General features: G+C 43.6%; 2 protein-coding genes across 2 annotated transcripts; both read right to left on the bottom strand.

Moving 5' to 3' along the window:
• Positions 1-137,503: 137,503 nt before the first annotated feature.
• LOC145063612 (uncharacterized) lies at positions 137,504-138,094 on the bottom strand. Its single transcript, XM_079011214.1, has 2 exons — positions 137,612-138,094; positions 137,504-137,530 (listed from the first exon to the last, which is right to left on the bottom strand). Exons 1-2 carry the CDS (start codon positions 138,092-138,094, stop codon positions 137,504-137,506), a joined length of 510 nt encoding a protein of 169 aa, XP_078867340.1.
• A 330-nt stretch (positions 138,095-138,424) lies between these two features.
• Positions 138,425-139,387, bottom strand: LOC145063602 (protein FAR1-RELATED SEQUENCE 5-like). Its single transcript, XM_079011202.1, has one exon. It carries the CDS (start codon positions 139,385-139,387, stop codon positions 138,425-138,427), a length of 963 nt encoding a protein of 320 aa, XP_078867328.1.
• Between the last annotated feature and the right edge of the window lie 4,792 nt (positions 139,388-144,179).

Here is a 144,179-nt window from a genome sequence, read left to right as displayed (position 1 = left end):
ATTGCATCGACTCCCCTAGCAGTCCTTGGAAATGTGGTGATAAAATCAATGGTAATCTGTTCCCACTTCCATTCGGGAACCTCCAACGGCTGCAACTTACCATGCAGTCTCTGGTGCTCGGCCTTAACCGTACGGCAAGTTAAGCACCTCTCAACAAACCATGCAAAATCCCTCTTCATACATGGCCACTAATAGTCCCTCCTCAGGTCCAAATGCATCTTTGTGGCCCCAGGATGGATCGAGAATTTCGACCGATGAGCCTCTTGCATCAAAATGGTATGCGTCCCTCCCACAAACGGTACCCATGTACGCCCCTGAAAAGTCATAAACCCCCGACCATCAGTAACGAACTCCGAAACCATCCCAACAACTCTCTCTCTTTTCTGGTTCTCCGACCTCACAGCCTCAGCCTGTGCTCCACGAATGGTGTCCAACACCGGAGCCATCACCGTCACGCGCAAACATACAACTCGAGCGTCTTTATCGTCCGCTCACTCTGTCGGGTATGAGACAATCGAGATCGGCACCCCATGCCGAGATACCACTTCCCTCACGTACATCTCTGCTAACTTCTCTGCGGAGGAGCTCTCACTAATAGCAAGGAAGTGGGCGCTCTTTGTCAACCTGTCCACAATCACCCAAATTGCATCGACTCCCCTAGCAGTCCTTGGCAATGTGGTGATAAAATCAATGGTAATCTGTTCCCACTTCCATTCGGGAACCTCCAACGGCTGCAACTTACCATGCAGTCTCTGGTGCTCGGCCTTAACCGTACGGCAAGTTAAGCACCTCTCAACAAACCATGCACAATCCCTCTTCATACATGGCCACTAATAGTCCCTCCTCAGGTCCAAATGCATCTTTGTGGCCCCAGGATGGATCGAGAATTTTGACCGATGAGCCTCTTGCATCAAAATGGTATGCGCCCCTCCCACAAACGATACCCATATATGCCCCTGAAAAGTCATAAACCCCCGACCATCAGTAACGAACTCCGAAACCATCCCAACAACTCTCTCTCTTTTCTGGTTCTCCGACCTCACGGCCTCAGCCTGTGCTCCACGAATGGTGTCCAACACCGGAGCCATCACCGTCACGCGCAAACATACAACTCGAGCGTCTTTATCGTCCGCTCACTCTGTCGGGTATGAGACAATCGAGATCGGCACCCCATGCCGAGATACCACTTCCCTCACGTACATCTCTGCTAACTTCTCTGCGGAGGAGCTCTCACTAATAGCAAGGAAGTGGGCGCTCTTTGTCAACCTGTCCACAATCACCCAAATTGCATCGACTCCCCTAGCAGTCCTTGGCAATGTGGTGATAAAATCAATGGTAATCTGTTCCCACTTCCATTCGGGAACCTCCAACGGCTGCAACTTACCATGCAGTCTCTGGTGCTCGGCCTTAACCGTACGGCAAGTTAAGCACCTCTCAACAAACCATGCAAAATCCCTCTTCATACATGGCCACTAATAGTCCCTCCTCAGGTCCAAATGCATCTTTGTGGCCCCAGGATGGATCGAGAATTTTGACCGATGAGCCTCTTGCATCAAAATGGTATGCGCCCCTCCCACAAACGATACCCATATATGCCCCTGAAAAGTCATAAACCCCCGACCATCAGTAACGAACTCCGAAACCATCCCAACAACTCTCTCTCTTTTCTGGTTCTCTGCCCTCACGGCCTCAGCCTGTGCTCCACGAATGGTGTCCAACACCGGAGCCATCACCGTCAATCGCAAACATACACCTCTAGCGTTTGAATCGTCCGCTCACTCTGTCGGGTCTGAGACAATCGAGATCGGCACCCCATGCCGAGATACCACTTCCCTCACGTACATCTCTGCTAAGTTCTCTGCGGAGGAGCTCTCACTAATAGCAAGGAAGTGGGTGCTCTTTATCAACCTGTCCACAATCACCCAAATTGCATCGACTCCCCTAGCAGTCCTTGGCAATTTGGTGATAAAATCCATGGTAATCTATTCCCACTTCCATTCGGGAACCTCCAACGGCTGCAACTTACCATGCGGTCGCTGGTGCTCGGCCTTAACCGTACGGCAAGTTAAGCACCTCTCAACAAACCATGCAACATCCCTCTTCATACATGGCCACGAATACTCCCTCCTCAGGTCCAACTGGATCTTTGTGGCTCCAAGATGGATCGAGAATTTCGACCGATGAGCCTCTTGCATCAAAATGGTATGCGTCCCTCCCACAAACGGTACCCATGTACGCCCCTGAAAAGTCATAAACCCCCGACCATCAGTAACGAACTCCGATACCATCCCAACAACTCGCTCTCTTTTCTGGTTCTCCGACCTCACGGCCTCAGCCTGTGCTCCACGAATGGTGTCCAACACCGGAGCCATCACCGTCACGCGCAAACATACAACTCGAGCGTCTTTATCGTCCGCTCACTCTGTCAGGTATGAGACAATCGAGATCGGCACCCCATGCCGAGATACCACTTCCCTCACGTACATCTCTGCTAAGTTCTCTGCGGAGGAGCTCTCACTAATAGCAAGGAAGTGGGCGCTCTTTGTCAACCTGTCCACAATCACCCAAATTGCATCGACTCCCCTAGCAGTCCTTGGCAATGTGGTGATAAAATCAATGGTAATCTGTTCCCACTTCCATTCGGGAACCTCCAACGGCTGCAACTTACCATGCAGTCTCTGGTGCTCGGCCTTAACCGTACGGCAAGTTAAGCACCTCTCAACAAACCATGCAACATCCCTCTTCATACATGGCCACGAATACTCCCTCCTCAGGTCCAAATGCATCTTTGTGGCCCCAGGATGGATCGAGAATTTCGACCGATGAGCCTCTTGCATCAACATGGTATGCGTCCCTCCCACAAACGGTACCCATGTACGCCCCTGAAAAGTCATAAACCCCCGACCATCAGTAACGAACTCCGATACCATCCCAACAACTCGCTCTCTTTTCTGGTTCTCCGACCTCACGGCCTCAGCCTGTGCTCCACGAATGGTGTCCAACACCGGAGCCATCACCGTCACGCGCAAACATACAACTCGAGCGTCTTTATCGTCCGCTCACTCTGTCGGGTATGAGACAATCGAGATCGGCACCCCATGCCGAGATACCACTTCCCTCACGTACATCTCTGCTAACTTCTCTGCGGAGGAGCTCTCACTAATAGCAAGGAAGTGGGCGCTCTTTGTCAACCTGTCCACAATCACCCAAATTGCATCGACTCCCCTAGCAGTCCTTGGAAATGTGGTGATAAAATCAATGGTAATCTGTTCCCACTTCCATTCGGGAACCTCCAACGGCTGCAACTTACCATGCAGTCTCTGGTGCTCGGCCTTAACCGTACGGCAAGTTAAGCACCTCTCAACAAACCATGCAAAATCCCTCTTCATACATGGCCACTAATAGTCCCTCCTCAGGTCCAAATGCATCTTTGTGGCCCCAAGATGGATCGAGAATTTTGACCGATGAGCCTCTTGCATCAAAATGGTATGCGCCCCTCCCACAAACGATACCCATATATGCCCCTGAAAAGTCATAAACCCCGACCATCAGTAACGAACTCCGATACCATCCCAACAACTCTCTCTCTTTTCTGGTTCTCGGCCCTCACGGCCTCAGCCTGTGCTCCACGAATGGTGTCCAACACCGGAGCCATCACCGTCAATCGCAAACATACACCTCTAGCGTTTGAATCGTCCGCTCACTCTGTCGGGTCTGAGACAATCGAGATCGGCACCCCATGCCGAGATACCACTTCCCTCACGTACATCTCTGCTAAGTTCTCTGCGGAGGAGCTCTCACTAATAGCAAGGAAGTGGGCGCTCTTTGTCAACCTGTCCACAATCACCCAAATTGCATCGACTCCCCTAGCAGTCCTTGGCAATTTGGTGATAAAATCCATGGTAATCTATTCTCACTTCCATTCGGGAACCTCCAACGGCTGCAACTTACCATGCGTTCGCTGGTGCTCGGCCTTAACCGTACGGCAAGTTAAGCACCTCTCAACAAACCATGCAACATCCCTCTTCATACATGGCCACGAATACTCCCTCCTCAGGTCCAAATGCATCTTTGTGGCCCCAGGATGGATCGAGAATTTCGACCGATGAGCCTCTTGCATCAAAATGGTATGCGTCCCTCCCACAAACGGTACCCATGTACGCCCCTGAAAAGTCATAAACCCCCGACCATCAGTAACGAACTCCGATACCATCCCAACAACTCGCTCTCTTTTCTGGTTCTCCGACCTCACGGCCTCAGCCTGTGCTCCACGAATGGTGTCCAACACCGGAGCCATCACCGTCACGCGCAAACATACAACTCGAGCGTCTTTATCGTCCGCTCACTCTGTCGGGTATGAGACAATCGAGATCGGCACCCCATGCCGAGATACCACTTCCCGCACGTACATCTCTGCTAACTTCTCTGCGGAGGAGCTCTCACTAATAGCAAGGAAGTGGGCGCTCTTTGTCAACCTGTCCACAATCACCCAAATTGCATCGACTCCCCTAGCAGTCCTTGGAAATGTGGTGATAAAATCAATGGTAATCTGTTCCCACTTCCATTCGGGAACCTCCAACGGCTGCAACTTACCATGCAGTCTCTGGTGCTCGGCCTTAACCGTACGGCAAGTTAAGCACCTCTCAACAAACCATGCAAAATCCCTCTTCATACATGGCCACTAATAGTCCCTCCTCAGGTCCAAATGCATCTTTGTGGCCCCAAGATGGATCGAGAATTTTGACCGATGAGCCTCTTGCATCAAAATGGTATGCGCCCCTCCCACAAACGATACCCATATATGCCCCTGAAAAGTCATAAACCCCGACCATCAGTAACGAACTCCGATACCATCCCAACAACTCTCTCTCTTTTCTGGTTCTCTGCCCTCACGGCCTCAGCCTGTGCTCCACGAATGGTGTCCAACACCGGAGCCATCACCGTCAATCGCAAACATACACCTCTAGCGTTTGAATCGTCCGCTCACTCTGTCGGGTCTGAGACAATCGAGATCGGCACCCCATGCCGAGATACCACTTCCCTCACGTACATCTCTGCTAAGTTCTCTGCGGAGGAGCTCTCACTAATAGCAAGGAAGTGGGCGCTCTTTGTCAACCTGTCCACAATCACCCAAATTGCATCGACTCCCCTAGCAGTCCTTGGCAATTTGGTGATAAAATCCATGGTAATCTATTCTCACTTCCATTCGGGAACCTCCAACGGCTGCAACTTACCATGCGTTCGCTGGTGCTCGGCCTTAACCGTACGGCAAGTTAAGCACCTCTCAACAAACCATGCAACATCCCTCTTCATACATGGCCACGAATACTCCCTCCTCAGGTCCAAATGCATCTTTGTGGCCCCAGGATGGATCGAGAATTTCGACCGATGAGCCTCTTGCATCAAAATGGTATGCGTCCCTCCCACAAACGGTACCCATGTACGCCCCTGAAAAGTCATAAACCCCCGACCATCAGTAACGAACTCCGATACCATCCCAACAACTCGCTCTCTTTTCTGGTTCTCCGACCTCACGGCCTCAGCCTGTGCTCCACGAATGGTGTCCAACACCGGAGCCATCACCGTCACGCGCAAACATACAACTCGAGCGTCTTTATCGTCCGCTCACTCTGTCGGGTATGAGACAATCGAGATCGGCACCCCATGCCGAGATACCACTTCCCTCACGTACATCTCTGCTAACTTCTCTGCGGAGGAGCTCTCACTAATAGCAAGGAAGTGGGCGCTCTTTGTCAACCTGTCCACAATCACCCAAATTGCATCGACTCCCCTAGCAGTCCATGGCAATGTGGTGATAAAATCAATGGTAATCTGTTCCCACTTCCATTCGGGAACCTCCAACGGCTGCAACTTACCATGCAGTCTCTGGTGCTCGACCTTAACCGTACGGCAAGTTAAGCACCTCTCAACAAACCATGCAAAATCCCTCTTCATACATGGCCACTAATAGTCCCTCCTCAGGTCCAAATGCATCTTTGTGGCCCCAGGATGGATCGAGAATTTTGACCGATGAGCCTCTTGCATCAAAATGGTATGCGCCCCTCCCACAAACGATACCCATATATGCCCCTGAAAAGTCATAAACCCCCGACCATCAGTAACGAACTTCGATACCATCCCAACAACTCTCTCTTTTTTCTGGTCTCTGCCCTCACGGCCTCAGCCTGTGCTCCACGAATGGTGTCCAACACCGGAGCCATCACCGTCAATCGCAAACATACACCTCTAGCGTTTGAATCGTCCGCTCACTCTGTCGGGTCTGAGACAATCGAGATCGGCACCCCATGCCGAGATACCACTTCCCTCACGTACATCTCTGCTAAGTTCTCTGCGGAGGAGCTCTTACTAATAGCAAGGAAGTGGGCGCTCTTTGTCAACCTGTCCACAATCACCCAAATTGCATCGACTCCCCTAGCAGTCCTTGGCAATTTGGTGATAAAATCCATGGTAATCTATTCCCACTTCCATTCGGGAACCTCCAACGGCTGCAACTTACCATGCGGTCGCTGGTGCTCGGCCTTAACCGTACGGCAAGTTAAGCACCTCTCAACAAACCATGCAACATCCCTCTTCATACATGGCCACGAATACTCCCTCCTCAGGTCCAAATGCATCTTTGTGGCCCCAGGATGGATCGAGAATTTCGACCGATGAGCCTCTTGCATCAAAATGGTATGCGTCCCTCCCACAAACGGTACCCATGTACGCCCCTGAAAAGTCATAAACCCCCGACCATCAGTAACGAACTCCGATACCATCCCAACAACTCGCTATCTTTTCTGGTTCTCCGACCTCACGGCCTCAGCCTGTGCTCCATGAATGGTGTCCAACACCGGAGCCATCACCGTCACGCGCAAACATACAACTCGAGCGTCTTTATCGTCCGCTCACTCTGTCGGGTATGAGACAATCGAGATCGGCACCCCATGCCGAGATACCACTTCCCTCACGTACATCTCTGCTAACTTCTCTGCGGAGGAGCTCTCACTAATAGCAAGGAAGTGGGCGCTCTTTGTCAACCTGTCCACAATCACCCAAATTGCATCGACTCCCCTAGCAGTCCTTGGCAATGTGGTGATAAAATCAATGGTAATCTGTTCCCACTTCCATTCGGGAACCTCCAACGGCTGCAACTTACCATGCAGTCTCTGGTGCTCGGCCTTAACCGTACGGCAAGTTAAGCACCTCTCAACAAACCATGCAAAATCCCTCTTCATACATGGCCACTAATAGTCCCTCCTCAGGTCCAAATGCATCTTTGTGGCCCCAGGATGGATCGAGAATTTTGACCGATGAGCCTCTTGCATCAAAATGGTATGCGCCCCTCCCACAAACGATACCCATATATGCCCCTGAAAAGTCATAAACCCCCGACCATCAGTAACGAACTTCGATACCATCCCAACAACTCTCTCTTTTTTCTGGTCTCTGCCCTCACGGCCTCAGCCTGTGCTCCACGAATGGTGTCCAACACCGGAGCCATCACCGTCAATCGCAAAGATACACCTCTAGCGTTTGAATCGTCCGCTCACTCTGTCGGGTCTGAGACAATCGAGATCGGCACCCCATGCCGAGATACCACTTCCCTCACGTACATCTCTGCTAAGTTCTCTGCGGAGGAGCTCTCACTAATAGCAAGGAAGTGGGCGCTCTTTGTCAACCTGTCCACAATCACCCAAATTGCATCGACTCCCCTAGCAGTCCTTGGCAATTTGGTGATAAAATCCATGGTAATCTATTCTCACTTCCATTCGGGAACCTCCAACGGCTGCAACTTACCATGCGGTCGCTGGTGCTCGGCCTTAACCGTACGGCAAGTTAAGCACCTCTCAACAAACCATGCAACATCCCTCTTCATACATGGCCACGAATACTCCCTCCTCAGGTCCAAATGCATCTTTGTGGCCCCAGGATGGATCGAGAATTTCGACCGATGAGCCTCTTGCATCAAAATGGTATGCGTCCCTCCCACAAACGGTACCCATGTACGCCCCTGAAAAGTCATAAACCCCCGACCATCAGTAACGAACTCTGATACCATCCCAACAACTCGCTCTCTTTTCTGGTTCTCCGACCTCACGGCCTCAGCCTGTGCTCCACGAATGGTGTCCAACACCGGAGCCATCACCGTCACGCGCAAACATACAACTCGAGCGTCTTTATCGTCCGCTCACTCTGTCGGGTATGAGACAATCGAGATCGGCACCCCATGCCGAGATACCACTTCCCTCACGTACATCTCTGCTAACTTCTCTGCGGAGGAGCTCTCACTAATAGCAAGGAAGTGGGCGCTCTTTGTCAACCTGACCACAATCACCCAAATTGCATCGACTCCCCTAGCAGTCCTTGGCAATGTGGTGATAAAATCAATGGTAATCTGTTCCCACTTCCATTCGGGAACCTCCAACGGCTGCAACTTACCATGCAGTCTCTGGTGCTCGGCCTTAACCGTACGGCAAGTTAAGCACCTCTCAACAAACCATGCAAAATCCCTCTTCATACATGGCCACTAATAGTCCCTCCTCAGGTCCAAATGCATCTTTGTGGCCCCAGGATGGATCGAGAATTTTGACCGATGAGCCTCTTGCATCAAAATGGTATGCGCCCCTCCCACAAACGATACCCATATATGCCCCTGAAAAGTCATAAACCCCCGACCATCAGTAACGAACTCCGATACCATCCCAACAACTCTCTCTCTTTTCTGGTTCTCTGCCCTCACGGCCTCAGCCTGTGCTCCATGAATGGTGTCCAACACCGGAGCCATCACCGTCAATCGCAAACATACACCTCTAGCGTTTGAATCGTCCGCTCACTCTGTCGGGTCTGAGACAATCGAGATCGGCACCCCATGCCGAGATACCACTTCCCTCACGTACATCTCTGCTAAGTTCTCTGCGGAGGAGCTCTCACTAATAGCAAGGAAGTGGGCGCTCTTTGTCAACCTGTCCACAATCACCCAAATTGCATCGACTCCCCTAGCAGTCCTTGGCAATTTGGTGATAAAATCCATGGTAATCTATTCTCACTTCCATTCGGGAACCTCCAACGGCTGCAACTTACCATGCGGTCGCTGGTGCTCGGCCTTAACCGTACGGCAAGTTAAGCACCTCTCAACAAACCATGCAACATCCCTCTTCATACATGGCCACGAATACTCCCTCCTCAGGTCCAAATGCATCTTTGTGGCCCCAGGATGGATCGAGAATTTTGACCGATGAGCCTCTTGCATCAAAATGGTATGCGTCCCTCCCACAAACGGTACCCATGTACGCCCCTGAAAAGTCATAAACCCCCGACCATCAGTAACGAACTCCGATACCATCCCAACAACTCGCTCTCTTTTCTGGTTCTCCGACCTCACGGCCTCAGCCTGTGCTCCACGAATGGTGTCCAACACTGGAGCCATCACCGTCACGCGCAAACATACAACTCGAGCGTCTTTATCGTCCGCTCACTCTGTCGGGTATGAGACAATCGAGATCGGCACCCCATGCCGAGATACCACTTCCCTCACGTACATCTCTGCTAACTTCTGTGCGGAGGAGCTCTCACTAATAGCAAGGAAGTGGGCGCTCTTTGTCAACCTGTCCACAATCACCCAAATTGCATCGACTCCCCTAGCAGTCCTTGGCAATGTGGTGATAAAATCAATGGTAATCTGTTCCCACTTCCATTCGGGAACCTCCAACGGCTGCAACTTACCATGCAGTCTCTGGTGCTCGGCCTTAACCGTACGGCAAGTTAAGCACCTCTCAACAAACCATGCAAAATCCCTCTTCATACATGGCCACTAATAGTCCCTCCTCAGGTCCAAATGCATCTTTGTGGCCCCAGGATGGATCGAGAATTTTGACCGATGAGCCTCTTGCATCAAAATGGTATGCGCCCCTCCCACAAACGATACCCATATATGCCCCTGAAAAGTCATAAACCCCCGACCATCAGTAACGAACTTCGATACCATCCCAACAACTCTCTCTTTTTTCTGGTCTCTGCCCTCACGGCCTCAGCCTGTGCTCCACGAATGGTGTCCAACACCGGAGCCATCACCGTCAATCGCAAACATACACCTCTAGCGTTTGAATCGTCCGCTCACTCTGTCGGGTCTGAGACAATCGAGATCGGCACCCCATGCCGAGATACCACTTCCCTCACGTACATCTCTGCTAAGTTCTCTGCGGAGGAGCTCTTACTAATAGCAAGGAAGTGGGCGCTCTTTGTCAACCTGTCCACAATCACCCAAATTGCATCGACTCCCCTAGCAGTCCTTGGCAATTTGGTGATAAAATCCATGGTAATCTATTCCCACTTCCATTCGGGAACCTCCAACGGCTGCAACTTACCATGCGGTCGCTGGTGCTCGGCCTTAACCGTACGGCAAGTTAAGCACCTCTCAACAAACCATGCAACATCCCTCTTCATACATGGCCACGAATACTCCCTCCTCAGGTCCAAATGCATCTTTGTGGCCCCAGGATGGATCGAGAATTTCGACCGATGAGCCTCTTGCATCAAAATGGTATGCGTCCCTCCCACAAACGGTACCCATGTACGCCCCTGAAAAGTCATAAACCCCCGACCATCAGTAACGAACTCCGATACCATCCCAACAACTCGCTATCTTTTCTGGTTCTCCGACCTCACGGCCTCAGCCTGTGCTCCATGAATGGTGTCCAACACCGGAGCCATCACCGTCACGCGCAAACATACAACTCGAGCGTCTTTATCGTCCGCTCACTCTGTCGGGTATGAGACAATCGAGATCGGCACCCCATGCCGAGATACCACTTCCCTCACGTACATCTCTGCTAACTTCTCTGCGGAGGAGCTCTCACTAATAGCAAGGAAGTGGGCGCTCTTTGTCAACCTGTCCACAATCACCCAAATTGCATCGACTCCCCTAGCAGTCCTTGGCAATGTGGTGATAAAATCAATGGTAATCTGTTCCCACTTCCATTCGGGAACCTCCAACGGCTGCAACTTACCATGCAGTCTCTGGTGCTCGGCCTTAACCGTACGGCAAGTTAAGCACCTCTCAACAAACCATGCAAAATCCCTCTTCATACATGGCCACTAATAGTCCCTCCTCAGGTCCAAATGCATCTTTGTGGCCCCAGGATGGATCGAGAATTTTGACCGATGAGCCTCTTGCATCAAAATGGTATGCGCCCCTCCCACAAACGATACCCATATATGCCCCTGAAAAGTCATAAACCCCCGACCATCAGTAACGAACTCCGATACCATCCCAACAACTCTCTCTCTTTTCTGGTTCTCTGCCCTCACGGCCTCAGCCTGTGCTCCACGAATGGTGTCCAAAACCGGAGCCATCACCGTCAATCGCAAACATACACCTCTAGCGTTTGAATCGTCCGCTCACTCTGTCGTGTCTGAGACAATCGAGATCGGCACCCCATGCCGAGATACCACTTCCCTCACGTACATCTCTGCTAAGTTCTCTGCGGAGGAGCTCTCACTAATAGCAAGGACGTGGGCGCTCTTTGTCAACCTGTCCACAATCACCCAAATTGCATCGACTCCCCCTACCAGTCCTTGGCAATTTGGTGATAAAATCAATGGTAATCTATTCCCACTTCCATTCGGGAACCTCCAACGGCTGCAACTTACCATGCGGTCGCTGGTGCTCGGCCTTAACCGTACGGCATGTTAAGCACCTCTCAACAAACCATGCAACATGCCTCTTCATACATGGCCACTAATACTCCCTCCTCAGGTCCAAATGCATCTTTGTGGCCCCAGGATGGATCGAATAGTTCGACCGATGAGCCACTTGCATCAAAATGGTATGCGCCCCTCCCACAAACGGTACCCATATACGCCCCTGAAAAGTCATAAACCCCCGACCATCAGTAACGAACTCCGATACCATCCCAACAACTGGCTCTCTTTTCTGGTTCTCCGACCTTACGGCCTCAGCCTGTGCTCCACGAATGGTGTCCAACACCGGAGCCATCACCGTCAATCGCAAACATACACCTCGAGTGTCTGAATCGTCCGCTCACTCTGTCGGGTCTGAGACAATCGAGATCGGCACCCCATGCCGAGATACCACTTCCCTCACGTACATCTCTGCTAACTTCTCTGCGGAGGAGCTCTCACTAATAGCAAGGAAGTGGGAGCTCTTTGTCAACCTGTCCACAATCACCCAAATTGCATCGACTCTCCGAGCAGTCCTTGGCAATTTGGTGATAAAATCCACGGTAATCTGTTCCCACTTCCATTCGGGAACCTCCAACGGCTGCAACTTACCATGCGGTCTCTGGTGCTCGGCCTTAACCGTACGGCAAGTTAAGCACCTCTCAACAAACCATGCAACATCCCTCTTCATACATGGCCACTAATAGTCCCTCCTCAGGTCCAAATGCATCTTTGTGGCCCCAGGACGATCGAGAATTTCAACCGATGAGCCTCTTGCATCAAAATGGTATGCGCCCCTCCCACAAACGGTACCCATATACGCCCCTGAAAAGTCATAAACCCCCGACCATCAGTAACGAACTCCGATACCATCCCAACAACTCTCTCTCTTTTCTGGTTCTCCGACCTCACGGCCTCAGCCTGTGCTCCACGAATGGTGTCCAACACCGGAGCCATCACCGTCAATCGCAAACATACACCTCGAGCGTCTGAATCGTCCGCTCACTCTGTCGGGTCTGAGACAATCGAGATCGACACCCCATGCCGAGATACCACTTCCCTCACGTACATCTCTGCTAACTTCTCTGCGGAGGAGCTCTCACTAATAGCAAGGAAGTGGGCGCTCTTTGTCAACCTGTCCACAATCACCCAAATTACATCGACTACCCTAGCAGTCCTTGGCAATTTGGTGATAAAATCAATGGTAATCTGTTCCCACTTCCATTCGGGAACCTCCAACGGCTGCAACTTACCATGTGGTCGCTGTGCTCGGCCTTAACCGTACGGCAAGTTAAGCACCTCTCAACAAACCATGCAACATGCCTCTTCATACATGGCCACTAATACTCCCTCCTCAGGTCCAAATGCATCTTTGTGGCCCCATGATGGATCGAATAGTTCGACCGATGAGCCTCTTGCATCAAAATGGTATGCGCCCCTCCCACAAACGGTACCCATATACGCCCCTGAAAAGTCATAAACCCCCGACCTTCCGTAACGAACTCCGATACCATCCCAAAACTGGCTCTCTTTTCTGGTTCTCCGACCTCATGGCCTCAGCCTGTGCTCCACGAATGGTGTCCAACACCGGAGCCATCACCGTCAATCGCAGACATACACCTCGAGCGTCTGAATCGTCCGCTCACTCTGTCGGGTCTGAGACAATCGAGATCGGCACCCCATGCCGAGATACCACTTCCCTCACGTACATCTCTGCTAACTTCTCTGCGGAGGAGCTCTCACTAATAGCAAGGAAGTGGGCGCTCTTTGTCAACCTGTCCACAATCACCCAAATTGAATCGACTCTCCGAGCAGTCCTTGGCAATTTGGTGATAAAATCCACGGTAATCTGTTCCCACTTCCATTCGGGAACCTCCAACGGCTGCAACTTAGCATACGGTCTCTGGTGCTCGGCCTTAACCGTACGGCAAGTTAAGCACCTCTCAACAAACCATGCAACATGCCTCTTCATACATGGCCACTAATACTCCCTCCTCAGGTCCAAATGCATCTTTGTGGCCCCAGTATGGATGGAGAAGTTCGACCGATGAGCCTCTTGCAACAAAATGTATGCGCCCCTCCCACAAACGGTACCCATATACGCCCCTGAAAAGTCATAAACCCCCGACCATCAGTAACGAACTTCGATACCATCCCAACAACTGGCTCTCTTTTTTTGTTCTCCGACCTCATGACCTCAGCCTGTGCTCCACGAATGGTGTCCAACACCGGAGCCATCACCGTCAATCGCAAACATACACCTCGAGTGTCTGAATCATCCGCTCACTCTGTCGGGACTGAGACAATCGAGATCGGCACCCCATGTCGAGATACCACTTCCCTCACGTACATCTCTGCTAACTTCTCTGCGGAGGAGCTCTCACTAATAGCAAGGAAGTGGGCGCTCTTTGTCAACCTGTCCACAATCACCCAAATTGCAACGACTCTCCGAGCAGTCCTTGGCAATTTGGTGATAAAATCCATGGTAATCTGTTCCCACTTCCATTCGGGAACCTCCAACGGCTGCAACTTACCATGCGGTCTCTGATGCTCGGCCTTAACCGTACGGCAAGTTTAGCATCTCTCAACAAACCATGCAACATCCCTCTTCATACATGGCCACTAATACTCCCTCCTCAAGTCCAAATGCATCTTTGTGGCCCCAGGATGGATCGAGAATTTCGACCGATGAGCCTCTTGCATCAAAATGGTATGCGCCCCTCCCACAAACGGTGCCCATATACACCCCTGAAAAGTCATAAACCCCCGACCATCAGTAACGAACTCCGATACCATCCCAACAACTCGCTCTCTTTTCTGGTTCTCCGACCTCACGGCCTCAGCCTGTGCTCCACGAATGGTGTCCAACACCGGAGCCATCACCGTCAATCGCAAACATACACCTCGAGCGTCTGAATCGTCCGCTCACTATGTCGGGTCTCAGACAATCGAGATCGGCACCCCATGCCGAGATACCACTTCCCTCACGTACATCTCTGCTAACTTCTCTGCGGAGGAGCTCTCACTAATAGCAAGGAAGTGGGCGCTCTTTGTCAACCTGTCCACAATCACCCAAATTGCATCGACTCCCCTAGCAGTCCTTGGAAATGTGGTGATAAAATCAATGGTAATCTGTTCCCACTTCCATTCGGGAACCTCCAACGGCTGCAACTTACCATTCAGTCTCTGGTGCTCGGCCTTAACCGTACGGCAAGTTAAGCACCTCTCAACAAACCATGCAAAATCCCTCTTCATACATGGCCACTAAAAATGCATCTTTGTGGCCCCAAGATGGATCGAGAATTTTGACCGATGAGCCTCTTGCATCAAAATGGTATGCGCCCCTCCCACAAACGATACCCATATATGCCCCTGAAAAGTCATAAACCCCGACCATCAGTAACGAACTCCGATACCATCCCAACAACTCTCTCACTTTTCTGGTTCTCTGCCCTCACGGCCTCAGCCTGTGCTCCACGAATGGTGTCCAACACCGGAGCCATCACCGTCAATCGCAAACATACACCTCTAGCGTTTGAATCGTCCGCTCACTCTGTCGGGTCTGAGACAATCGAGATCGGCACCCCATGCCGAGATACCACTTCCCTCACGTACATCTCTGCTAAGTTCTCTGCGGAGGAGCTCTTACTAATAGCAAGGAAGTGGGCGCTCTTTGTCAACCTGTCCACAATCACCCAAATTGCATCGACTCCCCTAGCAGTCCTTGGCAATTTGGTGATAAAATCCATGGTAATCTATTCTCACTTCCATTCGGGAACCTCCAACGGATGCAACTTACCATGCGTTCGCTGGTGCTCGGCCTTAACCGTACGGCAAGTTAAGCACCTCTCAACAAACCATGCAACATCCCTCTTCATACATGGCCACGAATACTCCCTCCTCAGGTCCAAATGCATCTTTGTGGCCCCAGGATGGATCGAGAATTTCGACCGATGAGCCTCTTGCATCAAAATGGTATGCGTCCCTCCCACAAACGGTACCCATGTACGCCCCTGAAAAGTCATAAACCCCCGACCATCAGTAACGAACTCCGATACCATCCCAACAACTCGCTCTCTTTTCTGGTTCTCCGACCTCACGGCCTCAGCCTGTGCTCCACGAATGGTGTCCAACACCGGAGCCATCACCGTCACGCGCAAACATACAACTCGAGCGTCTTTATCGTCCGCTCACTCTGTCGGGTATGAGACAATCGAGATCGGCACCCCATGCCGAGATACCACTTCCCTCACGTACATCTCTGCTAACTTCTCTGAGGAGGAGCTCTCACTAATAGCAAGGAAGTGGGCGCTCTTTTTCAACCTGTCCACAATCACCCAAATTGCATCGACTCCCCTAGCAGTCCTTGGCAATGTGGTGATAAAATCAATGGTAATTTGTTCCCACTTCCATTCGGGAACCTCCAACGGCTGCAACTTACCATCCGGTCTCTGGTGCTCGGCCTTAACCGTACGGCAAGATAAGCACCTCTCAACAAACCATGCAAAATCCCTCTTCATACATGGCCACTTATAGTCCCTCCTCAGGTCCAAATGCATCTTTGTGGCCCCAGGATGGATCGAGAATTTTGACCGATGAGCCTCTTGCATCAAAATGGTATGCGCCCCTCCCACAAACGATACCCATATATGCCCCTGAAAAGTCATAAACCCCCGACCATCAGTAACGAACTCCGATACCATCCCAACAACTCTCTCTCTTTTCTGGTTCTCTGCCCTCACGGCCTCAGCCTGTGCTCCACGAATGGTGTCCAACACCGGAGCCATCACCTTCAATCACAAACATACACCTCGAGCGTCTGAATCGTCCGCTCACTCTGTCGGGTCTGAGACAATCGAGATCGGCACCCCATGCCGAGATACCACTTCCCTCACGTACATCTCTGCTAAGTTCTCTGCGGAGGAGCTCTCACTAATAGCAAGGAAGTGGGCGCTCTTTGTCAACCTATCCACAATCACCCAAATTGCATCGACTCCCCTACCAGTCCTTGGCAATATGGTGATAAAATCAATGGTAATATGTTCCCACTTCCATTCGGGAACCTCCAACGGCTGCAACTTACCATGCGGTCGCTGGTGCTCGGCCTTAACCGTACGGCATGTTAAGCACCTCTCAACAAACCATGCAACATGCCTCTTCATACATGGCCAGTAATACTCCCTCCTCAGGTCCAAATGCATCTTTGTGGCCCCAGGATGGATCGAATAGTTCGACCGATGAGCCTCTTGCATCAAAATGGTATGCGCCCCTCCCACAAACGGTACCCATATACGCCCCTGAAAATTCATAAACCCCCGACCATCAGTAACGAACTCCGATACCATCCCAACAACTCGCTCTCTTTTCTGGTTCTCCGAACTCACGGCCTCAGCCTGTGCTCCACGAATGGTGTCCAACACCGGAGCCATCACCGTCAATCGCAAACATACACCTCGAGTGTCTGAATCGTCCGCTCACTCTGTCGGGTCTGAGACAATCGAGATCGGCACCCCATGCCGAGATACCACTTCCCTCACGTACATCTCTGCTAACTTCTCTGCGGAGGAGCTCTCACTAATAGCAAGGAAGTGGGTGCTCTTTGTCAACCTGTCCACAATCACCCAAATTGCATCGACTACCCTAGCAGTCCTTGGCAATTTGGTGATAAAATCAATGGTAATCTGTTCCCACTTCCATTCGGGAACCTCCAACGGCTGCAACTTACCATGCGGTCGCTGTGCTCGGCCTTAACCGTACGGCAAGTTAAGCACCTCTCAACAAACCATGCAACATCCCTCTTCATACATGGCCACTAATAGTCCCTCCTCAGGTCCAAATGCATCTTTGTGGCCCCAGGATGGATCGAAAATTTCGACCGATGAGCCTCTTGCGTCAAAATGGTATGCGCCCCTCCTACAAACGGTACCCATATACGCCCCTGAAAAGTCATAAACCCCCGACCATCAGTAACGAACTCCGATACCATCCCAACAACTCTCTCTCTTTTCTGGTTCTCCGACCTCACGGCCTCAGCCTGTGCTCCACGAATGGTGTCCAACACCGGAGCCATCACCATCAATCGCAAACATACACCTCGAGCGTCTGAATCATCCGCTCATTCTGTCGGGTCTGAGACAATCGAGATCGGCACCCCATGCCGAGATACCACTTCCCTCACGTACATCTCTGCTAACTTCTCTGCTGAGGAGCTCTCACTAATAGCAAGGAAGTGGGCGCTCTTTGTCAACCTGTCCACAATCACGCAAATTGCATCGACTACCCTAGCAGTCCTTGGCAATTTGGTGATAAAATCAATGGTAATCTGTTCCCACTTCCATTCGGGAACCTCCAACGGCTGCAACTTACCATGCGGTCGTTGTGCTCGGCCTTAACCGTACGGCAAGTTAAGCACCTCTCAACAAACCATGCAACATCCCTCTTCATACATGGCCACTAATAGTCCCTCGTCAGGTCCAAATGCATCTTTGTGGCCCCAGGATGGATCGAGAATTTCGACCGATGAGCCTCTTGCGTCAAAATGGTATGCGCCCCTCCCACAAACGGTACCCATATACGCCCCTGAAAAGTCATAAACCCCCGACCATCAGTAACGAACTCCGATACCATCCCAACAACTCTCTCTCTTTTCTGGTTCTCCGACCTCACGGCCTCAGCCTGTGCTCCACGAATGGTGTCCAACACCGGAGCCATCACCGTCAATCGCAAACATACACCTCGAGCGTCTGAATCGTCCGCTCACTCTGTCGGGTCTGAGACAATCGAGATCGGCACCCCATGCCGAGATACCACTTCCCTCACGTACATCTCTGCTAACTTCTCTGCGGAGGAGCTCTCACTAATAGCAAGGAAGTGGGCGCTCTTTGTCAACCTGTCCACAATCACCCAAATTGCATCGACTACCCTAGCAGTCCTTGGCAATTTGGTGATAAAATCAATGGTAATTTGTTCCCACTTCCATTCGGGAACCTCCAACGGCTGCAACTTACCATGCGGTCGCTGGTGCTCGGCCTTAACCGTACAGCATGTTAAGCACCTCTCAAGAAACCATGCAACATGCCTCTTCATACATGGCCACTAATACTCCCTCCTCAGGTCCAAATGCATCTTTGTGGCCCCATGATGGATCGAATAGTTCAACCGATGAGCCTCTTGCATCAAAATGGTATGCGCCCCTCCCACAAACGGTACCCATATACGCCCCTGAAAAGTCATAAACCCCCGACCATCAGTAACGAACTCCGATACCATCCCAACAACTGGCTCTCTTTTCTGGTTCTCCGACCTCACGGCCTCAGCCTGTGCTCCACGAATGGTGTCCAACACCGGAGCCATCACCGTCAATCGCAAACATACACCTCGAGCGTCTGAATCGTCCGCTCACTCTGTCGGGTCTGAGACAATCGAGATCGGCACCCCATGCCGAGATACCACTTCCCTCACGTACATCTCTGCTAACTTCTCTGCGGAGGAGCTCTCACTAATAGCAAGGAAGTGGGCGCTCTTTGTCAACCTGTCCACAATCACCCAAATTGCATCGACTCCCCTAGCAGTCCTTGGCAATTTGGTGATAAAATCCATGGTAATCTATTCCCACTTCCATTCGGGAACCTCCAACGGCTGCAACTTACCATGCGGTCGCTGGTGCTCGGCCTTAACCGTACGGCAAGTTAAGCACCTCTCAACAAACCATGCAACATCCCTCTTCATACATGGCCACGAATACTCCCTCCTCAGGTCCAAATGCATCTTTGTGGCCCCAGGATGGATCGAGAATTTTGACCGATGAGCCTCTTGCATCAAAATGGTATTCGTCCCTCCCACAAACGGTACCCATGTACGCCCCTGAAAAGTCATAAACCCCCGACCATCAGTAACGAACTCCGATACCATCCCAACAACTCGCTCTCTTTTCTGGTTCTCTGACCTCACGGCCTCAGCCTGTGCTCCACGAATGGTGTCCAACACCGGAGCCATCACCGTCACGCGCGAACATACAGCTCGAGCGTCTTTATCGTCCGCTCACTCTGTCGGGTATGAGACAATCGAGATCGGCACCCCATGCCGAGATACCACTTCCCTTACGTACATCTCTGCTAACTTCTCTGCGGAGGAGCTCTCACTAATAGCAAGGAAGTGGGTGCTCTTTGTCAACCTGTCCACAATCACCCAAATTGCATTGACTCCCCTAGCAGTCCTTGGCAATGTGGTGATAAAATCAATGGTAATTTGTTCCCACTTCCATTCGGGAACCTTCAACGGCTGCAACTTACCATGCGGTCTCTGGTGCTCGGCCTTAACCGTACGGCAAGTTAAGCACCTCTCAACAAACCATGCAAAATCCCTCTTCATACATGGCCACTAATAGTCCCTCCTCAGGTCCAAATGCATCTTTGTGGCCCCAGGATGGATCGAGAATTTTGACCGATGAGCCTCTTGCATCAAAATGGTATGCGCCCCTCCCACAAACGATACCCATATATGCCCCTGAAAAGTCATAAACCCCCGACCATCAGTAACGAACTCCGATACCATCCCAACAACTCTCTCTTTTCTGGTTCTCTGCCCTCACGGCCTCAGCCTGTGCTCCACGAATGGTGTCCAACACCGGAGCCATCACCGTCAATCGCAAACATACACCTCGAGCGTCTGAATCGTCCGCTCACTCTGTCGGGTCTGAGACAATCGAGATCGGCACCCCATGCCGAGATACCACTTCCCTCACGTACATCTCTGCTAAGTTCTCTGGGGAGGAGCTCTCACTAATAGCAAGGAAGTGGGCGCTCTTTGTCAACCTGTCCACAATCACCCAAATTGCATCGACTCCCCTACCAGTCCTTGGCAATTTGGTGATAAAATCAATGGTAATCTATTCCCACTTCCATTCGGGAACCTCCAACGGCTGCAACTTACCATGCGGTCGCTGGTGCTCGGCCTTAACCGTACGGCATGTTAAGCACCTCTCAACAAACCATGCAACATGCCTCTTCATACATGGCCACTAATACTCCCTCCTCAGGTCCAAATGCATCTTTGTGGCCCCAGGATGGATCGAATAGTTCGACCGATGAGCCTCTTGCATCAAAATGGTATGCGCCCCTCCCACAAACGGTACCCATATACGCCCCTGAAAAGTCATAAACCCCCGAACATCAGTAACGAACTCCGATACCATCCCAACCACTGGCTCTCTTTTCTGGTTCTCCGACCTCACGGCCTCAGCTTCTGCTCCACGAATGGTGTCCAACACCGGAGCCATCACCGTCAATCGCAAACATACACCTCGAGTGTCTGAATCGTCCGCTCACTCTGTCGGGTCTGAGACAATCGAGATCGGCACCCCATGCCGAGATACCACTTCCCTCACGTACATCTCTGCTAACTTCTCTGCGGAGGAGCTCTCACTAATAGCAAGGAAGTGGGAGCTCTTTGTCAACCTGTCCACAATCACCCAAATTGCATCGACTACCCTAGCAGTCCTTGGAAATTTGGTGATAAAATCAATGGTAATCTGTTCCCACTTCCATTCGGGAACCTCCAACGGCTGCAACTTACCATGCGGTCGCTGTGCTCGGCCTTAACCGTACGGCAAGTTAAGCACCTCTCAACAAACCATGCAACATGCCTCTTCATACATGGCCACTAATACTCCCTCCTAAGGTCCAAATGCATCTTTGTGGCCCCATGATGGATCGAATAGTTCGACCGATGAGCCTCTTGCATCAAAATGGTATGCGCCCCTCCCACAAACGGTACCCATATACGCCCCTGAAAAGTCATAAACCCCCGACCATCAGTAACGAACTCCGATACCATCCCAACAACTGGCTCTCTTTTCTGGTTCTCCGACCTCATGGCCTCAGCTTGTGCTCCACGAATCGTGTCCAACACCGGAGCCATCACCGTCAATCGCAAACATACACCTCGAGCGTCTGAATCGTCCGCTCACTCTGTCGGGTCTGAGACAATCGAGATTGGCACCCCATGCCGAGATACCACTTCCCTCACGTACATCTCTGCTAAGTTCTCTGCGGAGGAGCTCTCACTAATAGCAAGGAAGTGGGCGCTCTTTGTCAACCTGTCCACAATCACCCAAATTGCATCGACTCCCCTAGCAGTCCTTGGCAATTTGGTGATCAAATCAATGGTAATCTGTTCCCATTTCCATTCGGGAACCTCCAACGGCTGCAACTTACCATGCGGTCGCTGTGCTCGGCCTTAACCGTACGGCAAGTTAAGCACCTCTCAACAAACCATGCAACATGCCTCTTCATACATGGCCACTAATACTCCCTCCTCAGGTCCAAATGCATCTTTGTGGCCCCATGATGGATCGAATAGTTCGACCGATGAGCCTCTTGCATCAAAATGGTATGCGCCCCTCCCACAAACGGTACCCATATACGCCCCTGAAAAGTCATAAACCCCCGACCATCAGTAACGAACTCCGATACCATCCCAACAACTGGCTCTCTTTTCTGGTTCTCCGACCTCACGGCCTCAGCCTGTGCTCCACGAATGGTGTCCAACACCGGAGCCATCACCGTAAATCGCAAACATACACCTCGAGCGTCTGAATCGTCCGCTCACTCTGTCGGGTCTGAGACAATCGAGATCGGCACCCCATGCCGAGATACCACTTCCCTCACGTACATCTCTGCTAACTTCTCTGCGGAGGAGCTCTTACTAATAGCAAGGAAGTGGGCGCTCTTTGTCAACCTGTCCACAATCACCCAAATTGCATCGACTCCCCTAGCAGTCCTTGGCAATTTGGTGATCAAATCAATGTTAATCTGTTCCCATTTCCATTCGGGAACCTCCAACGGCTGCAACTTACCATGCGGTCGCTGTGCTCGGCCTTAACCGTACGGCAAGTTAAGCACCTCTCAACAAACCATGCAACATGCCTCTTCATACATGGCCACTAATACTCCCTCCTCAGGTCCAAATGCAACTTTGTGGCCCCATGATGGATCGAATAGTTCGACCGATGAGCCTCTTGCGTCAAAATGGTATGCGCCCCTCCCACAAACGGTACCCATATACGCCCCTGAAAAGTCATAAACCCCCGACCATCAGTAACGAACTCCGATACCATCCCAACAACTGGCTCTCTTTTCTGGTTCTCCGACCTCACGGCCTCAGCCTGTGCTCCACGAGTGGTGTCCAACACCGGAGCCATCACCGTCAATCGCAAACATACACCTCGAGCGTCTGAATCGTCCGCTCACTCTGTCGGGTCTGAGACAATCGAGATCGGCACCCCATGCCGAGATACCACTTCCCTCACGTACATCTCTGCTAACTTCTCTGCGGAGGAGCTCTCACTAATAGCAAGGAAGTGGGCGCTCTTTGTCAACCTGTCCACAATCACCCAAATTGCATCGACTACCCTAGCAGTCCTTGGCAATTTGGTGATAAAATCAATGGTAATCTGTTCCCACTTCCATTCGGGAACCTCCAACGGCTGCAACTTACCATGCGGTCGCTGTGCTCGGCCTTAAACGTACGGCAAGTTAAGCACCTCTCAACAAACCATGCAACATGCCTCTTCATACATGGCCACTAATACTCCCTCCTCAGGTCCAAAAGCATCTTTGTGGCCCCATGATGGATCGAATAGTTCGACCGATGAGCCTCTTGCATCAAAATGGTATGCGCCCCTCCCACAAACGGTACCCATATACGCCCCTGAAAAGTCATAAACCCCCGACCATCAGTAACGAACTCCGATACCATCCCAACAACTGGCTCTCTTTTCTGGTTCTCCGACCTCATGGCCTCAGCCTGTGCTCCACGAATGGTGTCCAACACCGGAGCCATCACCGTCAATCGCAAACATACACCTCGAGCGTCTGAAACGTCCGCTCACTCTGTCGGGTCTGAGACAATCGAGATCGGCACCCCATGCCGAGATACCACTTCTCTCACGTACATCTCTGCTAACTTCTCTGCGGAGGAGCTCTCACTAATAGCAAGGAAGTGGGCGCTCTTTGTCAACCTGTCCACAATCACCCAAATTGCATCGACTCTCCGAGCAGTCCTTGGCAATTTGGTGATAAAATCCACGGTAATCTGTTCCCACTTCCATTCGGGAACCTCCAATGGCTGCAACTTAGCATGCGGTCTCTGGTGCTCGGCCTTAACCGTACGGCAAGTTAAGCACCTCTCAACAAACCATGCAACATCCCTCTTCATAAATGGCCACTAATAGTCCCTCCTCAGGTCCAAATGTATCTTTGTGGCCACAGGATGGATCGAGAATTTCGACCGATGAGCCTCTTGCATCAAAATGGTATGCGCCCCTCCCACAAACGGTACCCATATACGCCCCTGAAAAGTCATAAACCCCCGACCATCAGTAACGAACTCCGATACCATCCCAACAACTCGCTCTCTTTTCTGGTTCTCCGACCTCACGGCCTCAGCATGTGCTCCACGAATGGTGTCCAACACCGGAGCCATCACCGTCACGCGCAAACATACGACTCGAGCGTCTGAATCGTCCGCTCACTCTGTCGGGTATGAGACAATCGAGATCGGCACCCCATGCCGAGATACCACTTCCCTCACGTACATCTCTGCTAACTTCTCTGCGGAGGAGCTCTCACTAATAGCAAGGAAGTGGGCGCTCTTTGTCATCCTGTCCACAATCACCCAAATTGCGTCGACTCTCCGAGCAGTCCTTGGCAATTTGGTGATAAAATCCATGGTAATCTGTTCCCACTTCCATTCGGGAACCTCCAACGGCTGCAACTTACAATGCGGTCTCTGGTGCTCGGCCTTAACCGTACGGCAAGTTAAGCACCTCTCAACAAACCATGCAACATCCCTCTTCATACATGGCCACTAATACTCCCTCCTCAGGTCCAAATGCATCTTTGTGGCCCCAGGATGGATCGAGAATTTCGACCAATGAGCCTCATGCATCAAAATGGTATGCGCCCCTCCCACAAACGGTACCCATATACGCCCCTGAAAAGTCATAACCCCCCGACCATCAGTAACGAACTCCGATACCATCCCAAAAACTCGCTCTCTTTTCTGGTTCTCCGACCTCACGGCCTCAGCCTGTGCTCCACGAATGGTGTCCAACACCGGAGCCATCACCGTCAATCGCAAACATACACCTCGAGCGTCTGAATCGTCCGCTCACTCTGTCGGGTCTGAGACAATCGAGATCGACACCCCATGCCGAGATACCACTTCCCTCACGTACATCTCTGCTAACTTCTCTGCGGAGGAGCTCTCACTAATAGCAAGGAAGTGGGCGCTCTTTGTCAACCTGTCCACAATCACCCAAATTGCATCGACTCCCCTAGCAGTCCTTGGCAATTTGGTGATAAAATCCATGGTAATCTGTTCCCACTTCCATTCGGGTACCTCCAACGGCTGCAACTTACCATGCGGTCGCTGGTGCTCGGCCTTAACCGTACGGCAAGTTAAGCACCTCTCAACAAACCATGCAACATCCCTCTGCATACATGGCCACGAATACTCCCTCCTCAGGTCCAAATGTATCTTTGTGGCCCCAGGATGGATCGAGAATTTCGACCGATGAGCCTCTTGCATCAAAATGGTATGTGTCCCTCCCACAAACGGTACCCATATACGCCCCTGAAAAGTCATAAACCCCCGACCATCAGTAACGAACTCCGATACCATCCCAACAACTCGCTCTCTTTTCTGGTTCTCCGACCTCACGGCCTCAGCCTGTGCTCCACGAATGGTGTCCAACACCGGAGCCATCACCGTCAATCGCAAACATACACCTCGAGCGTCTGAATCGTCCGCTCACTCTGTCGGGTCTGAGACAATCGAGATCGACACCCCATGCCGAGATACCACTTCCCTCACGTACATCTCTGCTAACTTCTCTGCGGAGGAGCTCTCACTAATAGCAAGGAAGTGGGCGCTCTTTGTCAACCTGTCCACAATCACCCAAATTGCATCGACTCTCCGAGCAGTCCTTGGCAATTTGGTGATAAAATCCACGGTAATCTGTTCCCACTTCCATTCGGGAACCTCCAATGGCTGCAACTTAGCATGCGGTCTCTGGTGCTCGGCCTTAACCGTACGGCAAGTTAAGCACCTCTCAACAAACCATGCAACATCCCTCTTCATAAATGGCCACTAATAGTCCCTCCTCAGGTCCAAATGTATCTTTGTGGCCACAGGATGGATCGAGAATTTCGACCGATGAGCCTCTTGCATCAAAATGGTATGCGCCCCTCCCACAAACGGTACCCATATACGCCCCTGAAAAGTCATAAACCCCCGACCATCAGTAACGAACTCCGATACCATCCCAACAACTCGCTCTCTTTTCTGGTTCTCCGACCTCACGGCCTCAGCATGTGCTCCACGAATGGTGTCCAACACCGGAGCCATCACCGTCACGCGCAAACATACGACTCGAGCGTCTGAATCGTCCGCTCACTCTGTCGGGTATGAGACAATCGAGATCGGCACCCCATGCCGAGATACCACTTCCCTCACGTACATCTCTGCTAACTTCTCTGCGGAGGAGCTCTCACTAATAGCAAGGAAGTGGGCGCTCTTTGTCATCCTGTCCACAATCACCCAAATTGCGTCGACTCTCCGAGCAGTCCTTGGCAATTTGGTGATAAAATCCATGGTAATCTGTTCCCACTTCCATTCGGGAACCTCCAACGGCTGCAACTTACAATGCGGTCTCTGGTGCTCGGCCTTAACCGTACGGCAAGTTAAGCACCTCTCAACAAACCATGCAACATCCCTCTTCATACATGGCCACTAATACTCCCTCCTCAGGTCCAAATGCATCTTTGTGGCCCCAGGATGGATCGAGAATTTCGACCAATGAGCCTCATGCATCAAAATGGTATGCGCCCCTCCCACAAACGGTACCCATATACGCCCCTGAAAAGTCATAACCCCCCGACCATCAGTAACGAACTCCGATACCATCCCAAAAACTCGCTCTCTTTTCTGGTTCTCCGACCTCACGGCCTCAGCCTGTGCTCCACGAATGGTGTCCAACACCGGAGCCATCACCGTCAATCGCAAACATACACCTCGAGCGTCTGAATCGTCCGCTCACTCTGTCGGGTCTGAGACAATCGAGATCGACACCCCATGCCGAGATACCACTTCCCTCACGTACATCTCTGCTAACTTCTCTGCGGAGGAGCTCTCACTAATAGCAAGGAAGTGGGCGCTCTTTGTCAACCTGTCCACAATCACCCAAATTGCATCGACTCCCCTAGCAGTCCTTGGCAATTTGGTGATAAAATCCATGGTAATCTGTTCCCACTTCCATTCGGGTACCTCCAACGGCTGCAACTTACCATGCGGTCGCTGGTGCTCGGCCTTAACCGTACGGCAAGTTAAGCACCTCTCAACAAACCATGCAACATCCCTCTGCATACATGGCCACGAATACTCCCTCCTCAGGTCCAAATGTATCTTTGTGGCCCCAGGATGGATCGAGAATTTCGACCGATGAGCCTCTTGCATCAAAATGGTATGTGTCCCTCCCACAAACGGTACCCATATACGCCCCTGAAAAGTCATAAACCCCCGACCATCAGTAACGAACTCCGATACCATCCCAACAACTCGCTCTCTTTTCTGGTTCTCCGACCTCACGGCCTCAGCCTGTGCTCCACGAATGGTGTCCAACACCGGAGCCATCACCGTCAATCGCAAACATACACCTCGAGCGTCTGAATCGTCCGCTCACTCTGTCGGGTCTGAGACAATCGAGATCGACACCCCATGCCGAGATACCACTTCCCTCACGTACATCTCTGCTAACTTCTCTGCGGAGGAGCTCTCACTAATAGCAAGGAAGTGGGCGCTCTTTGTCAACCTGTCCACAATCACCCAAATTGCATCGACTCCCCTAGCAGTCCTTGGCAATTTGGTGATAAAATCCATGGTAATCTGTTCCCACTTCCATTCGGGTACCTCCAACGGCTGCAACTTACCATGCGGTCGCTGGTGCTCGGCCTTAACCGTACGGCAAGTTAAGCACCTCTCAACAAACCATGCAACATCCCTCTGCATACATGGCCACGAATACTCCCTCCTCAGGTCCAAATGTATCTTTGTGGCCCCAGGATGGATCGAGAATTTCGACCGATGAGCCTCTTGCATCAAAATGGTATGTGTCCCTCCCACAAACGGTACCCATATACGCCCCTGAAAAGTCATAAACCCCCGACCATCAGTAACGAACTCCGATACCATCCCAACAACTCGCTCTCTTTTCTGGTTCTCCGACCTCACGGCCTCAGCCTGTGCTCCACGAATGGTGTCCAACACCGGAGCCATCACCGTCAATCGCAAACATACACCTCGAGCGTCTGAATCGTCCGCTCACTCTGTTGGGTCTGAGACAATCGAGATCGACACCCCATGCCGAGATACCACTTCCCTCACGTACATCTCTGCTAACTTCTCTGCGGAGGAGCTCTCACTAATAGCAAGGAAGTGGGCGCTCTTTGTCAACCTGTCCACAATCACCCAAATTGCATCGACTCCCCTAGCAGTCCTTGGCAATTTGGTGATAAAATCCATGGTAATCTGTTCCCACTTCCATTCGGGTACCTCCAACGGCTGCAACTTACCATGCGGTCGCTGGTGCTCGGCCTTAACCGTACGGCAAGTTAAGCACCTCTCAACAAACCATGCAACATCCCTCTGCATACATGGCCACGAATACTCCCTCCTCAGGTCCAAATGTATCTTTGTGGCCCCAGGATGGATCGAGAATTTCGACCGATGAGCCTCTTGCATCAAAATGGTATGTGTCCCTCCCACAAACGGTACCCATATACGCCCCTGAAAAGTCATAAACCCCCGACCATCAGTAACGAACTCCGATACCATCCCAACAACTCGCTCTCTTTTCTGGTTCTCCGACCTCACGGCCTCAGCCTGTGCTCCACGAATGGTGTCCAACACCGGAGCCATCACCGTCACGCGCAAACAAAGAACTCGAGCGTCTGAATCGTCCGCTCACTCTGTCGGGTATGAGACAATCGAGATCGGCACCCCATGCCGAGATACCACTTCTCTCACGTACATCTCTGTTAACTTCTCTGCGGAGGAGCTCTCACTAATAGCAAGGAAGTGGGCGCTCTTTGTCAACCTGTCCACAATCACCCAAATTGCATCGGCTCCCCGAGCAGTCCTTGGCAATTTCGTGATAAAATCCATGGTAATCTGTTCCCACTTCCATTCGGGAACCTCCAACGGCTGCAACTTACCATGCGGTCTCTGGTGCTCGGCCTTAACCGTACGGCAAGTTAAGCACCTCTCAACAAACCATGCAACATCCGTCTTCATACATGGCCACTAATAGTCCCTCCTCAGGTCCAAATGCATCTTTGTGGCCCCAGGATGGATCGAGAATTTCGACCGATGAGCCTCTTGCATCAAAATGGTATGCGCCCCTCCCACAAACGGTACCCATATACGCCCCTGAAAAGTCATAAACCCCCGACCATCAGTAATGAACTCCGATACCATCCCAACAACTCTCTCTCTTTTCTGGTTCTCCGCCCTCACGGCCTCAGCCTGTGCTCCACGAATGGTGTCCAACACCGGAGCCATCACCGTCAATCGCAAACATACACCTCGAGCGTCTGAATCGTCCGCTCACTCTGTCGGGTCTGAGACAATCGAGATCGGCACCCCATGCTGAGATACCACTTCCCTCACGTACATCTCTGCTAACTTCTCTGCGGAGGAGCTCTCACTAATAGCAAGGAAGTGGGCGCTCTTTGTCAACCTGTCCACAATCACCCAAATTGCATCGACTCCCCTAGCAGTCCTTAGCAATTTAGTGATAAAATCCATGGTAATCTGTTCCCACTTCCATTCGGGAACCTCCAACGGCTGCAACTTACCATGCGGTCGCTGGTGCTCGGCCTTAACCGTACAGCATGTTAAGCACCTCTCAACAAACCATGCAACATGCCTCTTCATACATGGCCACTAATACTCCCTCCTCAGGTCCAAATGCATCTTTGTGGCCCCAGGATGGATCGAGAAGTTCGACCGATGAGCCTCTTGCAACAAAATGTGTGCGCCCCTCCCACAAACGGTACCCATATACGCCCCTGAAAAGTCATAAACCCCCGACCATCAGTAACGAACTCCGATACCATCCCAACAACTGGCTCTCTTTTTTGGTTCTCCGACCTCACGACCTCAGCCTGTGCTCCACGAATGGTGTCCAACACCGGAGCCATCACCGTCAATCGCAAACATACACCTCGAGTGTCTGAATCGTCCGCTCACTCTGTCGGGACTGAGACAATCGAGATCGGCACCCCATGCCGAGATACCACTTCCCTCACGTACATCTCTGCTAACTTCTCTGCGGAGGAGCTCTCACTAATAGCAAGGAAGTGGGCGCTCTTTGTCAACCTGTCCACAATCACCCAAATTGCATCGACTCTCCGAGCAGTCCTTGGCAATTTGGTGATAAAATCCATGGTAATCTGTTCCCACTTCCATTCGGGAACCTCCAACGGCTGCAACTTACCATGCGGTCTCTGATGCTCGGCCTTAACCGTATGGCAAGTTTAGCATCTCTCAACAAACCATGCAACATCCCTCTTCATACATGGCCACTAATACTCCCTCCTCAAGTCCAAATGCATCTTTGTGGCCCCAGGATGGATCGAGAATTTCGACCGATGAGCCTCTTGCATCAAAATGGTATGCGCCCCTCCCACAAACGGTGCCCATATACACCCCTGAAAAGTCATAAACCCCCGACCATCAGTAACGAACTCCGATACCATCCCAACAACTCGCTCTCTTTTCTGGTTCTCCGACCTCACGGCCTCAGCTTGTGCTCCACGAATGGTGTCCAACACCGGAGCCATCACCGTCAATCGCAAACAAACACCTCGAGCGTCTGAATCGTCCGCTCACTCTGTCGGGTCTAAGACAATCGAGATCGGCACCCCATGCCGGGATACCACTTCCCTCACGTACATCTCTGCTAACTTCTCTGTGGAGGAGCTCTCACTAATAGCAAGGAAGTGGGCGCTCTTTGTCAACCTGTCCACAATCACCCAAATTGCATCGACTCCCCTAGCAGTTCTTGGCAGTTTGGTGATAAAATCCATGGTAGTCTGTTCCCACTTCCATTCGGGAACCTCCAACGGCTGCAACTTACCATGCGGTCTCTGGTGCCCGGCCTTAGCCATACGGGAAGTTAAGCACCTCTCAACAAACCATGCAACACGCCTCTTCATACATGGCCACTAATACTCCCTCCTCAGGTCCAAATGCATCTTTGTGGCCTCAGGATGGATCGAGAAGTTCGACCGATGAGCCTCTTGCAACAAAATGGTATGCGCCCCTCCCACAAACGGTACCCATATACGCCCCTGAAAAGTCATAAACCCCCGACCATCAGTAATGAACTCCGATACCATCCCAACAACTCTCTCTCTTTTCTGGTTCTCCGCCGTCACGGCCTCAGCCTGTGCTCCACAAATGGTGTCCAACACCGGAGCCATCACCGTCAATCGCAAACATACACCTCGAGCGTCTGAATCGTCCGCTCACTCTGTCGGGTCTGAGACAATCGAGATCGGCACCCCATGCTGAGATACCACTTCCCTCACGTACATCTCTGCTAACTTCTCTGCGGAGGAGCTCTCACTAATAGCAAGGAAGTGGGCGCTCTTTGTCAACCTGTCCACAATCACCCAAATTGCATCGACTCCCCTAGCAGTCCTTGGCAATTTGGTGATAAAATCCATGGTAATCTGTTCCCACTTCCATTCGGGAACCTCCAACGGCTGCAACTTACCATGCGGTCTCTGGTGCTCGGCCTTAACCGTACGGCTAGTTTAGCACCTCTCAACAAACCATGCAACATCCCTCTTCATACATGGCCACTAATTCCTCAGGTCCAAATGCATCTTTGTGGCCCTAGGATGGATCGAGAATTTCGACCGATGAGCCTCTTGCATCAACATGGTATGCGCCCCTCCCACAAACGGTACCCATATACGCCCCTGAAAAGTCATAAACCCCCGACCATCAGTAACGAACTCCGATACCATCCCAATAACTCGCTCTCTTTTCTGGTTCTCCGACCTCACGGCCTCAACCTGTGCTCCACGAATGGTGTCCAACACCGGAGCCATCACCGTCACGCGCAAACATACAACTCGAGCGTCTGAATCGACCGCTCACTCTGTCGAGTATGAGACAATCGAGATCGGCACCCCATGCCGAGATACCACTTCCCTCACGTACATCTCTGCTAACTTCTCTGCGGAGGAGCTCTCACTAATAGCAAGCAAGTGGGCGCTCTTTGTCAACCTGTCCACAATCACCCAAATTGCATCGACTCCCCGAGCAGTCCTTGACAATTTGGTGATAAAATCCATGGTAATCTGTTCCCACTTCCATTCGGGAACCTCCAACGGCTGCAACTTACCATGCGGTCTCTGGTGCTCGGCCTTAGCCATACGGCAAGTTAAGCACCTCTCAACAAACCATGCAACACGCCTCTTCATACATGGCCACTAATACTCCCTCCTCAGGTCCAAATGCATCTTTGTGGCCCCAGGATGGATTGAGAATTTCGACCGATGAGCCTCTTGCATCAAAATGGTATGCGCCCCTCCCACAAACGGTACCCATATACGCCCCTGAAAAGTCATAAACCCCCGACCATCAGTAACGAACTTCGATACCATCCCAACAACTCACTCTCTTTTCTGGTTCTCCGACCTCACGGCCTCAGCCTATGCTCCACGAATGGTGTCCAACACCAGAGCCATCACCGTCAATCGCAAACATACACCTCGAGCGTCTGAATCGTCCGCTCACTCTGTCGGGTCTGAGATAATCGAGATCGGCACCCCATGCCGAGATACCACTTCCCTCACGTACATCTCTGCTAACTTCTCTGCGGAGGAGCTCTCACTAATAGCAAGGAAGTGGGAGCTCTTTGTCAACCTGTCCATAATCACCCAAATTGCATCGACTCCCCTAGCAGACCTTGGCAATTTGGATATAAAATCCATGGTAATCTGTTCCCACTTCCATTCGGGAACCTCCAACGGCTGCAACTTACCATGCGGTCGCTGGTGCTCGGCCTTAACCGTACGACAAGTTAAGCACCTCTCAACAAACCATGCAACATGCCTCTTCATACATGGCCACTAATACTCCCTCCTCAGGTCCAAATGCATCTTTGTGGCCTCAGGATGGATCGAGAAGTTCGACCGATGAGCCTCTTGCATCAAAATGGTATGCGCCCCTCCCACAAACGGTACCCATATACGCCCCTGAAAAGTCATAAACCCCCGACCATCAGTAACGAACTCCGATACCATCCCAACAACTGGCTCTCTTTTCTGGTTCTCCGACCTCACGGCCTCAGCCTGTGCTCCACGAATGGTGTCCAACACCGGAGCCATCACCGTCAATCGCAAACATACACCTCGAGTGTCTGAATCGTCCGCTCACTCTGTCGGGTCTGAGACAATCGAGATCGGCACCCCATGCCGAGATACCACTTCCCTCACGTACATCTCTGCTGACTTCTCTATGGAGGAGCTCTCACTAATAGCAAGGAAGTGGGCGCTCTTTGTCAACCTGTCCACAATAACCCAAATTGCATCGACTCCCCGAGCAGTCCTTGGCAATTTGGTGATAAAATCCATGGTAATCTGTTCCCACTTCCATTCGGGAACCTCCAACGGCTGCAACTTACCATGCGGTCTCTGGTGCTCGGCCTTAACCGTATGGCAAGTTTAGCATCTCTCAACAAACCATGCAACATCCCTCTTCATACATGGCCACTAATACTCCCTCCACAAGTCCAAATGCATCTTTGTGGCCCCAGGATGGATCGAGAATTTCGACCGATGAGCCTCTTGCATCAAAATGGTATGCGCCCCTCCCACAAACGGTACCCATATACGCCCCTGAAAAGTCATAAACCCCCGACCATCAGTAACGAACTCCGATACCATCCCAACAACTCGCTCTCTTTTCTGGTTCTCCGACCTCACGGCCTCAGCCTGTGCTCCACGAATGGTGTCCAACACCGGAGCCATCACCGTCAATCGCAAACATACACCTCGAGCGTCTGAATCGACCGCTCACTCTGTCGGGTCTAAGATAATCGAAATCGGCACCCCATGTCGGGATACCACTTCCCTCACGTACATCTCTGCTAACTTCTCTGTGGAGGAGCTCTCACTAATAGCAAGGAAGTGGGCGCTCTTTGTCAACCTGTCCACAATCACCCAAATTGCATCGACGCCCTTAGCAGTCCTTGGCAGTTTGGTGATAAAATCCATGGTAATCTGTTCCCACTTCCATTCGGGAACCTCCAACGGCTGCAACTTACCATGCGGTCTCTGGTGCTCGGCCTTAGCCATACGGCAAGTTAAGCACCTCTCAACAAACCATGCAACACGCCTCTTCATACATGGCCACTAATACTCCCTCCTCAGGTCCAAATGCATCTTTGTGGCCCCAGGATGGATTGAGAATTTCGACCGATGAGCCTCTTGCATCAAAATGGTATGCGCCCCTCCCACAAACGGTACCCATATACGCCCCTGAAAAGTCATAAACCCCCGACCATTAGTAACGAACTTCGATACCATCCCAACAACTCACTCTCTTTTCTGGTTCTCCGACCTCACGGCCTCAGCCTATGCTCCACGAATGGTGTCCAACACCAGAGCCATCACCGTCAATCGCAAACATACACCTCGAGCGTCTGAATCGTCCGCTCACTCTGTCGGGTCTGAGACAATCGAGATCGGCACCCCATGCCGAGATACCACTTCCCTCACGTACATCTCTGCTAACTTCTCTGCGGAGGAGCTCTCACTAATAGCAAGGAAGTGGGAGCTCTTTGTCAACCTGTCCATAATCACCCAAATTGCATCGACTCCCCTAGCAGACCTTGGCAATTTGGATATAAAATCCATGGTAATCTGTTCCCACTTCCATTCGGGAACCTCCAACGGCTGCAACTTACCATGCGGTCGCTGGTGCTCGGCCTTAACCGTACGACAAGTTAAGCACCTCTCAACAAACCATGCAACATGCCTCTTCATACATGGCCACTAATACTCCCTCCTCAGGTCCAAATGCATCTTTGTGGCCTCAGGATGGATCGAGAAGTTCGACCGATGAGCCTCTTGCATCAAAATGGTATGCGCCCCTCCCACAAACGGTACCCATATACGCCCCTGAAAAGTCATAAACCCCCGACCATCAGTAACGAACTCCGATACCATCCCAACAACTGGCTCTCTTTTCTGGTTCTCCGACCTCACGGCCTCAGCCTGTGCTCCACGAATGGTGTCCAACACCGGAGCCATCACCGTCAATCGCAAACATACACCTCGAGTGTCTGAATCGTCCGCTCACTCTGTCGGGTCTGAGACAATCGAGATCGGCACCCCATGCCGAGATACCACTTCCCTCACGTACATCTCTGCTGACTTCTCTATGGAGGAGCTCTCACTAATAGCAAGGAAGTGGGCGCTCTTTGTCAACCTGTCCACAATAACCCAAATTGCATCGACTCCCCGAGCAGTCCTTGGCAATTTGGTGATAAAATCCATGGTAATCTGTTCCCACTTCCATTCGGGAACCTCCAACGGCTGCAACTTACCATGCGGTCTCTGGTGCTCGGCCTTAACCGTATGGCAAGTTTAGCATCTCTCAACAAACCATGCAACATCCCTCTTCATACATGGCCACTAATACTCCCTCCACAAGTCCAAATGCATCTTTGTGGCCCCAGGATGGATCGAGAATTTCGACCGATGAGCCTCTTGCATCAAAATGGTATGCGCCCCTCCCACAAACGGTACCCATATACGCCCCTGAAAAGTCATAAACCCCCGACCATCAGTAACGAACTCCGATACCATCCCAACAACTCGCTCTCTTTTCTGGTTCTCCGACCTCACGGCCTCAGCCTGTGCTCCACGAATGGTGTCCAACACCGGAGCCATCACCGTCAATCGCAAACATACACCTCGAGCGTCTGAATCGTCAGCTCACTCTGTCGGGTCTAAGATAATCGAAATCAGCACCCCATGCCGGGATACCACTTCCCTCACGTACATCTCTGCTAACTTCTCTGTGGAGGAGCTCTCACTAATAGCAAGGAAGTGGGCGCTCTTTGTCAACCTGTCCACAATCACCCAAATTGCATCGACGCCCTTAGCAGTCCTTGGCAGTTTGGTGATAAAATCCATGGTAATCTGTTCCCACTTCCATTCGGGAACCTCCAACGGCTGCAACTTACCATGTGGTCGCTGGTGCTCGGCCTTAACCGTACGGAAAGTTAAGCACCTCTCAACAAACCATGCAACATCCCTCTTCATACATGGCCACTAATACTCCCTCCTCAGGTCCAAATGCATCTTTGTGGCCCCAGGATGGATCGAGAATTTCGACCGATGAGCCTCTTGCATCAAAATGGTATGCGCCCCTCCCACAAACGGTACCCATATACGCCCCTGAAAAGTCATAAACCCCCGACCATCAGTAACGAACTCCGATACCATCCCAACAACTCGCTCTCTTTTCTGGTTCTCCGACCTCACGGCCTCAACCTTTGCTCCACGAATGGTGCCCAACACCGGAGCCATCACCGTCACGCGCAAACATAAAACTCGAGCGTCTGAATCGACCGCTCACTCTGTCGGGTATGAGACAATCGAGATCGGCACCCCATGCCGAGATACCACTTCCCTCACGTATATCTCTGCTAACTTCTCTGCGGAGGAGCTCTCACTAATAGCAAGGAAGTGGGCGCTCTTTGTCAACCTGTCCACAATCACCCAAATTGCATCGACTCCCCGAGCAGTCCTTGACAATTTGGTGATAAAATCCATGGTAATCTGTTCCCACTTCCATTCGGGAACCTCCAACGGCTGCAACTTACCATGCGGTCTATGGTGCTCGGCCTTAGCCATACGGCAAGTTAAGCACCTCTCAACAAACCATGCAACACGCCTCTTCATACATGGCCACTAATACTCCCTCCTCAGGTCCAAATGCATCTTTGTGGCCCCAGGATGGATCGAGAATTTCGACCGATGAGCCTCTTGCATCAAAATGGTATGCGCCCCTCCCACAAACGATACCCATATACGCCCCTGAAAAGTCATAAACCCCCGACCATCAGTAACGAACTTCGATACCATCCCAACAACTCACTCTCTTTTCTGGTTCTCCGACCTCACGGCCTCAGCCTATGCTCCACGAATGGTGTCCAACACCGGAGCCATCACCGTCAATCGCAAACATACACCTCGAGCGTCTGAATCGTCCGCTCACTCTGTCGGGTCTGAGACAATCGAGATCGGCACCCCATGCCGAGATACCACTTCCCTCACGTACATCTCTGCTAACTTCTCTGCGGAGGAGCTCTCACTAATAGCAAGGAAGTGGGAGCTCTTTGTCAACCTGTCCATAATCACCCAAATTGCATCGACTCCCCTAGCAGACCTTGGCAATTTGGATATAAAATCCATGGTAATCTGTTCCCACTTCCATTCGGGAACCTCCAACGGCTGCAACTTACCATGCGGTCGCTGGTGCTCGGCCTTAACCGTACGACAAGTTAAGCACCTCTCAACAAACCATGCAACATGCCTCTTCATACATGGCCACTAATACTCCCTCCTCAGGTCCAAATGCATCTTTGTGGCCCCAGGATGGATCGAGAAGTTCGACCGATGAGCCTCTTGCATCAAAATGGTATGCGCCCCTCCCACAAACGGTACCTATATACGCCCCTGAAAAGTCATAAACCCCCGACCATCAGTAACGAACTCCGATACCATCCCAACAACTGGCTCTCTTTTCTGGTTCTCCGACCTCACGGCCTCAGCCTGTGCTCCACGAATGGTGTCCAACACCGGAGCCATCACCGTCAATCGCAAACATACACCTCGAGTGTCTGAATCGTCCGCTCACTCTGTCGGGTCTGAGACAATCGAGATCGGCACCCCATGCCGAGATACCACTTCCCTCACGTACATCTCTGCTGACTTCTCTGCAGAGGAGCTCTCACTAATAGCAAGGAAGTGGGCGCTCTTTGTCAACCTATCCACAATAACCCAAATTGCATCGACTCCCCGAGCAGTCCTTGGCAATTTGGTGATAAAATCCATGGTAATCTGTTCCCACTTCCATTCGGGAACCTCCAACGGCTGCAACTTACCATGCGGTCTCTGGTGCTCGGCCTTAACCGTACGGCAAGTTTAGCATCTCTCAACAAACCATGCAACATCCCTCTTCATACATGGCCACTAATACTCCCTCCACAAGTCCAAATGCATCTTTGTGGCCCCAGGATGGATCGAGAATTTCGACCGATGAGCCTCTTGCATCAAAATGGTATGCGCCCCTCCCACAAACGGTACCCATATACGCCCCTGAAAAGTCATAAACCCCCGACCATCAGTAACGAACTTCGATACCATCCCAACAACTCACTCTCTTTTCTGGTTCTCCGACCTCACGGCCTCAGCCTATACTCCATGAATGGTGTCCAACACCAGAGCCATCACCGTCAATCGCAAACATACACCTCGAGCGTCTGAATCGTCCGCTCACTCTGTCGGGTCTGAGACAATCGAGATCGGCACCCCATGCCGAGATACCACTTCCCTCACGTACATCTCTGCTAACTTCTCTGCGGAGGAGCTCTCACTAATAGCAAGGAAGTGGGAGCTCTTTGTCAACCTGTCCATAATCACCCAAATTGCATCGACTCCCCTAGCAGACCTTGGCAATTTGGATATAAAATCCATGGTAATCTGTTCCCACTTCCATTCGGGAACCTCCAACGGCTGCAACTTACCATGCGGTCGCTGGTGCTCGGCCTTAACCGTACGACAAGTTAAGCACCTCTCAACAAACCATGCAACATGCCTCTTCATACATGGCCACTAATACTCCCTCCTCAGGTCCAAATGCATCTTTGGGGCCCCAGGATGGATCGAGAAGTTCGACCGATGAGCCTCTTGCATCAAAATGGTATGCGCCCCTCCCACAAACGGTACCCATATACGCCCCTGAAAAGTCATAAACCCCCGACCATCAGTAACGAACTCCGATACCATCCCAACAACTGGCTCTCTTTTCTGGTTCTCCGACCTCACGGCCTCAGCCTGTGCTCCACGAATGGTGTCCAACACCGGAGCCATCACCGTCAATCGCAAACATACACCTCGAGTGTCTGAATCGTCCGCTCACTCTGTCGGGTCTGAGACAATCGAGATCGGCACCCCATGCCGAGATACCACTTCCCTCACGTACATCTCTGCTGACTTCTCTGCAGAGGAGCTCTCACTAATAGCAAGGAAGTGGGCGCTCTTTGTCAACCTATCCACAATAACCCAAATTGCATCGACTCCCCGAGCAGTCCTTGGCAATTTGGTGATAAAATCCATGGTAATCTGTTCCCACTTCCATTCGGGAACCTCCAACGGCTGCAACTTACCATGCGGTCTCTGGTGCTCGGCCTTAACCGTACGGCAAGTTTAGCATCTCTCAACAAACCATGCAACATCCCTCTTCATACATGGCCACTAATACTCCCTCCACAAGTCCAAATGCATCTTTGTGGCCCCAGGATGGATCGAGAATTTCGACCGATGAGCCTCTTGCATCAAAATGGTATGCGCCCCTCCCACAAACGGTACCCATATACGCCCCTGAAAAGTCATAAACCCCCGACCATCAGTAACGAACTCCGATACCATCCCAACAACTCGCTCTCTTTTCTGGTTCTCCGACCTCACGGCCTCAGCCTGTGCTCCACGAATGGTGTCCAACACCGGAGCCATCACCGTCAATCGCAAACATACACCTCGAGCGTCTGAATCGTCAGCTCACTCTGTCGGGTCTAAGACAATCGAAATCGGCACCCCATGCCGGGATACCACTTCCCTCACGTACATCTCTGCTAACTTCTCTGTGGAGGAGCTCTCACTAATAGCAAGGAAGTGGGCGCTCTTTGTCAACCTGTCCACAATCACCCAAATTGCATCGACGCCCTTAGCAGTCCTTGGCAGTTTGGTGATAAAATCCATGGTAATCTGTTCCCACTTCCATTCGGGAACCTCCAACGGCTGCAACTTACCATGTGGTCGCTGGTGCTCGGCCTTAACCGTACGGAAAGTTAAGCACCTCTCAACAAACCATGCAACATCCCTCTTCATACATGGCCACTAATACTCCCTCCTCAGGTCCAAATGCATCTTTGTGGCCCCAGGATGGATCGAGAATTTCGACCGATGAGCCTCTTGCATCAAAATGGTATGCGCCCCTCCCACAAACGGTACCCATATACGCCCCAGAAAAGTCATAAATCCCCGACCATCAGTAACGAACTCCGATACCATCCCAACAACTCGCTCTTTTCTTGTTCTCCGACCTTACGGCCTCAGCCTGTGCTCCACGAATGGTGTCCAACACCGGAGCCATCACCGTCAATCGCAAACATACACCTCGCAATGGGGCGCTCTCCGCCCTGCGACTCAGAGCATCGGCTACCACATTAGCGTTGCCCGGATGGTAGAGAATCTCACAATCATAATCCTTGAGCACATCCAACCACCTCCTCTGCCGCATATTTAGGTTGGGCTGATCCATCAAATACTTCAGGCTCTTATGGTCCGTGTATATCGTACACCGAACCCCATACAGATAGTGACGCCAAATCTTGAAGGCGAACACTATTTCCCCTAACTCTAGATCATGGGTGGGATACCTCGCCTCATGAGGTTTCAGCTGCCTCGATGCGTATGCTATCACATGCTCTCTCTGCATCAGCACCGCTCCCAACCCCAAGATCGAGCACCAGAGAGCACACGGAAAGTTGCAGCCGTTAGAGATTCTCGAGTGGAAGTGGGAACATATTACTATGGACTTTATCACCAAATTGCCGAGGACTGCGAGGGGTGTTGATGCAATTTGGGTGATTGTAGACCGGTTGACGAAGAGCACGCATTTCCTCGCTATCAGTGAGACCTCTTCCGCAAAGAAGTTGGTAGAGATGTATGTGAGGGAAGTGTTATCCCGGCATGGAGTACCGATCTCGATTGTCTCAGACCGAGATGTGCGTTTCACGTCCAGATTCTGGAAGAAAATTTCATGAGGAATTGGGTACTCGACTGCATTTTAGTACCACATACCACCCACAGACTGACGGACAGAGCGAGCGGCGATTCAGACACTCGAGGATATGCTCCGGGCATGTGAGTTGGATTTCGGCGGGAGTTGGGACACATATTTGCCCATGGCGGAGTTTTCCTACAACAACAACCATCATTCGAGCATTGTGCCCATAGCCGCGATCATACTCGGCGAGTTTGGGCTCAACTCGCCGAGTCTCCCCACAAATCACCAAAAATTTAAGAATGAATAATACCTGGGAATCCGGGCTATTACAATTCTCCCCCACTAGAACTAGACTTTGACCTCGAAGTCTCGCTTTGCAAATAACTTCGTATGTTGCTCAAGCATCTCACGCTCCGGCTCCCAAGTTATCTCGGACCCCTTCCGATGCTGCCACTGAACCAAAACCAAGGGTACCTCCTTGTTCCTCAAAACCTTGATTTTCCGATCTCTGATTGCCACTGGTCTCTCAGCATAATTCAGGCTCGCATGCACCTGAATATCCTCTAATGGAACCACTGCCGACTCATCGGCTATACACTTCCGTAATTGCGACCCGTGGAAAGCATCGTGAATCTACCCCAACTCTGCTGGCAATTCCAAACGATAGGCTACCCTGCCTACCCTCGCGACCACCCACAATGGACTAATATATCAGGGCCCCAACTTGCCCCTCTTCCTGAATCGAATCACTCCTTTCCAAGGAGAGACCTTCAGGAGCACAAAGTCGCCGACCTGAAACTCAAGCTCGGACCGGCGTCTGTCCGCATAACTCTTCTGATGAATCTGAGCGGTCAACAACCTCTGTCTGACCTGCTGGATCTGCTCTGTCGTCTGAAGTACGATCTCTATACTACCAATCACACGCTGTCTGACCTCTCCCCAGCAAATGGGGGTGCGACACCTCCTCCAATACAACAGCTCAATGGGCGGCATACCAATGCTCGAATGATGGCTGTTGTTGTAGGAAAACTCTGCCAAGGGCAAGTACGTATACTAACTCCCCACGAAATCCAACACATATGCCCGAAGCATGTCCTGGAGCGTCTGAATTGTCCGCTCACTCTGTCGGGTCTGAGACAATCGAGATCGGCACCCCATGCCGAGATACCACTTCCCTCACATACATCTCTGCTAACTTCTCTGCGGAGGAGCTCTCACTAATAGCAAGGAAGCGGGCGCTCTTTGTCAACCTGTCCACAATCACCCAAATTGCATCGACTCCCCGAGCAGTCCTTGGCAATTTGGTGATAAAATCCATGGTAATCTGTTCCCACTTCCATTCGGGAACCTCCAACGGCTGCAAATTACCATGCGGTCTCTGGTGCTCGGCCTTAACCATATGGAAAGTTAAGCACCTCTCAACAAACCATGCAACATCCCTCTTCATACATGGCCACTAATACTCCCTCCTCAGGTCCAAATGCATCTTTGTGGCCCTAGGATGGATCGAGAATTTCGACCGAAGAGCCTCTTGCATCAAAATGGTATGCGCCCCTCCCACAAACGGTACCCATATACGCCCCTGAAAAGTCATAAACCCCCGATCATCAGTAACGAACTCCGATACCATCCCAACAACTCGCTCTCTTTTCCGGTTCTCCGACCTCACGGCCTCAGCCTGTGCTCCACGAATGGTGTCCAACACCGGAGCCATCACCGTCAATCGCAAACATACACCTCGAGCGTCTGAATCGTCCGCTCACTCTGTCGGGTCTGAGACAATCGAGATCGGCACCCCATGCCGAGATACCACTTCCCTCACGTACATCTCTGCTAACTTCTCTACGGAGGAGCTCTCACTAATAGCAAGGAAGTGGGCTCTCTTTGTCAACCTGTACACAATCACCCAGATTGCATCGACTCCCCTAGCAGTCCTTGGCCATTTGGTGATAAAATCCATGGTAATCTGTTCCCACTTCCATTCGGGAACCTCCAACGGCTGCAACTTACCATGCGGTCTCTGGTGCTCGGCCTTAACCGTACCGCAAGTTAAGCACCTCTCAACAAACCATGCAACATCCCTCTTCATACATGGCCACTAATACTCCCTCCTTAGGTCCAAATGCATCTTTGTGGCCCCAGGATAGATCGAGAATTTCGACCGATGAGCCTCTTGCATCAAAATGGTATGCGCCCCTCCCACAAACGGTACCCATATACGCCCCTGAAAAGTCATAAACCCCCGACCATCAGTAACGAACTCCGATACCATCCCAACAACTCGCTCTCTTTTCTGGTTCTCCGACCTCACGGCCTCAGCCTGTGCTCCACGAATGGTGTCCAACACCGGAGCCATCACCGTCACGCGCAAACATACAACTCGAGCGTCTGAATCGTCCGCTCACTCTGTCGGGTCTGAGACAATCGAGATCGGCACCCCATGCCGAGATACCACTTCCCTCACGTACATCTCTGCTAACTTCTCTGCGGAGGAGCTCTCACTAATAGCAAGGAAGTGGGAGCTCTTTGTCAACCTGTCCATAATCACCCAAATTGCATCGACTCCCCTAGCAGACCTTGGCAATTTGGATATAAAATCCATGGTAATCTGTTCCCACTTCCATTCGGGAACCTCCAACGGCTGCAACTTACCATGCGGTCGCTGGTGCTCGGCCTTAACCGTACGACAAGTTAAGCACCTCTCAACAAACCATGCAACATGCCTCTTCATACATGGCCACTAATACTCCCTCCTCAGGTCCAAATGCATCTTTGTGGCCCCAGGATGGATCGAGAAGTTCGACCGATGAGCCTCTTGCATCAAAATGGTATGCGCCCCTCCCACAAACGGTACCCATATACGCCCCTGAAAAGTCATAAACCCCCGACCATCAGTAACGAACTCCGATACCATCCCAACAACTGGCTCTCTTTTCTGGTTCTCCGACCTCACGGCCTCAGCCTGTGCTCCACGAATGGTGTCCAACACCGGAGCCATCACCGTCAATCGCAAACATACACCTCGAGTGTCTGAATCGTCCGCTCACTCTGTCGGGTCTGAGACAATCGAGATCGGCACCCCATGCCGAGATACCACTTCCCTCACGTACATCTCTGCTGACTTCTCTGCGGAGGAGCTCTCACTAATAGCAAGGAAGTGGGCGCTCTTTGTCAACTTATCCACAATAACCCAAATTTCATCGACTCCCCGAGCAGTCCTTGGCAATTTGGTGATAAAATCCATGGTAATCTGTTCCCACTTCCATTCGGGAACCTCCAACGGCTGCAACTTACCATGCGGTCTCTGGTGCTCGGCCTTAACCGTACGGCAAGTTTAGCATCTCTCAACAAACCATGCAACATCCCTCTTCATACATGGCCACTAATACTCCCTCCACAAGTCCAAATGCATCTTTGTGGCCCCAGGATGGATCGAGAATTTCGACCGATGAGCCTCTTGCATCAAAATGGTATGCGCCCCTCCCACAAACGGTACCCATATAAGCCCCTGAAAAGTCATAAACCCCCGACCATCAGTAACGAACTCCGATACCATCCCAACAACTCGCTCTCTTTTCTGGTTCTCCGACCTCACGGCCTCAGCCTGTGCTCCACGAATGGTGTCCAACACCGGAGCCATCACCGTCAATCGCAAACATACACCTCGAGCGTCTGAATCGTCCGCTCACTCTGTCGGGTCTAAGACAATCGAAATCGGCACCCCATGCCGGGATACCACTTCCCTCACGTACATCTCTGCTAACTTCTCTGTGGAGGAGCTCTCACTAATAGCAAGGAAGTGGGCGCTCTTTGTCAACCTGTCCACAATCACCCAAATTGCATCGACGCCCTTAGCAGTCCTTGGCAGTTTGGTGATAAAATCCATGGTAATCTGTTCCCACTTCCATTCGGGAACCTCCAACGGCTGCAACTTACCATGTGGTCGCTGGTGCTCGGCCTTAACCGTACGGAAAGTTAAGCACCTCTCAACAAACCATGCAACATCCCTCTTCATACATGGCCACTAATACTCCCTCCTCAGGTCCAAATGCATCTTTGTGGCCCCAGGATGGATCGAGAATTTCGACCGATGAGCCTCTTGCATCAAAATGGTATGCGCCCCTCCCACAAACGGTACCCATATACGCCCCAGAAAAGTCATAAACCCCCGACCATCAGTAACGAACTCCGATACCATCCCAACAACTCGCTCTTTTCTTGTTCTCCGACCTTACGGCCTCAGCCTGTGCTCCACGAATGGTGTCCAACACCGGAGCCATCACCGTCAATCGCAAACATACACCTCGCAATGGGGCGCTCTCCGCCCTGCGACTCAGAGCATCGGCTACCACATTAGCGTTGCCCGGATGGTAGAGAATCTCACAATCATAATCCTTGAGCACATCCAACCACCTCCTCTGCCGCATATTTAGGTTGGGCTGATCCATCAAATACTTCAGGCTCTTATGGTCCGTGTATATCGTACACCGAACCCCATACAGATAGTGACGCCAAATCTTGAAGGCGAACACTATTTCCCCTAACTCTAGATCATGGGTGGGATACCTCGCCTCATGAGGTTTCAGCTGCCTCGATGCGTATGCTATCACATGCTCTCTCTGCATCAGCACCGCTCCCAACCCCAAGATCGAGCACCAGAGAGCACACGGAAAGTTGCAGCCGTTAGAGATTCTCGAGTGGAAGTGGGAACATATTACTATGGACTTTATCACCAAATTGCCGAGGACTGCGAGGGGTGTTGATGCAATTTGGGTGATTGTAGACCGGTTGACGAAGAGCACGCATTTCCTCGCTATCAGTGAGACCTCTTCCGCAAAGAAGTTGGTAGAGATGTATGTGAGGGAAGTGTTATCCCGGCATGGAGTACCGATCTCGATTGTCTCAGACCGAGATGTGCGTTTCACGTCCAGATTCTGGAAGAAAATTTCATGAGGAATTGGGTACTCGACTGCATTTTAGTACCACATACCACCCACAGACTGACGGACAGAGCGAGCGGCGATTCAGACACTCGAGGATATGCTCCGGGCATGTGAGTTGGATTTCGGCGGGAGTTGGGACACGTATTTGCCCATGGCGGAGTTTTCCTACAACAACAGCCATCATTCGAGCATTGTGCCCATAGCCGCGATCATACTCGGCGAGTTTGGGCTCAACTCGCCGAGTCTCCCCACAAATCACCAAAAATTTAAGAATGAATAATACCTGGGAATCCGGGCTATTACAATTTTCCCCCACTAGAACTAGACTTTGACCTCGAAGTCTCGCTTTGCAAATAACTTCGTATGTTGCTCAAGCATCTCACGCTCCGGCTCCCAAGTTATCTCGGACCCCTTCCGATGCTGCCACTGAACCAAAACCAAGGGTACCTCCTTGTTCCTCAAAACCTTGATTTTCCGATCTCTGATTGCCACTGGTCTCTCAGCATAATTCAGGCTCGCATGCACCTGAATATCCTCTAATGGAACCACTGCCGACTCATCGGCTATACACTTCCGTAATTGCGACCCGTGGAAAGCATCGTGAATCTACCCCAACTCTGCTGGCAATTCCAAACGATAGGCTACCCTGCCTACCCTCGCGACCACCCACAATGGACTAATATATCAAGGCCCCAACTTGCCCCTCTTCCTGAATCGAATCACTCCTTTCCAAGGAGAGACCTTCAGGAGCACAAAGTCGCCGACCTGAAACTCAAGCTCGGACCGGCGTCTGTCCGCATAACTCTTCTGATGAATCTGAGCGGTCAACAACCTCTGTCTGACCTGCTGGATCTGCTCTGTCGTCTGAAGTACGATCTCTATACTACCAATCACACGCTGTCTGACCTCTCCCCAGCAAATGGGGGTGCGACACCTCCTCCAATACAACAGCTCAATGGGCGGCATACCAATGCTCGAATGATGGCTGTTGTTGTAGGAAAACTCTGCCAAGGGCAAGTACGTAAACTAACTCCCCACGAAATCCAACACATATGCCCGAAGCATGTCCTGGAGCGTCTGAATTGTCCGCTCACTCTGTCGGGTCTGAGACAATCGAGATCGGCACCCCATGCCGAGATACCACTTCCCTCACATACATCTCTGCTAACTTCTCTGCGGAGGAGCTCTCACTAATAGCAAGGAAGTGGGCGCTCTTTGTCAACCTGTCCACAATCACCCAAATTGCATCGACTCCCCGAGCAGTCCTTGGCAATTTGGTGATAAAATCCATGGTAATCTGTTCCCACTTCCATTCGGGAACCTCCAACGGCTGCAAATTACCATGCGGTCTCTGGTGCTCGGCCTTAACCATATGGAAAGTTAAGCACCTCTCAACAAACCATGCAACATCCCTCTTCATACATGGCCACTAATACTCCCTCCTCAGGTCCAAAAGCATCTTTGTGGCCCTAGGATGGATCGAGAATTTCGACCGAAGAGCCTCTTGCATCAAAATGGTATGCGCCCCTCCCACAAACGGTACCCATATATGCCCCTGAAAAGTCATAAACCCCCGACCATCAGTAACGAACCCCGATACCATCCCAACAACTCGCTCTCTTTTCCGGTTCTCCGACCTCACGGCCTCAGCCTGTGCTCCACGAATGGTGTCCAACACCGGAGCCATCACCGTCAATCGCAAACATACACCTCGAGCGTCTGAATCGTCCGCTCACTCTGTCGGGTCTGAGACAATCGAGATCGGCACCCCATGCCGAGATACCACTTCCCTCACGTACATCTCTGCTAACTTCTCTACGGAGGAGCTCTCACTAATAGCAAGGAAGTGGGCGCTCTTTGTCAACCTGTACACAATCACCCAGATTGCATCGACTCCCCTAGCAGTCCTTGGCCATTTGGTGATAAAATCCATGGTAATCTGTTCCCACTTCCATTCGGGAACCTCCAACGGCTGCAACTTACCATGCGGTCTCTGGTGCTCGGCCTTAACCGTACCGCAAGTTAAGCACCTCTCAACAAACCATGCAACATCCCTCTTCATACATGGCCACTAATACTCCCTCCTTAGGTCCAAATGCATCTTTGTGGCCCCAGGATGGATCGAGAATTTCGACCGATGAGCCTCTTGCATCAAAATGGTATGCGCCCCTCCCACAAACGGTACCCATATACGCCCCTGAAAAGTCATAAACCCCCGACCATCAGTAACGAACTCCGATACCATCCCAACAACTCGCTCTCTTTTCTGGTTCTCCGACCTCACCACCTCAGCCTGTGCTCCACGAATGGTGTCCAACACTAGAGCCATCACCGTCAATCGCAAACATACACCTCGCAATGGGGCGCTCTCCGCCCTGCGACTCAGAGCGTCGGCTACCACATTAGCCTTGCCCGGATGGTAGAGAATCTCACAATCCTAATCCTTGAGCACATCCAACCACCTTCTCTGCCGCATATTTAGGTTGGGTTGATCCATCAAATACTTCAGGCTCTTATGGTCCGTGTATATCGTACACCGAACCCCATACAGATAGTGACGCCAAATCTTGAGGGCGAACACTACTGCCCCTAACTCTAGATCATGGGTGGGATACCTCGCCTCATGAGGTTTCTTCTGCCTCGATGTGTATGCTATCACATGACCTCTCTGCATCAGCACCGCTCCCAACCCCAAGATCGATGCATCACAGTATACCACAAAGTCCTCCATCCCTTCCGAGAGGGCTAACACCGGGGCTTCGCATAACCTTTTGCGAAGCGTCTCAAAGGAGGCCTGCTGCTCGGGGCCCCATTAAAAAGAGACACCCTTCCGGGTCAACCTGGTCAGTGGCACTGCGATCTTAGAGAAATCCTTGATAAATCTCTGATAATAACTTGCCAACCTTAGGAAACTCCTGATCTTGGAGGGTGACCTCGGCACCTCCCAACTCATCACCGCCTCAACTTTGGCCGGGTCGACCAATATCCCCTTCTGGTTAACGAGATAACCCAGGAACTGGACCTCTCGCAACCAGAAATCACACTTGGAGAATTTGGCATAAAGCCTCTCCGATCTCAGAACTTTGAGGATCTCCCTCAAATGCTCCTCATGCTGCTCTCTAGATCTCGAATATACCAAAATGTCGTCGATGAATACAATCACCGACCGATCTAGCATCGGCCTGCACACTCGGTTCATGAGATCCATGAACACTGCCGGGGCATTGGTGAGCCCGAAAGGTATCACCACAAACTCATAATGCCTATAATGCGTCCTAATCGCTGTCTTCTGGATGTCCTCATCTCGCACCCTCACCTGATGATATCCAGACCTCAAATCGATCTTGGAGAACCAAGACGCTCCCTGTAACTGATCGAACAAATCATTGATCCTCGGCAACGGGTAACGGTTCTTGACCGTCAACTTGTTCAACTCTCGGTAATCAATGCACATCCGGTGTGAACCATCCTTCTTCTTGAGCAACAGGATACGCGCTCCCCATGGCGAGCTGCTCGGCCGAATAAACCCCTTTCCCAGCAGCTCCTGAAGCTGCGAGGATAACTCTTGCATCCCTGGAGGTGCAAGGCGATAAGGCACCTTGGCGATAGGTGCGGCCCCCGGAACCAAATCGATACTGAACTCCACTTGCCTCACAAGAGGCACACTCGACAACTCCTCCGAAAATACATCCGGGAACTCACGCACTATTGGAACCTCCTCAACTGACCTCGGCCTCTCGGAATCCACCCGCGTATCCATCACATACGCCACAAAACCCTTACAGCCCTGCTGTAGACACTGTCTCACCCGAGCAGCCGAACAAAACGCTGACCCAGAACGTTTACCCTCACCGTACACCGTAAGAACTCCCCTACTAGGGTCTTCTATGGTCACCAGCTGTCGCTCGCAGTCGATAACCGCACCGAATCTGCTCAACCAGTCCATGCCCACAATGACACAGACATCACCCATCACAATAGGAACCAAATCGATATGGAACTCAACACCGAAGATCTCGAGCACGCACCCCCGGAGAACCTCTGTGGCATATATCACCCTCTCATCAGCTATGGAAACTCTCAGAGGCCGAATCAACGCTTCATGACTAACACTGATATGCTGACTAAAAGCCAAAGATATAAAAGACCGACTCGCACCCGAGTCAAATAACACCAAGGCAGGTACAAAATTAACAAGCAAAGTACCTACGGATAACATAATATAAGCATAATATCTCAACATCAAAATAAATACACGAAAGAATACATACCAGCCATGACATCGGGCGCTGCGCGGACCTCCTCCGTGGTCAACTGAAAGGCTCTCCCTCGTGCCCTCGGCGCCTCGGCCTTCACTGGCCAACTCTCGGTAGCTCTGATGGTGGCAGGGGCAGATCCCTGAGGTGCTCCCTGAGCTGATCCCCGCAACTGCGGACACTCCGCCTTCTGGTGTCCAGTCTAGTTGCAGTGAAGACACACTGCAAACCCCTTCGGGCAGTCCTTGGCCATATGCCCCTCCTTGCTACACTTGTAGCAAGATCTAGCTCTACGTACTCCATCATGACCCTTGCCGCACTTTCCACAAGTGCGACCCTTCTGGCTCCCCGATTTGGGATCAGCGGGCTTGGCCTGCTTGGCTGTCGGCTGGGACTGTGCCGGTCGCCGATCCCTCCCCTGAGACTCCGCCTCCTCCCTGGCCTGAGTCTCTAGCTCAATCTCTCTCTTCCGGGCATTTGCCTGAAGCTCTGCAAATTTCCGGTGTGAGGAGTTCGCCACGAACTCCCGAATGTCTTGCCTCAAAATACTCAAATATCGGCTCATACGTGCTTGCTCAGTAGACACGTGCTTAGGGCAGAACATCGCCCTCTTGTGGGACATCCTGGTAATCACCATAACAGACTCAATACCCTGCTTGAGGGTCAGAAACTTCTGGGCCAAACGCTCCCTCTCCACCTGGGGAACGTACTCATCTCGGAACATGGCAGTGAACCTCTCCCAGGTCACTGCCGCAAGCTCAGCAGACGTAAAGTGTGCCGTCACAAACTTCCACCAGTCCTTCGCTCCCAAGCGAAGATGCTTCAGCACGAAATGAACTCTCAAATGCTCAGGAGATGAGCAAGTGAAAAAACACCCCTCTATGTCAGAAATCCATCTCATAGCCGCCACCGGGTCCTGGGTCCCATCAAACTCCGGTGGATTTGTGTTGATGAACTCTCGGAACAGCAACGCGTCACCACCCTGAGGCCTCGGGCAGCAATAGCTGTGATGGTCGCAACAAGAGAAGCCTCAGAAAGAGCAGCATAACGCTCATCAAAAGTCTCAATCAAAGTGGTCTTAATGGACCCGAACATCTCTGGTATCTCTGCTCTGATGGCCGTAGCCACCTCCTCATGGATGATCCGACGGTTCTCCTCATCACTGGCCCCACTGCTCTCAGGCATAAGACGGGTCCTCACCATGATCTACCTCTGAAATACAACATAAGATAAATTAGAATCCATTCGAGCATACTCAGACTCGACAACTCTTTCCACCTTGATTCTTGGCATTCCAAAGATTCTTACTTGGGCTGTACACCGCCCCGATGCTTTCAGTAGTACGGGCCCAATACTACTGTCTGCACCGCATCAGAATACACCCCAAGTCCTCCTCTTCGGATCCCAAGTTCCAAGTACTCTATTATGCATAATCCACTCTCTAACAGATCTCTCATAAGCTCCTCGCTGCTACCTACTCACTCTCAAGCATCTCATAGCAGCTCACCTCTCCCTCGGCTAAGGCATCACAAATCAGGCCACTCTAGTCCTAATAGGAGTACCTAGCCTACTCTAGCATGAGAATACATCATATCAATATCAATATCACATAATATGAGGGTATTTTGGGAAATCACCGTTCGGACGCGGACTGATCGTACACACAACTCTGGTCTGTGTTTTTTCCAAAAATCTTTTACTCTTTTTGAAAATACTTCTCAAATCCTCAGCTTGAGTTCAAATACGCCCGAAGGTGTACTCGAATCCCTCAAACCAAGGCTCTGATACCAACTTGTAACACCGTAAATTTCAAAAAGAATTTTTCGCATTTTATAAAAACATAATTCATTTAATATCCGTAAAAACATCAATGTTTGAAACTCAATCCATGCAATATAAAAATCCCAAGATCTCATAACATAAAAATCTTGTGTGTGTACTGATGAAGCCGGCGCCTTCCCACGGTCATCACTAGTACCTGAAACAAATAACGCCAAACACTGTAAGCACAAAAGTTAGTGAGTTCACCAAAATATCACACATAACACATATTAGCCACTCGAGGTTATAACTCTGTGGGTCCGTGGACCCTACTCTGTGAACCCTCTAGTTCTAACTCTGTGAACCTTCCGGTTCCAACTCTATAAACATGCACAACATAAATCACATAGAAATAATGCAGTACAACACATAACATACATATATCATACAAATACTCTGTCACATAACTCTGATTACCTACTCAAGGTAAAGTATAGTGAGAAGACTCACCTCGCGTATCTCGATAACTCGCGAATCATGGAAATCAATCGCGCTCGATCCCCCGAGCTATAATCCTCGTATAACACAATATATCTCTAATTAACACTTTCACAACTAAGGTTGGCTAACCCTATCAAGTCAACACTTGTCAACTCTGGTCAATGGTCAACGGTCAACTTTGACCGGACTCGGCGAGTGCACTAGAGCGACTCGGCGAGTCTATACGTGTTCACTGACTCCCTCAGATCCTCTCTTGACACGTCGAGTACTTCCCTAACTTAACGAGTTCCACCTGGTATTTATCGCGGGGCCACCACGACTTAACTCGTCGAGTCTCAAGAACAACTCGGCGAGTTCCGGCTTGACTCAGCCCCCTATTGACTATCCCTGACTCACTGGGTCATCCCCCAACCTGGCGAGTCTACTCGCTGAACAATTTACGCAAAACCCCAACCCTATTCGCCGACTCCCAAGAACAACTCGGCGAGTTCATGCCATGCACAAACTCTATTGACCTTCTGAAGTCAGATCTGCTTCCCCAAACTACTGATCTGGCCATCCTAAGCATGAATGTCACGTAAAGTTCGAAACTTGATGCTTGTATAACTCCTACAAGGCATCAAAAGAAAATTTGGTTCCAAAAATGACAACCTCGATCCAATAACTCCATAATAACCCAAAAAGCTCCAAGGGTTAAGGGGTCTGGACCTCTTTGAGTCCAGATCTAAGGCACAAACTCGAAGAAGGACCATTTGCTTCACATAATCACTCTCCAAAGGGGTTAGAAAACCCTAAATCTAAAGATCAACCCTAAAACTGAAGGAGATTCGAGCTATTACCTCAAAATGAAGCCTCTGGACTCTGGATCTGCTGGAATCCTACCTCCTCCTTGCTCGTGCCACCTTCTTCTTTCTAAACAAGGAATACAAGGGCCCAAAAGTGACTTCCTCTCTCCCAAAACGATTTAACTCTCTTAGGGTTCTCTCAAGGGACTGGTAGCCGCAATAGGAGGCTACAAGTGCCCTTCAATAGGCTCTAAACCCAGGGAATTAGGATTTCACTAAACAGCATGGACTCGCCGAGTCCAGACGCGAACCCGTGCCCATAGCCGCGATCATACTCCGCGAGTTTGGGCTCCAACTCGCCGAGTCTCCCCACAAATCACCAAAAATATAAGAATGAATAATACCTGGGAAACCGGGTTGTTACAAAGAGGCACATCGATCGAAGTTCTCGATCGATCCCGGGGCCACTAAGATGTATTTGGACCTGAAAACGGAGTATTGGTGGCCCTGTACGAAGAGGGACGTTGCATGGTTCGTGGAGAGGTGCCTAACCTGTCGCAGGGTTAAGGCCGAGCACCAGAGACCACACGGCAAGTTGCAGCCGTTAGAGATTCCCGAGTGGAAGTGGGAACAGATTACTATGGACTTTATCACCAAATTGCCGAGGACTGCGAGGGGCGTTGATGCAATTTGGGTGATTGTAGACCGGTTGAGGAAGAGCACGCATTTCCTCGCTATCAGTGAGAGCTCATCCGCAAAGAAGTTGGTAGAGATGTACGTGAGGGAAGTGGTATCACGGCATGGAGGACCGATCTCGATTGTCTCAGACCGAGATGTGCGTTTCATGTCCTGATTCTGGAAGTAAATTTCATGAGGAATTGGGTACTCAGCTGCATTCAGACGCTCGAGGATATGCTCCGGGCATGTGAGTTGGATTTCGGTGGGATTTGGGACACGTATTTTCCCTTGGCGGAGTTTTCCTACAACAACAGCCATCATTCGAGCATTGGTATGTGTAACAGCCCGGAATCTCAGGTATTGTTAAATTATGTTTTTGGGGTGTTTTAAGAGGGGACTCGGCGAGTTGGAGCCTAGACTCGCCGAGTAGGATCGCAGACCTGGTCGCGGGTTCGCGACTGGACTCGATGAGTCCAGATATGGACACGGCGAGTCTGCGCTGTGTAGCGAAAACCCTAACCGTTCAGGTTTGGGACGTATAAAAGGGACTTATTGGCCGTCATTGTTCATTTTAGCCTTCTAAGAAGAACCCTAAGTCGATTGTGTGCATCTGGAGCAAGGTTATAGGCCATTGTTGATTTTAGAAGAGTTGTTGTGCAAGGAAGAGAAGGGCTTGGCTAAAGGAACAGCAAGGGAGTCACGTTCTGAGGATTGGGGACACAGAGAGTACATCATCCAGGTAAGAATTCTAGTATACTCTGCTATGTTGATGTGTTTATGGAATTAGGGTTTATGGAACCCTTTTGTGGCTAGATTGAATGTTACCTTAGTCCCCCAAATGATTGGAACCCTGTATTGGGACCTTTGGAGGTCCAGAATGTCCCATGCCTAAGCATTTCGGGAATTAATGGACGTTTTGGATTGGAATCCTTATGCCTTAGGTCAAAATGTAAATTATGAGTCATGGGGTGTATTATGAGCACCGAAATGAGGACCTTACGTGATGGATCAGTCTAGGAAGGCCACACCTATGAATGGTCGGAGCAGTTCTGACCTAAGAAAGCAGTTTGAGCGGTTGCATGGCATGGACTCGCCGAGTCCGATGCACAGACTCGACGAGTAGCTTGAAGATTAACTGGGACTCGTCGAGTTGTTCTTCAGACTCGACGAGTTGAGTCGGGGTGACCCCGCGATTTTTCCAGGAGTAACTCGTCGAGTCAAGGAGGATACTCGACGAGTAGAAGGGGGAATATTAGAGAATTGGTGAGGGCGTCTAGACTCGCCGAGTCGCCATAGCACTCGCCGAGTCCGGTCAAGATTGACCGTTGACCGTTGACCGTTGACCAGAGTTGACCTATGTCTGACTTCTTAGGGATAGTCAAACTTAGAAGATAAAAGTGTTAATAAGAGATATATGATGTTATAGGGAGATTGTAGCTCGGCGGATCGAGCACGAGTGATTTCGGGATTTGCTAGCTTTCGATATTCACGAGGTGAGTCTTCTCACTATACTGTACCCGGAAGGGTTTGACTGTATGACCGGAAGGTCAGATGTGATATGTGATATATGTGCTATATGTGGTAAGTTATTTGTTATATGTGCTATGTATGTTATGGGCCGGAAGGCGATTATGTTATGGGCCGGAAGGCATTATGTTATGGGTCGGAAGGCGATTATGTTATGGGCCGGAAGGCGTTGTGTTATGGACCGGAAGGTCGGCGTGGGTAGGACCGGAAGGTTTACCCAGCAGGGACGAATGTCCCCTGAGACACATGGACTGGAAGGTCAGGGCCTGGAAAGGCGTAAGTGCGTAAGTTGTATATTGGGGAACTCACTAAGCATTTATGCTTACAGTTGTTATGTATGTGTTTCAGGTACTAGCGAGGACCGTGGGAAGGCGCCGGCATGATCTATACACACTGGAGGATGCTTTATGATCTTGGGATTTAGACGATTTGTATTTTGACATGACACTTAAATTAGTTATCCCTTGTTTTGAATGGAAATAATTTATTTTAAAATGAAAAAAAATTGTTTGAAAATTTGCGTTGTTACAATTGGTATCAGAGCCTTGGTTTGAGGGATTCGGGTGCACCTTCGGGAGTAACTGAACTCAAACCGAGGATTTGAGAAAAACTTTTTAAATAAAGGCATAAACTCTTGTAAATGGTTTTGTGGTAAGCAAGAAAGAAGCAGTGTGTACGATCAGTCAGCGCCCGAACGGTAAAGATCCCCAAAATACCTTACAATATTATATGATATGAATTGTTATGCATGCTAGAGGACTAGGTATTCATGATAGGACTAGAGTGGCCTGATTTGTGATGCCTTAGTCTAGGGAAGTTTGCCGGTATGAGATGCTTTGCTAGTGTGCGGGTAGATAGTGCATAACAGAAGTAGAGTACTCACTATCCGGGGTTTGGGGAGGAAGATTTGGGATGAATGCTGATGCGGTGTGGTCGGTAGTATTGGGCCCGTACTACCGAAGACACCGGGTCTGGGGGAGACCCAAGTAAGAATCCCTGGATATCGGAGACTGAGTAGGGTTGTGTTATCGAGTGCGATTATACTCGATGGAGTCTCTGATAGTTTTATGTTGTATTTCAGAGACATCATGGTTAGACCACGCCACGGAGCGAGTTCGAGCGGTGTGAGTGACGAGGAGATTCGTCAGATGATTCACGAGGAGGTAGCTGCGGCGATCCGGGCTGAGATCCCGGAGATGTTTGGGTCTATTAAGACCACCCTGATGGAGACGTTTGAGGAGCGGTACGCCGCATTGACTGAAGCTGCAGCCGCTGCAGCTACTGCCGCTGTGGCCGCTGCCAGGCCACAGGGGGGTGACTCGTTGCTGTTCCGGGAGTTCAGCAACACGAAGCCACCAGAGTTCGATGGGACGCAGGATCCGATTGCTACGATGAGGTGGATCGCGGATATAGAGGGGTGCTTCTACACTTGTTCATGCCCGGAGCACCTGAAGGTACGGTTCGCTTTGAACCAGCTCTGCCTGGGAGCGAAGGATTGGTGGAAGTTCGTGACGGCGAACTTCACTTTGGCAGAGATTACAACAGTGGCATGGGAGGGGTTTACTGCTATGTTCAGAGACGAGTACGTTCCCCCGGTGGAGATGGAACGATTGGTTCAGGAGTTCTTGACCCTCAAGCAGGGTACTGATTCGGTTGCGGTGACCACGCGGAAGTTTCATGAGAGGGCGATGTTCTGCCTCGAGCTGGTGTCTACAGAGCAGGCTCGGATGAGCCGGTACTTGGGTGTGTTGAGGAGGGATATCCGGGAGTTTGTGTCAAACTCCACCTACCATACTTTTGCTGAGCTTCAGGCGAATGCCAGGAAGCGCGAGATCGAGTTGGAGACCCAGGCCAGGGAGGAGGCCGAGTCTCAGTGGGTGGACCGGCGGCCAGCTCAGCCTCAGCCGGCAACCAAGCGGGTAAAGTCCGCCGATTCGAGGACAGGAGGTTCGAAGGGCCGCACTTGCGGAAAGTGCGGCAAGGGTCATGATGGGGCGTGTCGATCTGGTGCTTGCTACAAGTGTGGCAAGGAGGGGCACATTGTTATGGAGTGCCCCAAGGGGTTTACGGTTTGCTTTCATTGCAACCAGACAGGCCATCGGAAGGCCGAGTGCCCTCAGCTTCTTCAGGGATCTGCACCTACTGCCAGAGCTACTGCGACTCGACCGGTGAAGGCCGAGGCCCCGAGGGCTCGTGGGAGAGCCTTTCAGCTGACTGCGGAGGAGGTCCGCGCTGCGCCCGATGTTGTGGCAGGTATGCTGTGTTTCATGTATTTATTTTGATGTCGCGATGTTATGCTTATGTTGTGATATGCGTAGGTACCTTCCTTGTGAACTCTGTGCCTGCTTTAGTGTTATTTGACTCGGGTGCGAGTACGTCCTTTTTATCTTTAGCTTTTAGTCAACATATCAGCGTTAGTCGTGAGTCGTTGAGCCGGCCTCTGAGAGTTTCTATAGCTGACGAGAGAGTGATTTGTGCCACGGAGGTTCTCCGGGGATGTGTGTTAGAGATTTTCGGGGTTGAGTTTCCAATTGACCTGATTCCTATTGCGATGGGTGATGTCTGTGTCATTGTGGGCATGGACTGGTTGAGCCGATTCGGCGCTGTCATCGACTGTGAGCGTCAGCTGGTGACTATACGAGACCATAGTGGGGGAGTCCTTTCGGTGTACGGCGAGGGTACCCGTTCTGGATCAGCTTTTTGTTCGGCCGCTAGGGCGAGGCAGTGTCTACAGCAGGGCTGTAAGGGTTATGTGGCGTATGTAATGGATATGCGGGAGGTTTCCGAGAGACCGAGATCAGTTGAGGAGGTCCCAGTAGTGCGCGAATTTCCAGATGTTTTCCCCGAGGAACTACCGGGAGTACCTCCTGTGAGGCAAGTAGAGTTTGGTATCGATCTAGTTCCGGGGGCCGCGCCTATTGCTAAGGTGCCTTATCGTCTTGCACCTCCAGAGATGCAAGAGTTGTCCTCGCAGCTTCAGGAGTTGCTGGGGAAGGGATTCATTCGGCCGAGCAGCTCGCCGTGGGGAGCGCCTATTCTATTCCTCAAGAAGAAGGATGGTTCACACCGGATGTGCATTGACTACCGGGAGTTGAACAAGTTGACGGTCAAGAACCGTTACCCGTTACCGAGGATCGATGATTTATTCGATCAGTTGCAAGGAGCATCTTGGTTTTCCAAGATCGATCTGAGGTCAGGGTACCATCAGGTGAGAGTACGGGATGAGGACGTCCAGAAGACAGCGTTTAGGACACGATATGGGCATTATGAGTTTGTAGTGATGCCTTTTGGGCTCACCAATGCCCCGGCTGTGTTCATGGATCTCATGAACAGGGTATGCAGGCCGATGTTGGATCGGTCAGTGATTGTATTTATCGACGACATTCTAGTGTATTCGAGATCTAGAGAGCAGCACGAGGAGCATTTGAGGGAGGTCCTGGAGGTATTGAGGTCGGAGAAGCTTTATGCAAAGTTCTCCAAATGTGACTTCTGGTTGCGGGAGGTCCAATTTCTAGGACATGTTGTTAATCAGGGAGGGATATTGGTCGATCCGGCCAAGGTTGAGGCGGTGATGAGTTGGGAGGTGCCGAAGTCACCCTCTGAGATCAGGAGCTTCCTTGGGTTGGCAGGGTACTATCGGAGATTTATTAAGGATTTCTCCAAGATCGCAGTGCCACTCACCAGATTGACCCGGAAGGGTGTTGCATTCTCATGGGGACCCGAGCAGCAGACCTCTTTTGAGACACTTCGCCAGAGGTTGTGCGAAGCCCCGGTATTAGCTCTCCCGGAAGGGATGGAAGATTTTGTAGTATATTGCGATGCATCGATTTCGGGACTGGGTGCAGTGTTGATGCAGAGGGGTCATGTGATAGCTTATGCGTCGAGACAGCTGAAGCCTCATGAGGCGAGATACCCCACGCACGATTTAGAGTTGGGGGCAGTAGTGTTCGCTCTCAAGATTTGGCGTCACTACCTGTATGGGGTTCGATGTACGATATACACGGACCATAAGAGCTTGAAGTATTTGATGGATCAGCCCAACTTAAATATGTGTCAGAGGAAGTGGTTGGATGTGGTCAAGGATTATGATTGTGAGATCCTGTACCACCCAGGCAAGGCTAATGTGGTAGCCGATGCATTGAGCCGCAGGGCGGAGAGCACTCCATTGCGAGATGTATGTTTGAGATTGACTGTGATGACTCCAGTATTGGATGCTATTCGTGGGGCACAGGCCGAGGCTGTGCGACCAGGGATGCAGAAGAAAGAGCGGGTCGTTGGGTTAATTTCAGAGTTCGTTAAGGATGGACGAGGGCTTCTGACGTTTCAGGGTCGGATCTGGGTACCGTTCGTGGGCGGTACGCGTATTACTTTGATGGAAGAGGCTCATAGATCGAAATTCTCGATCCATCCCGGTGTTACGAAGATGTATCTGGATTTGAGGAAAGAGTATTGGTGGCCCTGTATGAAGAGGGACGTCGCATGGTTCGTTGAGAGGTGCTTGACCTGCCGTAGGGTTAAGGCCGAGCACCAGAGACCGCATGGCAAGTTACAGCCATTGGAGGTTCCCGAGTGGAAGTGGGAACAGATCACTATGGATTTCATCACCAAATTGCCGAAGACTGCCAGAGGAGTCGATGCAATTTGGGTGATTGTGGATAGGTTGACAAAGAGTGCACACTTCCTTGCCATCAGTGAGAGTTATTCAGCGGAGAAGTTGGCGGAGATATATGTGAGAGAAGTGGTATCTCGGCATGGGGTGCCGATCTCTATTGTTTCAGACCGTGATGTGCGCTTCACTTCCAGGTTCTGGAAGAAATTCCATGAGGAGCTGGGTACTAAATTGCATTTTAGTACCGCATACCATCCCCAGACAGACGGTCAGAGCGAGCGGATGATTCAGACGCTGGAGGACATGCTTAGAGCGTGTGTGTTAGACTTCGGGGGTAGTTGGGATGCGTATTTACCCTTGGCAGAGTTTTCCTACAACAACAGCCATCATTCGAGCATTGGTATGCCACCTTTTGAGCTGTTGTATGGTAGGAGGTGTCGGACCCCCATTTGCTGGGGAGAGGTGGGACAGAGAGTGATGGGCAGTACAGAGATCGTGCTTCAGACGACATAACAGATTCAACAAGTTAGACAGAGGTTATTGACCGCCCAGAGCCGACAGAAGAGTTATGCAGACAGACGCCGATCCGAGCTTGAGTTTCAAGTCGGCGACTTCGTTCTCTTGAAGGTCTCTCCTTGGAAAGGAGTGATTCGATTCAGGAAGAGAGGCAAGTTGGGGCCCCGGTATATTGGGCCATTTCGGGTGATTGCAAGGATAGGCCGGGTAGCCTATCGGTTGGAGTTGCCAGTGGAGTTGGGGCAAATCCACGACACTTTCCATGTGTCGCAACTGAGGAAGTGTATAGCCGATGAGTCGGCAGTGGTTCCATTAGAGGATATTCAGGTGGATGCGAGCCTGAATTATGCTGAGAGACCAGTGGCCATCAGGGATCGGAAGATCAAGGTTCTGAGGAACAAGGAGGTACCTCTGGTGTTGGTTCAGTGGCAACACCGGAAGGGATCGGAAATGACTTGGGAGCCGGAGCGTGAGATGCGGGAGCAACATCCGGAGCTATTTTCATAGTGAGACTTCGAGGGCGAAGTCTAATCCTAGTGGGGGAGAGTTGTAACAGCCCGGAATCTCAGGTATTGTTAAATTATGTTTTTGGGGTGTTTTAAGAGGGGAGTCGGCGAGTTGGAGCCTAGACTCGCCGAGTAGGATCGCAGACCTGGTCGCGGGTTCGCGACTGGACTCGACGAGTCCAGATATGGACTCGGCGAGTCTGCGCTGTGTAGCGAAAACCCTAACCGTTCAGGTTTGGGACGTATAAAAGGGACTTATTGGCCGTCATTGTTCATTTTAGCCTTCTGAGAAGAACCCTAAGTCGATTGTGTGCATCTGGAGCAAGGTTATAGGCCATTGTTGATTATAGAAGAGTTGTTGCGCAAGGAAGAGAAGGGCTTGGCTAAAGGAACAGCAAGGGAGTCACGTTCTGAGGATTGCGGACACAGAGAGTACATCATCCAGGTAAGAATTCGAGTATACTCTGCTATGTTGATGTGTTTATGGAATTAGGGTTTATGGAACCCTTTTGTGGCTAGATTGAATGTTACCTTAGTCCCCTAAACGATTGGAACCCTGTATTGGGACCTTTGGAGGTCCAGAATGTCCCATGCCTGAGCATTTCGGGAATTAATGGACGTTTTGGATTGGAATCCTTATGCGTTAGGTCAAAATGTAAATTATGAGTCATGGGGTGTATTATGAGCACCGAAATGAGGACCTTACGTGATGGATCAGTCTAGGAAGGCCAGACCTATGAATGGTCGGAGCAGTTCTGACCTAAGAAAGCAGTTTGAGCGGTTGCATGGCATGGACTCGCCGAGTCCGATGAACAGACTCGGCGAGTAGCTTGAAGATTAACTGGGACTCGTCGAGTTGTTCTTCAGACTCGGCGAGTTGAGTCGGGGTGGCCCCGCGATTTTTCCAGGAGTAACTCGTCGAGTCAAGGAGGATACTCGACGAGTAGAAGGGCGAATCTTAGAGAATTGGTGAGGACGTCTAGACTCGCCGAGTCGCCATAGCACTCGCCGAGTCCGGTCAAGATTGACCGTTGACCGTTGACCGTTGACCAGAGTTGACCTATGTCTGACTTCTTAGGGATAGTCAAACTTAGAAGATAAAAGTGTTAATAAGAGATATATGATGTTATAGGGAGATTGTAGCTCGGCGGATCGAGCACGAGTGATTTCGGGATTTGCTAGCTTTCGATATTCACGAGGTGAGTCTTCTCACTATACTGTACCCGGAAGGGTTTGATTGTATGACCGGAAGGTCAGATGTGATATGTGATATATGTGCTATATGTGGTAAGTTATTTGTTATATGTGCTATGTATGTTATGGGCCGGAAGGCGATTATGTTATGGGCCGGAAGGCATTATGTTATGGGCCGGAAGGCGATTATGTTATGGGCCGGAAGGCGTTGTGTTATGGACTTGAAGGTCGGGGTGGGTAGGACCGGAAGGTTTACCCAGCAGGGACGGAAGTCCCCTGAGACACATGGACCGGAAGGTCAGGGCCTGGAAAGGCGTATGTGCGTAAGTTGTATATTGGGGAACTCACTAAGCATTTATGCTTACAGTTGTTATTTATGTGTTTCAGGTACTAGCGAGGACCGTGGGAAGGCGCCGGCGTGATCTGTACACACTGGAGGATGTTTTATGATCTTGGGATTTAGACAATTTGTATTTTGACATGACACTTAAATTAGTTATGCCTTGTTTTGAATGGAAATACTTTATTTTAAAATGAAAAAAAATTGTTTGAAAATTTGCGTTGTTACAGTATGCCACCCTTTGAGCTGTTGTATGGGAGGAGGTGTCAGACCCCCATTTGCTGGGGAGAAGTAGGGCAGCGTGTGATGGGTAGAACAGAGATCGTGCTTCAGACGACTGAGCAGATACAGCAGGTCAGACAGAGGTTGTTGACCGCTCAGAGTCGTTAGAAGAGTTATGCAGACAAGACTCAGTCCGAGCTCGAGTTCCAGGTCGGCGACTTCGTACTCCTGAAGGTCTCTCCCTGGAAAGGAGTGATCCGATTCAGGAAGAGAGGCAAGTTGGGGCCCCGATACATTGATCCTTTCAGGGTGATCGCGAGGGTAGGCAGGGTAGCCTACCGTTTGGAGCTACTTGCAGAGCTAGGTCAGATTCACGACACCTTCCACGTGTCACAACTGAGAAAGTGTATAGCCGACGAGTCGACGGTGGTGCCATTAGAGGATATTCAGGTGGATGTGGGCCTGAACTACGTTGAGTGACCGGCGGTGATTCGGGGTCGAAAGATCAAGGTTTTGTGGAACAAGGAAGTGCCTCTGGTGTAGGTCTAGTGGCAGCATCGGAAAGGGTCAGAGCTTACTTGGGAGCCGGAGCGTGTGATGCGTGAGCAGCATCTGGAGTTGTTTTCAGAGTGAGACTTCTAGGGCGAAGTCTATTTATAGTGGGGGAGAATCGTAACATCCGGATTCCCAGGTATATTATTTTATTCATTTAATTTTTGGAGTTTGTGGAGGAACTCGGCGAGTTGGTGCCAAGAGTCGCTGAGTAGGGTCGCGGATGTTCATCCGGGATCACGTCCGGACTCGGCGAGTCTATTTGTGGACTCGGCGAGTCCATGTTGTTTAATGAAGCCCTAATTTCCAGGGTTTGGGACCTATTTAAAGGCCCTTATGGCCGTCAATAGCGGCTACCACACCCCGGAGAGAGACTTAGATCGTTTGTGAGGTAAAGAGTGGCCATTGTTGATCATTGGTTGGTGTAAATTGAAGTAGAAGGTGATCAAGGCAAGAGAAGGCTGAAGGAAGTGCAAATCTAGTGATTTTAGAGTTCAAGGGCTTCATATTGAGGTATTCCTTCGGGCTTTCTCTAGTTTTGGGTGGTTATTCATAGAGTTAGGGTTTTCACACCCTTTTGGGAGATGATTATTTAGAGTATTTGGTCCATACTCGAGTTTGTGCCTTGGATCTGGCCTCAGAGAGGTCCAGAGACCTTAACCCTTGGAGATTTATGAGTCATTTTGGAGTTATTGGACTTAGGTTGCCATTTTTGGGACTAAATCACCATTTAATGCCATTTTGTTGACATATATGCATCAAGATTCGGACTTTACGTGACATTCATGCTTAGGAAGGCTAGATCTATGGATTAGGGGCACAGATCTGACCTCAGGAGGTCAATAGAGTTTGTGGATGGCATGAACTCACCGAGTTGTTCTTGAGACTCGGCGAGCAGGGTTAGGGTTTCACGTAAATCACTCAGTGAGTAGACTTGCCGAGTTGGGGGATAACTCAGTGAGTCAGAAGGGGATTAGAGGACTGGAGTTCGAGGCGGTACTCGCCGAGTTGTTCTTGAGACTGGCCGAGTTGAGTCGGGGTCGCCCCACGATTCATGACAGGTGTGACTCGTCAAGCATAGGGAGGGACTCGACGTACCAAGCGGGACAAAGAGTTAGTGGACATGTATGTACTCCCCGAGTCGCCAGAATGCACTCGACGAGTTGGGTCAAAGTCTGACTGTTAACTTTTGTTCACTTTTAGGGTTTGGTCAACAATGGGGTCTTTGAGTCAAGAGGGGGTAAAATAGTCTTTTACCCTTCTGAGGGTGCCAATAGAGGGTTTAGTCTAGTCTCGAGAGTTATATTTATGAGAGTGTTTACTTTATGTGAATAGGCGGAGGCTAGGCAATATTTCTACCGAGTCAGAGATTTACCGAGACGTCTGAGGTGAGTCTTCTCACTATACTTTACCTAGTGTGGTAACAGAGTTATGTGACAGTGTATTTTAAAGTTATATGCTAGTGTATTTGCATGTTATTTATGTGTTGTGATCTTTTGTGATATGTGATATGCATGATTTAGAGTTATAGAGTTAGGACCTTCGGGTCCATAGAGTTAGGGCCACAGGCCCACAGAGAGTTGGGGCTGGAGGGCCCCATTGAGATACATTGACCAGAGGGTCGACAGAGTTATAGCCTCGAGTGGCTATTATGTGTTAGAGTGGTATTTCGGTGAACTCACTAAGCATTTATGCTTACAGTGTTATGTGTTATGTGTTTTAGGTACCAGTGATGATCGCGGGAAGGCGCCGACATGATTCGTACACACGCACATTGTAGTTTATATATTTTGATATTGGGGTTTTGTACTGATACAATGTTGATACAATGTTTTTATTTATGAATGCAAATGATATTTCGTGGTTTTCAAAAGTAAAAAATTGTTCAAATTTTTACGGTGTTACATATGACCAAAATGTTTTTTATATAGAGATTTTGAATACCAATTTATGAAGTTATATCACACTTTTTGAAAACATAAAATAACCAAGTTTACTCTTGAAAGTTTGTACAAACGTTTGTATAGTTTATATGTAAAACTCATAAGTTACAAATTTTATAAACTTTGTAAATCTGTGTCGTATTATTAATTAAGTATTATCTTACTAAATTTGGAAATCGACACATAACAAGTGTAGCAAACTCATCCCAAAATGATTTTCAAGAACGGATAAATTATAAACGCATATTTTTACCACTCCTATCATTTCAACGACAAATATTAACCATTCTCTTTACAATTCTTTTCTTTGAAATATCGCTGCTTATGGAGAATTATGTTGTAGAGAGAGGTAGTTATCAACCTAAACACTCTTACACACTCGGCCTAAATTGGGAGGATCGACTCAATCTAGACCTGTTCTTCTTCGAATAAAACTCTTCAATATATCAGTTTGTCTATAATCGACACTATTCGTCGCTCCTCCACAAGCCACATAGGCACGATAAACAAGCCACACATACACAATATAAATAAAAATAGAGGAATCAAGATCATTACAAACGTTTAAAAACAGTCGTATAGTAACGAAGAAAGAAACACTTGACGCGTGTTGCCTCCTCAGACGAAGTTGTAGCTTGCAACCATAGAAAGAAAATAATGATTCACATAAATCTTTCCATAAGAAATATATCTACACCAAAGTTCTTTATTATAAATCTATGCCGTGTACATAGACCTACAATATATAATCCCTCCTGGATTAACGGCTATAGAGTTAGGTGCCAATTCGAGGATTTGATCCTTACGAAGGAAAAACACACCATCATAAAACTCTCTCTTTCAACCCTTTCGATACAGTCCACTCACAAGCACATACGGGATACACAATCCGCAAAATCCATGACGAAAATTCTTCAACTCATGAAATTCGTCGTTCACTAGGGTCACTAACGCGAATCTTAGATTATTAAGATTTTTCAAAGGTTAGTGAAATTAGTTAAACAGTGAAATTAACGTAGCGTCTACTTAGTAAAATGATTTATATTTTTATAATAATTATAAAATAACTTATATCGTTTACTTAGTAATAGTTTCCACATTATGATCGGGAGTATAAAAATAATAATTGATTTTTGGTATATTTTCAATTAATTATCATGTATATATATATATATATATATATATATATATATATATATATATATATATATATATATATATTTGTCAAATCTTTGTTTATAGTCGTTTAAGACAATGTATATTTCCTTTGTACACAATTATATTGAATAACATATTTCATTATTAGTATAATGTCTTTTTATGCTTTCTCAATATTTTTGTGCACATATATACGATGAATATTACAATTTAGGATTCGTCTAATAACTTATATCTTTATATCAATCTACTTATAATCCTGTGATTTTTATTAATATTAACTAATATATCACAACAATGTAGAATTTTATCATTTATAGCATTCTACTATAGCTTATATAACTTATTAGTGCTTTATACCTTTTACATTGTTATTTTCATAAACTCTTAACCACTAATAAAGTATGATGCCATTTTATGTATAAGATTTGAAAATCATCAAAACTTTAATAGACACTCATATATTCTCCCCAAAAATTAAAAATGTAAAAGAGGGGCCATAGAAACTGACATTCGATGCGTGATCTCAATCTATGCTCAGTACGTGAACTTATCATGAGAAGCCGTATTTTACACCTTCTTGAATTTCATATAAACCATCGAGAATATTCTTATTAAAGTAAAAGAGAACTTGGTTTGATTTGTAATTTATCTAACAAAAGGACTGGTTTCTGATAAATTAATTAAAAATGGATAAGTTTTGATCTTTTAAAACAACATAAGGACCATTTTGAAATGAAATAATTAAACGGGAATTGTTTTGTAAGGATTCATGTCAAATGACTTATTTTTATTTAAGCCTATAACCACAAGGACTAGTTTTGGCAAAACCATTAAACGTACAAAAAGGGGATACATGTGTCTTTTTTTTGGGGTGTTTGGCTTATCTTTTGAGAGGCCAAAGGTCGTTTTAGGAAACTATAAAAGGTAAAAGATGTTTGGTAAAAGTATTTGAAAAGCTATTTTTGGATTTTGGATATAAGGAAAACTGATGTGTTGGAAAAGCAGGAAAACCTGACTTTTTGCCACTTTTCCTAAAACGACTTTTGCCTCTAAAAAAGATAAGCCAAACACCTCCTTTATTCTGATCGGGGGATACGAAATGACACGAATGGGAGCATGCTCTAATGGATACGAATGTGGCTAAAAGATCGCGAGGAGGGGAGAGGGAATCGATCTCCGGCGATCCACATTTGGTTCGATTTCATCTCCGCCGGCAATGAGGCAAGAAAACGACATCAAGGTCGACGGGAGAGGCAGGAAAAAGAGTGAAGGCCGTCGATGGTAGCTGTGGTCGACAATAATGGTGGTGAGGGGCGGCTCCGGCTGATACTCGTCACCTTTTCTCTTCTGATTTTGGCAGGTAACACAAAGTGAAGATGGAGGTGTTGATCGGAACTCGAACAACATATGGTGGGGGGCATTTTTGTCCTATTGTGGCAGATTCGTCGACGGAAATAAGCCATTCGAGATGGGTGATCCTCCTGGTCTCTGTGACCTCGTCTCCGACAGCAATTCGAGGTAGCATAAGGAAACGGAGGAAGAAACTAGTGGCGATGGATGCCCCTTACTCGCCGGTGGTTTCTCAACCAGAAAGGCCCTTGATAGCTGTTTTGGTGACGGGAAAGCATCAAGCAACCGCAACAGTAGCAGCGAATCAAAAGGGGTGCTTGGCTGCTTTGATCTATAGGGAAGAATGAAGGAAAGGGAGGTTGCCGCCACCTTGAAAGAAAGAAGAAAGAAAAGAGAGAAGGTGAAGCTATGAACCAATTCAAGGTAGTCCCGAGGGTAAAAATTTCACAGCTTTCCTTAGAGTGTTAACCATTGAAATTCCTTTAGAGTGTTGTTTTGGATAAGTTAGAAGTGTAGAAGAAATCACTTGTCAATTCTCTTTATTATTGTACTCTTAGCTTTACTTAGAAGCAATGTATTGCATAGATTATTCACATGTATTTGTGTATGTATTAACGTGTATTTGTATGTGTAAACGTGTATTTAATGTATGTACTAAGTGTTGTGGTAAAAATATGTAAGTTAGATACTATAGTCATATTGTTATAATTTAAAATCAATTATGTTTGACTTTAAGTGCCAAGAGTACAATGTCATATTTGTAATATTTAGAAAGGTGATAATTTCTAACTTTCTCGATCTATGTGTCCTCGATCCGGATATGAAATAATTTTTCTATAAATAACAAATGATAATCTCGGTTATAAGGTTTCTAAAAAGTGAGACGGATCTCAAATCCGATAAGCAGAACTCCGGGAAAATCCGTTTAAAGTTTCGCAATTTATAGGATCGGTTTCGACAGATTTTTCAAATCTGATTTCGGTCGAATTTAAAAATATTATAAAAATATAATAAAATAATAGACCGTAGTCTGAATTCAAAAAAATGCTCAAAACAGTTTACAAGACTCGTAGTTGTTTCAAACGAAAGAGTGCACAGTTCGTTTCAAGAATATACTGATTTTTATAATTTTAAAGAGTTATAACTTTCTCATACAACCTCCGTTTTGGTCGTTCTTTGTATCCACGAAATCAGGAAAACATAACCTATTCAAATTTATTTTCCATAACTTTAAAATATATATAATACAAAATTTTATTTTTAACGCCTCCAAAAATTAATATTTTTGATGATTTTCGATTCGGTCTCAACGATAGAGGGTTTTGAGCTGTTTTGAGATGTTCTAAAAACAATTATGAATATAAGATATTTAATATATATTATGAGCATTAATTTTATGCACAATTGGTCTTTGATACATAACGGTTCGCGGTGGTTTGACCGCCAAACTCTTACCGATTTCTACGGGTTGTTACAGTGACTCTTAACCGAAGCCATGAGCAAGTCTTTTGAAAACTTTTGCAAAGTTTGAAATCGAGAGTGAATTAGTGAAAGGTGGTTGAAAAATCGAAATGGAAGTTGATATTGAGGAAGAAAGGTGATACTCTAGCAACGTAGGGAAGCACCTCTGTTGGACTTAAAGCTTTCAAATAATCAAATCGGAACCTCAAAGATAAGGCGCACTGGATAAGTAATTCATTCCAAAAAAGTTTTAAAAGAAAAAATTACTATAAAAGTTAGAACCCTCAAAAAGGTTTTTATCATGATTAATGATATAACTGGTAACATATTAAACAATTGGCAATAATCGAACTAGTTATCTGTCAGCAATTCACTTAAGCACAGGCAATGGTCCCAGGTATTTGACTTACTATATGTTGATATACACCTATATACATCTAATTAACATAAAATAATTCAAAAAACTAATCTTACAAACACCAGAAAAATCAGAGAACCAAAATAAATTAGGAAACTTGGTAAATAATTTATAAAATTGCCAGAAAATCAGAGAAATTTCCAAAACCAGTCCAAAAAATTAGGAAATTTCCAAAACCAGTCCCCACTGAAGTGCTCACCTCTAACGTTTGTTTTGCCGAACAGAAACGCTTTTTACATGTTGGGTGATTTTGTTGATTAAATGGATTATGGGTATGAGTTTTTTGGTTGATTTATTTATTGTTTGAATAAAGGATATTTGACTGTGTCCTATTCTCTCTAGGAGTAGTGGATAGGTTCTAGGTTGTTTTTTTGATTATATTGGTTGGGTATCTGAGGCTACTTATAGTCTTTTGTTTTCTGAAAATCAGTGCAGTTTTTTGGAGTAAGAAAATACTTTCTTCTTCTATCTTTCTTCCATCATAATCACACAACAAAAGTGTTGTTTTACATTGTTGTTTGTTGCTGCAGTGAAGTGTGTATAGATGGTTGAACCCCAAAATGACTGGGGAAATCACCTCACTCACATGACCACCCACCCTATTGATGTCGAACCCAAAATACAAGATATTACAAGCCCTAACGAAGAATAAACCTCAACTTTTCCTTAAGCCAACGAGTATCGAACCGATATACTTGAAATTGAAAACCCTCAACAACGTCGGACTCCAAGACAGACAGAACCAATCAAAATTGCTCCAACACAGACTCAACTTAACAACCCGAACCGAACAACCTATCGGCCTGAACAAATCTACAAATACCTGTAAACATATACCTCCGACCACTTACCAGGTCCTGGATAAAAGTCGACCCTACCATATGATGGCCTTCCATTAATCGAACCCATTCAAAACAGGACCCTTCTACTGACGACGGACGAATCCTTATACTACTGACGCTAACTGATATAGGACAACCATCACTACTCAGCACTAAACTAGGAATCCAATACTTTATTTGAAAAGAACCCAAACACATCCATTACAAATTTCCCATTAGACCCAAATCCATAAGATGCACCAAAAACCTTTAATTAACCCGTGACTCCATAACTTGTCACTCCAACCACTAATCCTATGAGCAAAAATGAGAATTCCAGAAATTCTTCATTTACCCCCAATCCTTAACAATTTAGGTGTACCCCATCTAGCAAAACACCCGATACATGAACAAAGAATTTTTGATTTGAGACTCCATAACCGGTTCCCAACCTTGATAATCGACCCCTCATAAAAGGTTCCGGGCAAACAGAATCATAATGCAAGCATTCCGAGAGACTTTATGATATACGACCAATACCCCAACAAACATTAACTGTTCCCTTCATCCAAACTAGTTGATTGTGTGCCTCCTGACATTCCTCAATGTACTGATACCGAAAATACCATAATCAGAAGAAATCAACAATCATGAACACTGGGCACGCAACCTATGTCTGCAATACCCTTACAAGTTCCTCAACATAGGTTTGGATTGCCACCGAACCTACAACATGAGTCTGGAATGCGTTACCCGACCCTTATGCCTCTATATGATTTCGGGATGAAATTCCCTTTAACAGGGGGATGATGTGACAACCCGAAATTTCCATTCTGTACAAACCATTTGAAGCCAATAGAAGTTAGAACAGTTTCAGTGAAATTCCAGACTTCGGGTATAAGTTTGGCAAACCATTTTATTTTATGCTTTTATATTATAAATTGCATGCCTCTATATGTATAGTTATATAAGAAATGTTTAAAAGACTTAGGAAGGCTATCCACCCTATTTCCTTTTCGCGCTTGAGATGTGGTTTGGTGGAATATCGGGTACTCGTCCGAAGGTCGTTTAAATATTAGTTGTATATCATGTCTACATATATAGTCATAAAAAGTCTTTCCAGTCCATCCAATGCCCTTGGGTAGCAAGGGTATACATCCATGTTCATACGTACCAGTTAGATTACTAGTAAAGTACCATATGGGTAGTTTAGGAATGTGACAACCCGAAATTTCCATTATGTACAAACTATATCACTTCAATAGAAGTTATAGCAGTCACAGTTAACTTTCAGAGTTTCTGCGTAAGTTTGAGTAATTTAGGGTTTACACTTCAGGAAATATCAGGAGAGTGGGTGCACTAGGGTATTGTGCAACACTGTTATTCCAACACTCTATTATATTAGAGATCATTTCAGTAATAAAAATATTTTCTGACAAAAATATTTCAGGACTATAAATAGATTTCTGAACCAAATTCATTCATTATTCACATTTCCAACTATAGAAAAGCCACACGGATCTTCGGGTTTTTATACCAAGACGTGAGTAACTCTTTCTAGTAGTGATTAGAATGCTAATTAGATGCTTATAACATGATTTAGATGGCTAAATCATTAGATCTAGGAGTTTACTCCCCAATGTGTTCTTGGGCGGTAAACTCCCGAAACGAAGCCAAAACCGACGCTTGTGTTATGCTAAAGCCTTAGACTCATATGTATGCATGTTAGGGACAATAAAACAACCAAAAATCCACCCAAGTTTGGGAGTTTACGGCCCAAGATTATCATAGGGCGTAAACTCCAATTTCAAACACTAAATGGTACTTTTAAGGCTCCTAAAGCCTTAGACAATTACCTAGTCTTGTTCCCATTAAATCTAGGGCATTAAACACATCAAAGAACACAAGCAAATGAGAGTTTACGGCCCAAGGGTAGCTTAGGCCGTAAAGTCCATTGAAATGGACAAAAGGGGTGTTTTTATGACACCTAAAGCCCTAGACCTTTACAAGAAATTGTTACCCACTTAATGAAGGGACCAAACCACATCACAATCACTTAACAAAGTGTGTTTACGGCCAAGGCATGGTTCTTGGGCCGTAAACTTCTAAAAGGGGCACCAAGGTGTGCCTAATGCCTTCATATGCTTGGAATAAAAGTCTAGAACCTATACCACAAGTGCAAAGGACTTAAAAGCATCAAAAACACACCATACTTAGAGTTTACCGCTGTAAACTCTAAAGGGATTGGCCTCAGGGCCGTAAACTCCTAAATGGAGTGTTTCTAGACCTTAAACCCTTCCAAGGACTTAGCCACCAAGTTAGAATAATTCTAGAAAGCATTTGGGACTTCAAAACACACCAAACACACATGTTTGGGAGTTTACGGCCGTAAAATCAAGAGTTTACAACCGTAAACTCCATGTGTGATGGTTTATGGGGAGTACAAGTAGAAAACATTATGTTATTAAATCAATCTTATGTATTTTATAACTGTGTTTTCACTCAGTAGATTTCACATATTTCAAAAGGGTGTCACATGAGATGGTTTTCTATCTTAAAATACTTTGATAACAAAAGTATTAGTTTTGAAATGTTTAATGACATCAAGTCACTCTAAATTATTGTTCAAAATTCCTGGATATCTTACAAAACCATTAGTTTACCTTCTTGAATAAACTATACTTATGCGCATATGTTCATTTATATGTTAGACATTATAGTTTTCATCCTTCGTTCAGTTTCCCGCACCCTGGTGTATCGAGGGTGCATAAATCTACTTGAACAACCACATACTTTCCAGTTAATTATCATAGGGATAGTTAGAAGAAACAAAACATTATTCCACTTACAAGGAATCACACAAGAGTCAGTTCATTCATGAGTCCATGCCAGTACATTACCTGATACATGAGTACAATTACAGTTGATTACATGATACCTGAGTATGTTTACATATACTTACTTGATCCATGATTATGCTTACATGAACACATTACATGAATACCATACAGGAACACTGTTACTTAGGTGCATTATCCTTTGTTTACTTACCTGGATACTTGTACTTAGAACTACGAGGATGATTTATTAGTATTTACTGTGTAAATTATCTTTCCTACCCCAGTTCAATGGGATAATTCGGCGGGACTTACCATTCCGAATCCCGCTGATTAGCACCAGTGGTCGATGAACGTCTACGGATGTCTAAGGTTGTTACTTACTTAGTAGTCAGTGACGGGACTAACCATCCCTCTGTCCAACTGTTGCAACAGTGGATGAGATGTGAATCTTCGGAGGATCATTAGGTTGACGATCTGTATTAAGAGATCGATACGGGGACTAACCCTCCCTCCACCCTGCTGCCGCTACAGAGGATGAGGGGACACTATTCGGATGTTCCATAGGGTCTATCTTTCGCTTCGGCGATGTTGTGTTTGTCCTGGTAACCCAAGACAATAACACTTACATGATTATATTTTCCTGTTTACTTTATTTTGTGATACTTTCACATAAACGAGGAGTTAGACTAAGTACTCAAGTACTAGTCAGTAGAAAGGAAAAGCTATCATATTACTTACAAAACATTCGGGTCTTGGTAGAAGACTACACTTCATACTGATAGAACATTCTGGTCTTGGTAGAAGACTACACTTCATACTTATAGAAAATAAGGGTTTTTTCTAGGGTTTTTCATACTTACATCAACGTTTCCACTTAAAGGTTTACATGGCCTTCATGATAGATTTTCATAAGCATGACAATGACACTTAAATACTTATGAATTCACCAGCTTTAAACCTGATACTCGCTTTCAAAATAACTTGTATTCTCAGGTCAACAGTAGACAGGTACGATGGCCAGGTTTTGAGAAGACGGAGCAGACAAGTCTCGTCTTTTATTTTGATTGTATATTTTTGGTGTCTTACTACAATGAAAGAACACATGTATTAAAACTTTACTTATAATGAAATGGATGATGTTGTTGCTTGTTTATTATATTACACTGTTGTGATACTATACATGACGTCCTCCACCCCTGAACGTTTCCGCCGTTCGTGGTTTTGGGGTGTGACAAGGAAGATACTAGAACCATTACTAGAACGCAATATCATACAATGAGTCAGTTCATTCATGAGTCAATACTTGCTAGATAGAGAAAGAATACACATTACAGCTAGCACACGCAGAACATTACAGTATATTACTTTACATTTACATTGATACGTTTACATAGAGATCCTTTTATAAGCATGCCTATATATGTATAATCATATAAACAATGTTTAAAGGACTTAGGAAGGCTATCCACCCTATTTCCTTTTCGCGCTTGAGATGTGGTGTGGTGGGGTATCGGGTACCCATCCGAAGGTCGTTTAAACATTAGTTATATATCGTTTGTACATATATGGACATAATAGTTTCTTTTAGTCAGTTCAATACCTTTGGGTAGCAAAGGAACACGTTCATATACTTTTACATGATTACACTTACATAAGTACATATACATGAATATGTTAACAAAATTGTGATCCACTGTATCGGAGCATGCCTTAAATGTCATGGCCCGAGTTGTAGCCAGAGTTCTCTTGGAGGGAGAGCGTGAGTTTGCGTATAGATTTATACTCGATTGACTATCCTACACCTTGCTGCTAGCTACAGCCGGACCTGCAGGTCTGCGGGCGCCAAACGTCATTCCATTTTACGACCATTCGTATGTCGTTGTTACCAGTCGATAGTATGGTGCACTTAATCACATGATACCTTAATATAAATCCGGTTTAAGGTAGTTAGTACAACAGTAGTTCCTATAATACAACACTACAGTACTACATTAATTTCCCCTTTTCATATATTTAGTGATTATTTCACTTAAACATTTAATGTAAAAACTATATTTTGATAATGATAGTTACACATGGAAAAATTACACACTTTTACAAGAAACGAACATTTAGAACAGTTAAGTCTTGGTAGAAGACTACATTGAGAACAGTTAAGTCTTGGAAGAAGACACCTTTATATAAAAGTAGGAATCATAGGGTTTTCTAGGGTTTTTCAAACGTTTACAGTTGTTTTACAAACACTTTTATAGTTACAGTTCATATACATTTTTCATACTTACAGTTCATTTACAAAAAATTTCTTACATACAAATTAAGAAACTAAAATACTTATGATCTCACCAGTTTCATAGCTGATACTTGCTTTAAAAATTACTTGTATCCTCAGGTCATCATACACAGGTACCGTTGCAAGGATTAGGGAAGATGGAGCTCGTTGAAGACTCATCTTTCATTTTGATTTATGCTTTAGTGTTTATCAAAATTTGACAGAACACAATTGTATAATAATTATATTATTAATGCAATGGATGATGTTGTTGCTTGTTTACTACTTTTCATTGTTGTGATACTGTACATGACGTCCTCCGCCCCAAAGCGTTTCCGCCGTTCTTGGTTTTAGGGTGTGACACCTTAGCCCATGACTGGAATGCTCCCGCTATTATGCCGATCTTGTCGAAATTACATATTTCACCTGGCAATCGCGACCCACAATACGGGCCCAAATACTCTCACTCTCTTCCCACTGCCTGACAGGGACCTAAACAACGTCCCTCTCAACACTAACTGCACAACAAGGCCAAAATCTTACAACACACAAATCCTTTCGCAAAACATCCTTCTACCAATGTAAAACCCTAGGAAAACATCGTCACATACGACCTGAGAACTGAATAAGCAGTTGTACTCTTGATCCAATTCAAAGGCTATCACCCAAAAGGATAATGCGAATAGTTTGATCCAAGCCCCAATGTTATCTTGTCCAGCCCACATATAAACAGTGAATTACCAGAATGCACATCCTTAGGGAACCCATAACCTCACCTAAAAGGGGCATAAATATGAAAGTTGAATCGAACGATGAACCTCAATCATTAAACAAAGACATCCTCATTGTCGATCTAAACAAGACTCCATACTTGATTGAGTCTAAACAGGTTCCAACAATACGCCACCAACTCGAGAAAACTTCTGAAGTGAACCTGAATGCCACCCAACCTAAACCTGCTATGAACAAAAAGTCTACACCGCCATTAAAGGTAAACATACCTAGAGACCAAAGGAGCATAAAACATACTAATCTTGGTGATAGGTGGACACATCCATAGAACTTCAATTGCCACAACCCGAATCCTTCAGAGAACCTTTTCTGAAGACAGACGATGCAACCAATAATCGTGAACATACCAATTTCCAAAACTGATTCTTTGATCAATCTCTGCCTAAGCAAGATGATAATTAGAAATCCATAGCAGTAGATGAAAATTTCCTTTTGTCACCGATTTTCATACTGAGTAATCAAAACGGCTCCTTATCTATTCATTAGTACACCCAAAAGGGACCAATAGTTGCAACGAGCTTCTATATTACCCATTTCCGTATACATGTCCCTTTGCCAAACTCTGAATCGAGATACCACATACTTGCATCGTAGAACCCAAAAAGACATTCTTCTATACACGAATCCGAACAGATCAATGATCCACCAAGCAGCATGCCCAGTTCTCCCCCACTTAGGGTTCGGACTACCACCCATGGGTTTTGAAACCAAACCACAACTCAAACTGGCTCAACCAAGTACAACGATCCTTGATCCCGGGAATGAATAATAGACACGAGATAATCTTCCAGATAAGAATTAATCAAATCCCAAGAGAATGTTGAATTAGCTGAAGATCTCCGAAATTTCCCAATCATGACCACGTAACATTAAGGATCACTTGCAAAAGTATAACCCAATAACGAGTTATGATTAAAAACATACACTCCATACCTACAATTCTAACCGTCAAAACGGTACCTGACCTGCCTCTTAACCAAGAACAAAGAACCTTGTGTACATCACTACCATCCATATCACATCAACCCACATGTGGACTACCGCGCTGACAAATTGTCTCCAAACACCGCAACCAACATTAGCCATACTGGGTTACATCCTAACACTGAAATTCTCAAGCCTGGTTACTCCTCCTCTGAACCCGGAAGACTGAAAGGGCAAAATTGTTGGGATTTATGGCGACATACCAAACCATCAATCAACCATTATACTTCCAACTGCAATCCCCAAACCGATCATAACGGTCGATCCATCCTTGAGTCCCACGACTCGAATGCATGACCTTGAGCAAAGCCCTTGAGACCTCAAAACCAACAAGCTCATCCATGACTAAGAAACCATAACCAAAGATCAAACGACACTGAGCTACTGCCACGAACAATGGTATCAAACCATGCTAACCTCTCCCGACCAGTCTTTAGAATTCCCAAAACTTTCCTTATTTTGAGTATGGATCCCATGCTTCCTATAGCATGGGCCTAATACTACCATCCACACTTATCCATACTTTCCTCAAGAATCATATCGGGTCCTCTATGACCTACTCATAATAATACTTCCGATACTTTCTCAACAACGAATAGCGCTAAAATACTATTGGTTTTTGAGCATTCTAACACTCCTAAGGTGTTCATGCAACGCTAAATACCTTGGATCTATGTTTTCTCTATTATACATGCAAATATGAACCTTCCAAGGTATTACCAATAACTAGCATACACTTGTCATATACAACACAAGAACCTAGTTAGGATAACATACCTTATTGTGGAGCTTGAAGTCTTGACGTATCTAGCCTTAAGAGCTAAGCCTCAATAATGTGGAAGCCTAAAATGGAATCACAACACATCATGGACAAACAATGAACTAGAGAGAGAATCTCCATGCACCAAAAACTCCATGAACTCTAAGACTAGAGTAAATCCTGATTTTTAGGCTAGAAGCGTCTATTTATATGTGTGAGGAATCCAAGAGTCATGGGTATAACCCACAACCCAAATCCATACCCATGGGTTTAAAGATCCATGGTTCATGTGGCCCAACTCTTTATTTATCCATACATAAACTTGGTCCAACATGGATCATAAGCCAAACACATATAAATATAACTAATTAATATAATTAGTCCCTATAGATTTAATTAGTCTATTTTGATCACTAAATTAATTCCAAATTAATTCTTGATCAATACTAATCGAAATATATGATTTCATATAAATAGATTATAACTTATAATATATTAATAAATCATATACTGTCTCTTCTCTCAAAAGTCCATCCTAACTAATTTCCCTGATGATATGCAACACAGATGGACCATGCTACTCTCGGGTCAAGAACATACCAATAATAGTTGTGGGCTTAGACATCTAATCCAACAATCTCCCACTTAGATAAGCCTTAAAATATTATTTGAAGTACGACTTCATAGCCTGACTAGAAATCGTAGCTCTTAAAGCCATTGTCGAATTCTAAACAAATCAAATGACGTGTCCATTAGATAAGTGATCATATATTCCTCCATTCTAGATATCATATGGACTGAGACATGGAGTTTAATCATTATCTCAGTCCATTTGTTATTTCTTGATTTTCGATTTATGACAACTGAATAATTGATCAAATCAAATCAGTCCAGGCTTGGCCAAGCACTTAGGGGTGTCATCACTAAATCGTTGAGGGGTCCACAAATATCACTTTTATCCTTATGAGGTAAAAGGAATGGATAAAATTTGACTCATATGCTTGTACTAACTACTTGTTGAATCATGCACAAAGGCATGTTTTATAACATCAACTTACTGATGCGTTTTCGTACAATCAATGTATAACCAACTCATAGTCAACAACCCATATCTCTAGGTTTTAAGAATATAAGATATTATCTTCTCATGATTCGCTCGTGATAAAATCCATGAAGTGATTCAAATGAGCGTGGGTTTAATCCAATACTCAGAACTTATGAGCACTCATGAATGTTGTAGAAACCATTGCTATGTCTAATGCACCTTAGTCAAACCTTACAAGCCAGATTCATGACAGTCTTAAATCAAGACCTACTTCCAAAGAATGCCTGACTGTGGAGAGTTTAAATAACTTAGTCATTCAGGAAGAACGACCTAGTTATTCTAGAAGTCAAAACATGCAAAGTGAAACACAAGAATAATACTTAATCCTATATGGCCCCAAACTCTTGAGTGTAAATAAAAACCCGTTTATCTAAGCACCATATTGATTACTCATTATTTATTGTTTCGATTTATCAACTTAATACTTGAATTGAAACAATAGTCATGCCATGCACCAAGCATGCATACTATGTTTACCTATGGTCGTTTTTTTTTTGTGAAATAGATCAATTGCACATGACTCCAATGATGCTCATTTCACAATCCCAATCCCTATTGTAAATGTAAGAATACGAAACTCTTGCCATTTACTGTAATCTGTTAGATTCTAAACTTATATGCAATGATTCTCTTGTAATGACTATGCACAAAAATCATAAAGACTCGGCAATAGACATTACAAAGTATTCTAATCGAGATCAATTCCATTGAAACGAAGTCTCATATTCAAAGTACAATCCTTTGAACATCCTTCTCTGCATTAAGTTTTCTAATCTTACACAGATTCAGAGAACAACTTCCACCTATGAAAACAACTCCATGTTACCATTTTCACTATCACTTCTGAACAAGAGTTGCCTCTTTTCAGAATATGTCAATATGGTCCTTTCCAAATTTTACATTATACTTCCAATTTTCCATGATCAACCAATCTTTGGTAAACCTCAGATTGTCCTCGACAATTGTTTAATCATTTTAGTGATGTCTGGTTCTATTCCTTTTTATTTTCCATGTTCTCAGAATTCGAACTATGAAGAGGGATGTCGTAATCATAATCGAATTTTTAGAACGCAACCTATATAGAATTTCCTTATGTTGAACCATTCAAACATAACATTCATATCTATCTTTGACTAAAGTTGACTAAAATCTCAATCTAAGCTTGTAGAATTGGAATGAAGTATAAATTCCTCTCCCTTAATTATAGCAAAACAACTTTTCAAGCCCCGAATTGAAACTTTTGTTTTCTATAATTAACATTGCCAACTTGAAACACTTAACATAATAATCATGCTCCCACTAACATGATGATTATTAGCATAACACTTATGCTCCCACTAGCTCTGACATGTATCCAGGAATCAGTTGGACTTCTTGAAATCAATACTTTATTGACTTTCTTACCAAAGTTCAGATTTCTGATATGAAATTCTTTGATAATACTTTATCAAAATCATACACCTTTCCTTAGATAGCTCACATGTTTGTGTAGACCTTTTGCAATTCTCACTAGTTAGTGTGCCGGTTAACCACACATGCTCCACTAACTATACGAGAATGCAAATATCACAACTACTATCTACTTAAAATCTTCTTAGTGAAAGCGTTTCCTCACCATCATTTTCATGAATTGAAGGGAAACCTTATGACACTTAGACCTTATACTGTATGTGTTCCTATCCATGTGAATTTGTCATAACCATAATCAAAATACAAGGTTAGTCATAATTCCAAACTCAAATGGATTGAACTTGTTCACTCTCATTTTCTTGCCACCCATCAGCACAAGGGCCTACCATTGCTTCCAGGTTGTTATGCAAACAATTGAGAACTCATAGAACTCAGAAGCATAGCCAACTTTAACTGGAATGGAACAGAAGCAGGAGTAAGTCAACACGATAAGTTATAAACCTTAATTCGTGGGCTAGTTATTAACAATACTCTTGATCAGTTCTCGAAACTATCTCAAGACTCCCACTGTCCTCTTGACATATAAGATTCTCTTTTTCAAGAACCAAACCTCGACAAAAAAAATATTTAAGAGTTAGTGTGTATTGTTATCAAGGAAAAACATTTCTCACAATTGGTCTTAATTGGTCTTTGTCTTATCCAAAACATCACAACTTACCAAATTCAAATGTACAAGAGTAAGAAAACCTTTTACTCTACATTTGACAAGTGTTTTAAACTTTTCTTAAGACTATGTCACTTAAGGCTCAATCTTGGAGTATAACTCTAAGATTTGATTTTGGAACGAATTATGATATATCTTTGGATTTAACCATTTCAACAATTCATGAGTCCTCTCCTTAGCCAAACAAATGAACTAAGGTGTCCTTAGAGGATCACTTGTGATATGGTTTCATAATCACTAAGATAATAATACAACAAGATATTCAAGTACTCTCGCATCTCTTCAGATTGGAGAAATTTTTATCTTCCTTCCTTATTTGATTCTTCTTATCCGTTCAGTCACACATTGAAACCTTTCCAATGTTTCAAAACTACTCTTAAACTTGTAAGCATAACCATATTTACTAAACTTTAGTAAATCATGACGAATAGTCTTTATGGTGGACCTGATCAGCGCACACCCAAGTGTACCCGATCCCTTTATCCTTCACTTGACTCACATACACATGTGAAAAAGGAATTAGTCTTAATTTCCAAAAGATGAAAAATTCTCATTCATCATACAATACAACTTGCATGATTCCAAGTTTCTATCCAACTAAAACTTGGGTGATCAAAGATTCAAATTTTATTTTCCAATATTGCTTTTAATGGAAACATACAAACAATAATTTTTCACAAATGCCGTTGTAAGTATACTTAAAATAAATAAATCATTTTTTTTATTTTAAGACTTGCATCAAAATCTTATCCTTACAATGCAAATACATTTGAAAACTATGTTGATATCTATTCCTAAGCAATCTATCGTAACTCTTAAGCAGTTGCTCAAAATTCTTATCACCGAACCATTTTCGTGATCAAAATCAACATGCTCTTTCTTTAAGCTTCCTTTGATTTTCTAAAACAACAAAATGTAATTAGTTTACATTATGTATTAAGAATCTCTAAAAGATACCTAATAGAATTAGATAATGGACATTACCTGTAGTAGAGTCAAACTTTTGACTTTACCAAATCTTTCAGGTAAATCTAGCAGCTTCGCAACCAATGCCCCTTCTTTTGGCAAAAGAAAAATAAGGACTCTTTGGAAATCGTACATAAGACTATCTCAGACTTATCCTTTCTCTTTACCATTAGGTCAAATGACTTCACCATGGCCGATCCCTTTCCAATCGGAAGAGAAAGCTTTTTCTGAACTTCTAATGTTACCATTGTCAATGTCTATGGATGTTTGGGAAGTTGATCTTCCAATCAAATTATGCTTTACCAGTGCCCCAAATCATTGCTGATTTAGCAGCATCAAGCAAATAGGTAATATCATTAAGAGTCATGTCTTGATCTGTCATTAGGGTGTTACTGAAGAATTGTGACAACCCGAAGTTCTATTCTGTACAAACAATATCACTTCAATAGAAGTTATAACAGTCACAGTAAATTTTTAGACTTTTCCGTATAAGTTTGAGTAATTCAGGGTTTACACTTCAGGAGATATCAGGAGAGTGAATGCACTAGGGTTTTGTGCAACACTTTTATTCCAACACTCTATTATATTAGAGATCATTTCGGGAATAAAATATTTTCTACCAAAAATCTCAGGACTATAAATAGAATTCTGAAGCAATTTCATTCATTATTCACATTTTCAACTAGAGAAAAGCCATTTTCTCTCTCACAGATCTCTGGGTTTTCATCCCAAATCGTGAGTACCTCTCTCTAGTAGTGTTATATAGCTCTTAATATGTTTATAACATAAATTAGATAGCTAAACAACTAGATTTAGGAGTTTACTCCCCAAGGTGTTCTTGGGCGGTAAACTCCCTGAATGATGCCTAGCCTTTCCCCCTTGATATGTTACTACCTTAGGCTTGTATATAGGTGTAATTGGTACAAGAAAACAATAAAGAAACACAAAATTTTGGGTGTTCATGACCCAAGAAGATCTTGGACCGTGAACTCCAAAAACTTGGACCAAAGTGTGCTTTTAATGCACCTAAAGCCTTGGGCATGTACATAGAATTACTTTCACTTAAATCAAGGACTTTAACACTTCAAAAACCCCTCTCAAAGAGAGATTACGGCCCTAAGAGGGTGCTTGGGCCGTGAACATCTATTAAGGGCACCAAAGTGTGCCTAAGGCCTTCATTAGCTTTAGATAAATGCCTAGAACCTATCCTACATGTGCATGAGACTTGAAAGCATAAAATTATCCCTTTCCATGTGAGTTTATGGCAACAAACTCAAAAGGAAATGGCCTTAGGGCCGTAAACTCCTCAAAGGAGGTTATTAGTGCCCCAAACCCTTCCAAGAATTAAACCACCAAGTTGGAATACTTCTAGGGATCATTTAGAACCTCAAAACACAAAATGACACCAAGCCTATGAGTTCACGGCCGTAAACTCAAGGGTTTACGACCGTAAACTCTTTGTGTGATGTTTATGGGAGAGTAAACTCAAATATGGGGTCCTTTGGAACCCTAAACCCAAGTGCCTTGTCCCATAATAACTTAGATGCAATCCTTAGGGCTTATAACGCATATATAAAGTGTTTATTATGTTCTAGGATGTCTCAACATTATCAATTAGTAATTTAAGACTAATTGAGTGCATATATGTGTGATTATATGTTCTTTAGGATCGTAGTGTGTGTACAAGTCCTCACTTGACACCTAACAATCCTACACCGTTTAGTTCATCCAAACCACCATCTATAGGTGAGTTCATACCCCTAAATCAATGTTTTAAATGATTTTAAATTCTTTAATGGGGGGGGGATACAAGTAGAAAACAACATGTTATTAAATCATCCATATGTATTTTATAACTGTGTATTCATTCAGCAGATTTCACATACTACAAAATGTGATGCATGAAATGGTTTTCTATTTTAAAAATACTCTGTTATCAAAAGTATTACCTTTGAAATGTTTATTAAAATGACATCAAGTCATTGTTATTTATTGTTCGAAACTCTTAGATGTCTTACAAAACCATTTTCACCTTCTTGAACCAAACTATACTTATACACTTATGTTTCTTATATATATATATATATATATATATATATATATATATATATATATATATATATGTATTGATGTTATAGTTTTCATCCTTCATTCAGTTTCCCACACTCTTGTGTAGCAAGGGTGTATAAACCTACTTGAATGACCAATTACCCTTCAGTTAACTATCATAGGGATAGTTAGAAGATACAAAACATTATTCCTATTACAAGGAATCACACAAGAGTCAGTTCATTCATGAATCCATACCAGTACATTATATGAGACATGAGTACACTTACATATGCTTACATGATACATGAGTACATTTACCTAGGATTAATTGATACATGAGTACGTTTACATAGATACATTTATCTGAATACACTTACATGAATACCATACATGAGTACTGTTACATAGATGCATTATCCTGTATTCACTTACCTGGATACTTGTACCTAGAGTTACGCGGAGGATTTATTCGTACTTTTTGTGTAAATTGTCCTGTCTATCCCAGTACCCGGGATAACTATGCGGGACTAACCATTCGAATCCCAACTGATTAGCATCAGTGGTTGATGAACATCTACGGATGCCTACGGTTAATACTTATACTAGGTAGATCGATTAAGGGACTAACCCTTCCCCCCCTGCTGCTGCTACAGAGGATAAGTGGACAAGCTTCGGTTGTTCATTAGGTTATACATTTCGCTTATTGCGATGTTGTGTTAGTCCTAATACCAAAGGATAACACTTACATTAGTACTTTTTCCTGTTTACTTTATTTTGTGATACATTCACATAAACGATGAGTTAGACTAATTACTATCTTTAATAGTCAAAAAGGAGGAAAAACTATCATTTCCATAACAGAACATTCAGGTCTTGGTAGAAGACTATCATATTCTTTTCCTAATTTACTTTATTTTGTGATACATTCACATAAACGATGAGTTAGACTAAGTACTGTTTGTAATAGTCAAAAGGAAGGAAAAACTATCATTTTCATAGTAAAACATTCGGGTCTTGGTAGAAGGCTGCATTTTTTACTAGTAGGGAATAAGGAATTTTCTAGGGTTTTCAAAGTTATATCAATTGTTTCATTTAAATATTTACAAGACATTCATAACAGTTTTCCAAAACAAGTAATTACCACTTAAATACTTATGAATTCACCAGATTTAAGCTGATACTCTCTTTCAAAATAATTTGTATTCTCAGGTCACCAGATGACAGGAACGATGACAGTTTTGAGAAGACAGAGCATAGACAAGTCTCGTCTTTTATTTTGATTGTCTATTTTTGGTGTCTTATTACACTGAAAGAACACATGTATTAAAACTTTACATTGTTGTGATACTATACGTGATGTCCTCCACGCCGAAACATTTCCACCGTTCTTGGCTTTGGGGTGTGACGGATTTGTATCAGAGCGATGTTTAAAGTGAATATAGTATATCAACCATTAAAAGATATACTAACTATAAATACATTGGGATTAAAATACGTTGTATAAGTTCAAAATAATAATATATTTAAGTAAGTATACGTGCTTGCATTCATACTAAAATCGGTGTCACAATGACAAGAACAAAAGTATTACGATTGTTGAATATCACAAGTAAGCATTGGGATATATGGCCAGTCTTGGGAATGGCATAGCCTGATCAACTATGTTGATCCAAGGAGTGATTTGCATATGCCCAAGAATGGTTGTGATGTGGCAAAAAGTCTAAAAGCTTACCAACACAACCATAAAGAAATACCATAGCGGTATTTGGTCTTACTATAATTATCTTAGTCAGTTTGTCTATTTAGCTATTTCTTATATCCCTTTTCTCGTGTACAATTTAATGGCTGGATTTCACCACGGCGATTCGTATTTCCAGAACCAAGGCAATGCTGGTTAGCTAGAGGCATAACCAGAAGATTATCACCCAATCCCTTTGGATGCTCACCATGCTGAGGGTTTTTCCGATAGTTATGACTCGGAGCCTGAAGTCAACAACCTACCCCCAGCTGCTGAAGACCCAAACCTGAACCCCCGTCCCGCATTTCAAGGACCCACACCTCTGTGGGCCACGAACTTGAATACATGGAGCCAGGAACAAGGTCAACCCATTCCGTACAATGGAGACCGAAGTTTCTACAACCTCACCGAGGGAGGTTCTGCTGACAGGGTCCTACCCATCATGGTTCGTAGAATTTCCAGAAACACGATACCGGGTCAAGCAACTATCGACTGGGTCGTGCATATTGAAGCCAACTCTGGCGTTAACACTGTCCACATTCGCCAACTGGAGTCTGCTCATGAAAGGACTCTGGTCCGCAATGCAAATCTGCAGAGGGAACTTGCTGAAACTCAAGCTGAAGTTAGAGAACTTCGAGCTCAGCAAGTGAGAGCTAACAGGCGTATAAGGGACATAGAACATCTACTGTCGGGATCAAGAACTCATGCAAGCAGTTCTCGTCGCCGATAGAATCTTGACGACTCATTTTTTGGATATAACCTAGTTTATGTAAAACTTTGGTCTAATTTCCGATCTTTATAAATCCTAGACATGTCAGGTCTTGATCTAATCATAGTTCTATCAAAAGTTTTCCTATCTTGGTCGATGTAAGGCCTACTTCTAGGCCATTTTTCCCGAACTTGTTACATCTGTAATCCCAGTAGTATTGACAGATATCTAATCATATGGAAATTATTATCCAAATGTTGTCATCTTCATTTAGTCATACTAGTCATGTTGTAGTTGGACTATGGGGAGTAGTCCATGAGACACATTCATTATGCATTTATTCTTATCCATGTCGTCATCTTTTAAACGTATAGTTAAAGATGCCGCCTCGCAGAAATCCCAGACGTAATCCAAACAACGAAGCACTGATACCACCACCTCCACCACCACCTCAACCTCCTCAACCACCTACTCCTTTCGATGCCAATATGTTTCAGGTAGCTTTCACAGAAGCAGTTGCAGCTGCTGTGTCAGCAATCAACGCTCCTGTCCCTAGTGGATCGGGACCAGGTGCACCTCCCTCGAACCATGGCGAAAGCCATGGACACCCTCGGGAATGCACCTATAAGGACTTCACGAACGCCAAGCCCCGCAGCTTCAATGGTACTGGTGGGGTTATGGTGTTAAGGCAATGGATTGAAAAGATGGAATCTGTCTTTGAAATCTGTGCTTGCAAAGAAGGCAACAAGGTCAAGTTGGCAGCTTGTACCTTCTCTGACAGAGCACTAACATGGTGGAACGGCCATGTTACGTATCTGACTTTGGTGGTGGAATATTCCATAAGCTGGGAAAAATTGAAGGACATGCTGATGAAAGAGTATTGTCCTCGAGGTGAGGTACAAAAACTCGAGCATGAATTCTGGGGTCTACAAATGGTTGGATCCGACATCACAACCTACAGAAATAGGTTCTGTGATCTGGCAAACCTATGCGCTGATATGGTAGCTCTCGAGATCAAGAATATAGAGAGATATATTTGGGGACTGTCGCCCCAGATCCAGTCAAGTGTGTTAGCTTCCAGCCCTATCACTTTCGATAGTGCCAAGGAACTGGCACAATCTCTCATAGATCACAGGAAACCCCAGAACCCAACAATCCCTGCACCTGTACCACAAAAGGTCAACAAAAACAACAAGGGGTGGACTAAGAGGAAAAGAGGGGCTTCACAAAAATCCTCCAAGAAACGACAACTTGTGGCAATCAATGTTGCCACAGTTACTCTCATTGTCCCTGCGAACCCCTTACCAGCAAAAACTTATGCTGGATCTCTCCTGAAGTGCAACAAATGCAGCTTCCACCTCTGCGGACCTTGTAGCAAGATGCATTGCATTAACTGAAACAGGAAGGGGCACACAGTCCGTTTCTGCCAGACTCCAACAGCTCAGGCCGCCCAGGTTCCTAACGCCGGTATGGGCCAAACTTGCTACGGTTGTGGCGAAGTGGGCCACTACAAGAGGAACTGCCCTAAAGCGGGGATGGCTGGAGGGGTAGGAAGAGTTATGGCTCTAGGCCATGAGGAAGCAGTAGCTGATCCTACGATAGTTACTGGTACGTTCCTCCTCGATAACTCATATGCTTGCATACTTTTCGACAGTGGAGCAGAGAAAAGTTTTGTAAGTCACAAATTTGCACACCTGCTTAAACAAAACCCATGTGCATTAGATAATTCATTCATGATAGAAATGGCTAATAGGAAAACGGAGAGTACTAACTTCATATACGTAGGTTATACTTTAACTTTAGATGGCCGTACTTTCATGATAGACCTCATGCCGGTCCCAATTAAATGTTTCGACGTTATCATCGGCATGGATTGGTTGAGTCTTCTTCGCGCCGACATCATGTGCTTTGAAAAAGCAGTTCGTCTTAACCTTCCTAACAACGAAACCTTAGTTATCTATGGCGACAAACCTAGTACGAGCCTTCGCATCATTTCGTGCATTCAAGCCCAGAAGTGCTTGCGAAAGGAATATCATGCATTTCTCGCACACGTCGTTGATACAAGTCAAGAAACGAAAGACATTCAGAACATTCCAGAAGTACATGACTTTTCCGACATCTTCCCAGAAGAACTTCCCGATTTACCACCACAACGCCAAGTCGAGTTCAGAATCGACTTAGTGCCAGGAGCTACCCTCGTAGCCAAATCTCCATATCGTCTGGCACCGGCCGAGATGCAAGAACTTTCCAGTCAACTTAACGAACTTCTCAAGAAGGGATTCATTAGACCAAGCTTCTCACCTTGGGGGGCACCGGTCTTGTTCGTCAAGAAGAAAGACGGATCGTTTCACATGTGCATCGACTATAGAGAACTCAACAAGCTTACCGTTAAAAATCGTTATCCTAACAGTTTTCCAAAAACAAGTCAGTTTTCCAAAAATCGTTATCCTATACATTCACATAAACGATGAGTTAGACTAAGTACTGTTTGTAATATTCAAAAGGAAGGAAAAACTATCATTTTCATAGTAAAACATTCGGGTCTTGGTAGAAGACTGCATCTTATACTAGTAGGAAATAAGGGATTTTCTAGGGTTTTCAAACTTATCTCAATTTTTTCATTTAAAGATTTACAAGACATTCATAACAGTTTTCCAAAACAAGTCAGTGACACTTAAATACTTATGAATTCACCAGCTTTAAGTTGATTCTCTCTTTTAAAATAACTTGTACTATTAGGTCACCAGTAGATAGGCACGATGACCAGGTTTTGAGAACACGGAGCACAGACAAGTCTTGTCTTTTATTTTGATTATATATTTTTGGTGTGTTATTACACTGAAAGAACACATGTATGAAAACTTTACTTATAATGCAATGGATGATGTTGTTGCTTGTTTACTATTTTACACTATTCTGATACTGTACATGACGTCGTCCACCCCGGAACGTTTCCGCCGTTCTTGGTTTTGGGGTATGACAAGAACCAAGTCAACAGCAAGCTACCTCGAGACTTCGACATCTGACTCTCCCGGCTTGCCAATAGGGATTGAGTAACCTTGAACTTTTCAAGTTTTTAATCTTGTGCGATATGGAGAATAGTTGGAGGAGGTGGAGGAAGTGAAGCCTGATTTCCAGTCCCATTAATACATAACAAAGGGATTAATCTTTCACCTTGATTGCCTTGTGGGATATCATCTTCAATAGGATAGCTTGTTCCTAAAGATTTGGGAAGACCATAGTTGTCTTAGCTAGACATCTATAGTGGGAGAAATTCAATTTTAGTTGATTTAATGTCCTTAATATAATTCCAGATATGAAATATTAAGGCTAGGACCCAACAAACTATTTTATACCTTGGAAGAGGGATGCCGTAATCCAAGTTATAAAATATTTGAAGATAGGTAAATGACGATTTTCCAATTTCCACCATGAAAAACGAAATTTAATTATTTTTTAATTGGATTTGAAATTTCTAGATCTTTTGAGATACATTGAACTTTCAATGGCATGTTTGAATCTCGATTGTGCCCTCTCAAGTTTGTGACTGGGATGCCGAGGATCACAAACAAGGTGAGGATAACCATGCAAATTGACTTGGTACCCTTAATTTTATCACCTAATCGGTGTGCCGGTTAACCACACATGCTCCACCGATCTATGATAAAACTTAAGTCACCCTTTGTCACACATTCTCAGTCCCATGTTAGTGTGTCGGTTAACCACACACGCTCCACTAACGACTTAACAAAGGTGCAAAGTGTAATTTCATGGGTTAGCACCTTTTCACATTTTCCTAAGTAACTATGATTGGGAATTTATAAGTGTTTAGTTACTTAGTATTTATCGTTATACTTTTAATGAAGGGGGAATTATAGTCCTATCCTACCCGTTCGGCTAACGACCCTCCACAAGTTAAGGAAGCGGTGGGTGAGAGTGGACACCCATTAAACCGCCATTTTATAGACAGTAACCTTATACCCCCCATATAGACCGGCTTCGTGAATGAGGCCTACTAATGGTAAGACTGACTTATTCTTATACATATATATAATAATTAAACTCTTAACATTATAGAAGTATAAGGTATGAATTTTAAACTCTTAAAATTCTAAGGTTTTAATTTGGAATTAAATTATTAGAGTGTAAGACTTTAAAAATTCCAAAACATGATGGCATGTTTTGAAACTATTCAAGACCTTTCATATTCATAACTTATGAGTTTAATGTACATTAAACTGAAGACTGGTCATTTTATGTGACTCCTTATTCTTTATTAACACTTTTAAAGAAGTGACTCTTAAACATCAATAACTTGAGGACAAGTTATGGAGTCATAAAACAATTTAATGGAAAAGACTCTTCATTTTGTGTAACCTATGGCACTTTTATGATTTAAGATTCATAAATATGACATTTCATATAACTTGAGGACAGGTTACAAAAACACATTTTATGAACTTCTTTTAGATCAATATGGATTGAAAAAAAATAACACATCATTTTTTTTTATTAATCTAAATCAACTCATAAACAAGGTAACAAAAAACTTTTGGCAATCCATAACTTGAGGACAAGTTATGGAGTGCATACAATTTCATCAGGATCAAGAATTCCACAAACAAAAGAATTTGCACATAATTCCAATGATCTAACAAAAACTCACAAGCGTTAATATTCATAATCAACAATTTTCAAGAATTACATAAACATATATAAACTTGAAACTTTGATTATACCATTGAAATTGGTTTAACATAATAATTACCACATTAAAAAACAGGTTTTATAAGTCAAAAACAGTTAAAGGTAATGATTCTAGACCAATTCCAGCACCAAAACTTGAAGATATGATGTTTGGGGGTCTAACTCGTCGAGTGCAGGAACCAACTCGGTGAGTTGGATGAGTTTTGCCTTAGACTTGTCGAGTCCCCTATCCAGATAACACAAAACTTCAAATTTTAAGCAGTTTGCAATAAGTATAAGTGAAAACAAGCCTAGGCTCTGATACCTGTAACACCGTAAAAAATTTGAACAATTTTTCACTTTTAAAAAACCATGAAATATCATTTGCATTCATAAATAAAAACATTGTATTAACATTGTATCAATACAAAACCCCAAGATCAAAATATATAAACTCCAATGTGCGTGTGTACGAATCATGCCGGCGCCTTCCCGCGATCTTCACTGGTACCTGAAACACATAACACATAACACTGTAAGCATAAATGCTTAGTGAGTTCCCCAAAATACCACTCTAACACATAATAGCCACTCGAGGCTATAACTCTGTCGACCCTCTGGTCAATGTGTCTCAGTGGGGCCCTCCATCCCAACTCTCTGTGGGCCCTCTGGCCCTAACTCTATGGACCCGAAGGTCCTTACTCTGTAACTCTGAATCATGCATATCACATATCACAATAAATCACAACTCATAAATAACATGCAATTACACTGGCATATAACTCTAAAATACTCTGTCACATAACTTTGTTACCACACTAGGTAAAGTATAGTGAGAAGACTCACCTCAGACGTCTCGGTAAATCTATGACTCGATAGAAATATTGCCTAGCCTCCGCCTATTCACATAAAGTAAAGACTCTCATAAATATAACTCTCGAGACTAGGCTCAACCCTCTATTGGCACCCTTAGAAGGGTAAAATACTATTTTACCCCTCTGTAGACTCAAAGAATCCATTGTTAACCAAACCCTAAATGTCAACAAAAGTCAACGGTTAAACTTTGACCCAACTCGTCGAGTGCACTTTGGCGACTCGGCGAGTACACACATGTCCACTAAATCTTTGTCCCGCTTGGTATGTCGAGTCCCTCCCTATGCTCGACGAGTCACACCTGGCATGAATCGCGGGGCCACCCCGACTCAATTCGCCGAGTCTCAAGAACAACTCGGCGAGTACCGCCTTGAACTCTAGTCCTCTAATCCCCTTCTAACTCACTGAGTTATCCCCCACCTAAGCAAGTCTACTCACTGAGTGATTTACGTGAAACCCTAACCCTACTCGCCAAGTCTCAAGAACAACTCGGCGAGTCCATGCCCTGCACAAACTCTATTGACCTCCTGAGGTCAGATCTGTGCCCCTAAACCATAGATTTGATCTTCCCAAGCATGAATGTCACTTAAAGTTCGAATCTTGATGCTTATATATCAACAAAATGGCATCAAATGGTGATTTAGCCCCAAAAATGGCAACCTAAGTCCATTAACCCCGAAATGACTCATAAAGCTTCAAGGGTTAAGGTCTTTGGACCTCTTTGAGTCCAGATCCATGGCACAAACTCGAGAAGGGACCAAATACTCTACAAAATCATCTTCCAAAGGGTTTGAAAACCCTAAATCTATGAATAACCACCCAAAACTGGAGAAAGTCCGAAGGAATACCTCAATATGAAGCCCTTGAACTCTAAAATCACTAGATTTGCACTTCCTTCAGCCTTCTCTTGCCTTGATCACCTTCTCCTTCAATTTACACCAACAAAAGATCAACAATGGACACTCTTTACCTCACAAACGATCTAGGTCTCTCTCTGGGGTATGGTAGCCGCTATTGATGGCCATAAGGACCTTTAAATAGGTCCCAACCCCTGGAAATTAGGGCTTCATTAAACAACGTGGAATCGCCGAGTCCACCCATGGACTCGCCGAGTCTGGACATGAACCCGGATGAACATCCGCGACCCTACTCGGCAAGTCTTGGCACCAACTCGCCGAGTTCCTCCACAAATTCCAAAATAAATGAATAAAATAATATACCTGGGAATCCAGATGTTACAATACCATTGTTGGGTTTTGAGCATTCTAACACTCCTAAGGTGTTCATGCAACCCTAAATACCTTGAATCTAAGTTTTCTCTATTATACATGCAAATATGAGCTTTCCAAGGTATTACTTATAACTAGCATAGAATTGTCATATACAACACAAGAACCTAGCTAGGATAACATACCTTATTGTGGAGCTTGAACTCTTGAAGTATCTAGCCTGAAGAGCTTAGCCCCAATAGTTTGGAAGAATCAAATGGAATCACAACACATCATGGACAAAGAATGAACTTGAGAGAGAATCCCCATGCACCAAAAACTCCATGAACTCTAAGACTAGAGTAAATCCTAATTTTTAGGCTAGAAGCATCTATTTATATGTGTGAGGAATCCAAGAGTCATGGGTATAACCCATAAACCAAATCCATACCCATGGGTTTAATGATCGATGGCTCATGTGGCCCAACTCTTTATGTATCCATACATAAACTTGGTCCAACATGGATCATAAGCCCAACACATATAAATATAACTAATTAACAGAATTAGTCCCCATAGATTAAATTAATCTCTTTTGAACACTAAATTAATTCCAAATTAATTCTTTATCAATACTAATCAAAACATATGATTTCATATTAATATATTATAACTTATAATATATTAAGAAATCATATACTGAAGGGTCCAGTTAATGGTTTGGTCTAGGCTTTCGTTTGTAATAGGTTCTTTTGGGTCAATATGCAGTTTTAGTAGTTGATTTGTAGTTTACGGCCATGGCAAGAGTTTACGGCTATAAGCCTGTTTACGGCCGTAAACCCAAAGGCAGCCCAAGTCCACTATATATAGACTCTAGCTTGGTCATTTGATGGTTGTTGATGCCATAGAGTTTACGGTAGATATAAAAAAGTTGTACACTGATGAAGATTTTGAGAAGGTTAAGGAGCCCATGTCCATTATATATAGACTCTAGCTAGGTCATTTGGAGAAGCATCGTCAAGAATCCCGTCAGAATAATCACAACTATTGCAGGGCAATTGGTTGACAAAGCGATTGAGAATTACACTGATGAAGATTTTGCGAAGGTTAAGGAGCAAGAACGGGCTCTGGCCACTCTAACCATGGCCCTGTCTCGGGACATAGCTCAAGGTTTTAGGAAGTATACTTCAGCAAAGGCTTTATGGGAAGGCCTAATTAAGGTAGTCGAAGGGAATGAAGATGTGAAGGAGTGTCTCCAGGACATGTTGCGCCAAAAGTTCAATATGTTCAATTACATACCTAGTGAGACCTTGGAGGCACAGCTTCAAAAATTCACAACTCTCACGATTGAGATGAGCATAGCTGGAATCTTCTTGACAAAGTCTGAAATAAACAAGAAGCTACTAAATGCGCTTCCAAATTCATGGGACATGAATGTAGCCGTTATCAAGAAGACCAAAGACCTAAATCACCTTACTCTTGTTGAAGTGATGGCAATCATCAAGGCGTGTGATATTGATGATAAACAGCGGGAGATAACCCATGTGAATTCGTACTCAACTGCAAACGTTGGAATTCCATCTAACAATGCTCTTTCGTCTCTCACTTTTCCCTCTACAGGTCAACCTTATGTTGTTTAGCAAGTTAATTATCAATCCTTTTCCACTTCATTAGCTACTTCACTTCCTACTGCATCATCCATGCCTCTTCCTCAGAACCAATCATTTGCTGCCTCTCAAGTTGCTTCTTCTTCAAATGGGGCTTCTTGCTCAAGTGCTATGGAGTGTGATGAAAATCTTCCTCTCGCCACTGGACTTGTTAACTGCTACAATGCTCTTGTAGCTAGAGACCTTCCACCAAAATTTTTGTTTGCTAATCTGGATCATATACATCCAGAAGACGCAGAAGAAATGGACATAAAATGGCAGTTTTTAGCGCGAAGCAGTTTGCTAAGAAGACCGGGAAGAACAACTGGGTATGAGTGCCAATAAGAAGGTAGGGTTCAACAAGGGAAAGCTACATTGTTTCAATTGTCATGAGCCAGGTCATTTTATTCGTGAGTGCCCAATGCCAGATCGAAGATTAAACAACGACATGACAATGGTGGCGATGGGAAACAATCAGGGAGGTGCTCAGGTCAACAACAAGAAGGCTATGGTTGCTTAGTCATTTGACTGGAAGGACCAGATGCAGACCTTAAATATTTCAAAACCTAAAAATGCTCACCTAGCCCAAGAAAAAAAGGTAAGTTTGGGAAGAAAAAAGAGGTAAGTTTGCCTCTTTTTTGCATTGATGGTATCTTCTACTTCTGAGCCAAAGAAAAAAGAGGTAAGTTTGCCTACATGCTCTCAAGCATGTATTGATTATGTTAAAATTCTTCATGAAGAAATAGAAACATTACGTAGAGAAGTAAAGGACCTTAGATATGAGGGCTATCAACTGAGAAAAAGGACAAAAACCCCTTAAGGCCCAATTAGAAACTAAAATAAAGGACTTTAGAAGAGTCCAGGAAGACTACAGTAATAAATGTGAGAATTATGACTACATAAAGAGACAAAACACTGAATTAATTACTAAACTTGATACATTAAAGAGCAAATTTGAGACTGCTGATTTCGATTTTAGAAAATTTGATGTATCAAGTGAAGTAGTTGCCAACATGATAGACCACTACATGCAATTAAAGATAATTAGTCTAAGGGTCTAGGGTATGATAAAGTGCCTCCTCCTTTCAACCATTCATATCAGCTTCAACCTTTGTCCTAGGAGGAGATTGCCAATGAACCATTCATCGTTTATGGCAAGTCGTCTGGTTTTGTTTTGGGAGGATTTATTAATGTTGAAAGTACTAACATTTCTAATTCTCCTGCAGATCAATCCTTAAATTAGTCAAAGCATGAAGTTGAAGGATCTATTTCTGAAAATAAAACTGAGTCTGAACCTGAAGTTTTAGTTTTAAATAAAGACTTTAATTTTTCTGATGTTGAAAGTGATAATGTTTTTTGTGATTTTTCTGAACCTTCTGATACTGGTTTACATGTTTTTAAAGCGCTTGATGATGTGGTTGGGAATTCTAATGTTTGTGATGATACTAATAAAAAACCACTAGTTTCACAAGTTTCTCCATCTGATACACCCTCACTTTTCTCATAACCTAATTCTTGTTCATGTTCATGTGAGAATAGCAAGGGTGATGGTATGGAAAACAAATCTGAAAAGAGCAGTATAGGTCTTAACAATAACAAACGATTTTTTTCAATTGTGATATTGGTGGTCATATAGCTAGGAATTGTCCAAATGTAATGTTTGTACATTATATGTCACCAAGTGGAGAGAACGAATTTAGAGGAAGGTCTTTAACTAGAAAGTCCTCTAAAACTCGTTCTCAGAATGATGACTGGAAGGATGATCGTAGTAGAAAATGGGGAGTTTTAAAAATAATAAAAAGGTCTTCTATAACAAAGTCTCGAACAGTTTGCCAAAACCGAACATGGCTCAGCCAAGATCGGTTTCGTTAAGGAGCAGCTGTGGGTCTTCAACCATTTATGGTAGAAAACCCAGATGCCCAAAGCAAACTGATAAAAATCATGTTTCAAAACCATCGGTGACTGTTAAAAAACCTAATAATCAATGGCTACCCAAAATAAGTTGCAGTCCATCATCTGTATCCTCTAAAAATTAGTAAATAATGATAAATCTGAAAAGGCAACGGGACAATCCAGGAAAGTGATGACCTGAGTTCCCAAATCTAAATGAACCCGCACATTTTGCAGGGATAGTTGCGGGGGAATGTCGTCAGACCTTGGTTCATCTACAGCGGCTGCTCCCGGCATATGACAGGAGATATCTCCCAACTCAAAAACATTCAATCTTTTAATGGGGGATATGTTTCCTATGCGGGTGGAGAAGGTGGCAAGATGACTCAGAGAGGAAACGTTACAAATGGAGTGTTAAGTTTCGAGAATGTCAACTTTGCTCCCGAATTAAAGCATAGTTTGTAGAGTGTGTCTTAGATATGCGACAAAGGCTATTCTACACATTTCAATGACAAGGAATGTGTGATTCTCAAGCCACGCTTTCTCATCCTAGAAGAGTAGATTCTTGTAAAATCTAAAAGGGATGGGAATGCCTACATTATAGATAAGTATAGCAATCTTCCAGAACAAGTTACGTGCCTCTTTTCAAAGATCTCAGAACAAAATGCAATGTTGTGGCACCGAAGACTCGGTCATGCTAAAGCCAAAAGCCTAAATTGTCTTGCAAAGAATGAGATGGTTCATGGTGTACCTATCAAAGACTTCATAACGTTTGAAAAATGTGTGTCATGTGCCCAAGGTAAACATCACAGAAAACCACACCTGCCAAAACAGGTTAACTCAATCAGTCATCTGCTCCAATTATTACATATTGACTTCTTCAGTCCAGTCAACGTCATTAGCATCAATAGAAGTTCATACTGTCTGGTTGTGATTGATGATTTCTCTCGTTTTACGTGGGTCTTTTTCTTATCCAACAAAGCTGGGGTTGCATAACTGATAAAGAAGTCCATAGTGCTAAATAAGAACCAAACCAACAATCGGGTGAAGGCGCTTCATACCGACAACGGAAGAGAGTTCAAGAACTCTATTCTTGATCACTTTTGCGTAGAAAAGGGGATTATGCATCAATACAGCTCCGCTCACACACCACAACAAAACGGTGTTGTAGAAAGGAGAAATAGAACCTTAAAAGATGCTGAAAGGACAATGCTGTGTGACTCCAATTTACCACTTTTCTTTTGGGCCGAGGCGATTAACACTGCTTGCTATGTTCAGAATCTTGTGTTGATCAACAAAGCTCAGATGAAGACTCCATATGAGATTCTATATGGTCACAAGCCATCAGTCAGTCATTTCTGTGTATTTGGCTGCCCTTGCACCCTTCTTCACCTAGAGTCAAACCCAAAGTTTGATGCCAAAGCTGATGATTGTTGCTTTGTAGGGTACATTGCATGCACCGCATATAGGGTCTACAATAAGAAGACGAAGCAGATTGTGGAATCCTATGACGTGCGGTGGTTAGAGGAGAATGAAATGGATGCTCGAGTGGGTCCGAATTTGTTATTTGACTACACTTCACTTTTCAAGTCCATAAATGTGTCTTCGGATAGCTTATCTGGGTCTTCCTCTGGTTCGAAGAATGTTTCTGAAGACGAAGACAAAGAAATTGCCTACAGACCCCGAACGGTATCCACTTCGCCATCTGAGGGGGAGTCCTCTGCTTTGCCTGAGGGGGAGTCATCTGTACCACCTGATAGTCCAAAATCTCCAGCTAAGAATGATGCTCCTGATGCTGAGGCTATACCACTCACTCCCATTGAAAGAAAGTCCATGTCTAGAGATGCTTCCACTATAACTTCAACTTTTATGGAACTACTCTTTCTTGAAGAAATTTCTAATGAGTTTGTAGCAGAGTCATCCGATGTGGGACAATCAGCAAATGTAGGAGGTGTCAACATTCACAATCTTGCCGTCTCGCTTAATAATATCAGCCAGGAGATAACCTCAAGAATTCAACGTGATCATCTGATCAAGAACATCATTGGTCAGTTGGGCGATGACGTTAAAACCAGAACTCAGAGTGGAGATGTTGTTACATGCCTCTACTCTTGCTTTATCTCTTAAATAGAGCCCAAGAATATTGAAATCGCTCTGAATGAGCCCAGCTGGGTAGATGCTATGCATGAAGAGTTGAATCAATTTGAAAAACTCGGGGTTTGGAAATTGGTTGAATTACCAAAGGGCAAAAAGTCTCTTGATACACGTTGGGTTTATTGAAACAAGCAGGATGATTCAGGGGTTATAGTGCGAAATAAAGCTAGATTGGTGGTTCACGGGTTTTGAGAAGTCGAGAGTCTTGATTACACTGAGGTTTATGCTCCAGTAGCTCACTTGGAGGCTATTCATACCTTCCATGCATATACCTCTTATATGAACTTCACGGTTTATCAAATGGACGTCAAGATAGCCTTTTTGTACGACGAGGTGAAGGAAGAAATCTATGATGATCAGCCCCATGGGTTTGTTAACTCAAAGTTTCCTAATCATATCTATAAGTTGGATAAGGCATTGTATGGGTTACATCAAGCTCCTCGATCGTGGTATGCGACTCTTACAAAGCACTTACTCGAGCATGGGTACTCTCGTGGCCCTGTCGATCAAACCTTGTTTATCAAGCATGTCGATAATGATCAGATTTTGGTTCAAATTTACGTTGACGAGATTATCTTTGGGTCTACCAGTCCGCAGCTATGCAAGGAGTTTTAAGGTGTTATGAAAAAGCGGTTCGAGATGAGTTCGTTGGGACAAATGACCATGTTTTTGGGGCTTCAGGTCACACAAAATTCAACCGGAATCCTGCTACATCAAGCCAAGTATGTGTATGATATTCTTGAGAAGTTCGGGTTTCAAGACGCTAAACCTGAATCGATGCCGATGACTGAAGGACGTCTTCTGACTCCATATACTGATGGCGAATCCGTAGATCAGAAACACCACAGATCGATGATCGGATTGTTGATGTATCTTACTACAAGCCGACCACACATCATGTTTCCAGTTTGTCAATGTGCACATTATCACGCTAATCCTAAACTTTCACATCTTATTGCTGTCAAAAGAATTTTTCGGTATATTAAAGGTAGCCCAAAATTGGGTCTTTGGTATCCAAAAAATTTTGAATTTGATTTATATGCTCTTGCTGACAGTAATTATGGCGGCTATGAGCTTGACTGGAAATCTAATTCAGGAGGGTATCAATATCTTGGAGATCGGCTGGTATCTTGGCAGTGCAAGAAGCAACACACTGTCTCAACTTCAACAACTGAAGCGAAATACATTGCTGCATTTGCATGTTGCTCTCAAGTTATCCGGATCCAACATCAGTTGTTGGATTATGGTTTGTATTATCTAGAAACCCCTATCTACTGTCATAATGAAGCGTGATTCAAATTACTAAAAATCCGATCCAACACTCAAAAACCAAGCACATTGATATCAAAATTCATTTTATCAGAGACTATTATGAACATTCACTTATCCGGCTAGAATAGGTTCCCACTGCTAATAATGTGGCAGATCTGTTCACCAAGCCTTTTAACAAGGGAAGTGATATATCCACTGGCAATTTTGATTCATCCACGAATTATATAAAGAATAGATGAATGTGCCCTTTATTATTATTTAAGTGTAATTATGATAGATATTAGTATTTAATATCATGTTTAATCCTTTTGTAATAAATAAAATAGTAAATTTGACCCACTTTTTTTTAATCTTCGCTACTCTTCCCCCACACTGGATACCTTCTCCTCATCTTTCGTAGGCCCCAGTCAGAGACCTTAAACTCACATCCAAGCCGTCGCCGAAAACCGCTCCCTCTGCCGCCACCTGCAAAATCGACAACCACCTTTCGAAATATGATTTGTTGGTCCATAGGGTTTAAAGGTTTCAAGATTTGATTTGCAAAAGAGTTCCGATCCAGTTCTTTCTATCGGCCGAGTAAGGCTTCCGATCTAGTGCTTGTGTCAGCCGGAATGGGAGGGTTTCTTGATGCCGGCAGATGGTCGGTGGTGGGAGGGCCTTTTGGAGAGAGCTTCATCCCCGAATGGAATCAACCGGAGATGAGTGTTTTTGTAGAAGTTCCAACGATACTTATAGTTTTTATTGGGATAAAGGGGAGTTTTTTTGAGGACCACAAAAGATGAAGGAGGCAAGGAGTAAGAAGATGCACCTGGGTTGCAGGTCTCCAACGTGGGTAAAGACGAAATGTGAAGGAAAGGGTATCAAATGGTGGTGGCAGATCTGGTGGGATAAATGGTTAACTAATTGAATTATTGCAAAAGAATTAAAATAGATATAGTGCATAAATATAGACCATAATTACGCTCTAAATATAAAGAAGGGGCGTCATTGTCAATTGTTCATAAAATCCATGGATGAATAGAAAAGAACAGTGGAATTATCACCCCCCCCCCCCTTTTAACAAAGCTCGATTCGATGTGCCTCTGGGATATTTGAAGCTGATACGTTTTGAGGATTAATTTTATTTTAATTTTATTCTTTACTTAGTTTAAGTTTTTTTAATCTTTATTTTTATTTTTAATTCATACCTTCTATTTCATTTTATTTTTGGTTAGTTTAGTTTAAAATTTGCGCATTTTAGTGATTTCATTCTCACCCATGCACAAATTTAGGGGGAGAAATAAACATAAAAACCAAACAGAAAATTAAAAATTCAAAAATCTAAAAAAAAATAAAAATAAAAAAATCAAAAAGATGTTGCTGATAGTCGTGATTGCAGGTGATGAGTTGGGAAGTGATATTATCAGGTGATAACAGGCAATCTGAATCTGCGTAACGTACCAAAATTGAATTGTCTACACTCTGTGCTCAATGCGTCGGTAGGCACGAAAGATTCTAAATGAACTTGACTAGGAAAATTTGAACTTAAGGAATTCAAGGACTTGACAAATATTGAACTAGTTAGATCCGTTTATCCTGACAATACGATGCTCAGATAGGTTGAGCAGGGAGATATACATGGGAATCTAGTGGTCACACTAAAAGAACCCGTATCTAGAACTGTGGATTCACTTTTCCTCGATGTGTGAATTTTGTCCTTAATTCCTGTATTGATGGGGTGATTGGGGAATTCCGATAAATTATGTATGTAGAAGGTTATTCTGGTATTGATGGGGTGACTGGGGAATTCCGATAAATTATGTTGCCTCCTCTACGTGATCAAGAGATCCGACCAGGACTATAACATATGCAATTCTATCTCTCTGCATCTTCTTTCTATGCAATTCTTTCTATCTGTTAGCCATATACTGTCTCCTCCACCTGACTCAAAATCCGACCTGGTACACAGTATATGCATTATTCTTTTTTTCAATCCCTCTGAAACTTCAGTTAGTCATATGTATCATCCTCTGCGTTATTGGAAGAGATCCGACCTGGGTGTATAGCATATTCATTTTGGAAATTCTTGATTACTGGAGCATATCAGGAAGCGGGAAACATGTTCTGATACAATTAAAATTAAACACATACAGATCGTCTGTAGATCTCGCTGCTCAATTTAGTTGGACAACAATATCCCTCGTCATCGTCAGCTAAATGGTCCCTAGGAAATCTATCTAAGAATATAGAATAAAAATGTCTTGTCATTCTTAGTTTGTCCAAAACTATCACAAATTTTTCGTGTTTAAGTGGACCGCAATATCGACGATCGATCAGACATAGACAGGAACATAAAGGTACCGACAAGTAGACTAAGGCTGTTGTCACACCCCGCTAAAGCGGAAACGCAAGGTATGACAGCGATAACGGTTTCATTGCAAAAGATAAAGATACATCACCATAGCAGTATTTAAAAGTTTACAACCCATAGCTTAAAAGAAACAAAGTACAAGGTTTTCCAAAACAACATTAATCAAAATATAACTTCATAATAGCTTCAACACAATGCAGCATGCTCTATGATGATGAATCTTTACATTCACTTACTAATGATTTCCTGAAAAAGCATGTAAAACGAGCGTCAACTATGAAAATAGTTGGTGAGTTCACAAGTTTATAAAATCGAGCGTACAACAAGGCTTTTCGTAAATACAAGTACATTGCTTTAATGATAAAACAAAGTTGATTGCTATTAAGGAATACAAGTTTATTGCTATAACGAGAAACGCGTTTGTATGTGTATGAGCAAACAATGAGTCTCAACCAAACCTATGACTGAAGCCCTATCGAGATCTATGCTTATCGTTCCATAGATGAATATGGTATCATGCACTCCAGCGATTCGGGCGAGTGAGGAGTTGTCAATTCCTAATAGCGTTATCCATAATGACCATTGGCTCAAAGAGTTAATGGTTAGAGATAAGGGAAGGGCCTTAGTACGATAAGTTCTCATGTTCCGTGTTGCATAGACATACATAGAGATACATAGCAATACAATAGCAATCGTGTTTGATACAAATCAATTTAAATACAACATGCAAATAATAGTTTTTCTGGACATGCTTTTCCACCCCAAAACATAAAAACTGAAAATAAGGGAGTGCGTGAATACTCACGATGTGAAAAATATAGCAACCAAGTTTATACGAGTCAAATAAATACAACGAACATAAAAAGTTTAGGACATGCTTTTCCACCCCAAAACATTGAAAAACCGAAAATAGGGGATTGGTGAATACTCACGATGTGAAAAATATAACAACCAAGTTTATACGAGTCAAATAAATACAACGAACATAAAAAGTTTAGGACATGCTTTTCCACCCCAAAACATTGAAAAACCGAAAATAGGGGATTGGTGAATACTCGCGATGTGAAAAATATAGCAACCAAGTTTATACGAGTCAAATAAATACAACGAACATAAAAAGTTTAGGACATGCTTTTCCACCCCAAAACATTGAAAAACCGAAAATAGGGGATTGGTGAATACTCACGATGTTTCGTGTAGGCACAAGCGGTACTTCGGGATGCACCAACGTCTTACTATCGGGATCCTACGACATCAAACACACACACTAGTGAGTTTCCATGTCGAAATCTAATGCTAATATACTAGACTCTACATATAGGGAAATGCCAATTTATGTTTTAGTATTGGATTTCATATCAATTGGTTACACTTTTTCTGAAATATTGTAATTTTACAAGTCGTGCGATTAATTACAACTTTGGAATATTAATTTTCCAAATTTTAAGTCTCTTTAACAACATCAATTCACGAAAAATAGTATTCAAGGGATAAAAATTCTCAAACTTTTTATTTAACTGTTATTACACAATACTAAGCTGGGAAAACTATAAAAATTGATTTCCAAGCTGTTTAATTATATTTTATGATTTATGAGCATTTATTCCAATAAAAATTGAAATAAATAGAAAACAGTTTCCAAAATTACCCAAACTTTTTATTTAATTGTTATTAAAAATAACTAGACTACGAAAAATATAAAAGATATTTTTCAGTGGGTATTTCTATTTTTCCTTGTTTTATTCCTTTAAATAGTCATTAATTAAAGAAATAATATTAAATAATTAGAGTAAATCACCATAAATTTTTGTAACATCATTTACAGTATAAATATCCTGGGAAAAATATCAAAAGTGGTTTTCATAATGCATAAACGGGTTTTGGGTATTTATGTGTATTTAAGTGCATTTTAATGCAATTAATTTTAGAAAATAAGAGGAAAATAGTTTACAGTAGATAAAAATATTTAAAATTTTTATGTAACCTCCTACTGTATAATATTATATCCTGGTAAATTTTCATGAATTTTGGATAATCAGAACTATTTCTCCCATTTTTAGACCAATATAATTACCAAAAATTGGGAAAAATAGTAAGACATGATGGAAAATCTTGAAATTATTTTCTGGAGTCACTCATCATAGGTAAGGTATGCGAAAATTGTTAGATAAAATTTTCATATCCTCTAAGGTGGTTTTGTAATTTATCATGTCCTAAACAAAAGAAAATTAGAAATCGTATTAAACAGTAACAAAAATTGCTGAAATTTGGTGAGGGGTCATTATTCCCCATGAGTATCATCCATGAATTTATTTAGGATTTATTGACCTCTGGAAGTATTTTATATGATTTATGCCCTTGGTTTTAGTAATAACTCTAATAAATCAAAGAAATAACAAAAGCTCTTGAAATTTCCCAGATTATCTCATGCATGCAAGGGCTTTCAAAAGGTAAAATGTAAAAAAATGTATTCAGAAGAGAAATGAGGGTAATGATTCCAAACAATTTAAGAAAAGTTGCATGCAATAATGCATGAAGTGTAAATGTGGCTGAAATTCATGAATTTGTGTAGCCCATTCAGTGAGGTTTTAAGCCACGAAATTTCAACCATCATTCACTAGATATGTTAAGTTTCTAAGGTATTTTTCCTCAGATTTATGGTTAGGTTTAAGGCCATTGATTATGCAAGACAAAAATAGTGATCACAGAAAAAGAGCTGTATGCGCAATCTTTTTATAAAAATTGCCAAAACTCGGATATTTAATATTTTACAGTAAGACCAGTTGGGTTTGAAATTTAACTCGTGGAACTAACCAATACAAAAAGAATATCATGATTTGGTTAAGAAATGACTGAGTTATGACCGTTCAAATTCGAACAATGTAATCTGGCAGATTGCATGTTTGCTTGTGTGCATTATTAGGGTATTTCAACAAGAACATCATGCATGTCCTTGGTAAGGCCCGATTTCTAACACATGCATGGAATTAATGAGCATCCAAGATGTACTAGAAATGGTTTAAATGCTTTTGGTCATGCATGAACACAAAAGAAATGGAGAAGAACATGAAATATTAGGTTTTGATGTCACATGATCATATGTGCATCTTTTTCACTCCTTGCATGGGTTTGATCCCGAATTTTCACCATCTCTAACCACAAGGGAAAATTATACAGATTTCTAGCCATGGAATGGCATAGAATCCGAAAAGAAGAGAAAACTAAGAAAGAAAAGAAGTAAAATCATGTAACTATGGAAGAAGATGATGTTGTTTACCTTTGTTATGATCTTGAGGGAAGTAAGAACACTTCAAGGGCTTCACAATCTCGAAATTTTGCAGAGGAATGAGAGGATTTTCGTGGGTTTAGAGAAAGGGAAGAAGAGAGTGAAGTGTGTGAAGAGTGGAGTGTAAGAGAGTGGAGAAAGAAGAGGTGGAGTGAGGGTTTTGACTTAATGATTGAGTTTAGGGAAGAGAGAGGGCATGGGGAGGGGAGAATGGCCAGATTTTTGAGTGGATTAGGGCCTTCTCTCTCCTCAATTCAAATTTTATAAAAATCCCTCCTTAATTTTTATAAAAATCTAATTTTTATAAAAGTGATTATTAAGCAAATTTGGATTTATTTAAAATCTTGTTTTCAACAAATGAATTATGATTAATACTTGGTAATTTAGTTTCTATTTCATTGACTATAATTCTTAATTTCATTAATAACAATTTGATATTAGGAAGTTTATAGCCAAATTTTATAAAGTTTTTAAGCTTTATAATTTATAACTTTGGATTTTTGGCTCTTTAGGGTTTTTGGAATATTGTTTGACATTCACAACATGTTGAAGTATAATTAGAATGTTTTAATTTATTTTTAGGGTTTTATACCCTATTTCAATTATAACAAAGCTTGAAGCTTTATTCTAATTATAGTATTGGCATTTCCTATTGTAGCTAAGCAACTTACTAGAATTGTAAGTATCAAGTATATTAGTCCTAGACCTTAGTTGGATCCTAGTTTATGCATGATTTTTGACCTAATTTATACTACTAGGTCATGGCATGTTGTGCATGAATGGTTATTACAAAGATGCATGAGTCCGAGAATAACCTGAATTGACAGTTGTCACAGCTGTCTAACAACTTTGATCTTAAAGTCACAAAATTAATATTCAGTGTTTGTGTACATAAAGTTTAATCTATTTTGTCATAAATTTTATTTTTATTTTCTTTTATTTTATTTTGTAATTGTCAAAATTTTAAATTCAAAATTTTGGAAATTGTTTTGTTTTATTTTAAGTTTAATTTTAATTTTAGTTTTAATTTTATTTTTGGTAAATTACACGAATGGTCCCTATGGTTTGGGGTAATCTGCATGGTTGGTCCCTACAAATTTATTTTAACTCGGAATATCTTTATTATTTGTTTTTGTTGTATGTTTACTCCCCATTTGAGCTAAAATGACCTTTTTACCCTTATTAGTTTCTTTTTTATTTACTTATCACTTATTTTATAATTAAAAGAAAAAAAAAACCCCACCACCGTACACTAATAACCCTTAGACCCAACCTATCTTATTCTTCTGTCTCATTGTTTCTCAGGTCAACCAAGATGGAAAGAACCCACAGATAGTTATCGTTACCTTCGATAGTTCCAACGAACCAACCATTTCTCAACTTCACATCATCAAGCTTCTCTCATGTCATCTCTGGTTCACCTGCTGCAACATATCTCTATTTCTTAACTCCGGTGTATCTTCGATCTACAATGGAACGATGGAGTGGTGGTGGTCAGACACATACACTAGCCCCATCTTCATTCTAAACATCTAAACCTCAAATCAATTTCGACTGTGTGTTTCTTCTAATTTGTTATGGGTTGGAGAAATGTTTTTATTGTTCTTTTAGTATAATATTTAATCACCACGGGGAGTTGCAGCTGGGTAGAGAATAAAGGGAAAGGGAGGAAGGGTACGTGGTTGTGGTGTCGGAGACAGCGAGAGGCGGTGTCGGAAAAAATTGGAGAATAGTTGGGGAGGAAGAAAGGTCATATGAGGTTGCAGAAGGTAGAAAAGGGTCATCGAGGAGTTATTTTTGTAAGGTTGCAGACAGCCGGTGATTTGAGAGAATAGAAGGAATAACATTTCTTTTGATTATTGCAAAGCTGCTCACTGAAATTTGTTACTATATATATCGATTTGTATCTGTTTTTTTTAATTTGTATATGGGTTTCGTCAGTTGATTATATCTGAGATTTTTTTGGGGCAACACTTGTATCTGTGTTTTGGGGCAGGACATGTCGGCAATCTTACCGGAATAAAAAGAGGTGGTAGTGGGTTGTCGGAGGTGAAGGACTCAACGAAGAGGGAAGAGGGTGATGGGGAGGTGGTGGATTGGGTGGAAGGGGTTTGGGGTGGGTGGGACCCAATGGCTGAAGACACAACAAAAACAAACAATAAGAACCTTCCGACTTAAAAAAACTTCTTAGGGATCAACCACGCAGATTATTCCAGACCACATGGACCATTCGTGTAATTTACCCTTTTATTTTTATTTTCATTTTATCTTTGTGTACGTCAAAATTTTAGAAATGTTTAATTTTATTTTTACTTGCTATTTTAATTTTATTTTTATTTTTAATTTAAATTTTTTATGGATTTTATTTTTATTAAATTTTTATATTTAAAATTCTCAAAATATTATTTTTGAAAACTTTTTAAAAAATTTGGACTGTGCCTTAGACAGTGCGGAAAGTAGATAAAAGGTCAAAGGTATTTATAGGGGTTTACAGCCGGAAACCCTTCACTTTTATGTTTCCGGCCGCAAAAACCTCTCTATTCTCTTTCAACTTTGAAATTTTTTTGTTAGATTTCGTGAAATTGCTCCGTTCATCTCGTAGGTAAGAGGATTCCTACCAAGGAAATGCATTTGTTTCATGAAATCGATGAGTTTCGAGGCCAAACTTGATGAAAAACAAACTGTCGGAGTTTACAGCCCAAGCCTACAGCTAGGAGTTTACGACCGTAGACTCAGTTTACTGCCCAAGCTTACGGACATGAGTTTATAGCCGTAAACTCAGCTTACTGCCGTTAGCTTACGACCATGGGTTTACGGCTGCAAACTCAAGTTTGACCGTAAACCCTATGTTGACTGTAAACTGTTTTTGAATAAAATAATTGGTTTGGGCTAATTTGAAATTGATTTAATAGAAGTAAATTAAAAATATTAATTTATTATTTTAATCAAAATAACATTCATTGCTCAAATATTTTTCGTTTCTTATCCGGAATGTTTTAGTGCAGATCAAATGGCAGCTTTCAATTTTGCACACATGCACAATCTGGCAATGGTACTGGCAGATCCTCCGGTGGCACATGGAGAATTTAAGTGGAAAATTCATGGAATCAGGGAATGCTGTCTGGCCTTCGCCATCACCATGAACACTGTCGTTTATCAGCAAATTATCAGGGAGTTCTGGCAGACTGCCAAAATGACAAGGGACGATGATGGAGCAGTGACAGTAGATGAAGTAGTGGAAGGATGCAAAATTGTAATCGATGAGCAGTTCGTAAGAGAGACTTTGCTGATCAATGACCTACCAAGATTTCCCACGGAAATTGGTATTGAAGATGCTCAGAAAATCTTAAAGATGATGGGTTATGAAGGTGATTCTCTTCCTACAGTGAAAAAGCTTATGCCACCCAATTGGAGATTCCTAGCCCATGTGTTCGTGAGCTGCATCTCCGGCAGAAGGTCCCGTGCGGATGAAATATCCCTGAGAAACACCGGCGCTATTGTTTCTCTTGCTGCGAGTTTGTGGTCAACATCAATGTCATCACTCGGGATACCTTCTTGATGTATCCTAGATTTATTCAGATCTTCATCAACAAACAGTTTCCTGACATGGTAAAGGAGGGAGAAACGCTTGATATGAAGTCCTTAGGCCCTCACACTATTGGGCTCATTAAACATAATCGCAAAAGGAAAGTTATTTTTCAAGGACTGTATCCTCTGGTTAAATTCAGACGATTTGCTGAGCCGAATGAAGCGTCCGAGTCCCACGGATCTTCTGATAAGATTTCTTCGGAACCTACTTCGTCAGAAAAGGTGATCTCGGAAGGAGGTGTAATCACTGTATCAGATCAAGAAGGGGAAGTGACAGTTGCTCTTACTGTATCACTAGCTGAGGAGCATGACCTGCAAACAATCCAAGTTGAAGGGGATTACAATGAAGGGTCTTCCAAGAATGCAGTTGAGTCTAATCAGTATGAAGACCTTGATCTTACAAGTTACGATAGAGATGAGATTCCAACTAATTTTGGAAGCAATGATGATTTTCTGTCAAATGTCAACCTCAACTTGTTGCTTGATAATCTCAGTGATGTTGCTCACACGACAATGGAGAGACGGGATCCTGAAGATGTTCTTGAATCGACACCCATGTCTACAGATCAAGTGGATGATTCTACAGTTCCAATGGTGACAGTGTCAGCGATTCCTCCCCTTGACGTTGCCTCACCTACTATTGAACCACTTCAGGGTGATGATACAACTGACCAGACCTTGCAACCTCCACCTAAGAGAAGAAGACGTGATCCTAGGTTTGGGCCTTTGGATTTGGACTTGTCTCATGACATGGTGATTACACCAACTACTACACCTGCCATCGTATCAACAGAACCATTTCATGGAGGTCCTAGCACCAATTTTGAGGCTGGTGGCTCCTTTGCTCCACCAGGATTCTCTCCTCCTAGGATGGATCTTGATGATGCATTTGTGCTATTAGCTTTGCATCTTGCTCAGAATGAAAATGTAGATCCTACTTCTCGTGGCAAAGGGATTTCTTTCAAAGAAGGTCACCAAGAGCAGATAAACTGTCAGTTGAAGAGCTTCAAAAGAAGATCAGAGTCATGGATCATAAGAGAATTGTACTTGATATTCAAGTCGATGAGTTATTAAATAAGAATGCTAAATTTAATTCTTAAGTGTCTGATCTTCAGGATGATCGAGTGATAAACACAAAGCAAATCTCTGATCTTCAAGACCATTTTAATCTTCTTTCCTCCAGTTATTTTGAATTAAAGAAGAAGCTTGAAGGAGATCTTGGTGAACAATACCAAACATCTACATGCGAGTATAGGATCAATCTACATACTCAAGCTTTTCCTGTTACCATGCCAACCGTTCAGACCTCACGGGTCGTTAATCGTTTTGATAAGGAGCACATTCATGCTCCTCACATTGAGAAAATTATGCGTGATAAACAAGTTGAAGCTGCTGAAAAAGGACAACTCTTGTTTAAGAGGAGTTCTGACAATAATGTACCTGCAGATCAAGCACAATCATGGTTAAAAGTCTTGGAGCTATTCGCTTTAGAGATACATATGGTGATAGATCTGGGATTATCTCTTGGGGATTTCATGATCCTCTTAACATGTGGATTGTACGAAGGATGAGTGGCAACAACGAGCTCTACAAAGAGCGTCATGATTTTAATTCATGGACTAGGGCAGATTTATCAGAGTTGTCATGATCTCCTTTTTAAAATCCCTCAGATAATCCACAGGCAACTCAGTTCAAACATTTTCTAGAAGACCAGGTGAAAAAGGGATTTCCTTCGATGAAGACTACTTAGTCTATTCTCAAGCACTATCCTGATGTCATAGATCCAAAGACTGGTCATCCTCTTCAAGTGATGATGTGACCTGCAACCAATCAGGTCAAACAAATCCATGTGCTTCAAAGTTACCCAGATGGATTTCTAAGCTCCATGGAGTATTGGGTTTTCGACGGGACTACAACGTCTTCTTTTCTCAAGCTTAAAAATGGGTGCATTCAATTGTACGATCAAAGGGATTTGTTCCAGTTCGGGAGATGGGATATTCAACATCTAAGTACTTCTCAACTAAAAGTTTCCGAGGAGCCTTTTGAACAAGCAACGAAAGAATACATGTCTATGGTTGCCGAGATTATCAATAAACGTATGTGACACAGGGCAACGGGGCAGGCAGATTTGATGGTGGTAGAGAAAGATTAACTTCAAGCTAGCACCAAACCAAGGGGGAGATTGAAGGGTCCAGATAATGGTTTGGTCTAGGCTTTCGTTTGTGATAGGTTCTTTTGGGTTAATATGCAGTTTTAGTAGTTTATTTGTAGTTTACGGCCATGGCATGAGTTTACAGTCGTAAGCTTGTTTATGGCCGTAAACCCAAAGGCGGCCCAAGTCCACTATATATAGATGCTAGCTAGGTTATTTGATGGTTGTTGATGCCACAGAGTTTACGGTAGATATAGACAAGTTGTACCTGAGGTTTTTCATCAATAGAAGCGTGTGCAAAGTTGTTCTGATTTCTGTTTCTACTTCGTTATCTTTATTATTGATTGATTTCGTATTAATATATATAACTTATAATATATTAATAAATCATATACAACATCTTCTCTCAAAAGTCCATCCTAACAAATTGCCCTGATGATATGCAACCCAAATGGACCATACTACTCTCGGGTCAAGTACATACTAATAATAGTTATGGGATTAGACATATAATTCAAAAAATACTTCCTAGACTCTCCTAGTACCCCCCATGTTCCTTTCCATCAGCTACTAGGGGGCTCCGATCAATGCCAACCAACCACTTCATGAATGTAATTACATGCAACAAAATTTAAACAATCTTTTGACTAAAGGACCCAACCCTACAATGGTTAGACTCAAACAAGAGCTACGTAGTTGTAGCAAATCCTTCACTCTAGGATTATTTAACCTCCATAGCATAGAATCTAATGTATTCATTTGATAGTTAGCTCCCATTAACTTGAGTCCCACAAATCACAAAGCAAGCAACATTCAAGCAATGGGGTCGGTTGGCACTAAAACACAATAAAATCAGACATATACTCATACGAAATCCTCGGTCTCTATCTCCTAGAATCTCGGATACACCTTTATCCTGCCCTCACTCTCTCAAGAGTGGCGAACCATCCCACACGCTATCTGGGCATGAACTACACTCACATATGAAACTTCCACTAACCCTGCAACACTCGTGTATGAAAATGACACATAACACTGGATGCTATAGACAACAAAATACTCATTTCTATCCTAAGTCCTTCATCAAACAAGAACAAAAAATAAGGCTAAACCAAACATTCTCGGGTTATAGAGTCTCAATTATGTACAACTATGACGCTTACACTAAGCAAGTATCGTAATGATGTCAATTTTATATCAGGAAGACCCTAGGATATCAAGCATCAAATAATCAAGCGATTATATCATGCAATTCCTGAAGATCGCTAGCCTATCACTAGCATGTTGTTCTAACATATTACAATATCGAATAACCGTGTAGCAATTTAGTGTCTACTTACCAGCTCTGACTGATCATACACATCACATCCTCCATGATCATTTTGAAAACCATTTTGAAATATTTTTCCTTAGTTTGAGACTGGATTAACACGATGGTTCCTCGAATTCACTCAATCCAAGGCTCTGATACCAACCTGTAACATCCCAAAATTTTCAACAAATTTAAACTTTTTAAAACAACCCATTTACTAAAGAGGGAATTACAAGAACCATTGTCCCCAAAACATTAATTAAAAATTGGTATCATTTACAACATAATATTTAAAACATTTCATTATCAGAGTTTCTCAGAAATCATAAGTCCCAAAAACACAAGGATATGTACGGTCACGCCTTCACCTTGCCACGATCCATTAACGTACCTGAAACCATAAGTCAAAACTGTAAGCACGAAGCTTAGTGACTTCCCCCAAAGTGCCCACACAAACAATTGAAACATATACAATAACAAGATGCAATGGGTCTATAGCTAAAAGACTGGATTACCACTGAGCCGACAATATGAGTCTGGCTTGCCTATCTGGCCCACAACTTATATATGGTTTACTCCAGAGCCCACAACATACGTCTGGCTTGCCATCGGGGGCCACAGCTTATGTCTGGCTTGATCCCAAGCCCAATCAGTCATTAGACTGGAACACACATGGTTAAACCTTAGTACGAGTCTGGCATACCAACCGGGCCTCAACTTGTATCTGGAATGCTACTAAGCCATCATTATGAGTCTAGCATGCCCTAGCCGTACCTTAGCTCATATCTGGAATACTAATGAGCCCTCAGTATGAGTTTGGCATTCCCTCCTTGGTCCTTAGCTCATATTTGGATTGCTCTAGGGGTTGTTGGTGTGACATCCCCATTTTCATGGCCAGAAAAGACAGATTTGTTTATGCTTTATTTTGAAAATCAGAGTATCTTTTAAAGAAATATGTTGCAGAATTTGTTTCTAGAAAAACATCATAAATATATTGTGAAAGAACTTCCGAAGAAATGTATTTTATTCCTTTTTAAAACATTTTGATGTCATCGTCAATACAAAAACATAAAAAAAAATAGACCTTACATTCATTTTCACTGGTGATCTACATCTCCTTAGTCTCTTAGTGTAATGTAGCTTCGTATAGACACTTGTGATACAAGTAAATTGAGTGGGTCAGGTTGGGAAACCTGGTGGGTACATAGGGTTTTCAACCCATAATAATATATTTATTTTGTTGAAACATCAAATGATCAACCCAATTACCCATCCCCATTATCTATTTTACTCTTAAGGATCTATCCTAAGAATCAGCTATTCTTCGTTCATTCATTCCTAAGGATTATCCTAAGGAATAGGTACGAAGTCCATCGACACCATGGTTATTACAACAGGCACTAAGTCTATAGCCGCCAGGGTTTATATGGCAGGAACTAAGTCCATAGTCGCCAGGGTTTATTCAACAGGTACTAAGTCCATAGTTGTCAGGGTTTATACAACAGGCACTAAATCCATAGTCGCCAAGGTTTATCTCATTTATTGACCGTATTATTTCAGGGAGTCCACATGCAATACATCTTAATGAGTTTTTAGAGTACACCGGGTGAACACATCAATCACAAACACCTACAGGTTGCGAGCCTGCTTGTGTTCCACTGGATCGTCTAAAATAGTCAGTGGTTGTCATCCATACTCTGTTAGACGACGGGGAAAATGCTTGGGTAAAGGCTTCTCTCATTTTCACCTCTCACCCTTATCTCATGATCTATATCACCTTTCATGTCGTCATCCAACTCATCTTTCATCTACCCATCTTTACCCATTGTAATTTATAGGTATTATATAAGTGTATAGTTTAAATCATTTAAAACATGTATACTAGTGTTAATCCGGCATAGATAACAAGTATACAGATAATATGCATACATTTCATGTAATTCATATAAAATACTTCACATCTATGTATAAGATGAAAGTAACTACGCACTAATCTATTAAGGTGGTGATTCCGAACTCAGATAGTGCTTCGCTTCTTAAATATAATTCCCTTTGATAAAACCTAGTATCATTACCACTAGAGTTTAGTCTAATATTCACCAAGATTAATTACTAGTCTTGTTATTATTATAATTATATAAGCCTTAAACAATACTTCTCAACTACTATGTAGAGACAGGGCCAAGAATGAAATACCAGAGGGTAGGCCATTTTAGCATTTAAGCCGTTCTGAAATCCAACAACCCAAGCGGCCCTTCAAACTGGATTCCCCGTACCACGATTAGTTAAAAAGGAATTATCACAATACTTATATAAATCATAATAATAGTACAAACATTTATTATAAGGGCCTAATGGTAACACCCCATGTTCAGAAGTGCAAGTTCAGGGTTCTTGGTGTAATTAAGGAAGATCGACTCGGCGAGTCTATGGATAGACTCGGCGAGTCGAGTCGTGATTTGGTCATGTGCTAAGTGACTGACTCGGCGAGTCGGCGGCTAGACTCGTCGAGTCAGTGCTGGAATGAGAAACCCTAATTCCTGGGGTTTGCAACCTATATAAGGAACCTTAAGTCCCACCCCAACCTCTTTATTACTCCCTTTGACATCCAGAAGCTTTCCCCATCGATTTCAAACCCTAAATTGAGAGTAAGAAGGATTTAAGTGTATTTTGGAGCTTGGAGAGGAAGGATACTTGAAGCAAGAGTTAGTGGGATCATAGTGGAGTGAAGTGGATCTGATTTCCTTGCTTGTTGGCATCATATTAAAGGTTAAAAATTGTTGCCTTGACATTGTTGTGTTTAGATTGTTCATGAATGAAGTTTTAGGGCCAAATTGTCATATATGAGCCTCTTTTCGAGTATTGGGTCCAGATATGTGGTTGCTACTACAGATCTAGACTGGTCCTGACTCATGAACCTGGAAAGTGAGAGCTTTGGGGCTTGAATGAGAGTGTCCTTGCCTTAAACATCCATTTTAGCTTGAGTAGAGCTTGTTGGGCCTTGCGTGCACGTAAAGTTGGAAACTTTACGTGTGGATCTGGACCTAGGAGTCTAGATCTACGTATTGGAAGCAATGAATTGGCTTGTGATCATCTGGATGAAGGTATTACGTATGGACTCGACGATTCAGAGTAGAGATTTGGCATGAGACGCATAGTAACTCGGCGAGTCAAATGGGTGTACTCGACGAGTTGGACGAAGATATGAAGGAATTCGACGAGTTGGAAGACTAACTCAACGAGTCTGTTGAAGACTGCCTTGGGCTCGGCGAGTCTATTCTTGGACTCGACGAGTCTGGTCGAGGAGTCCTAACCTTTTATGGTTAAGTCGTGAATCGGTGAGTCGAAGGATGACTCGGTGAGTTGAGCATGAAGGGACTCAGAGTTTGTTGGACTCGGCGAGTTGAGTCGTGATATGAGAGTTTTAAGTATGGGAACTCGACGAGTCAACGGTTTGACTCGGCGAGTAGGGTCAAACAGGAAGGTTGACTTTGACTGAGGACTTGGACTTTGACCAAGGGTTGACCAGTTGACTTCTAGGGGTATTTTGGTAATTATTTGTATTTATTGGTTTGGTTTTTGTTAAAGATTAGTGGTGGAGTTCGTGCCGGTGGTCGAAGCAGCGTGATTTTATTCTTCAGTCGATAGTTGCAGGTGAGTTATCCTCACTATACTTACAGGGTCTACGACACCAATGCCGGCCCTCTATCGAATGGATGTCCGGGTATTGCTGTTATGTTATTGCTTTGCTATGTATGCATCCTCATAGTTATGATGGTTTATGTTAGAGACCTGATTAAGGTCGGTCTCCTGATAGTTAGGGTGGTATATGTGTGACCGGAAGGTCGTATGTGCTATGAAGAGTATGATACATATGTTGTTAGATGTTATGAGCGCTGCATATGTTATGTTATGATATGACCAGTACGTTATGGACCGGAAGGTCATCATGTTTTATGTCGTTATGTGATGTGTATGTGTTATGTATGTTATGTATGATAAGGACCGAAAGGTTAAGATGATATTTATGTATGTGCTATGTATGCTACATATGGTAAGGACCGGAAGGTCAAAATGATATGGACCAGAAGGTCAACAGAGTATTGACCGGAAGGTCAACAGAGTATGGACCGGAAGGTCAACAGGGTTATGGGATGTAAATTCCCTGAGACAACCGGATCGGAAGAACCCATGGAGTTGTGGCCTGGAAAGGCGTATGTGCTGTTATGGTCTAGAAGGGAGTATGTGCTGTTATGGCCTGGAAGGGCATATATGTTGTATGTAGTATTTTGGGGGTAACTCACTAAGCTTCAGGGCTTACAGTTTTAGTGTATTGTTTCAGGTACTTCAGGAGATCGTGGCTAGGCGAAGGCGTGATCGTACTGCTCCTCAGTTTTATGTTGATGTTTCTGGGATACTCTGATAATGAATGAATTGAAAACCTTTTTGTAGTAACATAATGAATATGGTTGTTTTTGAAAAGTTTAAATTTGTTGTAATTGTCACGGTGTTACAAGTTGGTATCAGAGCCTTGGTTTGAGTGAATTGGAGGAACATTCGTGTGAATCCAGTCTCAAATCCAGGAGAGTTTTCAAAAAGTGAATTAAAATGGTTTTCAAAATAAGTAAAGGAGGATACGGAGGTACGATCAGCCAGAGCCAGTAAGTAGACCCCAAAATACCATACAAAGTTACTTGATTATGTGATATGTTAGAACATCATGCTTGTACTAGGCTAGGGATCTTCAGGAATTGCATGATAGAGTTGCCTGATTACATGATGCCCGCTAGCCTAGGGTACCCCATTATGTGAAGTAGTTAGCAGTTCCTCTAGAGGTGAGGATTGAGTGTTCCCATGTAGATGTTATCGCTAGGGTGTTATGATGATACTTGATATAAATATGGGTAGGTGTGGAAGGTAGTATGGGCCCGTACTACTGAAAGCACAGAACCCATACGCGTATCAAGGAAGTCATAACCCCTAGGGTTGGGTTGGGAGTTGGTTCCTGGGTTATTGGGGAAGCATCTAATTTAATGGCAGTATATTTCGAGTATGGTGGTTATGAGGCATGTCGGGGGCGGATCCGGGTCAGGATTGGGATCAGAAGAGGACGGTCAAGGTGGATCAGCGCCACCCGAGGTCATTGGTTAGATGAGTACGGATGAGTTGGATGCTAGGATTCATGAGATCCTACATGATGAGGTTGCTGCGATGTTCTGGGCTGAGTTGCCGGAACTGTTTGGGTTGATCAAGACCGCTATGTTTGAGTATTTTGATGAGCGCTATGCGGCTCTCGAAGAGACAGCGGCCGCGACAAACGCAGCGGCAGGTGGAGGAGCCGATCAAGGTTTTCAGTATCGGGACTTCGATAATACGAAGCCTCCTACTTTTGATGGAGTTTATGATCCGATCATTGCTATGAGATGGTTGTCGGACGTGGAGGGTTGTTTCTTCACGTTTTCATGTCCTGTGGATCAGAGAGTGAGGTGTGCTCTGAACCTTTTGATGCTCGGGGCGAAGGATTGGTGGAGGTTGACTATGGGATTGTATTCTGATGCGCATCGGGCTGCGGTTACTTGGGATCAGTTCCGGAAGATGATCTGTTCCCATTATTTTCCACGGGTTGAGAGGGAGAGGATGGCTCAAGAGTTCTTGGAACTGGAGCAGGATTCGGATTCGGTGACAGAGATCACCAGGATGTTCACTGAGAGGGTGATGTTTTGCCATGAGTTTGTTTCGGAGCAGAGTCAAATGTTCCGATATCTGAGTACACTTAAAAGGGATATCAGGCAGTTTGTGTCTACGCAGAGGTGCGAGACCTTACTTGAGTTGCAGGAGGCCGCTCGACACCGTGAGTTTGAAATTGAGTTATAGTTGAGAGAGAATAGGCAGGCCCTTGTACAGTCGCAACCGGCGTCGAAACGGTCCAAGACCATTGATACCAGGTTGGACAGTCAGAGCAGTCGTACTTGTGAGAAGTGCTGGATGGGTCATACCAGAGTTTGTAGGTCCGGTGGTACATGCCGCAAGTGCGGAAGAGTGGGGCATTATGCGAGGGATTGTCGTCAGTCAGCCCCGTTTCAGGATATGAGGATTTGTTATCCGTGACATCAGTTTGGTCACAAGAGGGCCAACTGTCCACAGCTAGTTTCCAGGCCAGTGCAGGTTCCAGCACCGACCACTATTAGGACTACTGGCGGGGGCCCGGGTGGAGCGGAGCCTCCAAGGGCTCAGGGTTGAGCTTTTCAGCTTACTACCGAGGTGGTCAGGGCAGAGCCAAATGCATCTGCAGGTATGTTTCCATCATGGTACCTTGTTATCTTGTGGTTGCTATGGAGTATTGTATATCTACTAGTCTCGCTTGCATGATTCATGGTATTGTACTCTTTCATCCTTTCGCTGGGTTTTGGTTTTGGGAGTCTTAGTTGCTTATCATCCATGGGGATTGTTGGTGGAAATTAGGCTTTTGGTCTTGATGACGAGTATAGCAGTTGCAATTTGAGGAGTGTTCATCCGAGGATCGAACTCCCTTAGAGTTCGAGATGTGCGATGACGGGATGTGATTTCGCGAAGGTTGCCTATTTTAGAGGAAATCAATTCATGGATAAGGGGAATATGTTGAGTGAGGTTGTTTAAGTGATGTCGGTTGGGTCACCCGTGGTTGGAAGTCAGTGCTCTAAGTGGGGAGAATTGGAAAATTCTCAGAAGGATCGATAAACGTTAGAGTTTCATTAGCTGTTTGAGACCCAACAGTGTTTTAGTCAGCCAAGAGTATGGGCTGGTATGAGTAAGTGATAGATCGAAGGGGCGGAGTACAGACCAAGGATTCCGGATAGGTGATTGGTTGTTCTGACGCCTAGGATTAGGCCAGGATCTGGGTATATGGAATGGATTCGGAGTTCGGAACCCTTAGAGGGCTAGTGCAGTATGTATGGGAGAGTTGGAGACTCTGTATGCGTTAGTGGTTCTATATGCGGAGAATGGGTGATTATGTCTCCGTGCAATATCAAACAATAGGTCTGGCTCCGGGTATTGATCATGTTAGTGAAAGGTGGGGTATGGACTTCGATAGTCCTTGTGATCAGATTCAGAGTATATTTGATGCATAGAGTAGCGATTACTCTACGAGGGATAGTGTAGAGTGGAGTGTGAGCACCGTGGCACTTGTTTGAAGTGGCAAGGTTGGCAAGTAGATTCCTTGGATAAGGAAAAAGGAAAGGTATGTAGCTCAGACGGGGAGTGTTGGATCACGAAAGTGAAAGCAGTAGTGAGAATGGATGATTGAGAGTATTTCAATTATAGTTGTTGAGCACCGTGATTGTGGTAGTGGTTGGAAGCACATCCGGATTGGGTGTCAGTAGAGGTCGCAGAAGGAATTCTGGTGATATCGAACTTGAGGAGTCTGGAAGGGATGCAAGAGTACGTCCTTGGAATCCAGGTATGGGAGCGATCATGGGTTATGTATATAGTGGTAATTCATCATGGGGATGTCTGATGGTATCGTCACTGTGTCGGGTTTTTCCAACCCGGGGATGTAGAGAAGGGTCAGCATGTGTATGTGATTGCAAAGGACAACTCATGGGAGTTGCTCAGGAGCTGAAGGGTGTGTCATTCTGTTAGCATATGTGACATCCCCATATTTCTCGGCCAGAAAAGACCGATTTAATTTATGCTTTTTAAAATAAAATCAGAGAAATCTTTTTATAAGATATTTCAGAATTGGTCCCCAAACAATATATGATAAAAGTTTTATCAAAATCCTTCATTAAGAAGGTATATATTTTCCATATATATATCAAAACCTCGGGATGTCATGTTCCGATACAGATTAAAAGCATAAACAAGACATTATAAGCCTTTCAATAGTTATTTACAACTACTAGCCTATAATCCAAAAAATCTCTCGTCATCCTCCGACTATGCTCGGGGTCCACTACCTGTAATCATAAAACTGAGTGGGTCAGGCTTGGGAGCCTGGTGAGCATATAGGGTTTTCAACCCACAATAATAATATACTTATTAAGTTCACCAATCAACAATAACCCTGATTACCCATTCCCGTTGTCCTCACTTTACGTCCCTAAACACCTATCACAAGGGACCTAGCCTAAGGATTATCATCGGGATGGACACTACTGCTAAGGAGTTTCCTCAGCCATACATGTCCTTAAGGCAACCATGAGGGGGATGAAGTACGCCAATGAACATTTAATTCATCAACACCTACAAGTTGCGAACCTGCTAGTGTTCCACTGGACTATCTAGAAAGTTCGTGGTCGTCATCTATACTTCGCTAGATGACTACAACAACAACACAACATCGACATCGAGGCCTCTCACCATTTTAACACACATCAACTATTTCATCTACCCATGTTCTACCCAACATATTTTGTAGATAAAAAGCATATACAGTTTAAAACTTGTATAAAACATCAATTCAACAGTCACCTCGAATAAACAATTAGCATATTTACACATAACACGTATTTCAAGGTAAATACTTCATATCTATGTTTAAATTGAAAGTAACTACACACTCACTTATTTTGGTGAAAATCGGGCAGCAATTTGTTCACTAAAACGATCGTTTCTAATAAAACCGGGAGTTTTATTGAGAAACCGGGCTCTGCAAAAGTCGGGCTTCGAAACCGAAAAGATAAATTTTTCGGGCTTCTCGGGCACTTCGTGGGGTATTCCGGGCTTTACAATTGATACCGGGGCTTTGCGGGATGTTAAGATGAAGAAAATATGGAGAGAGGGGCTAAAAATGGCTAAATTCCAAAAGTAACCGGAAACCCTCGCAGGTACCCTTCTATTTATAGGGTCCGAAGTTTGATCCAAAGGCTGAGAAGTCTCCTGATCCGACGGCTAAGAGGCTTCGCAGGGGGGTCTCGCACATGGCTCGCATGGCTCGCACCTGGCTCGCACATGCGAGGGCTCGCTGTCGGCTTCTAAGTGGACCGTGGCTTGCTGGAGCACCTGCGAGGCTCGGAGCTAGGCTATGCAAGGCTCGGACACACGCGGCAGCTGGGCGAAGCTTCGGCTGGGGAGCTGGCTGCTTCGGATTGGGCCTCCTCCTCGGACGAATCAGAAGAGGACACGTGGCTCGCATGACTCAGCAGCCTTGGTGACTCAGCAGCCTAATGACTCAGCAGTCAGGTGACTCAGCAGGACACGTGTCACTTTCTAAGCGAGGGTGACGTGGCAATTGTGACTATGCGAAATTTCTCGGTTTTCGTGCCAAAACTTCTAAAATCCATAACTTTCGCATACGAGCTCCGTTTTTGACGTTCTTTATATGCACGCGTAGCTAAAATTACGATCTACAACTTCCGTTTAGACTTCGTCGGCTAATTTTGACTTTAATTTTTATATTATTATTTTTAACAGACCGGGACAGGAAATCCGTTAAAAATTCATAACTTCTTCATCCGACGTCCGTTTTCGTCAGACTTTTTACCGTTGTGCTCCTAATGACAAGACCTTCAATTCTCGTTTAGGTTGTGTCGGCTAAAAATCGCTCGATCTAAAATTCGAGTTTTTAGCTGTCTACTGCTACGTTGAAACTTCGAAAAATCATAACTTCCTCATACGAAGTCAGATTTGGGCGTTCTTTTTATCGAACTTCTCGGTTTAACGAATACTACAACTTTCGTTTAGATTACTAAGGCTAAAAAGTAGTTTATCAAAAACTCACTTTTTACGACATTCAGCACCGTGCCGGTTTTGTCGCGAAACTTCGACAGGTCATAACTTCTTCGTTATAACTCGGATTTTGGTATTCTTTATATCCCCGAAATCCTTGTTTCGACCACTACAACTTTATGTAAAGATATCGGGCTTATCTCACACTTTAATTTTGACGCTTATTTTTTTTATTCTTAATTAATTAAGCCCTAATACTTAAGCATAAAACACATAATTCACATAATATTCACATAACTCCTTTTCATTTCTTCAAAATGAGTTACAACGGTTAACCTAGACTATCAACTCAATATAAATGCCTAGGCTAGAAACACGAGTGTTACAGCATAAGAAGAAAAGAGTTGGATTCGGAAAGGAATCAGGATAAGTCCCAGCAATGGTACCGGGTTAGGACCCGGTGGATTTAGGGTGATGTCTAGCTTCGTAAGGGTCAAGTGATTGTTGTGTTTTCGGAGCGATGAAAGTATCATCGGGTGATCATTGGTTAACAAGGGTCGTTATCAAAGAAAGAAGCCGCTGGCCAGCTTGAATCAGCTGTCGTAACTCTGGAAGGAAAGGGTTGGACTTTATACAAGTTAATAGTAGTGTTTAGAGGAACCTGGGTCGATTAACACCAGGAGGAGCATTGTGGGAGTATTATCTGGAATTGTGTGCTGCAGCAAGCTTCGAGGATGAAGCCTAATTTAAGTGGGGGAGAATTGTAACACCCCAAGTTCAGAAGTGCAAGTTCAGGGTTCTTGGTGTAATTACGGAATATCGACTCGGCGAGTCTATGGATAGGCTCGACGAGTTGATTCGCGATTTGGTCATGTGCTAAGTGACTGACTCGGGAAGTCGGCGGCTTGACTCATCGAGTCAGTGCTAGAATCAGAAACCCTAATTCCTTGGCTTTGCACCCTATATAAGGAACCTTACGTCCCACCCCAGCCTCTTTAGTACTCCTTTTGACATCCAGAAGCTTTCCCCGTCGATTTCAAACCCTAAATTGAGAGTGAGAAGGATTTAAGTGTATTTTGGAGCTTGGAGAGGAAGGATACTTGAAGCAAGAGTTGGTGGGATCATAGTGGAGCGAAGTTGATTTTATTTCCTTTCTTTTTGGCATCAGATTAAAGGTTAAAAGTCGTTGACTTGACTTTGTTGTGTTTAGATTGTTCATGAATGAAGTTTTAGGTCCAAATTGTCATATATGAGCCTCTTTTCGAGTATTGGGTCTAGATCTGTGGTTGCTACTACAGATATAGACTGGTCCTGACTCATGAACCTGGAAAGTGAGAGCTTTGGGGCTTGATTGAGAGTGTCCTTGCCTTAAACCACCATTTTAGCTTGAGTAGAGCTTGTTGAGCCTTGCATGCACGTAAAGTTGGAAACTTTACCTGTGGATCTGGACCTAGGAGTCTAGATCTATGTATTGGAAGCAATGGATTGGCAAGTGATCATCTGAATGAAGGTATTACGTATGGACTCGGCGAGTCTGTGAGATGACTCGGCGAGTCGAACTAGAGATTTGGCATAAGTCGCGTAGTATCTCGGCGAGTCACATGGGTGTACTGGACGAATTGGATGAAGATAGGCAGGAACTCGACGTGTTGGAAGAACAACTCGGCGAGTCTGTTGAAGATTGCCTTGGGCTCGGCGAGTCTGTTCTTGGACTCGACGAGTCTAGTCGAGGAGTCCTAACCTTTTATGGTTAAGTCGTGAATCGGTGAGTCGAAGGATGACTTGGTGAGTTGAGCATGAAGGGACTCAGAGTTTGTTGGACACGGCGAGTCCTGGGGCGACTCGACGAGTTTAGTCGTGATATGAGAGTTTTGAGTATGGGAACTCGACGAGTCAACGGGTTGACTCAGCAAGTAGGGTCAACCAGGAAGGTTGACTTTGACTGAGGACTTGGACTTTGACCAAGGGTTGACCAGTTGACTTCCATGGGTATTTTGGTAATTATTGGTATTTATTGGTTTAGTTTTTGGTAATGATCAGTGGCGGAGTTCGTGCCGGTGGTCGGAGCAATGTGATCTTATTCTTCAGTCGGCAATTGTAGGTGAGTTATCCTCACTATACTGACAGGGTCTACGACACCAAGGCCGGCCCTCTATCGGATGGAAATCTGGGTATTGCTATTAAGCTATTCCTTTGTTATGTCTGCATCGTCATAGTTACGAAGGTTTATGTTAGAGACTTGATTAAGGTCGGTCTCCTGATAGTTAGGGTGGTATATGTGTGACCGGAAGGTCTTATGTGCTATGAAGAGTATAAGACATATGTTGTTAGATGTTATGAGCACTGCATGTGTTATGTTATGATATGAGCAGTAGGTTATGGACCAGAAGGTCATCATGTTATATGTGGTTATGTGATATGTATGTGCTATGTATGTTATGTATGATAAGGACCGGAAGGTTAATATGATATTTATGTATTTGCTATGTATGATACGTATGGTAAGGACCGGAAGGTCAATATGATATGGACCGGAAGGTCAACAGAGTATGGACCGGAATGTCAACATAGTTATGGGATGGAAATCCCTGAGACATCCGGATCGGAAGATCCCATGGAGTTATGTCCTCGAAAGTCATATGTGCTGTTATGGCCTAGAAGGGTGTATGTGTTGTTATGGCCTGGAAGGGCGTATGTGTTGTATGTAGTATTTTGGGGGTAACTCACTAAGCTTCCGGGCTTACAGTTTCCGTGTATTGTTTCATGTACTTCAAGAGATCGTGGCTAGGCAAAGGCATGATCCTACCACTCCTCAGTTTTATGTTGATGTTTCTGGGATACTCTGATAATGAATGAATTGAAAACCTTTTTGTATTAACTTAATGAATATGGGTTTTTTTGAAATGTTTAAATTGGTTGTAATTTTCACGGTGTTACAAGTTGGTATCAGAGCCTTGGTTTGAGTGAATTGGAGGAACATTCGTGTGAATCCAGTCTCAAATCAATGAGAGTTTTCAAAAAGAGAATTAAAACGATTTTTAAAATAAGTAAAGGAGGATGCGGAGGTACGATCAGCCAGAGCTAGTAAGTAGACCCCAAAATACCATACAAAGTTACTTGATTATGTGATATGTTAGAACAACATGCTAGTACTAGACTAGGGATCTTCAGGAATTGCATGATAGAGTTGCTTGATTACATGATGCCCGCTAGCCTAGGGTTCCCCATTATGTGAAGTAGTTAGCAGTTCCTACGAGGGGGTTTGGCTAGGAGTCAGGCTCTGCAGAAGCAGAAATTCCGAGCCGAAAGCTCTTCTTCTCAGAGTCGTCGGGTGCTCCGGGACTCGCCTCTGGCACTTGGAAGTTGCTAGGGATTGGGAAGGAGATGTTTGGAGTATTGAGAGAGAAAGAAGGGTGAAGGTGTGAGTTTTGGGAGTGATGTATGCCTCTATCTAAAGGTTTTCTAGGGGAGCTCCACGTTGTGAACTCAAAGTTCATGTCGTAGCCTTGCATAGGCTCCAAGGCTTCGCCTGGTGCTGACACGTGGCGTCAGACGCAGGTAAAACAACAAATCTTTAAAAATTCATAACTTTCACATACGAACTTCTTTTTTGACGTTTTTATATCCACACGTAGGTAATGACAAGATCTACGACTTCCCATTTGACTCCATCGGCTAATTCTCAACCAATTTTAATTTTAACAGTACGAGAAGATTACACTATCAAATGACTGCATAAAATTCATCACTTCTACATACGGACTCTGTTTTCGTCCATCTTTTTATCGTTGCGCTCCTATTAATGAGATCTTCAATTCTCATTTAGGTTACGTTGGCCAAAAATCGATTGATCTAAAATTTGAATTTTGGATTGTGCACTGATATGCACAAATCTTAGAAAAATCATAACTTCCTCATATGAAGTCAGATTTTGGCGATCTTTTAATGCATGCTCTCGGTTTAACGTAAACTACAACTTTAACTTAGATCTCTAAGGCTAAAAAGTATTTTATCAAAAATTCACGTTTATGTTAAGCGGTTTTGTGCCGATTTTGTCGTAAAACTTCGACGGGCCATAACTTTATCGTTGTAATTTGGATTTCGGCATTCTTTATATGCAAAGACCGTTGTGGCATATATTATAAATTGGTTAAGATTATTCATTCTAAATCATATTCCAACAAAATTTAATTTTTGATGCTTATTGTCTTTTAATTGACAAGTCTGATTTTATGGGTGTTACATTTATCTCCCGCTTAGGATGATTACGTCCCAAAATGATCAATAAAACAGGGCTTGTATAATGACTCCATATATTACCTCTTCACCCTAGATAATAATTGTAACTTCTATGTTCCTTCAAATGAATATCTATCTCATGGATTTCTTGCTACATACGGTGCTCGATCTCGCACCTACTCTTCATACTATGTTGTAACCTTTGAGTTACAAACTCAATACTTATTGGAGACTCTTGCTCCTTTTTAAACAAACTTTACTTAAGAGAAGTTCTTTATTTTGATAATCATGACAGACCGATAAGCCATGTTCTAATGACCTCTCATCGTATGATGGAACACTTAGACTCAGGTATATTAGAGTCAAATTCTAGAATGGAATATACGTTCCCTCATGTTCTAATGTGATGTAATCACCTTTTAGCATGTATCATTTGTAGCTACAATTTTATTACTTTAACAACGATCACAACCGCTTTGATTATCTTTCACTTCAATCATCTGGCTTATGTCGGATGCTACATCAAACTTGGTTCTCTAAACCACGTAACATACCCATCTTAGTCGGACTCAATATGATATGATCACTAGGGTCGGAATAACAACTGTCAGTCAGTACCAAAATGATGGTAACGACACGAATGACAAAAATAGAATCAATTACTAGCTTCTTGGTAAGCTTGTGACTTTCCTTAATCCAAGTGCGAGTCATGTGCTTCCGGTAGTATAGGCCTCCACTACCATTCACACCTACTCATACTCGTCCGAAATACTGTCTCATAGTTCTCCAAGTTATTATCATAAACAAAATTTTAACACATACAAATATGGCCAAATCGAAGGTGTATTTCGGACGTACTACACATCTAAACGTACTGTTATTTTACCTAACGTATTCTAAAGGAAAGATAACACTATTACGGTATCTTCCAATAGTTTTTATTCACTATCATAAGCCTTTTCATTGACTCCTTTTACTCAATTCTCAAGAAGTCTTTACCATAGTGTTATGTTCACGGAAACATGCGTTCTCTACAAGTCTTTCCTAAAATTCTTAGTTCGCTTAAAATAATGATCTGATATCAACGGTGACATCCACATTTTCATAGTAAAAAAGACCGATTTGTTTATGCTTTATTTTGAAAATCAGAGTATCTTTTATAGAAAAATGTTGTGGAATTTGTTCCCAGAAAAACATTATAAATATAATATCAAAGCATTTCCGAAGAAATGTATTTTATTCCTTTTTAAAACATTGGGATGTGATTGTCAATACTAAAAAATAATCATAAACAAACATTACTTTCATATACACTAGTGATCTAAATCTCCTTAGTCTCTCAGTGTAATGTAGCTTCGTATCGACACCTGTGATACAAATAAACTGAGTGGTTTAGGTTGATAAACCTGGTGAGTACATAGAGTTTTCAACCCACAATAATATAGTTATTATGTTTAAACATCAAACAATCAACCCAATTATCCATCCCCATTATCTCTTTTACTCTTAAGGATCTATCGTAAGAATCAACTATTCTTCGTTCATTCATTCCTAAGGATTATCCTAAGGAATAGGTACGAAGTCCATCGCCGCCATGGTTTATACAACAGGCACTAATTCCATAGTCACAAGGGTTTATATAGTAGGCACTCAGTCCATAATGGCAAGGGTTTGTACAACAGTCACTAAGTCCATAGATGCCAGGGCTTATCTCTTTATTGACAATATTATTTCAGGGAGTCCACTTGTAATACATGTCAATGGGTTTTTAAAGTACACTGGGTGAATACATCGTTCAAAAACATCTACAGCTTGCGAGCCTGCTAGTGTTCCACCGGACCGTCTGGAATAGTCCGTGGTTGTCATCTATACTCTGCTAAATGACGGGGTCAATGCTTGGGTAAAGGCTTTTCTCATTTTCACCTCTCACCTTTATCTCATGATCTATATCACCTTTCATCTCATCATCCAGCCCATCTTTCATCCACCCATCTTTACCTATTGTAATCTATAAGTATTAAATACGTATACAGTTGAAATCTTTTATAACATGTCTAATAGTGTTCATCCGGTATAGATAACAAGTATACGGATAACATGAACACATAGCACATAATTCGTGTAAAATACTTCATATATTTTTTTAAGATGAAACTAACTACGCACTCACGTGTTATGGTGGTGATTCTGAACTCAGACAACACTTCGCTTCTTAAAAATAATTTCCTTAGATAAAACCTATTATCATTACCACTAGAGTTTAGTCTAATATTCACCGAGACTAATTATTAGTCTTGTTATTATTATTATTATTATTATTATTATTATTATTATTATATAAGAGTTAAACAATACTTATCCACTACTATGTACATACAAGGGCTAGACATGAAACACCAGAGGGTGGTACTATTTTAGCATTTACGTCGTTCTAAAATCCAACAACCCAAGCGGCCCTTCAAACCGGATTCCCCGTAACGCGAGTAGTTAAAAAGGCATTATAACATCACTTATGTAACGCATAATAATAGCCCAAATATTTATTATAATGTCCTAATAACATTACTATATTTAAATAAAAGCTATATTTAAAATAAGGTAGGCATATCATACCTATGAGGGGGTTTGGCTACGAGTCGAGTTGTACAGGGGCAGAACATCCGAGCCGAAAGCTCTTCTTCTCGGAGCCTTCTGGCACTCCGGGACTCGCGTCTAGCCCTTGGAAGTTGCTAGGGATTGGGAAGGAGAGGTTTTGAGTAGTGAGAGACAAATATGGGTGAAGGTGTGTGTTTTGGTAATGATCTATGCCTCTATTTATAGGCTATCCGGGGGAGCTCCACGTCGTGAGCTTAAAATTCACGTTGTGGCCTTGAGTAGGACTGAAGGCTTCGCCTGGTGCTAACACATGGCGCCAGACGTAGGTAAAACAACTGATCTTTAAAAATTTACAACTTTCACATACAAACTCCATTTTTGACGTTCTTTTATCCACACGTAGGTAATGACAAGATCTACAACATTCCTTTTGACTCCATCGGTTAATTCTCGACCGATTTTAAATTAAGATTACACTGTCCAACGATAGCGTAAAATTCATAACTTCTACATATGAACTCTGTTTCCGTCTGCCTTTTTATCATTGAGCTTCTATTAATGATATCTTCTATTGTCATTTAGGTTGTGTTGGCCAAATATCGATCGATCTAAAATTCGAATTCCGGGATGTGCACTGTTATGCCAAATCTTAGAAAAATCATAACTTCCACGTACGAAGTCATATTTAGGTGATCTTTTTATGCACGCTCTAGGTTTAATGTACAATACAACTTTAATTTAGATCGCTAAAGCTAAAAAGTTGTTTATCAAAAATTCACTTTTTATGTTACGCGGTGTTGTGCAAGTTTTGCTATAAAACTTCGACAGACCATAACTTCTTCGTTATAATTCGGATTTTGGAATTCCTTATATGTACAGAACCCTTGTGACATATATTATAACTTGGTTAAGATTTTTCATTCCAAATAATATTCCATCAAAAAGTCATTTTTGATGCCTATTGTCTCCAAATAATATATATATATATATATATATATATATATATATATAAATATATATTGGTGTAGAGGGTGAGGAATGAAAAGAGATATAGAATAGTGGAGGGGAATTTAAGTGTGTGTATTCTAAGGTGTGTTCTAGAGAGAGAAACAAGAGAGAAGAAAAGAGCATTTGTATGTGGGAATCTTGTAAGGAACTTCATTCTAATCATTCACACAAGAATCAAGTTATTCTTCTTCCCCTTCTCTTCTATTTTGATCTGACATCATCCAATTGATTGGGATTACGCACCATCAATTAGATCTGATTGATACACAAGCATGTTTGGGGACTAACAAGTGGTATCAGGTCTTGGATTGTATGAGTCAATTTTTTCAGATGTGGAGCTTATTTTGATCTTCTTTTCGAAGGATTCTTTTCTTTTTGGATAGATCTCTGAAAAATAAGGGGGGTTTGTTCTTCGAGTTTTTCATAAAAACGGGTTGTTGATTGTGTTTTGGAGGAAAAAGTGGCAAAAAACGTTGTTTTTGGTTGTAACCAACGAGGGGGTGGCGGTGTGTACGGTAAGCAGCTAGGGTTTCCGAGGTTTATGGTCTGGAGTTTACGATCCGGAGTTTGCGGTCCTCGGAGTTTACGGCTCGCACATGTACGACTCGGAATTTCGGTTCGCTTCGTGTTCTCGGCCAGTAGACGTCCTCACTTTACAACTGTCTTCGCAAGCAACATCCTCGCACGTGCTTCAAAAAAATAGGACACGCTTTGGAGTTGCCGGGGATCGAACTCGGATCCCCAGGTTTATCAGCAAGGCGCCTAACCAGTTGATCTAGCTTGCTAGATGCTACAAGCCTTCGAAATTTAAATGAAATATTAATCTTTCGCTGCTCCTTATTTTGAATTTTTTACACTTTTAACCCCAAAATTCAATTTCTTTCATTTTTAAATTGACACTTTCACCCCAAAACTTCAAATCTTTTATTTTAAAATCCCATTTAAAAAAAATTAGTTTTTAAATTATGACTTTCATTTTTGACTTTTTACTTAAAATTTTGACTTTGAATTTTAAAATTTGACTTTTGACTTTAAACTTTGACTATCTCCTTTAACTTTAAAATTTTCAAATTTAGCTTTTCGGTTTGACTTTTCTAGTTTGAGTGTTTAAATTTGACTTTTAAGGTTGACTTTTGAGGTTTATATTCAAAGGGCATTTTTAAATTTAAGTTTGAGTTTAAGTTTGATTTTGGCCTTTAGTTGTGCTTTTAATGGCTTTTGAGGTCTACGAGGGAATTGAAGACATGAAAGAGAGTTGTCAGCATATGTTAAGACAAAAATTCAACATGTTCAACTGTATCCCTGGAGAAATCCTGGAAGCTCAGTTGCAGCGATTTACTACACTTACTACTGAGATGAATATAGCTGGGATCTTCTTAACTAAATCTGAGATAAACAAAAAGCTGCTGAATTCACTTCCGAAATTGTGGGATATGAACGTGACTGTCATCAAGAAGACAAAATATGTCAATCATCTTAGTCTTGCTGCTGTAATTGAAGAACTTGATGCTTTGAAGTATGGAAAAACAATGAGTTCCGCAAACATCCCGATCAATGAAGTTTCATGCTCTCAATCATGTGAAGCTACGATTAAACTTCTTCATGAACATAATGATTTGCCAAAAAGGGAAGTCGAGGACCTTAAATAGGAAGGATATCAACTTAGGAAAGTACAGAAACCCCTAAAGGGTGAATTAGAAGCAAAAAGCATGGACTTTAGGAGGCTTCAAGAAGATTATAGCAACAAATGTGAAAATTATGACTATGTTAAGAAACAACTTGTTGAGTTAACTGTTGAGCTTGACACATTAAAAAGCAAATTTGAAACTATGGATTTTGATTTTAAAAATTTGATGTGTCAAGCGAAGTAGTTGCAAACATGATAGACCATTGTCTGCAATTTAAAAAAAAAACCAGCAAAAAGGTCTAGGGTATGATAGTGTTCCTCCACCTTTCAATCATAACAACACATCCATCCCTATGGCACAGGAAGAAATTGGCAGGGAGGCACATCTTCAATATGGAAAACCAGATGGATTTGGTTCAGGAGGTATTCAGGTTGAAAAATACTAATGCTCTACTTCCTATGCATATCAACCACTAAGCCAATCCAAGGAAGCAGCTGAAGAGAGTGTGTCTGATAGTAATGTAGCAGAAGATGAGAACAAGGAGAAAACCATTGAACAAACCAACATCTCCTTGAGCTCTGAATTTGTTGCTTCGAACTCAGCTGCTTCTGATCAACCTGCTGTTGAGAAATACAGGCCACCAATTCCACTGAAACAGAGTGCCTGCTGCAAGTGTGCTTGTGGGAACAATAAGAGACAAGGAAATGATACGCCACCAGGGGCAGGAAGAAACAACTTCCCAGTGAAGAAAAAGACTTGTTTTCACTATGGAACACCTAGACACATTTCCAGAAATTATCCTAATCGCACACATGTTCCCTAATATGCACAAGGCTGGCAGAACGTGCCAAGAGGGAGATACTCCAAAAGAAACACCTCAAGGTCACATTCAGACAATGGTGACTGGATCGCACAGAAGGCCAAGAATCAAACCCACAAGGCCAAGAATCTGAATCCCAAGGGCAAGCAGGAAATGCTGGCCAAGAAGCCCAATCCATGTGATGATCCAGTGAAACAAAGACCGGTTAGGTCAAAGTCTTCTCAACGGCCGACATCAAGATCAAAAGCAAGTACTGAACCACCCATCAAATCGAAATAGAAATGGGTTAAACCCAACTACAAATGGGTTCCGAAGGCTCAATCTCCCAAATCAACAAATGACTCTAATATTTCTTCATCTTCTGTTTGTGATAAACATGATATGTCATGGGAAAGAGTACCCTGCAAAGATAACAAAGGTCGATCCAGTTTCAAAATGGAATGGGTTCCAAAGACTAACTGATCCCACTTTGTGTCAGAGTAGCTATGTAGGCATATCATCAGACATCGGTTTTTTGGTAGTGGTTGTTCCAGGCACATGATATGGAGCGATCTGTACACTATACAACACTTAGGACATTGTCTAAGAGTCTGTGTCCTTGTAGGAAGGGAAGAAAGGAAGTGATCACTCATGTGGTTAGTGCTTAATGACATGAAGAATTTTCGGATCTGTTATGAGAATATGCGTGTTGTTCTTAGACCTTCTAGATGAAAATTCAATAGGTGAATTATGGTTTGCATTTTCTTCTCTATACTCCTGAGTTTATGTTACTCTGATTCGTTTTAAAGACAATTTTTCATTTTCTTAATACTTTTTCGTTAGTAGTTATTATTGGGAAGTGATATGAAGTGTAGTGCTAAAGCGCAATTTATAATGAGTGTAATGCAGTAAAACCGAATTGTCTAGACTCTGTGTTCAATGTGCTGGTAGGCATAATGGATTCAAAAAGGACTAGACATTGATTTACCATGAAAGGACTATACAATATACAATTAGATAGTTTCATTTGGACTGGCAGTACGACGCTCGGGTAGATTTAGCAATGAGATAAACATGTGAACTTGCGAGATACACTAAAAGTTAATTATCTAGAACTGTGGCTTAACATTTCCTTGATTTATGGAGTCATGTCCTTAATTCCGGTATTGTTAGGGAAACTGGGGGTTCTGATAAAACAGGTCTGTAGGAAATTATTTTGTTGCTTTCTATCTGTCAGTCATATGTTCCTTCCTTTGCGTGATTGGAATATATCCGACCTGGAATGCAACATATGAAACCCTATCTCTATGCATATCCATATCTATGAAATTTTTAGCTATATGTTGTCCCCTCCGCGTGATCGAAAGATCCGACCTGTGACACAAAATATGCACTCTACCACCTCTTTAACCCTATCTATGTTAGTCATATGTTGTTCCCTCTGTGTGATTGGAAGACATCCGACCTGGGATACAACATATGCACTTCTATATCTGACTTCTTTCTTAATGATTGAATACTCACCTAAAGTAAGGAGTTCTTTGGAAGTTCTTGATTACCAGGGCATATCGGGTAATGGGAAACATGTTCTAGTACATTTAAAATTGAACCGTTTAATAGGTTGTATGTAGATCTTGCGGCTTAATTTAAGTGGACAACAATATCCTTGGTCGTCGTTAGCTAAATGTCCATTTAGGAATATATATCACAATGACTTGTCACTTATAATTTGTCCAAATTGTCAACATCCTTTGTGATTAAGTGGACTACAATACCGATGATTGACCAGATCTAGACATGCAGGCGTGTGCTGATAAACGATATTAGATTGCTTGACAACTTTGATCCCAAATATTTTTCTTTTTGTTAAATTTGTTCATAGTTTTCCTCTATGCACAAATTTAGGGGCAGAATTAAAAAAAAAAAATCAAACAAAAGTCAGAAAATTCTAAATCCAAAAATATTTTTATTTCTGTTTTATTTCTTTTTAAGAAAAAAAATCCAAAAAACATTTTTGTTTCTAATTTAATTTGTGTGCTAAGTTTTCTTTTAGATTTGTTTTGTCTTGAAAAGTGAAATCATGTGAAAATGAAACTCATGGAGTTTGTGTCAAAGATTTATGAGCCAAGGTTGCATCCATGATCTTCGAAGAATTCTCATTCGAAGGTGCAGGAAATGAAGATTCTTCTTTCAACATTCAATCTTTCAACCCCAAAAGCAAGGTGAAGCTGCACTTGAAGATTATGTGACGAATTGCATTGAAGCCTCTTCAATCAGTCTGCTGCTATCTTAAACCTGCTGAAATGATCCACTAGATTAGTTCTCTCTGATATTCTCTCTGAATATTCTCAAGCAAAAAGCGCTATCTTTCATGAATCCGTACAAGAAGCCTCCTCACCCAATGTGCGCTCAATGTCAAATTCTGAAGAAAAGGCCAATTGCTCAAGATGAATTCATTCATTGAAGATTCATCAAGTTCATCTTGAAGCTGTGAAGAAATCAAAGATGAACGCTGAAGCCAAGCTCCCACTGAAGATGGACAAGAAAAGCCAGTTACATTTTAGGGGAAATTTGTTGGGTTAATTAGAAAAGAAAGCTATAATCCAATGGGAGATTGTTGGGTCAAAGATATGGTTTAAACTTTGCTTTTCTAAGCATTTATTGTTTTTATTATTTGGGCCGAAAATAGTATTGGATTATTTGTAGATTGGACCGAAAACTCATGTGTTTTCAGTCTAGCATTGGGTTTAGGCCTTGAGTTTGTGGCCCATATATATATATATATATATATATATATATATATATATATATATATATATATATATGAGAAAAATGAATATACCCTTAAGGGTATATAAGGTTTGATACCCAATGCTTAAAACTATGTAGTTTTGATTGGTGGTTTAATTTAATTGAAAAAAATAACAATTTCCTTAAACACTATTTTTTCCATATTGAAAAAAAATAACAACTAAAATTGATCCCTATTGCTTCCATAATCGCCTATTACATTTAGCCGGTTGTGAATTTTTTTCCCGTAGGTTGCTGTCATAACTTTAGGATTTGAATAGTATTTTATTGTTTTATTTTTTATCCCACGTGATGTATGCATATTAGGCTATATATAGCCTTTATTAAGATGAATACAATGTAATTAAGATGAATACAAAGTAATGGAGTCTTTTGTTCTCACTTTTCACAGTTTACTCATTTGTGGATAAAAGTTATTTCTTTTTTTTTCCTCATAGAAGTCGTATTTGAGAAGCACATCAACACAATTTATTTATTTTTGGTCCTCTTTGCTCCACAAATGCTTGATCGATTCTTTCACCATCTTTTTTTTATTTCCTTTTTTTAAAACTAGAGTTTGATGTAGTCAAACACATGTAATAGTTAAAAGTTAGGATCAGTAACATCAACTATGAATTAAACTTCATCAACTCAATAAATTAAGCAATTGTAGTCCCCTGCCATGGATAGGTGCAAAATCGTCCAACAAGGCAAGATTGTTCTTATGTGTTTAACTTTAATTTTTGTCTTGTAATTGGTATTTTTCTAATTATATTATTTGGTTTTTTAATCGTACAACACGAACGTGTTTCTATACACCATGAGCTTGCCCATTTGGTTCACAGTGCTGGTAATGTTGACACTCAATTTCACTTTTGATTTTCAAATTCATTATATGCTTGGTTGTGAAACTGATTTTATACAGGCAAGCAAGAACAACTGTGTCCTAATTCTTTATTTCATAACAAGTGGTGGTAGTAAATTACCAAATAGCCCTCTTGCTGTACCTCTGGTTATTGGACATGCTCCATTGACACACAAAATTAATATTTTAATCATGCTACTCAGCTACTGTTACAAGCTACTGTTACAGATCAAATCAATAGTTACATACTTCTATTAAGATATTAAACATTGCGATTTTTATGAAAAAAAAAAAAGTACTGATTTTTATTCAATTATTTTTCCAGACAATTCATGCAGGTTTTGGAGAGAGCTATTTATCATCTGTTTTGTTTGAGAAGTTGAGGAAAGAAGTAGAAGAAATGCAACCAATTTCAGTTGATGATTTTTTAAAAGACAATAAGCAATGTAATATTTATGTTTCCCAAACTGATAAACTCAATACCATTTATCATGAATTTCCAGTTTCTTATAAAAAACATGCCAAACAGCCAATGATTGAGGTCCATGTGGGTGAGAAAATCAGAAAAGACATAATTAAGAAGCATCAATAATCACACAAATCATAAACAATCAACAAATTTCATTGGAAAACATTAAAATTGTTAAGAAACATCAATAACTTCCAGATTACTCATACATTGTTTGTGTCTAAAACATGAAAAAGGTGCAGTTAACCAAAAAAAAATGTTATGAAGTATCTAGTTTTTCTTTTGCCAACAGAAACAACACATGTCATCATTATGTCTCTTGCAACGATTCATCCGCCTGATATATGAAAAAAATAAGAAATTGTTAATATAATCATTAGAGTTCGTTTTTTAATCATTAAATTATTATTATAATTACCTTTCTTTTTGAACAACTAGTAGCATAATGACCCAATCCTTGACAGTAAGAGCATGTTCGTTTTTTAGGGGCTTCTAAAGAAGACTTGATTCTGCTTGCAAGTTTAAGACGCCCTTTTGTAGTAGTTGGACCAAGAGGATCCCAGATAGATAACTGTGGCATCATATCTACTTGCAAAACTCGCATACAAGAACTTTGAGATGCATTCTCTAAAGGCATAGATTTTTTTCGATTGACTTGATCATCTAAAAGACTTATCAATATCGTATTGAGTTTTTGTATCTCCGAAGGAGAGTCCCTTGCTTGTTCAATTAGTTTAGTAAAATTCGAACGAACACAAAATATTGTGTAGGCACGAACTCCATTTTCATTATTTATTTCTCCGAGTCCGATACTAACACTACCCAGTTTGTACTTGGCTTCAAGGGTCCATCTCTGTAAAATATAGTGACTCGGCAGTTCTTGAACATGCTTCTTCTTCATCACATATAAGCTATGTTTGCATAAAATCCCATTTGTCTCATACATACAACACGAACATGTGACACTGACTTAATTTAAAGAACGAAAGGTAACAATACGCCAATATTTTTTATCAACATCCAATTGCCCAACTCTATATGTGCTTTCTTCTGTAGTTTTTTTTAGAGTCTCATGAGTCAAATTGGTAATAGCTTATGTCCATTCTTTTTTGAAAGTATCAAACATCTTTCTACTATAACATTGACCTGCTTTTGCTTCGATTGGACGCACTGAAGAAAGAACCGGCCTCGAGTTCATAGTCTTGAAGTCTTCATCTTCTTCGGTAACCCTTCATGACTCAACTGCCTTGTCGTATTGAACAACGAATTCATTCAACATGGTCCTCGAGTTAACAAAACCATCAAAAAATGAATTGATACTTTCACTCCGCCCGGTTGTGGTCATATCAGCAAAGAAAATATCCTTCAAGAAGGGTTTAGCCCAATGTATACGTTGGTAATACATGTCACTAATCCAACAATTGCTTTCCAGTTCATACTTAATACGCATATCTTCCCATATTGCTTCAAATTGTTCAATGCTATCACTATTTACCCATTGTCTGTGTGTTTCTTGAAAATCACTGTAACGGGAAACATACGATCGAAGGTGCTCAGTTTCATGCTTCCTGATATGCCATGAACAAAAACGCTGTTGAGTCTTTGGAAACACTTTTTTTATTGCATTGCCCATCGCTTTGTCTTGATCGGCAATAATTGTCTTTGGATACTTGCCAAACATACATTTGAGGAAATGTTCAAATAACCATTCAAATGTCTCTTCCTTTTCGTTTTCAAGCAATGCTCCACCAAAAAGTATAGATTGTCCATGATGATTCACCCCAGTAAAAGGAAAAAAAGGCATCTGGAATTTGTTAGTCATATAAGTGACATCAAACACAACAACATCTTTGAATTTTGTATAGGAATCTCTTGATCTACCATCAGCCCAAAAGATATTTCTAGGATACCCATCATCAGACAAATCCACGGAAATATATTGGTCACTGTCAACTAACGTTTTATCTTGAAAATGTTTTATAAGTCCATAGAACTCATTTCCTCTATGTTGTTTTCGATGCTCAGATAAGACATCAGCACATGGCTCTGAAGTTACATCAGCTACATTTGAGGTTTTCATTGTATTAAAAGCCTTTTTAATTTGAGAAGGTTTCAACCCTGCTTGACCAAATTGCACCATAAGAGATTTACCTTCTATTGACCGATGGAAATTGCTATGAGATCGATGCTTCATCACCTTCTTAGGTGTTGTCACACCATTAAACCACGAACGGCGGAAACGTTCAGGGGTGGAGGACGTCATGTACAGTATCACAACAGTGTAAAATAATAAACAAGCAACAACATCATCCATTGCATTATAAGTAAAGTTTTAATACATGTGTGTTCTTTCATTGTAATAAGACACCAAAAATATATAATCAAAATAAAAGACGAGACTTGTCTGTGCTCCATCTTCTCAAAACCTGGCCATTGTACCTGTCTACTGGTGACCTGAGAATACAAGTTATTTTGAAAGAGAGTATCAGCTTTAAAGTCGGTGAACTCATAAGTATTTAAGTGTTATTGTCTTGATTTGTAAAATTGTTATTAATGTCATGAAAAACCTTTTAGTAAGACAGTTGATATAAGTATGAAAAACCCTAAGAAATCCCTTATTTCCTACTAGTATGAAATGTAGTCTTCCACCAAGACCCGAATGTTTTGTTATGACAATGTAGTCTTCTACCAACACCCGAATGTTTTGTTATGACAATATAGTATTCTACCAAGACCCGAATGTTTTATTATGATAATGTAGTCTTCTACCAAGACCCGAATGTTTTGTAAGTAAAATGATAGTTTTTCCTTCTTTTTGACTACTACAAACAGTAATTAGTCTAACTCATCGTTTATGTGAATCTATCACAAAATAAAGAAAATAGGAAAAATATAACCATGTAAGTGTTATCCCTAAAGACCAGGACTAACACACCATCACAGTAAGCGATATGTATAACCTAATGAACCTCCGAAGATGGTCCAATTGTCCTCTGTAGCAGTAGCATGTTGGAGGAAGGATTAGTCGCGTAGCCGACTCCTAATATAAGTGGTAACCTAATGATTATCCAAAGATTTACATCTCATCCTCTGTTGCAACAGCAGGATGGAGGAATGGTTAGTTCCGATATCAATCTATCTATTATAAGTGATAACCTTAGACATCCGTAGATGTTCATCACCCAGTGGTGCTAACAGCTGGGTTCCGGAATGGTTAGTCCCGTCTAGACATCCCGTCGAACAGGGATAGGCAGGAAAATTTACACAGAAGGTACGAATAAATCTTCCTCATAAATCTAGGTACAAGTATCCAGGTAAGTGAATATAGGATAATGTATCTATGTAACAGTACTCATGTTTGGTATTTATGTAAGCGTATTCAGATAAATGTATCTATGAAAACGTACTTATGTATCATGTAATCCTAGATAAATGTACTCATGTATCATGTAATCCTAGATAAATGTACTCATGTATCATGTAATATACTGGTATAGACTCATGAATGAACTGACTCTTGTGTAATTCCTTCTAATAGGAATATTGTTTTGTATCTTCTAACTATCCCTATGATAATTAACTAAAAGGCAATTGTTTGTTCAAGAAGGTAAACGTAATGGTTTTGCAAGATATCTAAGAGTTTTGAATAATAATTAAGAGTGACTTGATGGCATGCTAATAAACAATTCAAAACTAATACTTTTTTTATCAAGGTATTTTAAGATAGAAAACAATTTCATGCATCACATTTTGTAGTATGTGAAATCTGCTGGATGAAAACACAATTATAAAATACATACGAGTTATTTAATAACATGCTGTTTTCTACTTGTACTACCCCACATTAAAGCATTTAAAAGCATTTAAAATATTCATTTAGGGGTATGAACGCACCTGTAGATCGTGGTTTGGATGAACTGGACGATGTAGGATTATTAGGTGTCAAGTGAGGACGTGTACACACACTACGATCCTAATGAACTTATAATCACACATATATGCACTCAATTAGTCTTAAATTACTAATTGATAAAGTTAAGACATCCTAGAAGATAATAAACACTTTATATAAGTGTTTTAAGCCCTAAGGATTGCATATAAGCTATTGTGGGACAAGGCACTTGTGTTTAGGGTTCCAAAGGACCCTATACATGAGTTTACTCTCCATATATCCTCACAATTGGAGTTTACGGTTGTAAGTTCTTGAGTTTACGGCCGTAAACTGCCAAACTTGGTGGTATTTTGTGTTTTGAAGTTGTAAATGATCCCTAGAATTATTCCAACTTGGTGGTTTAATTCTTGGAAAGGTTTAAGGCATAGAAACACCCCTTTGAGGAGTTTATGGCCTTAAGGCCATATCCTTTAGATTTTGTGGCCGTAAACTCTTAAGGATGGGTGTTTTTGATGCTTTCAAGTCTAATACACATGTAATATAGGTCTTAAGCTTTTATCCCAAGCATATGAAGGCATTAGGCACACTTTGATGCGCTTCATTGATGTTCACGGCCCTAGAACCTTATTAGGGCCGTGAACTCACTTTGAGGGGTGATTTTGATGTGTTTTGATCCTTCATTTAAGTGGGAACAATTTCTAGTAAATGTCTAAGGCTTTAGGTGCCTTAAAAGCACCCTTTTGTCCATGATTTTGGAGTTCACGGTCCAAGATCTTCTTGGGCCATGAACACCGAAACATATGTGTTTCTTGGTTCATTTCTTGTCCCTATTACACTTCTATACAAGCCCAAAGTAGTATCATATCATAAGGGAAGGTCTAGGCATTGTTTTGGGAGTTTACCGCCCAAGAACACCTTGGGGAGTAAACTCCTAAATCTAGTGATTTAGCCATCTAAATCATGTTATAAACACATAATAAGCTTTCTAACACTACTAGAGAGAGTTACTCACGTTTTGGTATAAAAACCTGAAGATCCGTGAGAGAGAAAATGGCTTTTCTCTCGTTGTAAATGCGAGTAATGAATGAATTTGGTTTAGAATTCTATTTATAGTCCTGAGATATTTTTGGCAGAAAATATTTTTATTCCTGAAATGATTTCTCATATAATAGAGTGTTGGAATAACAGTGTTGCACTAAATCCTAGTGCATCCACTCTCCTGATATCTCCTGAAGTGTAAACCCTGAATTACTCAAACTTACACGAAAAAGTCTGAAAATTAACTGTGACTACTATAACTTCTATTGAAGTGATATTGTTTGTACAAAATGGAAATTTTGGGTTGTCACATCATCCCCCCTTTAGAAGGAATTTCATTCCGAAATTAGAATTTAAGCAATTAAGAAGTTACAAATAACTTAGCGAAAAGGTGAGGGTATTTTAGTTTCATTTGATCCTCTCGTTCCCAAGTGAATTTAGGTCCACGCTTTGCGTTCCAGTGCACCTTCACTATCGGGATATGGCTCTGTTTTGTTTGCTTGACCTCTCGGTCCATGATCTCTACTGGTTCCTTCACGAAGTTGAGGCTCTCGTTGATCTCGATCTCGTCGAGTGGAATAGCAAGAGCCTCGTCGGACAGACACTTTTTCAAGTTCGAGACGTGGAAGGTAGGATGTACGTTACTGAGTTCGTGCGGTAGATTGAGATTGTAAGCTACAGGGCCGATTCTCGTGAGAATCTCGAAAGGCCCTATGTATCTTGGATTGAGCTTCCCACGCTTTCCAAAGTGTATCAAGCCCTTCCAGGGTGAGACCTTCAGTAGGACTCGGTCGCCCACCTGGAATTCCAATGGTTTCCTCTGCTTGTCAGCGTAGCTTTTCTGTCAGTCTCTAGAGGCTTTCAATCATTCACGAGTTTGAACGATCTTCTCCTTCATTTCCCGAATGATCTCCGGACCCGTGAGAGTGCTTTCGGGAACTCGTCCCTTATCTTACTGGGTATCACCCACTTCATCCCAGCACAGAGGGGATCTGCACTTTCTGCCATAGAGGGCCTCGAATGGAGCTGCTTTTATGCTCGTGTGATAACTGTTGTTGTAGAAAAATTTGACAAGGGGTAAATGGGTATCCCAAGATTTTCCAAAGTCAATCACATAGGCATGCAACATATCTTCTAAGGTTTGGATAGTTCTCTCACTTTGCCCGTCGGTTTGTGGATGGTAGGCTGTACTCATGTCCAGCCTAGTTCCTAGGGAACTTTGTAACGAATCCTAGAACCTCGAAGTGAATCTACTATCTCTATCTGAGATAATGGATATAGGAACACCGTGTAGTCTTACAATCTCCCTAATGTAAGTCCTGGTAAGTTTCTCCGTCTTGTCTGTTTCTTTGATCGGCAGGAAGTGTGCAGACTTGGTCAGTCGATCGACGATGACCCATATGGAATCAAGTCCACCCGTCGTCTTGGGCAACTTGGTTATGAATTCCATAGTGATCCGCTCCCACTTCCATTCTGGTATCTCCGGTTGCTGTAGGAGACCGGAGGGTTTCTGGTATTCGACCTTGACCTTTGCGCAAGTAAGGCATTTACTCACGAAGGTAGCAATATCTGTTTTCATGTTAGGCCACCAGTAAAACTTTTTAAGATCCAGATACATCTTATCTGAACCCGGGTGGACGGAATAATGAGTGTTGTGAGCTTCCGTCATGATCAAGTCTCTGAAGCCACCCTGTTTCGGTGTCCAGATCCGATCCATGAGGTATAAGGCTCCGCCACCCTTGACTTCCAAGTTCTTATCCATCCCTCTAAGGGATTCACCAGTCACGTTTTTAGGTTTCAAATTGTTGAGCTGAGCCTCCTTAATTTGCATGGACAAGTGTGAATGGATAATTACAGTCAAAGATTTGACTCTACGACCAGTATATTCTTTCCGACTCAGGGCGTCGGCTACTACATTGGCTTTACCCAGATGTTAACGAATTTCGCACTCGTAATGAATGAGTAGCTCTACCCATCGTCGTTTTCTCATGTTGAGCTCTTTCTGGTTGAAAATGTGTTGTAGACTCTTGTGGTCTGTAAAGATCGTGGTTTTTGT

Source organism: Lactuca serriola, chromosome 1, assembly GCF_051521515.1.
Source record: "Lactuca serriola cultivar US96UC23 chromosome 1, Lser_US96UC23_V15, whole genome shotgun sequence".
In the NCBI taxonomy this organism is placed as follows: Eukaryota; Viridiplantae; Streptophyta; class Magnoliopsida; order Asterales; family Asteraceae; genus Lactuca; species Lactuca serriola.
The sequence above is the reverse complement of the archived record's forward strand: the minus strand, read 5'-3'. Positions and strand labels throughout refer to the sequence as shown.

Bases quoted from the DNA above. Each gene is read 5' to 3' on its own strand.
- LOC145063612 (XM_079011214.1), bottom strand. From the start codon at position 138,094: ATGAAGAAGAAGCATGTTCAAGAACTGCCGAGTCACTATATTTTACAG. The intron at 137,531-137,611 runs GTAATTATAATA...TTCATATATCAG, and splicing joins CTAGTTGTTCAAAAAGAAAG to GCGGATGAATCGTTGCAAGA.
- LOC145063602 (XM_079011202.1), bottom strand. From the start codon at position 139,387: ATGAAGCATCGATCTCATAGCAATTTCCATCGGTCAATAGAAGGTAAA.